Below are 133,326 nucleotides of genomic sequence, written 5' to 3'. Positions count from 1 at the left end.
ATCGGGCCTGGCAGCCCGAATACAATGAGATGATACCTGTTCCAACACAACGCAGTTTGCATGCACATTCTGGTATAGCTCTCCACAGCAGCGTCGGCGCCTACAAAGTGGGGCCGTCGAGGGCGCGACCAGTAGTGCCCGGTGGAAAGGCTGCCTGTACTCTTGGTCTACGATTGGTGAAGAGGGCGCGAGACTCCAGTTTGTAGCGGGCGTGAGAGGGTGGAAGCTTCACCCGATAGTAATGGGTGACCTTTGGTACCGGGTGGTTTTCCCAACCGGTACTAAAAGGGGGTCACAAGAGACTCCTACGTAACTAGCCGTTAGAAATGAACGCTAGCCGTTAGAAATGAATGCTAAGTTTTTTCCAGTAGTGTTTGCTCAAGCCCCCTCTTCAATATTTCTATCGGCTGTCCAATATATCATAGAAAAAGAAATAGCCGATAGAGAAATTTCAAGAGATAACCATCCCGAGAGAACGAGACCAGTCAATAGATAAAGGATGAAACTGCGGATGTAGCTGGCCAAGGTAAAAGTGCAGCAAAACCAAGGCCAACTTAAATAGCATCGCTTGATTCATCAGCCGTAGGCTCTTCGTAGCAATGAGAATCCCTCTTTCTTTCCTGAAGCCGATGAGAATTGCTGGTGAAATATACCGATCCCTTAAGCTATTCAAGAACAAGACTCGTCAGCCACCTTCAGGATTAAATAATGCAACGTACTGTGATGCACTGCTTCATGTATAGCCTCCTGAAAATGTCCCTTTTCCTTTGGTGTGAACTCGTCGTCAAATCTTCCAAGGTTATTGGCAACTTGAGTGAGGGGTTTTGTGTGTCTTGCTTTCCGGCCATCTTTTAAGAGCCTAATTGCTTGATCTGTAGTAACTCTATAATAAATACTCCTACTCAATGATCGGCCCCTGCTCAGCCTCTTTTGCCTCCTCCATCACCGGAGCTGCTGCACCTTGAGTTCTGGCACTGTGCCGGATTGCTGTCGGCCCTCGAACCGGCCATGCAGCTCCACGCATAGGCAGCCGTGGCGCGCCGCAACCGACATGTAGACGTTGAGCAACGACCCGCCGAGAACACGGTGCTGAACTGGCACTTCTTGCAGGAGGGAGTCCTTGGCGTCGGTGCATCCGTGACATCGTCGGCAGCGCCATCGCCATCATCGTCATCCTATGCCAAGATCCAGCCTCCAATGCGGCAGCAGCGCGCCAACCCCGCCATCGATCATCTCGGCGATGTGGTTCACCTCGTGGTTCCTGATGCCAAAATTCGTCACCATCTCCGTGGCCACGCTCGGTGCCATGTCCATATTGTCGTCGTCGAGGGAGAAGTATATGGACCAGCAACGAAGCAGTCGTGAGAACCTGGGATGAACACTAGTGGCCGATGTATGATTTGTGTCTTCCTATCGGCTCAACTCCAGCACTAGTAACCAATCAGTTGATCAGTTGATAGTTTGTAGTGCGAGCTAGCGCTCCTTAATTTCTTGAAGGTCACCAACTCCTCTAGGCGAAACAGCGTGTAGTCAATCGAGCATCCCAACATAATCTTATCAATTAAAGGAACTAATTGGCTGTCCCCCAACTGCCATCGGCTGACGCTTCTCCACACTGAGTAAGGGATCAACCGATGTGCTCAATATCATCTGCTTGCTGATCAAATAAATACTTGTATGCAGATAGGAAGATACCTAGACTTCATCCGAAGAACACGTAGCGGATACATATCTTATCGGCTTTCAGCGTCAATGCATACTTTGATCTGCCCCCAAGACAATATAATGATAGGATCGATGCTGCATCTTGATCGCCTCTAGATTTTATAAACGTGTCCCATCGGACGTGCCAAGAGCGTGTTGACGCAAAAACTGAACTTCAGACTTCTGCGTCGAATAATATGGACGACCTAGGAGATCTGCTTAACTCCAATGTAGGTTTCAAATCAGCTCGCAAAGGTGCAAGGCGTGCCAGTCAATTGACCTGAAAATTGACAAGGTAAACATTAAATTCCTAAGCCAATTGGCAGCGAAGCCTTTCGAACTCATGGGTAAGCGTTCTTGGAATAAACACCACAATAGATAGGTATTCAATATGATCATGCGGTGTAAATAAATAAAGCATTAATAGCATGTGCCATCGACTGTAAGAGCCGACGGGCTAAGATCAAGCATTATAAAACAACAGCCATAAAAGGAGTCATTGCCAACCATGTGCACATCAGAGAGACTAACAAATCTAGTTAATGTCTGTAATTGAACTTAGACAAGGTAACACGAATGAGAGGGCACCGACATCAATCTATTAACCTAAAAGATTAGAACACAGTAACAAAAACCTCTTGCCTACCAGTTACCGGTTACGAGCTAATTAAGCTAATGGAACATAATCAATGTCATGATCGTGTAATTGAACTTAGATAAGGTAACACAGTGAGAGGGCATTAACTTCGGCCCATTAACTTAACAGACAAGCTTGCGGCAGCAAGACCTTGTACGCACTCCTATCAGCTTAATGACGTCATCATGCTTCTGTAAGATATGGATGATATCCAGCCGATGCATCAGCTCTTGACGGTAGCGTTGTGGCGTCAGAGATTTGACAACTTGCAATACGAGGGGCAAGGGTAAAAATCTATCGGACCTAGCATATATAAAGCATTAAAAGCATGCGACATCTAACCAGCCGATATATCATATAACTGGTTAATGCTTAAACAAAATCAAGGAGCTCGATGAAGACAACTTAACTAGATCTAAGCCGTTCGATAACTGTGAGCTCTTGATAAAACTAAGAGATGGATATGATGCAACTTAATAAAACCAAACAACTCGATAATTGTGAGCAATTGTCGAAGACAAGCAGAATATTAGACAAAACCTAGAAAGTTCTACTTGCAATCTAAGATAACTCGATAACTAGCCACACAACCGAATATCAGAATATAAGACTTAACTTAGAAAGTTCTGATAGAGGTCGTAATGAGTGACGGTACTTACAAGCTCATCTGAGATCGAAGCCGTGTAGCCGTGCGCGCAAGGAACTAGTTGAAACTGCTCTACTCCTACTCCTAGGGTTTTGGTGATGTGACGTCGAAAAGTTGTGTTGATTGATGGATGATTATTTACAACTGGCCGTCATCCTTTTATATTTATAGGGCGGTGCGGACTTCACGTAGAGAAACAAAACTCCAAGCCTAAACCGAACATGTCTTAACTACCTTAATTAACAAGCAAACCTAGTCATCTACTTGGACACTGAAATAATTGGCCACGGTACCTCTACCTGCGTCACCAGGCAACTTGCCACGCATCTTAATAAACCAAACCGGCCATCCGTCCTTTCCTTAATTACTCTTGCATGCACGTACTGGACTTCTGTTCTAGCATTGTGGCCGATCACCCCACGACGTCACCGTCATCCTCGGAGCGTACGGTGTTTCGGGAGTATCGTAGTATCGGCGGCGACGGGAGCGCCGTCTTGCCGTCCTCGGCAGCATCACGGTCCTTGCCGCTCAGTCCTGAGGATGATCTCAACGTACCGTGCCCGCGCAGAGCCTCATCTTTCTCAATATGTCGGCTCCGACGCAAACCCTGGCAGCCCGCGGTGCTGTCGTTGTCTTGGTGCCGTTCTCGTGTTCCGGCAGCCTCATGGCGCTATCGTCATCAGATACATTGCTCACACCCTATGCATGCACTTTCTTTATTTTGTTTATCTCTTCTTCTATATGATTTTACGGACCGGTGTCAACACCCTGCGGCCTCTTTCCCCTGCTTCTGGTTTGCATTTCCCTCGATCACTTCCATTTCCGACTGGCGCCTCAGGGGTCGTTCCCGTTCCCAGCTCTCGCGCTCGCGCTCGCTCGCGGCGGAGGCAGTCTCCTGTCCTCATGCCTCACCCGCCCAAACATATGTCTCCACGAGACACGCGGCTCGCCGCAGGCCGAATGTCCTGTGGCAAATTTCAAGCATCCATCGATGGAGTTTCCACACGGTCGGCCGGCGACAGTCTGTCTACTTCTAACCAATCACCGCTGCCCAACTGCTCTGAACCTCGTTCATGCCATGCCCCTGTTTCGCCTTACCCGAGGTCATGTCCGGCATCCAGCACGGATATATACATACATACATACATACATACATACATACATATATATATATATATATATATATATCATATAGTATATATACAGATTACAAAGCACACGAGATTCACATGCCGTCCGTGCCCTGCCCCTTCCACGTTCGCTTGCACTGATCCAACGCAGCCATCAACGGCGGCGACGAGGCATGTCCTTCCCCTGGTTGGACTCTACACCCACCGCCCTCCCCGTACTCTGAGTCTCTGACCGAAATCTGCCCAGCAGCAGTGCGAGCAAATCGCCACGATCGCATGGCCAGCCAAAAGCATGGGCCGTGCCGTGCCACGCCGTATTTTCGTCATCTTTGCTTAAAGCCAAAGCTCTCCTCTCATGCCCGATCCTCCCTCACCGGAGGGCAGGGGCAGCATGATTCCCGTGCTATCCATCACATTCACCCCCAAGATCGTGTACCAGACTAGCTGCCGGTCAGTCTGCTAGCCAGAGTCAGAGCTATAGCTCTCGAGCTCCTCTCCCTTTCCAACCCGCAAGCATCATGAGCCTGCTCTACTACTGCTGCTCGTGATTCAGCATAGCCAGGCGTGTGCAGTGAATTCGACGCTGATGGTCAGGCACTGGAACAGCATTGGGGAAGTTGCTGTTAACGAAAGGTTTGTTTTTCTCTGTCGGTAGGATAGAGCAGGGTCAGCAGCGCAAGTCCAGGGCCAACCTGCCACATATTTCAGCTCATCTGCCAGTTATGCTCGTGCCCACCATCAGGGGGCTCAACATACGAAATTGAAACGAATTCTCTCAAGTACGATACAGATACGAGGCAAGTGAGCAATTCCAGTGACACCTCGTGCTTTCAGAACCTGGCTCGATTTTAAAAAAAAGCGGTGAATGTAGGATCTGCACATGCACCTAATATAGACGAACAGGTTGAAGAAAATGCCCCAAAACAAATTTGGCATAATGGAAGCCTTTGGCATTTAGCAAATCGGACCAACCAATCAGCCATTGTCTGACAGACTGACGCACGCAAGAGCATGCTACTGCTGGACTGATGACTGCTGGAGTCCGTAATCTGTGGACCACTTTATCCGGAGCAGCTTTAAGCCTTTTACCGCCACAGGTAATAACTTCCATGGCGAACTCAGAAATAACAGATCGAAAGATTCAACGACTGCATCGGAACTAATCCCTCCGTTTCAAATTGCAATCCCTCCGTTTCAAATTGCAAGTCATTTCTAAGGTTTTCTTAGAAAGTCAAAATATCTCAAGTTTGACCAAATATATACAATAAAGAACTAATATTTATGATACTAAATAAGTACTATTAGATTCTTCACTAAATACATTTTCATCGTATATCTGTTCGGTGCCATAAATCTTTGTAATCCTCTCTATAATTTTGGTCAAACATAAAATGATTTGACTCTTCAAGAAAATTGGAATGACCTATCTTTTGGAACAGAGGGAGTACTGGAAATGAAATGAAGCATTTGGATACGCATTATGATAAGATTATTGACAGATACCATCAACCTGTGGGCAAGCTCGAGTTTTGATTCCAGCATGTTCCGAGCTCTTTCTGCAGTGAAGACGGTGGTGTAGCCGTGTCGCTGGGAGGCTTTGCAGCAAAGGAGGCGTAGTGGCGAGGTGGCACTGGCAGCTAGCGTGAGGAGGCGCAGAGGCCTTGCCCGCGAGGAGTGGCCGCACACGGTGGCACGGAGGCTGTGCACGTGGTGGCATTACGTCATGGAGGCCGCGTGCGCGAGGCACGACCGGTGGCGGGTGCGTGCAGAGGAATGCAGCGGAAGGTTGCCGGTGATGCTGATGAGGATCTATGTTGGTGTTGGGTGGTGTTGCTTTCGACACCGATGGTGAGGTGGGCTGTGTGGAAACACTGGCAAAAGTTTAGCTGGTCATTCTGGTTACAACGACGGCGATACCCTCGGGAGTCGTTCCCCTCCGTGGGGGCATCATCTTTGTGTTTTCCACAATCCTTCTCTAACCGGCATATGATAAATTTCACCAAGGTGATGGGCCTTTATCTCTGGAAGTTTTGGGAACTGGGATCAAGATTTCGGTGGCGGCAAGACGAAGGTGAGTTAACGGAGCAGCTCGATGGCACCAAGTTACCCTAGTGGCGAAGCTCGTAACATCATTGGCATGGAGTCCAGTAGCGGTAGAGGCAAGGCCCCTGTTCGTTTTAAGGTGATGTGTCTGAGGAATGGTATGCGGCGGTAGATGTGAGTTAGCTTTGGAGGGTCCAGAGTCCGGTGCGGTGCTTCAGTCGTTTGGTGTGTACGGTGCTGCAGCTGCACTTTGGCGATGGGTCCTACGTGGTGATGGCCTTTTCGGTGTGGTGTGGTGGGCGCTTCTTTTGACTTCTGACGCAAGATCGTGATCGGAAGATCAACAATTGCGTGGGCATGACCTGAGGATGACGACGGCATAGCGCCATGGTGGAGAAGGCGTGGTGGTGACACAGCTTGGAGCGGACTATAGTAGCCAGCACTATATGGCAGTAGTTGGTTCAGCGTGTGACATCGTCGGGGACGGCGGCGCTGGCGGTGAAGACAACTTATCGGCCTAGTGCAACATGGTGTTCGGTGGGTGGTGGTTTGAGGCATGTGGAGTGTCGTTTGGGGTTTTAGGGTGTTGTGCAACACAGGTTGAGATTCCAGTCCATCCCGTTGTGTGTTGTTGGTTGTTGTAGTGAGATTAGTTGTTGTGGTAGTTTTTTTTATTGTCCAATCTGAATTTTCTTCAGCTTTTTAATATAACCGACAGTTCTACATGGTTCGTGTAAAAAATAAACAATAAAACTGTTGTACGAATCATTGGAGAACGGGACCTCGGCAGCCATCCCACCCGCATTGCACTGTGCATGATTTATCGAAACCTATTGTACACTAACATCCTGCTGGATTCCAGTTTCACGGCAAAACTTAGGGACTTCGGAACTACTCGGGACATTGAAAAGTCTGGACACCAGAAAGGCAGAAAGTATGTCAAAGGCAATTGGGACTTACTGCCCCAGCTGAGAATGGTGAATTGGATGCATTTTGTTTTTCATGTGTTCCACGTCTGACTTGTGTCTGAACTTTGGGATGCAGAATACGCATTTGGTCGTGTCAGCGAAAAGTATGACATCTTCAGCTCTTTGGTGTTGTTCTATTAGAGCTCGTCACCAGTCGGAAGCCGCTAGAGTCTAGACAATAGCATTACGTTAACACTCTCATTCACCGGCTTCTCGAGGGGTTTATGGTGAAATCCTGCCAAAGGTAACCACCAAAACGGCTCACAAGCAAAAGCCATGCAGAAGCCCCGCGAAATCCGGTCTCTGCTGTCCACAACGCGCGAGAAGCCAAAATAGTGGCTTATTTCATGTGCCCCTGCGCTTTCATGGAAACTACAAGATTTACCACCAGGCCACAGTGGCGCTCTCGGCGTCGCGGCCTCCAGCACCGGCGCCGCCGCGCCGGCGAGCGTGGCCAGGAGCGGCGGCAGCCCCACAACACGGGCTATCTGGGCCTTGCAGCAGCCCCTCGCGCGTGGTGGAAGTGGCAACTTTGGAGGCACCGGACACCGGAAGCGGGGCAGACGGGGGCCATGGAGGCGCTGGGGTGCGGCCGCGTGGGGAAGGCGTGGTGGCCATGGAGGCGTCGCGCGCGAGGGAGGCGATGCGGTCGGGCGGGCGGAGCCTAGGTGCGGGCAGGCAGCTCGGGCGGAACGCAGGCGGTAGGGATGCATGCGGCGGCGGGGAAAGCATGACGCAGCGCTGCAGCAAACAGTGGAGAAGAGGATAAGTAACGGGAAGGAAGGAGGAAAAAAATAAAAAGAAGAGTGGGAAGGAAAAAGAAAAAAAAGTATAATATAAAGAAGAAGAAAAAAGACTAGAAACAAGAGGGGCAAAATGGACATTTGACTTCTTTTATCCATTCTAAAAAGCTGAGAGAATGGTAAAACGTTTTTCCAACTAAGGCAAAACCAGAAAAAGCTGCTTAAAAAAAAAGCTAGAGAGCCTGTTGCATCAGCACGTCAACGCCGCGGCCCTCCATTCACGGTCACGGACGTGGTGCTCGGCAAGATTGCTCATCCTGCTGGGATCGAAAGCCCATGAAGTTTTTTTAGTTGGGCGTGAGCTGCCTCCAATATGCAGCATAACGTCAACAGCTTGTCAACCATTTGGGAAGAAGTGCACGGAGACATCACTCGTTCACTGTCCAACTGCTCCAGTACTCAGCTTGACTAATTTAACAAACCTTGGATTGCTCAGAAACCTTTGGATTGCAGGCTTGCAGCCAATGCGGAAATTGGACTATACACTATATGAATATATTGTATTTATTCAATGGTAACTTGAATATTAACAGCCACTGTGAACATATAGCTACCCAAGATGAAATTGGTAGTATTATCAGAACCAAACATGGAATTTGGAGTGTTATAACCAAATGTTGAGTTGGTAGTTTTGGAACCAAAGATGGAATTGGTACCATGGAGCTACACTCTGAAAAATACTTTACACAACTATTTGATGGTTTCTGCAAATTAGAAACATTAAGCAGCACTGAAAAGTTAATGCACATTTGATATAGAACTATTAGGATTAATGCTTACATGGGGCATTTGAAGCACTTGGTAACATATTCTGCGCAGATCGTCTTGTTGATCATATGGTATAGCATCCCCTAGCACATCGTCATTAGTTATGACTTTATCCTCTGATTCACTCTGCAAGATACATAGGGGTGTCTAAAGAGTAAGGAAACACATTGTATTGTGGATAACTCAATTATGTTGCTTGGCGATGAAACAATAAAATGAGTCAATCATTAATAACACAAGCAACATCATTTGACAACCAACTAATTATGAAACTATAAGGTGAGCCAGAAAATAGTAACTCCATGCAAAGTAACATTACAATGATCAGCTCAAATGTGAGTTAGTTACCTAAGTTAGAAGTCACGTTCTGTACATATTGTTGGGGACATTAAAGCAGTCATCGCTATTATTTCGTATCTGGATAAGAAGGTATACATGTGGTGGTGCAAGATAGTCAATTTCATCATCATCATCCATTCGTCCCTCTTAGCTTCATCATTCAAATAAATCTAGATCATCAGGTTTCTTCCATTCTGGTGTTGAAGGACATAATATTGACAGGAACCTCATGATAAAAAATGCTTCAGTGTAGCCCTCTTTTATATCCCAGGTGGTCGCCTTATGGCCTATATATGAAAAAAAGAGGTCAAGAAAATCTGTAGAATACGTATAAGTAACATTCAGAATTCAGAACCATGTTGCCCTACCTCAGCAATACAAGAGACGTGTGTGCATGAGGTAATGAACAATCATGAAACCTGTACGATTATGACCATGGGTACAGTGAACATAATTGGCTTTTACGAAAAAGTCTGCGCGGCGGGCGATTCAGCAAATGGAGGATTTACGTTCGTGTCCCTCGTGCTGCGTTTTTTGTGTTGGGTCGTGGACTCGTGTGGTTCATTCAATTTGGGTCTCTTCGGATTGATGGGCTTGGTAGGCCAGAGTCGAGAAAACAACAGTGTTTGGGCTTTTAGCCTAATCGACGAAACGGCCCACGAAAACATGGCCCCCGTTGCCAATTATTCTTTTTAGAGATGTTGGTAGACTTGTTTCGCTTTGTTGTTGCAAGAGCTCCACCACATCATCTAAAATGCTCTGGGTTAATGATTGAAACATCAACCCTCTAATGCATAGTATATTATCCAGTCTAAGTATACAATGCACGGGGATTAGAGGATTGTTAGATGATACTCCCTCCATTTCAAATTGTAGGTCGTTTTGACTTTTCTAGGTTCATACTCCCTCCATCCCAAATTACTATTCGTTTTGGTTTTTTCCTGATACATAGCTTTTGCTATGGATCTAGATGTATGCATGTCTAGATACGTAGCAAAAGTTATGTATCTAGACAAGTCAAAATGAATAGTAATTTGAGATGGCTAGACATACACTATATCTAGATGCATAATAATATCTATACACCTAAAAAAACTAAAACGACCTACAATTTGGAATGGAGGAGTATAACCCTTTTGCCCCAGTGCTGATACGATTAGTTCCGAATCTTAGAAAGGGTATGTATCCAATTTTTTCATTAGGATGGGACCTCTCCTATCTTCTTTTTATAACTCTAGTAACTAGTAATATGTCTCCGTATTTGTTTATGAAATAACTAATTTAGTAAGAATGAAACTCCATTAGGACCTGGTGTCAGCCGTGGCAAACTCTTTCCAGACAAAGAGCTAGTATATATAAAAAAAAAGGGCCACGACGAACTCTGAATATTTTATTGCTTGACGCGGCCAACCTTTTCACATTAATTGCGCCGGCAACTTCTCGGGATCGTAGTTAACAGAAAGCCTGAAGGAGGCAGCATGACTATGGTTTTTCTAAGAACCATTGAAACAGTAGTAATAACAACTAAAGCACATTGCTAACTGCCGATGATCTGCTCAAAGCAAGTTAAGTAAGCAGGTGACTTGACAGCACAGCGCTGCGTTGCTATGCTAGTGCTCCTCCCGCTACTGCTGCTGCAGTGCCAGGGTCTGAAAAGGAAGAGAGGTGGCAACGCCTGCTGTCCATGCTGCTCTGTTCCTTCCTTGCACCGTGTCCCCTTGTCGCTTCCTGGGAGCTCCTGCAAACAGATCCAGGTGTGCTTGCCGTCAGACAAAGCTTCTCCCGATGACCCGATCAGTGCAGTGTGCATGCACAACTCGTGCAGGCACTGTACGAGTGCGTACTTCCACTGTTTTACTGTTAATGACTTGAACAACTGTTGTCACTTCAGCCTCAACATCTTAGGTCTACTGGGTTTCATAAACATTTCAATAAAAAATGGTCAAAATCACACCTTCAAGACTAATTAAAACTTTATTATTTATCTACAATTCCCACGTACTCTTCATAGGCCATTCCAGAATTTCAATTTCTCCGGCCGCACGATCGCACTTTTCACTGTCAGTCTGTCACACCTGGAGTTGCATACAAAATCTGCATTACAAACACCAGACAAACTTCTGCGCCAAGTCCAACGGATGAAAAGCTTCGGAGAAGGACGGTCTCCGAATCGAGGGGACACGCCTAAACCCTAGGTCGGAAGCTGGAGCTACAAAAAGGCAGCGGCCGTGGTTGAAACGCAGAGCAAGCGTCCAGTCTGTCCAAAAAGAAGCCATTGCTGATTGCTGGCACCTTTGAGCAGAAGGCCGCAGTGGCCTTTTTGGCACCTGGAATGGCTAGGGGCGAAAAACTTGCGGATGTAGGAGAATGGCACCCATAGCGCTGTCCTTTCTTGGCACCCGGTGTTGAGACTGTGGGGACATGCTTTGCCACGGAAGGATATAGAATATCATTTGGGGTGTTGTCAAGTGGAGACATGGGGGGAGAAGAATAATGCTAACAGTTATTTGCCTGTTCAAGCATGTCGTTTTGTGATGCCGAGCTAACACAGATTGATTATATATATGATACTCTCATGATGTTTTGGACCATGGAACAGTCATACAAAGGCAAAGAAATCATATGCAGGTGGCAATAGTACTCTCTCTCGAGCACGTACATACAGGTACATATATACTGTTTCACAAAAGCGTAAGTTTCACTCACGAGCGCTGATAGTTTAATTTACTATGAAATCTGAATATCTGCAAGAAAAAAAAACAATAGAGGAAACTTAAGCTTGCCAAGTGAAGCCTGCAAAACAAACAACATCGTGTGTCCTTGGTTCATGTAACTATGATGAGAATATTGAAAGTTTTTCTCCTGATTTAAATTTTTGGTCACTTTAGCTTTGTTCTAAATAAAACCTCTCTAACTTTGACAACAATTAATTTAAGAACTATTTTTGGTACTTGGTCCCACCAATTTGGTACTCCTTGGTACTTCTCTTTAGGAACTTCAAGGTACTTCAAAATACTTCTTTTATTTCCACAGTTCAATTTCTCACGATGGACAGCTCGTATTTTTTCCAACCATTCTAAAATTTCTCATAAATAGGGATACAAGAAGGTTTGCCTACGAGCCCGCAAATAGGTCATTTTCACATGAACCCGCAAAAAGATGACATGTTTGTGGGTTTCCTAATGAACCTACTACTTGCATCCCTAGACCCCCAGAATAAAGACTTGTACCACACACATTATCTAGGTACCTTTTTCTATAAACTTGATCGAAGTTAGATAAGTTTGACTTGGGATAAAGATAAAGTAATTGACAATTTTGAAGGGGGAGTAGAAGTGAAGAAAATGAGAAGAGTATTCTTTTTAGGAAACACGGTATACCCCCTAAATAGGGATGCAATCACGCAAGTTGATTATGATTTGCCTGCAAGCCCGCAAATAGGTCATTTTTCACACAAACTCACAAAAAATGGCATGTTTGCGTGTGTCACAGATGAACCTGCTTGCATCCCTAGACCCAAAGGCTCGTACCAGAGATGTCTGGCTAGTTGTACCTAGCTAGGTACTTTCCACCACAAATAATCTAACTAGCTAAGTTGCGCTTAGTTCATAACAACATTTTAATTATTTAGATGATGTGGTATCTATAGTATCATGTACCAAAGAAATGTTGGACTTGGAAGGCATTGAATGAAAATAGACATATACTCCCTCAAGTCCATGGATGTATGGGCTTATGATACTTTTGGGAAAACTTAGATAGAGAGGGAAAGTATGCATGTAGCCCTTAATCAAGCACACCAATCACAATTATACAATTAAAGCATTCAAGTATAATCGATGCCATAAATGACATTATTAAGTCCAGTATATTATGGTGAATTAAGCCAAAAAAAAGTCCTTATATTCGTGGACAAATGTTGAAACTCTAAAGCCCTTACATTTGTGGATAGAGAGAGTCTAAAGATTTCTCCATATTAAAATTATTGTGAATTTATCCTGCATATTTTCCCAACTTATTCCTCAATTGGTAAAAGTTGATTGTAATGTGTCCACCACTCCTGCTAAAAGCTCACTTTTGCCTAAAATAAGGTGCATTTCTTCTTCACCTTTAGTAATTTTCTCTCTCTCTACCTGCATTTGTTGGTTATGTGGTCACCACAAACTTAGCAACATCTCCCGTGACCACTAACAAACTGTCCCCTGTGATAATGTCTTTAAAATGCCATGACCCTACTACATCTTTTCTTGTTTAATACTAGTGTTTCCAAATCTGCATAAGCAAACCATCAGATAGTATGTGAAAATAAAACAAAATTGTGAAAAATTATAAACCAAGCATTAAGAAACATGTACTTCAAATAGATAAAAGTATAAAAAATGAATGGAAAAGTTAGGGTCTATTTTGATAAAAAGATATTTTCTTGAGCTTTAAGAGAACAATAGGTTTTGCAAAGTACCTTGCTTTTGGAAACAATAAGGTGTTTGTGTGTTCCAAATCGTCTTGTAAAATTGAGAACCATGGTATCACTAAAAACTATAGTTTTTGTTTAGAATTCTAGAACTTTACTCGAATTATACTTTTTTAAACTACGAGTTCGCATATCTCTTTTGCCTAAAAGTACTGTTCACTAATCCCATGGTTTTCTAATACTACAACTGCTTCCAAACAAGACCTTACTCACTATATGATTCTCAAATCGGCCAAAGAAACTAACTAACCTCTATCTTCTCAGCAACATATAAGAAACAAAATTTAATTATATTGGTCTAATATATGCATAAAATTTCAACTTCCCTTTTTGCATGTGATTTTGCTAAATAGAAACTTTCCACATAGGTAAAAGGAAAAACTACTTTCTTGTCTAAAAAAATTCTACCTAAGATGTTTCCAAAGTTTGCTAGATATTTAATTTGTATGTTTACCAATTTGTGACAAGCCCATTATCTCATTGGTAAAAAGTTTTGAAGTTGTTTGAATGATTACCCAATACAACAGTGCACACAATGGAATACAAATAAGAGGTTGATCTAGCTGATGGTTACTCCTTGGAGTTATGGCGATCGGAGCTGGCAGTATACATAGAGATGGAAAAAGGGGAGGGGCATAGAGAATGGATATTGCCTCATTCTAGATTTGTGGTGAAGAAGGGCGAAGACATCACCTGCCAATCGTAGGAGCTACCTTTCTAGAGCTCTAGGGAAAAGAGAGAGAGCATGCAAGAGTGAGCAAGTAAAAGGAAGAAGCTTCCAATTTTTTTTCAATGGCTCCAAATATTTTGTTCGAAACAAACTCAATGTCTTTTATTATGTCAACAAGATAGGTAACATGCGTGGACACCATCCATCATCCAGCAGTACACCAACCTGTCCGTTCGAAGGATATCCTTACATGTTCCGGAATTAAAGAGACAGGTTGCCTAGTGGGAAAAATGATATCCTCCAATGTCTTTTTGGAGCTCTACGAAAAAGAACATGCAAGAGTGAGCAAGTCGAAGGAAGAAGCGTCCAATTTTTTTCGATGTATCCAAATATTCTGTTCGAAACAAACCCAATGCCTTTTATTATGTCGGCTAGTTGATAGGTAACATGGGCGGACACCATTCATCCACCAACGGGTACACCAACCTGTCCATCTAAAGGATATCCTTACATGTTTAGAAAGTGCAGAGATAGGTTGCCTAGTAGGAAAAAAGCATATCCTCCAATGTCTTTTTGGAGCTCTAGGGAAAAGAGAGAAAATGCAAGAGTGGGCAAGTCGAAGGGAAGAAGCCTCCAATTTTTTCGATGGCTCCAAATACTTTTTTCCGAAACAAACCGAATTTGTTTTATTATGCAAGCTAGATACACAACATGCGTAGACACCATTCATCTGCCAATGGTACAACGACCGGTCCGTCCAAAGGATATCCTTACATGTTTCGGAACTATAGAGACAAGTTGCCTAGCGGGACGCAAAATCCCCTAAATATTGTGAGCTCCTTTATGTTACATCTGTGCTCTCCATGGAAAAAAATTGGAAATATAGTAATTTAAAGCTTATCAATATATAATTCTTACTATATGGTTTCTTCCTTCAAATTTTCTAGCCCTGTCCCTAGCTGTATAATACTCCACTATAACCCATATAATATTTTTCTAACTGCACTAGACACATATGACTTCCTCATGCAGCAGTAGTTGCCTACTTACCTCATGGATGTGTCACTGGGAATTTGGAATGACACGGAAATTAAAGAGGTTCCATGTGATGGAGCCAAACAACAAGCTGTATGCTTGGCACATGTAGTTTATGAAAGTGACATCAGGTTGCATTGGCTTGGTCTTCCAAACTAACTCATGTTGTTGCTTCCGTTTGACCAGCCAACTACCCACCCCACTCCTACCAAGTTAAATTCAGCGGGAACAAAAAAAAATAGTTGTATATTGCATAAGAAATAGCCTTTTTTTAGTTGGCAAATAAATGTACCCGATATAAACAAGAGACTTTTTCGGTGAGCATGATTGCTGCTCATTATATTGTTTGCATGAAGTTACACTAAAAAGACATACTTATAGATACTAAAATTATATTTAGCATCCCCAGGCAATGCCTACAGTATGGCAGAGAAGACCAGCAGTACATTCAACACATCTAAATCTAGAAACCGAACATTAACAGCAGATTGATTATTATGCTATGTGTGGAGATCCCATTAAAAAATAAACAAGATCAAAGAAAATCATTTCATTCATTACCACACTCCATTAGATATTCACCGAGTCCACCGCCCCCATGCAAGCGAGACAATCACCACCGTCGAAATTACTCACTCGTGCAACAAACGGTTCCAACTCCGATTATAACCGACAACATGTAAGCGACAGACACTCATTCCGAATATGTGTGAGAAACAACTATATATCCACCCCGACTACAACTAAACATGTGTAAGTATAAGCTACGGTCGTAATATCTAGTTACGGAGCGTATCCGAACAGGTGCCCCCGAATTGCAGTGAACAAAGTCACCCCATTGAGCTTAGGACCATAGAACGTTACGGGCTTCGAAAAAATGACGGCTTTGCAAGTCCACGTGGAAAAATACACCCATGGCCCCACCTGTCAGTCACCCGCCGGAATAACAGAGAACCCATGAGTGAGGAAAAGGAAAGAGACCCCCCGGTCCGGCGGCGCACGCATGATATAAACAGGGTTCGGTTGGAAGGGGCAGACGAGACGAGAGAGACGATGCCATCAGCGATTTAATCCTCCGAGAGCGTTGCTGTATAAAGGGGAAGGGGTTCTCTTTGGAGGCTGTCACAGGGGCCGCGTGGTGCGTGGCGGCCAAGAACCCGGAGGACCCAACTCGCGACTCGCGAGAACGAAGCGGAATTCTACGTCGGCTGACGGTTCTTGGCTCCGGCCGGAACGCTCCTCTCCGGCGGGGGCTCTTGTCGGGCGGCGCGGCGGTTGGCGGGGAAGCGGCGGCGGGGACCCGCGCGCGAGGGACGAGGGTAAGTGCCGGCTGCTTGATTTCGCCGCGTTTTGGTTTCCGCTCCGATTCGATCGTGCGGCGGTGGGATGGCGCGGGGATGAGTTCGTTCCGATTTCAATGGAACAGTGCCCGGGGCTTGGGCAGTGTCTCGTCTTGATTCGGCTCCGGAGGGGGATCGCGAGAACGAATGGTCGGGGTTTCGCGAATGGAGAGCTGTTCTTGACCTGTCTGACCGCGTAGATTTCGTTCTGTAGTGTTTAACAGTTTGTGTGACCAATCATCAATCGTGCATCTGACTATGGGGTTTTCTGTTTCTGTTTTCCGTAAATCTGTCATCTTTTTAACTCTGACTCTGGTACGGATTATCCATCAGTTACCTCAGTGCCCGGTTCACCGGTGTGTAACTGAAGTTTTCACCTTCTCGGCGCTTGAAATTGCCTGCCTGTTTTATCCTGCCCGTTTCGGTCAGAAACAAGTCATGATACGGCCGGAGCTCCTATTCCTCGCAGAAAACGCGAGCTCAGACTGAAAAAAAAGAAAAAATCCCCCATGTTCTTTGGCCCGTATCTCTCTCTCTGCTTTTCCTATTCTGAACTTGAGAGCCGAGAACTGGTCGCCGTGGGGACCGCGAGAAATTTCCTCTCCTTTCGTTTCTTCTTTGCGAGGGGGAGGGCTCGTTTTTTCTGTCTCTCTTTGGAGCAGCAGTAATGCACGGTACCGTACCGGCGGAAAAGATTGTTCCTTTAACTCGCGCATTAACGCGAGGCGAGGGATCCATCTCTGCCGCGGCGGCGGCGCCAGGCTTTAATGCCCGCCCGCGGCCGGCCGGACCACCTGCTCCGCCGCGCGCGGCCGCAGCCAGCCAGCGGCGGCAGTGGCGAGGCGCAGGGTGCACCGTACAGTAGCAGACTAGCAGTAGAGCGCCCACACGCCCACCCTGCCGCTGCTGTCACCTTTGCTGTCCGGCTCTGCAGGAAAGGGGAGGCAGTTCCGCTCTCCTTGTCCCTTGTCTTCGCTGGCCGTCTGGCGTGTCTGCCTTCGCCGCCGCCGCCGCTGCCTCCCTCGGGATCCGCGCGGCGCTCCGTAGAGTAGCTGCAGCCTGCCGCCTGCGCCTGCGCGCGCGTGCGGGTGCTCTGCTTTTCTGGGGTCTTTGGAGGATCGTGCTACCGCTGTTGCCGTGCTGTGGCTGCTACTGGTGCGCGGTTCCCGAGGCACGATTTGGGATGGAAACAGAAATGCTCTTTCATAAACAGAAAAGGCTAATCCGTTTTCAAGAAACGGGAACCTTGTTCTGGCGGTGGTGCATAGTCTTATTGATTGATGGATTTGGTTAGTGATGTGGAATCTGATACCATCCGAGGTCAAAAAGGGTGATGGCTTTGCTTTGCTTGCTTTGTCTGTTCCTGACATCCTGACGACAATGGTTGTTGTTTAGGTTCGCTTTGTAGTAGTACGAGTATATCTATATCTCGATATGTATAGTCTATGTACGTACACATATTGTATATATCTTGTAGTACACCAAGCCGGTCTAGGCTATATATATGAAAGATCACTTCCTCATGGGTATGTGATGTAATTCCCAAATTCATCTATCTCTCTACATGGTATCACGAGTTCGAGTTCTTCCGTTGCCCTAGCTCTCCGGCACCTTCCTCACGCCGCGTCCTCCTCCCCGTCGCACGTCCACACCAAGCGCTGCCAATTCCTTCTCGCCGCTCACTCCTTTCCCCCAGCCAGCAATGTGCCCTTCCGTTGATGTGCCTGGTCACGTAGAGATTCAATCTACCACGTGCCTCATCTCCTGTACGTCATCCAACTCACCACCAGGACGCCCGCTGGCTGCGTCGTTCTGCATCTGATGGACATGTCAACCTCCTCAACGCAGTCCTCAACGATCTCGTCAACAATGGCGGCGACCGTGTATCTAGCTCGCTGTCCGCTCCCTCGACACTCAGCGACTCCGTCGGGTCGATCTTCATCCACCCTTACACCACCGTGTCGGTCAAGTCGCATGTGCCGATCGAGCTCCAGATGACCAACCCCAACTTCAACAAGTGGTCGGCGTTCTTAAGTGCCATTTGCAGCAAGTTTGGGCTACTGCCGCACATCGACGGCTCTGCTCCACCCCGAGCCACCGACCCTACATGGCAGCAAGCTGATGCGTGCGTTCGGAGCTGGCTATTTGGTTGTGTCTCTGATCGGGTCCTTGACCTCGCCATGTAGCCAGGCCAGACAGCTCGCGCCCTCTACGTCGCCATCGAAAACCTGTTCCAGGCGAACCGCGCGCCACATGCCATCTTCCTAAGTCACGAGTTTCACTCGATGACCCAAGGGGACTCATCCATCAATGAAGACTTCCGCCGACACCCTCCGCGATGTTGGCCACCCAGTGCCCGAGCCTACCCTCATCCTCAACCTTCTACGGGACCTCAACAAGGGTACTCCACCTACGGTGACAATATTGCTGAGTTGCTTGTTCTCACCTTCGCTAGCGCCCGCAACCAGCTCATCCTGAAGGAGTTGCGGTTGGCCAATGAAGACCAAGTCTCGGCATCGACGGCTCTCCTCGCGGCCGGACCTTCTTCCTCATCCTGCCTGCTTTAGGTTGCCATAACACCACTTCCTCCTCTACAGCTGTGGGTGGGCAACAACAACACGGCAATGGCGGCGGTGGCCATCGCTCACGGCGCAACAAACGCAGTGGCAACCCTCCCGCTGGGCAACCGTCTGCTCCACGGTCTACCACCCCCACTTGTCCTTGGGTGTGCATTAAGCCCTAGGCCTTGCAACAGGGTGGTGCTCAACAAGCTGGTGGCTCTACCCAGCGGGCACCTCCTCCACAGCAGCAGGGTGGCCCAACCTGGCACGGCACACTGGGTCTGCTAGGCCCGTATCCACAGCAACAGGCACATACGGCCTTCGCCCCGCTTCAGTTCTCCTCACCGACACCGTCCTGGGATCCAGCTAGACTGATCGCAGCCCTGCAGCAGATGTTCGTCCAGGGCGTGATGCCATGGGTGCTCGACTCCAGTGCAACCTCGCAAATGTCATCGTCTGATGGTATACTCCTCTCCCGCCTTCCGTCATTTCCTTCTTCTATAACCGTAGGCAATGGCACAACCATCCCTGTCACCTCCCATGGTCACTCTATTCTTTCTACCAAAGCGTCTGCTTTTACTTTGAATAATGTTCTCGTTGTACCATCTCTGATTAGAAACTTGATTTCTATTCGTCAGTTTACTCGTGACAATAATTGTTCTATCAAATTTGACGCATTTGGTTTCTCTGTTATGGACCTTCAGACGCAGCGTGTGATTCTTCGCTGCAATAGCAACGGTGACCTCTACACTTTTGAGCCAACTGCCATGCCCGCAGCCCATGCTCTCATTGCAGTGTCCTCAGCTCTTTAGCATCAACGTCTTGGTCATCCCGGTCCTGTAGTCCTAGATACTCTTCATAGCAGACAATTTATTTCCTATAATAAAGCAGCTCGCTCGCTCGCTTTGTCATTCATGTCAGCTTGGCAAACATGCATGCCTGCCCTTTAGCACCTCTACTTCACAAACTAGTTCTCCTTTCGAGCTTATTCATTGTGATGTTTGGAAGTCCCCCGTTACTTAGTATTTCGAGCTATTCTTATTATCTGGTCCTTCTAGATGATTTTACTCATTTTTGTTGGACCTTTCCTCTTCGAAGGAAATCTGAGGTGCATCGCCACATTGTTGATTTTATTGCCTACGCTCAGGCTTAGTTCGCTCTCCCTGTTAAGTGTTTTCAGGCGGACAATGGCACAGAGTTTGTTAACACAGCCACCACCTCATTCTTGAGTGCTCACGGCATCTTTCTCTGTCTCTCTTGTCCATACACCTCTCCGCAAAATGGGAAGTCCGAACGGATTATTCGCACAATCAACAAGTCTTGCGCACCATCTTGATCCATGCTTCTATGCCACCCATCTACTGGGCCGAGGGCTTGGCTACGGCCACCTATTTACTAAATAGACATCCATCCTCTTCCATCCACAATGAAGTGCCTTATATTATCCTTCACAGGTGTTCACCTCTTTATGACCATCTTCGTGTATTTGGTTGCTTATGTTACCCAAATCTACAGGCGACATCCCAACATAAGCTGGCCCCTCATTCTGCTGCTTGTGTTTTCTTGGGTTATCCCTCTTCCCATAAAGGGTACTGGTGCCTCCACCTCTCCACTAAAAAGTTATTATCTCTAAACATGTAGTCTTTGATGAATCGATTTTCCCGTTTCACCAAACTGCACCTCGGGCTACTGTGTTTTCCTTGGCGACAATCTGATGTCTTGGTCATCTAAACGTCAAACTACGGTATCTCGTTCTAGTGCTGAAGCGGAATATCGTGTTGTTGCTCACGCTATTGCAGAATGTTGTTGGCTGCGCTAGCTTCTTCAGGAGCTTCACATTTCAGTTGCTTATCTATTGTGATAATGTTAGTGCGGTCTATATGACAGCAAATCCTGTTCTCCACCGCCGCACTAAGCATATCGAAATCGACATCCACTTCGTACGCGAGAAGGTTGCACTAGGACAGTTTCGTACCAGTTTGTGGACATCGTGACCAAAGACTTACAAGTACAGTTGTTCACTGATTTCAGGTCTAGTCTTTGCGTTCGAGAACCTCCCTTTGCGACTGCGGGCAGATATTAGAGATATGTATAGCCTATGTACGTACACGTATTGTATATCTCTTGTGGTTGTATACTTGTACACCAAGCCGGTCTAGGCTATGTATATGAAAGGTCAACCCCCCTCATGGGCGTGTGGTGTAATTCCCAAATTCATCTATCTCTCGACAATATCCATTCATCCACCGTAGCGTGATGTGTGTTGCACTCGTATGTGATGCCATGACGTGTGCTGTACCATACGACATGAAGCATTTGGTGGTCTACAAAATTGAAATTAGTAATGCTACAAAACAGACGTCCGGAGTCTTAAAAAATCGAACGTTCCAACATCTGCTGCAACAGTTAAGCATCGATGTTGTAACTATTGTTTCTGCATGTTTCACAGTGAATGTTGCATGAAACATAGTATTCATGTTGCGGCGGGAATTTTGCATCCAAGAGTCTAACGACGTAGTTATTTTTACACATTATTTTTCATGTTGCAAACATTAACCGCTGATGTTGCACTAGGTAATTTTTAATGTTTCGTCGGAGCGTCCGATGGAATAGTGACTGCTGATGTTGCAAACAGTACGCTGATGTTGACTGCTGATGTTGACCGATGATGTTGCACTATGTAATTTCCCATTGGACGTTCGGGCGCTAGCAACACTGAATTGAAATATATGGCACATCTGCGTACTGATCCAAGGTAGAGTTTCTTTCAGGAAATGGTAACGTTCCAAGTTCCGACCAGGATATCCTTTCACTTTGTTTCGCTAGGATTTTGCCGCACTTGCGGTTTTGTTCAATTGGGCAGTAGGTATAAAACTGTGCGCATATGCGCCAAGTTTCAGAACTATGCACACTCACATTGTCGCTCTGCTCGTTGCATCTGGGCTGTGATGTCTAGTAGCTGCTTAGAGTAGTCATCTCGTCTGATGTATAATAGTGCTCATTTGCATTTATCGATGAATAGTGTGTCACACTGTCATGTAATTTTTCCTGGTTCCTGAATAGTTAGTTCTTCATTCTGTCGATACCGTGAAGGCGTGAAGTAACAATCTTCTGTCCTTATTGATAAGCTTGATAAGTCGGCGTTTCTTTTGGACCAACATGGTCTGGTCTGACGCTCTGCATTTCTCATGTCTGTTTTGCAGTTCTGGTGCCCTTAATTGTGCTATGACTGTGTGAGGATGAACTGCCACATGCCAAGCTCCTGCTGAGGGATCATCCTACATGTTGATAGCTTTGCTTGGTAAATAGCAGCTTGAGGAACATGTCCAGCCTTGACTTCGATGGACAGGAAGACATATTCTTTGATGTGTCTGATGATATTAGAAGCTCAACATGTTCTACAGCTAGGTGCAGCACGAGTGACCAATTATCAGCGTCATGGAGACCTGAGTATGAGCTGTGGGCGAGTGAACCAATGAGCGTCAATGAAAGGCGGCACAGGTTCCTGATTGGGATGGGCTTAGCTCAACCTATTCCTACTGGAATAGCCTTTCCGCAGTGGCAGGGCGATACCTTGGATGACTGTGCATTTCGTGACCTGGAGGAGAGAATTAGTAGCATCTGTTCTTCATACCAGTCATCCTTTTCTCAGTTTGCATCGGCACCAGATAGTATTAATTGCGAAAGGGATCTGGATACTGGGAACAGAGTTGTAGTTCATGAAAGCGAGCATGATACAATGACCGGCATAGTTGAGGAGGTTGGAACAGATATAATCATGAACATAAACCAGTCTGAAGGTTTTCTCAGTTTCTCTCAGCTTGTTCACGAGTTCTTGCAGAAGGGCGGTGGTCGAACCCATCTAAGAGGGTCGAATCTCACAGTCACTGATAAGCAAAAGGATCCCAAGAGCTTTTGTGGAAGATTTACAAGAAAGAAGGGAGAAGATAGAATTTGCATGTATGACACACATATGAAAAGCCTGAAGACAAGCACATTTTCCAGAACAAAAGTTCATCAGCAGAACAAGAAGTGGATTGACTTCTCTGCTGTCTACATATGCCAAGAAATCCAAGCCCACGGGGGTTCAATCAGGGTCATGAAGTTCAGTCCATCCGGGTTGTATTTAGCGAGTGTCGGTGAAGACTGCATTGCGCGCATTTGGATGATACAAGAAGTTGAATCCTCTCCTGATTTGTACGGCAGAGAGGCGCCTGTCGAATACATGGACAGAAACAAGGGCCTAAAAATGAAGGTGGCAAAAGGCCAGAGACGTACCCTTGCCATAATACCCAAGAAAGTTTTCAACATTGCAGAGACACCGCTGCATGAGTTTCATGGTCACACAAGTGATATCTTGGATATGGCATGGTCAAAATCAGATGTAAGTCTTTTCTTTATCCTGTATGGATTGATGACTCATCATGTGAGAACCAAGGAGAAAAAAAAGTGCATGCAAAGTTTAGTTAACAACACTTTCATATCAGTTAAATCATACAATTGGGTTCTTGTCTTTGTATCTAATTTTCTATGAAAACTGACTATTGAATGTTTCCTTCAGTTTCTCTTGACTTCATCTAAAGACAAGACAGTGCGCATGTGGAAAGCTGGCTGTGATGGCTGTCTAGCAGTATTCAAACACAGAGACTATGGTATGGACTAGCATAAGAAAAGAAACCGTACATGCTTTGACATCCTAGGGTAGATTCTATTTTAGATAGTCAAAAGCTTCTTACTTTGCATCTTCTGCACTACATTTAGTCTGATGAAACTGAAAGCTTTCTTTTTCCCCATATTTTCCAATCTAAAATTTTCACGATTGCATACTGATGTTTTTCTTCTTTATGATGAATTTGTCAACAGTAACATGCGTTCAATTCAATCCAGTTGACGAAAGATACTTCGTCAGTGGTTCAATAGACGGCAAAGTCCGTGTTTGGGATGTTTCTGAGAAACGAGTAGTTGACTGGGCTGATACAAGGCGCATCATAACTGCTGTGAGTTACCAGCCAGATGCAAAGGTTAATATCTGATCGAAATATTTCTGAAGTCTTTTACCTTTTCCCGAGTTGGGTGCTAACTAAGGCATTTCTACCCTTCTCAGGGTCTTATTGTTGGCACCGTTCCAGGGAGATGCCGCTTCTATGATCAATCAGGTACTGAGAGTGACATCCATTGTTGATGTTTCTTACAACTTTGTTCATTGAAATGGTTACTGTGGCATTACTATTTATTGCTCCTAACCAGGCACTTTGAATGTAGGTGAAAACATGGAAGTTGAGAAAGAACTGAAGGTGACGAAGAAGAAATCTGCTAGAAGACAGATCACCAGTCTGCAGGTTAGCTGTTCTGGTTCAATCGTGTGTTTCTCCCCTCATAGGAAGCATTTGTGTTCCTTAACATTTCTCAATCGATTCCGCTCTGCAGTTTTCAAGAGGTGATCCTGCTCGGATCATGATCGCATCTGCGGGTTCTAAAATCCGAGTCTCTGAAGGCGCCGGCATCAGCCGAAAGTTTGAAGGTTGGATTTCCCGCCAGTTTCTCATTCTTTAAACGGTTAACTGCTCGTCCATATTCAGGCAACACCGGTTACACTCTTGAACACCGTTTCTTCCCCGAGCAGGGCGGCGAGGCTCCAAGGTCCTGGTACCGCCGTCTCTGACATCCGACGGCCGGTACCTCGTGTCGGCCGGCGCGGATTCCAACGTCTACATTTGGAATTTCGACAAGTTGAGGGGCAAAGGCACCAAAGGAGCGAGAACGGTTCGCTCCTGTGAGCACTTCTTCTCCGATGGCGTCACGTCCGTGGCGACATGGCCGGGGCTGCTGCACCAGGAAATCTGTGAAAGCGGCGGCGGCGGAGGCGATCTCCAGTCCTCGGACAAGGGGCCCACACTGTGCCGCGACCGCGATTGCTGCTCGTTCGGGACGTGGTTCTTTACGGACGGCGTGGGGGGCGCCGCCGCAACGTGGCCCGAGGAGAAGCTGCTGCCGTCCCTCAAGTACCTGAACTGCTCCGGGATGGACGAGCGCCGCCCCAAGGTGCCGGCGGCATGGAACACCGTCGTGGTCACCGGCAGCCGCGACGGGGTCATCCGGTGCTTCCATAACTACGGCCTGCCGGTGAAGCTGTAGGTGCGGATCGGAAGTTTCTGAGATGGCGAAAATGAGTGGGATCGAGCCTGCTGACAGTCTCTGACCGTTCGTTGTAGAATGTGAAGTACATGAAAGTGTTTCGTTTGTAGAACGTGAAGTACATGAAAGTGTTAAGGAGTTAAAGAGGGATCCTATGCTATGTGTGTTATCTATGCTATAAAGAGCGAGAGAATTGAAAACAATTCTCACCCAAGTTCAATCACATGTACCCCTCACAATAAGCCCACTTATCAGGCCAAGGTGTGTGACAGTATGGGGGGAGACGGAAAAGAAACGCAAAAAGGAAAATGATTCCGCCAAAATCTAATTTGTTTTGACACCGCACCTCTGCCTTACCCACCCCGACGTACCCACCTAAATTTTATCTCCCGCCCAACGTTTCCGACGTAAATCAAGGCACCAATTATGCGTCAATCATCAATCACGCAAATGAAGCACCCTGCCAAAATTGGGAGATCACGGCCAGCTCTTTCCATTTGATTGTGTTTGCTTCCAGCCTGCCCTCGGTATGACGTCGAGTAGAACACAACTGCGCCACCAGGTTCGGTACCCATCCGCTTGCCGGATCCGAGGCGCTGCAGTCCGTCCGCCGCGCGCTCGGATGCGAGGCCCTCAACTACGTCGACGTCGGCATCTTTTGCCGGCATTGACGTGACGATCGGAACCACGCAAGGAAGAACAAGAACGGCAACGTGACCACCACGACGAACGCCGTTGCCGGAACAACAATTCACAGTGCTGATGAATACCACCGCGCGCGATGCAAGGTACGTGAAGTTCGATCCAAATTGCATGTTGCAACGTACGTATGAAATTTGATTCCGGCTGCTTGCGTACGTGCTGGTATGTTGCATGCAGACGCCAATAACAGGACAGTGTAGTCGATGGAGGACACGTCCTAGTGACTAGAGCGAGCCCTCCATCGCCGGGCACCAAGAGCAGTCCGCTGCCGGAGTGCCGTGAAATACCTCCGCGACAAAGCCAAGATCGCCTGGTATGTGAATTGAAATATACGTGAATCTGATAGGTACATACAAGATGGTGACCTCAAGGTTCGTGTGAACTTGTCCATATACTACTTTCACCTATTAATTGTTTTCAAGTTCTCGTGTTGAATTCACCAAATTTATTATGCCAATATTAGTTGCAAAATTGTCATGTGGAATCCTTTTACCATTGCCAAGCAGTTCATTTAAATTATAATAATCTACACATATGGGATTCGTCCAGAAAATTATCGTTCAGTTATAATTTTTCTAACTGCATATATTTCTACTACCTAGATGCGATGTGAGTACCCGGCTGATAAATAGCATGTTCATTTTGCAAGCTGTGATTGATTTCTTCCAAATGGACCGTCGTGTTCCCCTTGGAGATGTTACAAACACATCCCATCATCATTCTGGTGGTGTTCTTAAGAGGCAAAGATCGGATTTAGGGCCAACATTGTTGGGAGAAGGAGAAAATGGTTGCCGGTGGCGACCTTGGTATTTTTCTGTGTTTGTGCTTAACTGCTTGTGAGTGATTGACCTCATAATTTTATTTACATTGTGGTGTTTTGCCAATGGAGGTATTGATGATCAAAGAGGATATAAACGGCAAAAGGCAAGGGAAAGATATGTAAGCATGCCAACTGAGAAGAAAGCGGAGCTGAATGCAAAAAAAGGGAAAACTATTGTCGTAGAAAAGCCGAAAGACAATCAACCAATGCAACTTTGCAAACACCTGGTACTATTATGTGCAATGCATTGTTCTTCTGTATTTTTCCCAACAGTTTAATTCATTGCACATGGCAGGTGCTTCATCCATAATGGCCCCAACAAACACTGCAGGTTTGTCTGTAAGATGAAATTTCTTTATTGATTTGTAAAGAATCATAACCAAAAATGTTTTGTAAATGGTCTTCACGATATGTTTTGGTGCGCATATTATCCAAGGATGTTCCACTCGATGCTCATGAAACTTGGCTTCATCGCAATGATACATATACAAGGATAGAGATGAGTAATCAATAATCTGTAATAGATCAAACGCTAATTGGAACCATACAATCTGCACTAACGATGAATGTCATTACTCCAGACGCAGGTTTGACATATTAAGATCTATATATAAATTTTTTGTTGAGTACAAACATATATGATATGTTTTTATTTTTGTTAAGATGATACATTTATGTTGATGGTTTTTTTTGGCTCAATTCAGTTGGTAATGAGGTGTCTCCTGAGAACCTGAAGAGGTTAAGAGACCGGAAAAGATATGCTGAGCTGTCGGACTTTAAAACGCAAGAGAAAATATTAAAAAGTAACGAAAGTCGGCAACACAAGAACATGTGTAACCAAGGTACAGTACGTGAGCTATACAAGGTTAATAAGTTTTTTTTTGAAATTACAGAAATTAGGTTCTAATAATATTTCAGTGCAGGCATTATGAAGTAATGTATTGACATCATATACTAATAAATATGTTCTTAATAAATATGTTCTTATTTTTGTGCTTCTTTAAGGTGAAGGGTTACCAACCCCTGCTATTGGAACCTTGCAATCTGCACTAACCCAGTTGAGGTCTGGTTCAATAACAAGGGGGTTTATTAACAATCCTGTAGGTGGAGAACAACATGACTCTGGCATATGGGAACCAGACGATCCAATGCATGGAGTAGAAGGTATATTGATAATATATATTTTCAGGAATTCATAATTAAAATGCTTATATCTAACTGTTATAGATATATACTCTATTGCAACAGAGAATGATCTTGATCAAATGGATCCACACGATGATGGGCCGGACATCCTAGAGGACGATGAGGCAAGGGTATTTCACCGGAAGGGTATGTTTCTTTACTACATCAAATATACATCTCCATGGTCTGGTACCTGACTCAATTATGACCGTATATCTGCAGATGTCGTATACGAGTACTTCAGAGATCCCGATCTGGTTCCAAACGGTCCCGACCCATATGATGCAGTTTACAAAGGGCTTCCTAAGAAGCATCATGTGTTGAAGAAAGCAAAAAAATGTTAGTTCTGCCATGCAAAGAGGTCCCAGGTGAAGGTCCTGCTTTCTGTTGCAAGAATGGGAAGGTTAACATATTTATACCAGAAGTGCCAGCTGAGCTCTGAAGGTTGTTTGTGAGTCAAACGAATAAAGATGTAAGGTATTTTCGAAAGCACATATGGTACTTTAACTCTCACTTCTCTTACACTAGCGTTGGGGTTTCCATCGATCGCCGTCTCGCATCAGCGAAAGGTATCGGTATGTATACATTTAATGGACATGGCCAAATTTACCAAAAGTTGGATCCTCTTGCGCCTGGTGGAAAAGGACCAAGCCATATGCAGCTCTATTTATATGACACTGTTGAAAGTATTGCTCACCAGATCCAGAGGTCCCCTAATCTTGATGAAAACTTAATTCGCTTAATTCGAGGAGCTCTACGGGACAACCCATACGTCCAAGCATTCAAGAGCCTTGGTAGTCTTTCAAACATTCAAGAGTACGCGATAGAGCTCAACACCAGTATTTCTGTTGATTAGAGGAGATACAATGCTCCTAAAATGGAACAGGTTGTGGCCATTTGGGTGGACGGCAATGACCCTCAGCATAGGTTTTCACGAAGCATCATCATATATGGAAATCAGATGAACCACACTATATTAGGGCATACCATGGTTGTTACGACCCATTAACATATCCTTTATTTTTATCTCATGGAGAGACTGGTTGGGAGGACAAGAAGATAGAGTTTCAAGATCCCCCTCAATCGCAGCTGAAGAGGAAGTATACAAAGCATAAAAGACAATGTTAGTTTGTCTGCTTAAGATTTTTTTTTGTACATTAACCATATTCTAATTGCTTTGGTGTATGAAAACTACTATTTTTCAATGTGGTTCATAGATGCCCTCGTGGTTGATGGGAACAAAGGTGCAATCAACGATCACACTGGTGCACCAGCACGTACAAAGCGTGTTGCTCAGGGTATGCCCTGTTTTATTCCATACTTGTCTAAATATTAGATAGCTCACAATGTTTGTAAGCTTTTCTTATGTCGATGTTTGCTGCATAGAATCACATATTGATGATGCGAGCAATAATGAGGAGGAACGCAATTACGACGATGACCATGACAACGATAATGAGGATGAAGGCATTTACAGTGATGTCGAAGGACTAGGTTTGTGTTTTAGACCAGCACCTTATATTAGAATACAATAATAACACCAAGTTTCATATTCCTAACAAGATGGTATATTTCTTTCAACATATGTCATATACCATGAATCAACATATGTCATAGACCTATCTATAAATTTCTGCTGTAAGGTTTGTTACCTTTTTCAGTAAGTTATAGTGAAATTTTTAGCACTGATAGGTTAGGATCACAAGGTACACTTCATGCACCCACACACTTGTTTGTGTTTTCCAGTTAAACACTAAGCATCAGGCAAGATATCATCTCTTAATTGGCAGCGATATACTTTTGCACAACTATATGGCTGTGGTTTAGCAAACTGTGACAATAATTTAGAACAGAATAGTGCTTATAAATATTTTATCTTATATGCTTATGGATCTGGCGTAATTGATCAATGACTTGATAATTCCTTTATGAGCTTGTGCAATATACAAGATTATTATGACTTGTCGTCTATTAGCTCTTTTCATTTTACTTTATTTTATTTGTTAAGCACACGATAATTAGTAAATGGAAATAGGTATATGACATTTTACTTTATTTTATATGTTAAGCACACAATAATATTTGTTGCAGAGGGTGGTGGATCGCGATGTTTTGTCAGTGTTAGGGAGCATTGTTTTTCATGCTAGCAGGCTTTTCCAACAATTGTTAGTTGAATGGTACGTTAAGGTTGAGTCAATGCACGTAGATTGGTATTCTAAACCAGCACACCAAGCATTGATTTATGCAGATCTGTACTAGGTGAGATTGGTTTGATTTCATTTGTACTGCTTTCCAAATGTCCAAAAAAATTATTATGAAAGTAACCCATTATTCTATTATATGTGATGACCAGAGACTTCTTGACACTCTCGCCACTGGAGAGCCTGATGCTTCCAAGGCAGGGCTTAGGATTGTGCTGAGCAAGGATTTCCCCGGAAGTGATCAGGATGTCCAAGCAAGATTCATGAATGCAATGACATTAGTCACATGGTATGGGAAGCTAGATTATTTCGTGACCATGACATGCAACCCTTATCAGAAAGAAATAATGGCAGACTTGTTGCCTGGTCAAATGACACAAGACTGCCCTGATGTTGTTGCAAGGGTGTATCATGCTAAGCTTCTAGACCTCCATGATTTCTTGATCAAGAAGGGGCATTTAGGAACGGTCGCTGCATGGGCACACGTAACAAAGTTTCAAAAGAGGGGTCTACCACATGAGCACTTTCTGTTGGTTATGGAGTCAGAAAGTAAGTTAAAGAGTCCTGATGACTATGACACATATATATCAGCAGAAATTCCTTATCCAAAAATATACTATGTGTTACATCGTCTTGTTTGCAAGCATACGATGCACGGTCCATGTGGTGCTCTTGGCAAGGATTATCCATGTATGATGGATGGGCAGTGTCGTTTCCGCTATCCTTGGCAATTTAGTGATACAACCTAGCAGGGAAAAGATTCATATCCAATATATCGAAGAAGGGAAGATGGATAGAAAGTCAAGATAAGGGGAGAGGAGTTGGATAACATATGGGTGGTGCCGTATAATCCAAAGCTCCTCATGAGATACAACAGCCATATCAATGTTGAGGTGTGTAGCAGCATCAAGTTAGTTAAATATCTATACAATTACATATATAAAGGGCATGATCGAGCATTGTATACTCTCAATGCAAAGGGGAATGAGAAGTTGGTCATCAATGAGATCAACGTGATGCAAGGATGATAACTGCTATAGAAGTTGTCTACAGGTTGTATGCTTTTAAGTTGTATTCAATGTGGCGCTTGTCTTGCAGATGCAGGTGCACCTTCCCGGTATGCACATGGTTTCATTCAAGTCTACAGACAACCTAAAAGATGTAGTGCGATGTGAGAAATCACAAAAGTCCATGCTAACTGAGTATTTCAAAATGAATGCATCCAACCCCGAGGCCTACAAATACCTACACAAAGAGTTTTCAGAGTAATTCACATGGAACAAGTCTAAAAAGTTTTGGAAACCGATAGTGGCAAAAAAAAATAGGCTTCAGATCAAGAGGTTAGTGTATGCAAATCCCAACGAAGGTGAGAGATACTATCTTCGGGTGTTGCTGACCCATGTGAGGGGTGCAACCTCATATGAGAACCTCAAAACTTGGCATGGTGCTACCCATGAGACTTTTAGAAAGGCTGCCAAGGTCATGGGGTTTGTTGAGACCAACAAGTCAATAGATGAATGCCTGACTGAGTCTGCCATGTTCACGATGCCTTGTTCTCTCCGGAGGCTTGTTGCCACTATAATAGTTTTTTGTGAGTGTGCTAATATACGTCGTCTATGGAACAAACATTTTGATTCATTGGCTAAGGATCTTCAGCATAAAAGTGATAATAGTACAGTAGTTGAGCAGATGGTGTTTAGAGATATTTCATACCACCTAACATCCATGGGCAAAGACATCAGTCACTATGGTCTTCCAAAACTACAACAGTCAGGTTAGTCATTTACTAATTATTGTTCATCTTTTGCCATAATTATGGATGTAAATGGTATTGGTATCTGGCAGCAAGTTAGATTTGCAAAAATATGCCAAACAACTTATTAAATTTAGAAGTTCATGGCAACCTGTTCGTTAGTTATGAGCATTTATGTTGTCTATAGTGCTATACTTGTAGTGTATGAACACATAATTTGGTAGTGTATGAGGTTTATTTAATTTCCCTTTGAATATATTAGATAAACAATATTATCTTTAATGATTAATGAATAGAGTTTTAAATCTTTAATTCTGACTTCCTTTATCATTTATATGAATTGTTATGAACCCATTACATTGTACCTTTACCTGACGTTCAGTATATTCTCTTTAATAATGCATATATTATTAATATGTTGTTGCTCATTGTAGCACAAATTAGTTTCATCTATTTTTTCATCTTTACACCGTTAGTTATTGAATAACATGAATCAAATAATATAACGATTACTAAATATAAACTATTGATTTGCCTAATGATTAATGTTGTGTGTGTTTTATTTTATCTGTTCAGATGATGAACGCACGAGAGACCATTACAGGGAGCTTACAGAGGAGCAGAATCTTGGTTTTGGTGAGGAGCATCTGAAGATCATAAATACTCTGAATGCAGAGCAAAGGGCTGGTTTTGATGAGATACTGGATCATGTTATGAAAAGCAAAGGATAGGTTTTCTTTATGGACGGGCCAGGAGGCACTGGTAAGACCTATCTATATAAGGCATTGCTTGTGCGCTCTATGGATCTTATCGTCGTTGCTACAACATCTAGTATAGCAGCATCCATCATGCCTGGTGGACGCACTGCACACTATCGGTTCAAGACTCCAATCAAGTTGGGTGATAGCACCATGTGCAGTTTTACAAAACAAACAAAGTGGGACAGCCGAGTTGCTTAGGTAGGCATTTGTAATAATTTGGGATGAAGTAGCAATGACTAAGGGATAGGTTGTTGAGGCACTCGATAGGACATTGCAGGATGTAATGGGGTGTACAGATCCTTTTGGCGGTAAGGTCATGCTGTTCAGAGGTGACTTCCGACAGGTTCTTCCTGTCATGGCCCGTGGTACGAGAGCTCAGATCACTGATGCTACTTTGATGAGATCATATATATGGGAAAGTGTTCGGCACATCCAACTGACCTAGAACATGAGAACTCAGTCTGACACATGGTTTGCAGAGTACTTATTGAGGATTGGTTATGGCACTGAGGAAATATTTAATGATGATTGTGTGCAGTTGCCTGATGACATTCTTCTTGAGACCCCCTCAGAAGACATCTATTGACACGCTCATTGATCGTGTGTTCCCAAACCTTCATTGCGAATATACATCTGCAGCCTACATGCGTGAGCTTGCAATCCTCTCAACTAGGAATGAGCATGTGGATGCAGTGAATGCATTTATGATTGAAAGGTTCCCTGGTAATAAAAAGGTATACTACAGTTTTGACTCAATAGAGGATGATTTATGGAACAATTATCCCCTAGATTTCCTCAATTCAATCACGCCAAATGGGTTGCCTCCACACGAGCTGACCATAAAGAAGAACTGCCCTGTCATCCTACTACGTAATCTGGATCCTCAATGGCCTCTGCAATGGCACAAGACTCATTGTGAGAGGATTTTAGAACAATGTCATTGGTGCTGAGATCGTTAATAGCCAGCATGCATGAAAAAGTGTATACATACCCAGGATACCAATATCCCCTTCCGAAGATTTATCCCTTCCGTTCAAGTTCAAGCGCAAGCAATTTCCCATCTGATTGAGCTTCACGATGACCATTAATAAGGCCCAGGGTCAGACAATACCTAATATAGGTATCTACCTCCCCGAGCCTGTTTTTTCTCACGAGCAGTTGTATGTGGTACTATCTAGAGGTGTTTCTCGTGAGACAACACAGGTTCTTGCAATAAGAAACAAGGATATGGATCCCACCAGGAAGGGGATGAAGAATATTGTATAAAGGGATGTATTGGAGTTGTGAGATGTGTTTTTTTTTTATAATACACATGTTTGAAATATATGTTATTTGCCCCTTCACATTAGAATATGTATTTTATCATGTATTCTAATATTCAAGTTTGTGATATTTTGTCCCTGCAGCTTCTATGTTTCAAGACTACCAAATGGTGTATGGCAGAGGAAGATGCTGTGAGACGAAGGAAGTATTTTGAATTGGATATATGTTTGTACTTGGTTTTTATGCATTTAAGAAGAATTGTTGGATTGCTAGAATAGTACGTGTGTTGTATTTTTTATATCTGAGCGGCAAGCTTCTGGTTGTTGGAAAAGTTGACATATCTCTCAGTTAGTTGATAAACATGGATTGTTAATGTCTCAGCATTAAACAAGTATTTTAATCAATAAGTATGTATTTATTGCTTACTCAGATTTATATGACAACAATATCCTATCATATTTATAATAATTGTTTGTCATGTTCTATTTATACACGTGCCTGTGGCACGTGCACATCTACTAGTGGGGGTAAAGGATAATCCATATTTTTTTTATCTGTGAACTGTTTTTTCATGACTATATAAAAGTAGGTTGATAGGTAAAGTCTATGGGATGACTGGTTGCGCTCCCACACTATTGCGCGACCCTTCTTTGTCGCACCATCGCTGCTGGAGAAGGAGGCATCGCTAGGTTATGGGTGGGGGTTAGGGTTTGAGATTTCTAATTTTGAACATCACTGGTCGGGCCTAGAAAAAGAGGCTTAGGGTGATGACACAGCGGTGCGGTGAGCTGGAGGGCGGTGGGCAGGATCGGCGGCGTGACGTGGCGTCTGGAGTTGTTAATGGAGGGCAGGGTCGAGAGGTGGTGATGGGCGGTGGGTGGCACCGGCCACGGGCGGAGGGGGGTGAAGGCCGGGGTGGAAGGGTCGCACAATCCCTTGTATCGCAACTGGTCACAAACTCACAAAGTTAACTTTGTCCTTAGTTTAGTGCCCATGCAAACCATTTTGCATATTCAAGGTTAGATCAAAATTTCAACTCTAAACTAGTAAACCTTACAAATTTATAAAAATTTAAATCTTTGTTAGGTACATGAAAAATTCAATCGAATGAGATCGTCCCTTCTTCAAACCCGGCCGCGCGCGATTTGCAGGAGCGACATCCGTTTTCTGGCTTCTTCACAATGCTCAAAGAACAAATAGAATATCGTTTTGGGCCAGTGAAGCCCGGCGTGGTCGGTGTATATCGTTTTGGGCCTCAATTGCCGGCGCTCCGCTCCGCCTGCAGGAAAGAAAAAAAAACTAACGGCTCTTTTAAATCCCCAACGGAGGCGGCGGCAAATCTCTCCCTCCTCCGCTCAAAAAACAATCTCGCCGTCATTCGCGAGGGGCAGGGAGGATAAGGGGAAGCAGGAGGCCTCGTACCCCATGGGCCATGGCCATGGCCATGGTAATGGAGCAGTTCAGCGAGAAGCTGATGGCGCGAATTTTTATATTTTTTGTTTTAGTATTTTGCAAAAATATATATTCAAATAAAAAAATTGCAAATCTATACGTATACCGTCGTTTGAAACAGCTATAGTGAGTTCAACAGGCGAAAGATGCACTGTAGCAACCATACCGCCGGTTCAATCGGCGGAATTTCGCTTCTCTCGACAGCATATTTTCAAAAAATTATAACTAATTCATATGAACTCAGATGGAGATAAACTTTATATGCAAATTGTAGATATCGATGTGATCTACAACTTTGTAGTTCAAACTTTTTTTATTTCAAATCATCTTGGTACTCAAATAATCGATACAATATTCAGATTTAAAATCCGGCGGAATTTCCCTTCTCTACACAGCACATGTTCAAAACATCATAACTAATTCATATAAATTCGAATGAAGATAAGCTTTGAACGAAAATTTTAGATCTTGATGAGATCTACAACTTTTTAGTTTAAACTTTTTTCATTTGGAATCATCTTGGTGAACTACAAATGATTATTTGATCACCAAGATGATTCCAAATGAAAAAATGTTGAACTACAAAGTTGTAGATCGCGTCGAGAACTACAATGTTTATATAAATTTTATCTCCATCCAAGTTCATATGAATTAGTTATAATTTTTTAAAGATATGCTGTCCAGAGAGAAAATTCCGCCCGTTGAACCGACGGTAAGGTTGCTACAGTGCACCTTCCGCTAGTTGAACTGGCTTTAGCTGTTTCAAATGGCGGTATGGGTATAGATTTTAAATATCTTCATTTAGACATATATTTTTTTTAGATACTAAAATAAAAAATAAAAAATTTCTGATGGCGCTGGCCCCGAGCTCGTGCGCTTGCTCTCCGAGGCGCTGGGCCTTGCTTGATAAGTTCTTGTTCTTGTGCAGCCCACGTCGAACTCCCAGCTCAAGAAGCAGGCCGACGAGGAGCTGAGGGTGAAAAACCTATATAACTTTCACAATTTTTTCTAACATGGTTTCCAGTGTTTGAGATCTGTGTTATAGTATACATATGACTAAGAAAAGGTGGGGGAGCAATCCAACCATAATAAATACCTCATCCCCAAACCGACTATAAATAAATATCTGACCCCGTAACACGTTGAATTAGCATATTCGAAATGTGAAGCCCCCTAAGTAGGTTTTGGTGAGTTAATGACAAAAGCTTAAGTGTCTAATAAATTTTTAAGTGCATGAGAGTGTTAAAAGATTGGTTGAGTTGTAGCAGTTACAAAGGACCCTCAAAAAGGAAATGAATGGTGTATGAGGCCTACGTGAAGACTAAATTTATTCATGGTTTGAATTTGAGTTTAGGAAATGCCGCACTATTAAGAGGAATACGTGATCATTAGTCTTTTCGTTGAAAAAGGTGCTCAAGATGATATAACCAACCTATGAGACACCTTGCACCTGCACGTCACTTGGGAAATTCTTTTATAGGTGCTGACTCCAGAGTTCCGAAATTTTTCAGAAGTATTTTTCGGAACGAGAGTTCCGAAATTTTTCGGAAGTATTTCTGGAATGTCTGGAAGTTTTGGAATTTCCGAAGAAAGTTCCAGAGATTCTGGAACATAACGTTTCAATGGCTAGTTTCTAGGTGAAGGGATATAAATACCCTCTCACCTCTCCCATAGTCACTCTCTTGACCTAACTTCGTGCTGAGCTTCAGAAAAGCATTTAAGTCCCCCTCTTTACTCCCCTTTTGCTTTCTTGGTGAGATTTGGTGGAGATTTAAAGAGGGATTCAAGGAAAGGGTAAGAGAGAGTGTTAGTGAGCTGATTTCCCATCTCTTGAGCACCTTGTTCTTCGTCAAGCCGGTGATTTCGTGTTTGTTACTCTTGGAACTTCAAGCTCCTAGCCGGGTAGGCGTTGCCCGTGGAGCATCCAAGGTTGTGGCTACCTACGGGAAGTTTGTATTACCCCGATGATTGAGTAAGTGACTCTAGCTTGATCTTTGTGGTCGCTAGAGTGAGGAAAATGGCTTAGGTGTGAAAAGCCCATTCTTTGTGGGTTCCTCAACGGAGTCATAGGCTTCAAGTATGAAGCTAAACTCCGGTAAACAAATCCTTGTGTCTCTTGTACTTATTGTTCTTTATTTCGTTCATATTCAAGCATAGGACATATTTCTAGGGTTTGTACTCGATCTACTTTTCTAGAAGGTTGCTTGTTGTTCTATCTTGTCCCTAAGACTTAGAATACCCTGTTGCTTTACCTATTTTTTGACGATTTACTTTTGGATAAGCATTTCATAGGGTTTTAGTACTTCACGTCAATCTCCGGAGAATCCATAGGTTCCTCCGGAAATTCCGCAAGTTGCAAAATTTCCGGAACAATCTTCGGAAACTTTGGAAGTTTTTGATAAACTTGTTCGAAGTTGTTAAAAATTTTCAGGTTCGACTATTCAACCCCTCTAGTCAACATCCTAGATCCTTTCAAAATGTTGTATCAGGGTTTGCGGATTGTTGAATCAGCTGTAAGAAAATGTTCAAGCGCGTGGGAAAATCTATGTGAGGTAGGAGGAGCAAGTCAAAAATAAATATCTGATCTCCATGCAATATTGAGTTAGTATATTCGAAAAGTTGAAATAGGAATTACGGATTCTTGAATCAATTGTAAGGAAATATTGAATAGTATTCGTGGAGAAAGATTGATAGGCTGCAATGGTTGTGCTAGATGGATCTAACGAGCTTTAAAGTTGTGTGGCTTAACTAGCTTCCGCAAGCCACATAGGAGCCCCCGTTTGACAGAGCTCGAGAGCTAATTCTTTGCTAAATGCAGTAAGAGCTCTGTCAAACAGTTTTCTAGAGAGAAGTGATTCTCTGCTGATTATGTGAAGTGATTATCTGAAATGGACTAAGAGGCTAAAAAAAGCAGCTTCTTCTGATTTTGTGAAGTGATTCTTCATCCTTATTTTAAGCGTTTATGCTAGAGAATTAAAGAGAACCATTTTTAGCCACAAAATCATTCCTCCGAGAAAATCAGCTCCCATAAAAAATCAGACGAAGCTCTACCAAACAGCTATGAAACCCGTTGACGAGATTCTAGAGTACACCGTTTATGCTAAAACTCCTCTAAAACATCCATTGTCTGGTCCAGATCTGAGGTCTCGGGTCGAGACTCCCGGGTCCAGCAGCATCTCTGGCATGAAGGCCATCTAGGGATGGCAGTCGGACCCATAGGTGTGGGTGCCCACGGGTTTGGTTCCAGATCTGAGGTCTCGGTCGGCTCCTGGGTCCAGCAGCATCTCTAGCACGAAGGCCACCTAGGGATGGCTCATTTATCCGTCTACAAAGGGAAAGGCGAGTCGGACCCATGGGTGTGAGTGCCCACGAGTTTGGCATCCAATGGGTACGGGCTTAGGTGTAAAATTTCGCCCATGGGTTCAAACCCAACCCAACCCGTATTAAGATGGGTCGGGCGTGAGTGTAAGATTGCACCAATGGGTGCCCATCTCTTAACGTCTTGATCCCAACCCTTTACTAAAGTATTGAACTAATATTAATGTAATGGACTTTTGATGTTTAATTTTAATGTATTATGGAGTATGAGGTGAGAATTTAGATTGTTACTTTGCTAGGCTATACTAAAGTTAAATTGCTGATGTATTACGCAACGTTGGATGAAAGTTTGGCCTGAAACTATTGCTAGACTATTCTATTTTTCTAGATCAAACATAAAAGTTTGGTCGTACGCTGTTCAAATTGTGTTTTGTATGTCAAGTTGGTAATATATTGCCTGATGTCATATGGTCATGTTGGTATATTTTATAAAAAAAAATTCTTTGAGCAAACCCAATGGGTGCCCAACACCCAGCAGTGCCCAGCGAACGCGGGTGTGGGTGTAAAATTTCACCCGTTAGATATTATAGGTGTAGGTGTAGATAAATGCGACGGGTCTCATTATGGGTGGGTTTTGCAACACCCACACTCGACCCATTGCCATCCCTAAGGCCGCCAAGTAGGCGCAGTAGTTGCACAGCATCGTCGCGGTGTGCCTGTGATGCTTGTCAGCGGCGGTGGCCTGGCCAGCCGGGCGGCCGCCGTCGTAATCCCACTCGCAGGTCATGATCACGACATTCCACACTCCATAGTTATTAGGACTGGACCGGACCGATGGTTGACCGGCAAAAGACTGAACCAGAGCCTCCAGTGGTTTGGTTCGCTTAAACGACCGTCCGCGCAATCGGACTGGTAAAAACCGGTTGAACCGGCGATTTTATACAGAAGCGGCGAACCGGACGGTCTGTGTGAATCGGACCCGTTTTGCTTCTTGCCCTCAGGTTCTCACGTTGGCCGAACCAAAGGCCCAGCCCAAGCATTCCTTCAGCTTCTAAAATCCCATGTAAAAATCTCCGCTCCGCTCAATTGCTCGCGCTCGCACGGCGGCGGCGGCGCATCCCGATCCGCGAGCAGGCCGGCAGGCCGGCGGCACATCGTGAGCAGGTGCGCGAAATCCCTTTCTCCTCCTTTCTCCGCCCTGTTCTTTGCCGGCGGCGGGCTGCAACTTGCTGCAGCGCGGGAGTCAGGCGGCCGGCAAGCAGACAGGCAGGGGCTCAGGCTCCCCCGCCGTGCGCGAAAAGAAGCAGGGCCCGCAAGGGGACAGCGTCCATGTAGCCGAGCGCATCCAGCAGCGAGCTATCGTTGGCAACTGCGGCTCGTCATCCTCCTACTACGACCTTCTTCTATGTTTGGGTTTTCATTTTTTTTCCCTTTTGCAGTTCAGTTGTTTTTCCAAACAATAATCCGATTCAAGTTCAACATGTACCAGCAGACTATGATTCATGAATTTCTGGCAGCAGTAGTAAACGAGAATCTCACAATCCTTTTCATTGTTGTTGATTTTTTTTCTCTACCCGCATCTATTTCGTGATCAATATTTTGCTTGCATTCATTTTAATTCAGAAGCCTGTGTGAGACTGTGAGGCTGAGCTGCAATTAGGAATCACGTTTGTAAAAAATTGCTGAGTTACCAAACTTAATGGTATACTAGTGTTCCGTTGAGTGGTTATATAATTAAGAAACATGGTACTGGTTCGATGTATTTGTAGCCCGTTCAATTTAACGGTCCAAAACTATTCAACCAGCAGTTCAACCGGTTCTTAACGGTTGAACCAGTAAACCAATGAACCGAGGGCCTCACCGGTTCCGATCCTAATAACTTTGGCCACTCCGGGATCTGGTCGGTGAGCCTGGGGAGCATGCACGCCCACACCATGCTGCCGCGCCTCCGCAGGGTCGCGGCGCCGTTGCTGAGTTTGCAGTGGCTTTGCTTCAGCGAGAGGAGCACGGCGCGCCTCACCTCATGCGGCAGCGGCTTCCTCCGGCCCCGCTTCTGGCCCTGCCGCCGCGGCTCCACCAGGTTAAGCGTGCGCCACGTGAGCAGGTTCCACGGCCGGTGGCGGAACCGCTTCAGGAGCACGTACTGGCCGGCCTTCTCCGTGGCCCCTCACTGAGCCGTGCTCCGATGGTTGCCTCTGCCGCCGCCACCGTCGCTGTCGCGTTTGGTGTCGCCGGATCCGCCTCCCACCGGCGCGGGCTGCCCTCCCCGGAGCAGCACGGAGGCTCCCTCACGCCACCGCCGCAGGTCGCCGCCGATCCCTCTCCCCCACCTTGTCGTCGGTACGGTAGCCATGAGGTGGGCATCTACGGGGATTTCCAGCCGGAGCGGCGCGGGCTCCGAAGTCGCTCCTTTCTCTTCCTTCTCCCTCCTCCCTTCCCCCCACCTCACCTGGTCGTGCTCCGGTTGCTCTTCGAGGACAGCCCCGGGGTGACCCGCTTGCCGCCGGTGCCTCTGCCCTACTGCAGTGGATCGCTCGCTCCTACCGATGGATGTCGCTCGTGGGGCCATGCCTCCTCCAGTCGTCTTCTTCGCTGGCAAAGATGAGAGAATGGATCCTCGTCCTCCCCACGGTACTTTGGGTTGCCGCCACCCCATGATGGCCGCCGCTACCACGGGTCGTCCCCAATTGTCGTTGTCGAGTGTTGCTGGGTCGTCGTGCGCTGGCCTGCACATGTTCCTCATCGTCATTGCCGTGGATTGCTCGCTGCCATCCTATCGACTTGGCTCTCATCCAGGCCTTGGGGTCAGTTGCGGTCGAGTTGGTTTTGATAACCTTAGCGAAAATTTTGCCCGGCATTTGCTGGTGCTGACAATAGTTGCGTTCCTTAACGTAGCTCACCTCGCTGGGAGCGTTGTCGTGGTCACCAAATCCATTTGGTTATGCCAGGTGAAGACTTGATCTGCTCCTACATGGACAGACGGACGATGGCGGTATTAACGTCGCTTCCCCTTGAAGGTATTATTTTGCATGACATTCTCGCTCTACCTCTGCTAGCTCTGGATTCTTAGGTCGTGTTTAGTGCGGTGATGGTGATATGACTTCCTTTTCTGTTGTTGTGTTTCTATTCTTGACGCCTGTTGTTGTGTTTCCGTTCTTGTTGTGTTTCTATTCCTGATCGCAGGTGGTAGTTATTGTAAATCTACGCTTTGGGATCTCTCCTGAAGTTGTTTCGTTGTAACTCTCTTCTTCTTATTGAAAAAACGTGCTAGGCACATCTGAAAAAATAAAAAATAAAAATCCATTATTGATCAACGTGCGGTAACAATCTTGCGCTGTTAAGTGAAATAATTCGTTTGTGAAAATGTGGCAGCTGCGCACCGGTGTGATTTGCGTATGCAATTCTGAACGTCCCAGCAAAATCTACCATTCAGTTACTAGTTACTACATCTAGTTCTTATCGTACATCAGACACCCCAGTCCTAGGTTTACGGTGAACACAGCTTACCTGCAGCTAGTGCAGGCATCCCATTCTCATGCCATCAACTCACTCCCCCTCTAACATGATGATACAGTCCTTCCTCTCCCCTCATATTCGAGTAAGGAAGTCCCAGTAGATCTCCAGGTGTTGTAGACATCTACTTGATTCACTTGCACCGATTCGATACCAATCTCCCAAATTTCTATCACTAAGCTAAAACCTTATCTATTCATTTGGTTGCCATTTCCCCTTCACACGATAGAATCCTATCTATGTCTGAGAAATACGGCCATGTCTTCATGCTCTCCTCATCCTTCTTGCTCTCCTGCAAAACAAAGGAAAACAGTATGTGAGCTTCTGAGTTAGATAGTGAGCTTAGTAGCAAGAGTAGCGCAGCCTGCATGTTTAAGCATCTATGGTGCAGATATAAATAAACTAGCTAAAAAAGCCTTTAAAACAATGGCAGGCTCATATATGACAAGTGATAAAAGATAAGAACAAATTTATGCCCAAACCTCCCAAGGTTTGATGTACCTCATATTTCTGAACCAACGATGTCCACAGAGATTTGCACTGTGCCGGCGTACGACTTATTCCCTGGTTCATCAAGCTCCCAGAAATCTCCTCCCACAGAACCATTCTTCCTTTGACACTCTGAAATTTCTCATTCATTTCGCCCCGCATCTGTATTAAGCTCTTAATTTCCTCAGGTTTCCACTTGTTCTTTTTTGAAGACTTGACTGGAGCAGGAGCTGACTGGGTGGGGTCCTTACCCAATATGCCGATCTTGCCAAGATTCTGTTTGTTCCCTCCGTTAACGATTCTTGCAATTTTTACAGCAGTAGGGGATTTGAATGACTCCCAAAAGTGCTCCAGTGTTTTAGGCTGATGCAAATCTGAAGAGAAGAATGCTTCACCATTGGAGCTTGTGGTTGCATCATCAGGTGTTGTGCTCACAGCCTCAGGAAGGGTCTCTGTGACATGGTGACAGGGTCAACACATCTTATAGCAGAACAATAAAATGCATAGATTCAATGCGCACCTACATGAATTAATGAACTAACAAATCAACATAAAACAGGACAGCAGATGCCAGTTTGAGTGTACGACTACAAATTTACCTTCCTTACTGGCCAGTTTCTTAAGTTCCAAGGACATATGATACTAACACCTTATTCAAAGACACTAGTATACTACAGCATAACAGTATAACTCATAATGCATAGTTGGTTAGAGTACCTTCAGCCTCAACGTCTGGGTTATCTGGATGTGTTTTATAACTGCCTTCAAGACTCCTAGCTGGACTCCTGCTCAGATGGCTAGTAGCTGATGAAGGTCCAAAGTTCCCAGATGATTTAGCTTCAAGGTGTTCTGAGAAACCTGCAGTGGTGTTCTCCGTAGCAACCGCAATGACATCAGGCCTCTTCCCACTGTACTTCCTTACCATTTTCCTCAAGATTTCTGCTACCATCCTCTCCATGTGACTAAGTGGACAATTCACAGGACAGCTGGATAATGCAGCATGCGCTGCTTTGTAGAGTGCGTCCAATAATCTTCCATTATCAAGCCATAGACATCTTGTTGTAATTTTAAATTTCCCTTTCAAACCTGACTGCGTTGAAGCATGTTCCTTCTGAGGTCGGATGATCTCCATACTGCAACGGAATAGCAAGTTATGTGTTTAGGTGCACCTAACAACAAACGCCAGATATGGTTCTAACATTTTGACGATTACAGAGTTCACATGAACAACATGATTTCACGAGGATAAATTTTGCTAAAGATAACATAAAAAAGATGTTCCACAATTAACTGTACACGAAATTACCTAACAAAAATAATGCCATCAGATGCGATTCTTAATCTCTCATCAATGCAGAGATCAGTGGATGTACCAAAAGCCTTATCACCATCGCTATACATGAGCTGCAACAAGTGTGTCATGTTAGACCTCATAAGAGAACGGGAAAAAAAAGACCTCATAGCAGCTAAAGATAAGAAAAGTAAAGGTAGAAAATAAACAGTTCACCTGAAAATCCTCCTTTCCTAATGAAACAAACCCACTGGACAGAACTCTTCTGTTTCTTAGATGTGACACACCAAGCATCTCTCCGTTTTTAATTACCTGCAATTATAGCAGCATTCTAAGAAGTAAGAACCATATCAATAGTAATATATATGAGCTTTGCTATATGATGGCAATGCTTACATGGAATGTGAACAGAAAATGAGAATATTTATAATTATGGGAATCAAATAGGTTCCTTTTGTGTATACTTCAATGCTACTCTAGCAGAAAACGGCCTACATTACTTCCTGTTAGCTGAAATACATAGCACCTTGCTGACTGAGAAACCCCGACATATTCTCTCCCTTAGCATACAAATCCAAAGCACAAATACATTGACTCATGTAAAAGGAGTTACTTACAGTTGTGTGCCTTATGCCAGTTGATCTTCCAAGTAATTCATGTTCTTTGAGAAACAGGAGTTCTCCATGAACAGGCAAGAAATGTTGTGGTTTAACAATCCGAAGAACTTCCTCCTGCAAATAATTCATCAAAGGAATACCAGACAAAATCACAACACCGTTTAATAAGGATACAGGGGACACTACTGCTAATATGCTATTGCAATAATGAAGGAACTACTATGTAGCTGGGATGCCAGATCACATCAAAGTGCAGAAACCAGCAGAGAAGGAAAATTTACCAGCTCATCGCGGTAGGCATGCCCAGAGGTATGGAGGCCAGAATCTTTACCCATGATAATTTTTGGGCCAAGATCAGTGAGGCGATTCATCATCTTCATCACCCTCGTTTCATTTCCAGGAATAACCTGAAAAGAAGAGTTATGAAGATGAAATTTTGCTATGCTTACTCTCAAAAGAAAAGCACTTTTTTTGTAAGGCGTCCTTGAAGAAATGAAGTATCGAATTCAGTATCATTCTAGGTCTTTGTGGATTAGAATAAACGACACATGGAGGGTACATTGCTTTCTAATGTTTTCTGTTAGTGAATTTGGTACCATCCCAGATGTATCTTAACTAACAGCAAAACATTAATGCTTCATACAAGCCTTCAAATACAAAAGAAAAAATTTCCTTCATAATATAAACAAGTCCTTCTCAACTCCCAGGTGACTAATCTCAAAGGTTCTGAAAAAAAAACATTCAAGAGAATAAAGTGAATAATAAACGGCAATACCTTAGCCGAATAAAGGAGGACGTCCTCTTTGGATAATTTAAGAGCATGACTTCCCCCATACGATGCAAGATTTAGAGCTGCACGTGGCTCTCCCTGGTAAAGTTTGATACAAAGATGCAAGAGTTATAAGGTGGTCGATGAGCAATCGAAACTCTAGGTCTATTAGCCTGAAGGTCTTACTTGTGAACCTGTAGTGACGACTAGAAGATCTTTAGGGGCATATGCATCCATGTCCTCTACCTTGACCTGCAGGATGTATATACCATACAATTAGGAAACCAAGTTCTAAGACATTGTAGCATGTAACATCAAAAGATTGTACCAACAGATACATCATGTGGCATATATATATAGATATTTATTGGCTAATGGTAAACCTAGTAATACTTGGAAACAACTGAACCATCAAGTCAGTGTATTACTCAAAATCGTTAAGACACCTAAGCATCTGCATACACCAAGATTATATAATCGTTTCGTTTATCCTTATGGTAAGTGAATTGAAGTCCTCTCAGCAGGAACCCATAGGCTCTTTTGCGTGCACTTTGTCCAAGGCATATGCTTAGTTAGCAGGATTATGAAAAAAAATTGTGCATACATTTGCCAGGACAACTAAGGATCTAACAGCCATTAAGAAAAAAAAACTTCATATGTATTTTTCTTCACAAGGTACAAAAGGTGCGAGGTAGAGTAGCTAGCTGAAGCTAATAAAAGGGGGCTAGCTGAAAAAAACTGTTCTTGCAAAGGATGTCTGCATTACCGCATATGTCAATGCCAGAATATACATGGAAAAGGTGCTCAAAAGGAAAAATATCATTCAAAAGATTGCATCATTAATAACATGACAATAGCAATCAACGCAAAGAAAATTTAACTAAACTAATATTCTAATAAAGTTGTTGCGTACCAAGGTTGATGGATCCAGTGGTGCCTTTCCATCCTTGAATGCAGCTTCAAGGTATGTCCTGAGTGACATTCCAACAAACACCTGTTCCAGTTCACCAAAACTAAAAACTAGTTAAAACTTAAAACATCATCCAAATTGAACAAGGTAAAGAGAGAATTATCTGTTGAATTAATATTACAAAAATTACCATCTTTCGGCCTGTTAAATCTGCAGCAGCTTTGACGCTCCCAATTCGATGTATGTTTGAAGCGAATTGTGTCGTAATTACTCTTCCTTTTGCTTCTGAAATATGTCGCAACAATGAACCAGCAACAACAGATTCGCTGATTGATCTTCCAGGGGACAGTACATTTGTTGAATCGCTCATCATCTTGGATTGAAGAGAAAGAAAACAGGAACAACGAAAGAAACAAAGTCAGAAACATATCAACAAAGAGCTGATCATATCAGTATATGTGAGACCTAGGTGAACACTTCTTTGGTATATTGATATTTGCACATATGTTCCTTATTTTTAATATGTGCATAGCTGCATCAATGTATCTGAAGCCAGGCAGCATGGGTGAAAGCTAAGTCAATGACCATAACTAAAGAAACAGAACTTGCCCAGATGCACAGATATTGGGTCCACTTACAAGAGTAACACCTTCTTTGGATAGCTCCTCCAATGCTTCTCGGTCAAATATCTTTCCATCCACTGGTGATTCATCAATCTTCCAGAGAAAATAAAGTTATGCAAAATAGTTAAAATTACACAAATCTAGCAATACAATTATGGTCGCAACTTACTTTCCAGTCACCAGTATGGAAAATTATGCCATCACCACATCGAAGCACTAAGCCACAGCAGTCAGGAACTGAATGAGTTACACGAATGGGTTCAACTTCAAAAGGTCCAGCCTGAAATCTCTTTTTAATTCTTAAGACCTTAAGCCGCGATGAGAGGAATATCCCAAACTCCTTCAAACGCTTCTTTATTAGCTGCTCAATTATGAATAAATGCATTTCAAAATCCTGAAGATCTGATAAAAATATTGCGCAGGTTGAACTTATGCTACAGTCAACAGTGCCAAACGGCAAATAGCAACAATGTGAATAGTAATCAAAACAATTTGAGTGTTACCTCCATGGTGAAAGATGATGCAAAAATCGGTGTGGTTGAATCCAGTGCTGGGATGACCTATTAAAAGTAAAGATGACGGGAAATATGAGCATGTGGTAATACCAAATACATGCAGAATTTCAGCTTGATAGATGAGAAATGATGCCTAATATCCAGTTACCAAATTCCCCTCACGTCAAGTAGAGTCAATAGTGAAATAGGAATTCTAGAAATACCAAAATATAGATGAAGACCTAAAGACCACAAGCACCAGTTCGCTCATCCATACTTCGAGTGTTTTAAACTTTTAATAGGACAAACCTGGCCCAAAGTGGCATCAATTTAGGAACGAGGAGATAACTTTCTAGTAGTCCTAGTTCTCGATTACTATCAGCCAAAAAAAAGATTCCAAGTTCTTGACCACTATATACCATTGATTATGCGTTATAACATTGTCAAACGAAAACGAATACCCACCCAGTGTTTTAGTAAATCACACTAAGAGTCAACAAAAGGACATGCTTGGTACCAAGCAGCCTGCAGACAACATATCTAACTTTTCAGCAGGACAACAAAATTCTCGTTTGCAGTATTTAGATGGTAGAATGATCTGCGACTCAAATAATGATTAGAGGATTGTTGGTTTGCATATGACAGTGTGTGTAGCAGATCCAGCCAAGCAAGCATATGTTAAACTCATGATGAACTGGTATAGTGTATTTTGAGTAACAAGAGAATTATTTACCCAAGGCAACGCACCGATGTGATCTTCATGGCCATGTGTTATGATCACTGCTTCAATTTTATGGCTCCATTTCTTGATGAATGTGGTGTCTGGGATAATCTTTTGCACACCAAACTCATCATAACTGACACAAGTTTAAATAGAATCTAATTCAGTAAAAATCAGCATATGTGAAAAGCAAAATTAATACAGAATACATATAGAATGTACAGAAATGCTAAGTCATTATGTAGCATGTGATAGATTACAAGAGAAATAGTGATTTACTGAAGTCCAATTCCTCACTCAAAATTAAGGAACTTTGTTCAAGTCTAAGCACAGATATGAAGGGAATGCTAATTTCTAAGTCACTATCCGGCAGGGTCATAGTTTACAATAGAAACTGTGTACTTGTCAGATTCATATATCTGACTTTTTCTAGAAATGCGGGGTTCAGAAAAACACACATTAGAAAGACATTGAAAATAATGGGAAGTGAACTGCTGTGAGAGCAGGAGCAGGACAAAGTTTGGAATACGTACTCTGGGAACATAACCCCTGCATCAATCAAGATATATCGGTCATAGTTCCCCACAAGCATGCAATTCATGCCGATTTCCCCAAGACCACCAATCGGGAGAACTCGGAGAGGGGGGCCATCCACCCCTTCATAGAACTGCTCCAGCTTTCGCTTGACTGAATCTTCCAAGCTTTTAGTGGCTCCCTCGGTTCTTCTCAACTTTTTCCGCGGTGTTCTAGATTCCTGAGGCCCTGCCAACACAACGAGAGAATGCCCTCGGCTTGTGAATATCTATGAGAAAATTATTCTTCATTTGCATATTACAGAGACAGGATTGTAAACAGTTGAATCCCTACATCACATGACAACCCATTATACCTTGTTGGAGAAGTAGAACAGAAATAGTTTACAAGTTAAAACAAGTGGGTCTAAGGAGCAGTTACGTGTGATGAATCTAACCAATCTCATTTCGTCCATTTTTCCTTACGGGAAATGAACAGTTAAGTTACTAACATTAGAGGTTTATTGGGGCCTGGCGACCCCACTTTCAGCGAGCTCCGGAGTCGCACATTGACGGGTCAATTTGGGATCGGAACGAGCATAAGCTCGACACGGGGATTCACTAGTTTGAGATAAAGTTACAGCGCGAATCCACTTCCCGTCCCGCAACTCCATTCGCAACAAGCAGCAGAGACAAAAAGGAAAGGAGGGGGCAGCCATGGGTACCTTTCCCGGAGGACGGGATCGCGACCGCGCAGCACGAGATGGAGACGGAGGTGGAGGTGGAGGCAGACGCGGAGGCGGAGGCGGAGGCGGCGCGGCGACGAGCGACGCCGCAGGGGCAGAGAGACGAGAGGGAGGCGAGCGCCACCATGGCGGCGGCGGCGGCGGCGGCGGCGGTGGAGAGGGGGGAGGGGGGGAGAGCGAGCGGAATGGGGAGGAGTGAAGCGAAGAGGATAACGGAGTGCTGCTCCGGTCCTCCGGCCGCCTTTCGGCCTTGGCGAGGAAAAGATTTTTGTTCGGGGTTTTGGATTGGCCAAGCAGCTTGGCCCAAAATATCTCTCATCCACGCTTTATACATAGTACTATATAATACAAGATTTTTCTTTTTTCTTTTTAGGCTCCATAAGCTAATTGTAAAGTTTAACAAGGCACGTATTAAGGAAATGATATTTGACTTTTTTTCCTTGTATTATTTCTGATTTCCTACCTATAGTCATTGATTTATAGATGAAATATCACGTGCAAACGGCCAATTAAGTGAAACTGTGGGTAGCAGTCTCTAACCATGCTTATAAATAAATAAAATTTGTTTCTTATAATAAAAATAAAAATAGTCCAAAATTATGATACGTAGTCATCTTCAACTATATATTATATAATATATAGTAACCAGGCTCAATTTGGTTGTTTGAAGATATAAACATAAGCAAACAACTATTCACACATAATATATAGTAAATAAAGAGTGGGGTACAATACATATACCATTCACACTAAACCGTCATTTTCATATCTTTCAATTAAAATTGAGTTTGATTTTCAAATTTTGCATGGCCTTATATGGTAATTGTTGGAGTTTTCCTAAAATTTCTCCCAATTAGCCTTTTTAATGTGTGATTAGTTCTATAATATATGTTTTATTGTCTGTATGTTTCATATCTTCAAATCAAATCGGGACATAAACCCAAATTTTACACAGTTGTAAAATCTCAACTATCACTGTATCGTAACTTCTTCTTTTTATATTTTTCTTGTGTGTTCAAAACATTGTTTTACTTTGTAGAAGGTAATAGCAAAGACAACATAAGTACACAGCAGGGAAAGCCATATATGGGTTTCTTTTTTTCTCAAAACATCCGTAGGCCTCTTTTTACTTTGTACATTGATCCTGCAGTAACTCCAAAATTTGTTAAGGTTACTGTCTATATTAAATCATTATTTAGGAATCCCTATAAAATAGGGTGCATATGCCTCTCCTTATCAAGTTTTATACCACAGTAGATGAAAAAAATTCAACGCACCAAGAGGAGCGTAAAAGGCAAAGTGTTTTGAGGTTCACACTTTTATGGGGCAACATAGTAAACAATGCTGGACTAAATAAAATGCATGTTCGATCAAAGAATTGTGTTCATTTACATAATTACATGTTAATCATTGTCAAATGCTATGTCGTTTATTCAAACTAAAAGGATCACCAAAAAAACTCTGAGCAAGATGATTGGTGCAAGGAAACCAAGACTGATGAATGATACATACATGCTATTTGTGATAAGCTTATCAATCAACTATATGCTTGAGAACACCTCTTCTAGCATTCTGACTGTGTACAACTGTGCGGAGCCATGATCAAATCTATTGTATTCCTACATGTATCACCACCTTGTGGTATAGCCACTCCCTATCACCTTCATGGCTCGCATATATGTTTGATCAAGGCAAGTTCAAGAAAGAGAGATAATGCCACTCTGCCCATCGCCACAAGAAAACAGCATATACAGTCAACTACAAGTGCTCAACAATGGAAGAATTGGCACCAGGTGATGTATATTCTGCACTCAACAACGAATAAATCCTTAAAAAGGACTTCTAGATATCTCGTTTGCATTCACCACTCCCTAAACTTCACTGTGCAGTCTGAACAAAGCTATCAGCGACGATGCCTTCCATGTTCCACCTGCAAGAAATAAGGGTTAAAAATTATGCGGAAACAATACAAGGTAATAAAAAGACTGCTACCTGGGTGTGTTTCCATTCAAAAAAATGAAGCATCACGGTCTGGCAAATTTCAGAAAAGAAATAAATTATACAATCCCCAAAAAAGGATCGGTACTGAACGGCATAACTTAGGACTGGAACAATTTTTTTTTTTTTTTGCAACTACCTCCACCGGTAGACCAACAATCCCCTATATTCCAATACTCCTAAATCATAGTTCCCAAATATCTGCAGATTGACGACATGAGTAAATTGTGTCCCCGCGTGATACGCAAAGTAGTGCAGCAAGAGATGTAATATAAAGCTATATATAAGGTTGCATAAAGGTTAACAGTAGCAACTTTTTTTTGGAAGCGAGGCAAGGATAACACGTACCACTTTCCCATTAGCTTTGATCTAATGCAATATTAACTGTAACATAAGCAATATGGCTATCCTTTTCTGAATTAGTAATTGTTAGCATGTACTTCATCCTTGTTAAGCCAAGGTCATGTACTTCATCCTTACCTATTTTATTTGATGCACCACTGTTCCACCAGCTGCAACTGAACATTTGACATACATATGTTGCTAACCGTAGTGCACCGTCAAGATTCATTCAATGTTTTGATTTTGGTTTTTCAGATGGCTAGAATACATATGACTACAATAATGAATTATGTGTGCAACAAAAAAATCCACACTGAAATATAAAGCTGTAAACTACAGTTTGGCCGATGAACAAGACACACTGTCTACTGTATCTAGAAATGATAGTACATTCTTAGCATACCGGCAATTCTAGAAGGATTGTTTTAATATTCTTGTGCTAATGCACTAACCAAATGGTCCTCATCCCACTATAAAATTAAATTTGCTATCATACCCTCACAGTAAAACCAAAACTACCATCATTGCAATCAAAATATCCGAGGAACTCATTTCTGGAGGAGAATGACAGTCCGACAAAACAAGCTCTATACAGTCTGCTGTTCTCACTTCTCAGACACAGAAAGAGCTAATGCAAAAAGGGAAAAGAACAAAGAAGAAGAGGAAACAAGTGAGACCACAATGCAATATCACAAAATTTGCCAAAGGTGGCACATGTAGTCATTGGAATAAGAAACTATAGCAACCTGAATGATTATTGAGTTCAAATAACTACAGATTGGAGCCTTTTTGATTGACTGCAAAACAAACTCTTTCAAACCTGTCAATAGCAAGATAATCGATGTTTCTTATAACAAAGAAAATGAGAAATGGTACATGCACTATGCCACAAAATCACCCATAGCAGATGGCATCTCTGCTCCATGCAGCACTATTTCCATATTACTGTTGCACCAGCACCAGAGAAGACCAAAAGTAGAGAAACAATTAGCAAAATCAGCAAAAGCGTGGTTGACCACCTAAAAAATGGTGGTCCATGAGGGGGTTTATGTAAATGGTCATTCTCTATTTCCTTGTCAAGGGACTCTTTGTGCCACTCAAGAATAAGATTAATTCATTTTTATCAAAAACATTTCTGCGGCGATTAAGTTAGTTGCAAGTTAAAACTGAACCATCAGAACGAAACCATAAGTAACCAGGCATGGTAATACCATTATCTACAACTAAAGTGATACTCTATAAATCCAATGAAGTAAAATCATATCATGCAAAAAAAAACATGCTGAAAGTAAAAATCATATGATGCAAATTACAAGCCATTTTGAATTAGACTCTATGATATATATCTCGTTAAAAGATTGAAGACTGCACATAGATTAACTCAATTTGGAAGCATCTATATGCAGACAGAAGACCATGCAACTGAAGTGATAATACCACACAATCAGTCCTAGGAATTGCATGTTGTCTGCTATCCAGATATTCAGAAGAACCACCACATAAAAGTTATATTCACCAGATCGGAGATAGACCAAAAGGACAGAGAGATATAGATTGATGGGCAAGGGAGATAGCATTACTTGACACCCGATGGAAGGGGAGGAGGCATGATGAAGCCCGCACTAATGCACCGATCGTCTGAAGCGGCTCGCTGATGACCGGTCCGATTGTTCTGATCGGCCGTGGCGATTTGATGTCCTGCACAGTGAGTTGGCCGCGGCGGGGCGATCGTGCCCTCTGTGATTGCCTGGCGGTGGAGGTGACGTCCTGTGCAGCGAGGAAGGTGGATGACGAACACAAGGACAAGAGGGACAAGGACCCACAGAGGGGAGGAGGCGCAGGACATGTGACTATTATGTGAGCTTGGCGAGATCAGTTCCAGGCAGTTTCCTCGACCAGCTGCAAACCTGCAAGTATAAAATATGTGATGTGACGGGATTGGAGATGTGATCTTTCAACTAGGAAAATTTTGTTTATATAATCTTGATTCAACTCAGTGATTTTATCCTAGTGTGGGTGGGTTATTACAATTGAGCAATCCTAACTCTTATGATTTTATACTTGCATTTGTGGGTTATTATGTTTGAGCAGTCCAACCTTCTACGGTTCTAGTTTGTGTTGTACTGAGTCACACATAACAATTGGATTCAAATTTCAATGTTAAAGAAAAATAGGACATCTCAATAATTCAATGATCGACTTGGTGCGGTATCCATGCTTGCAAGCTCGGCAGTTTCCATATACTTGAGCAATGCCACCTTCTATGATCGCAGTTGTGTTGAGCCAGAGTCATACATGATGATTTCTACCACCTTCGTGTTGTATTACTTGCAAGCTCGGTGGTTTCTATACTTGCGAGATATCTATCACCTTCTATGATGACAATTTGTGTTGAACCTGTCTATGCGATGATGGATTATTCTACTTTCAAAATTATGTTTAAAAATCTACTTTTTATGATTAAATCGATTGTTTTTATATTTCCAAAACCAATAGCTTTAATACACATGCAAGTATGTTTTTGAAACACACTAAACAGAAGAGCTGTCAATTATATTAATAAAAGAAGAGATCCAGACTGACCAATACAATAAACAACACCGACCAGTTGGATTGTGATATCAACGCACACCGCACAACTAAAAAATAACTCTCAACATCATCAGTTCGTCACCCAACTAGAAGGTTAGGGTTTTCACTTGGAAACTCAAGTTGTGGAAAGGAAAAGGAGCAAAAAGATAGATGCTTCTAAGGAAGTAAATGGCATCCAAATACGTTGCCATTATTAGCCCTCAGAATGGGCAAGGCTTTCACCATGGCCTCCAGTCCCCGTGCCGAGCCCACCCTTGCCGTGGCCACTAAAGCCATCAGGGGCTCTGTCGACAGACACTAGTGGTGTACCAGCAAAGGAGATCCAGCCACCAATGCCTCGGCGCTTCCCTGCTGTGCGGATCTAGGCAAAAAAAAAAGAGGATAAGTCTAACATACCATGTTGTGTTTTTGAGTGAAATGCATTGTAAGGCACTAAGCTATTCCCGCATTCTTATATGTGTCCATGAACTTTCAAAACCATCATCGGAGCTGTTAACTTTTTTAAGTAAATCAATCCAAGTATGAGTCCAAGTTCACGGTTGAAACTTGGATGAACTTAGAATGAACAATTTGAAAAATTAAAGAAGCCACATGATTACTTTGAAAGTTTATGAACCTTGATGAGAATGCAGGAATAGTTTAGAGACTTTTTATGCATTTCACTCGACTTTTTCTTTGGAATTTCCACATCCTCTGTTGTGGTAATTTTTGTTACATATGCAAGTATAAAAATCTAATCGTGAGAGTTCCAAAAAAAATTATTTTGGGATTTTAAAATTTGTTTTTTAAAAAACAAGTCATTAAGTTATTACTGTATTTAGTATGTGCATGTACATACAACAATCAATTAATATCAAATATGACTAATAAATAGAGATAAGTAAAGTCATTTAACCTATACTAATGTATTCTAGAATTTTAAAAATAACTTATTTTTTTGGTAGGAGGGAGTATACAGTGTACGTTCTTATGATGTCAACAAGGAGATACCTCAGGCTGGTCAAATTGCCAGGTTAGTTTTTTGAAAGTCCACACACCATATGTCGGTGGTGAAAGTGTGAAAGTGCTACGGTAATGTTATTTTTTTTTGGCAAAATGGATATAATTTTGTGTGCATCGTCATCTTTTGTCTTGAATGTTTTTTTGCATGCGGTTGAGCTCAGGACCCGGTAGTCCGTAGCCGGTAGGTCCGGTACTAAAAAGCCCTGGCTCCGAGCCTCCAATTTCTTCTCACAAATAGGACAACCAAGCCTAACATTTATTTTCAGGCTTTCAAGGAACTTTAATTGTTTCCAACGACTAGTAGCAGTAGCAGCGTCAAATATGTGCATTAATCCTTTTTTTTGGCCTACCAACCAAAGTAGCTGTGACCGCGACAAAGAAACAACAATGGAGTCGCTTTTTGTTGCACCTAACTTGAGCACCAGCACGCCTTTGATGATCTTCATGGGGGTATTGGGGTTGAAGTTGAGAGCTGTTCAGATCACCCAGATAGTGAAACAAGAACAAACGTGCATCGCCGTTTCTCACTATCTACTGGTGTGTGTCATACTCCGTCTGTCCCAAATTGCAGATCTTTTTAGCTTTTCTAGGTTCATAAATATTTATATGCATCTGAATATAGTATATGCATACAAATATCTACGAATCTAGAAAATCCAAAACGACCTATAATTTGAAATGGAGGAAGTACTAAACTTTCATAGCAGAAGCCATGCAAACGCATCTCGTACGTTGACATGATGACAGCGTAGTTTTACCCCCTGTAGCGAGGTTGGTTGATGTGGAGAGCACTTGATGCCCTGCGCAGACATCACGTATGTTCTAAGCGAAGTTGTTTGCCTGCTTTCCAGGACCATCAGCGGTTGCATAAACAACAACATCATTCTTCATTGCAGAGGTTTGGCATGGCATCCCTTACTCCATTCCTCTTCCACCTCCACTTTATTTTAAAATAGGTAAAGGCGTACAAAATCATGATATGTCTCATATTTGCTTGGGCAATCATGCTCCAAGGAATTGAGTGGGACCATTTCTGTATTGCAACCGACCAAATCAGGAGCATATGGACATGGACACATCCCAAGACGACGTCGCCATCCGATGCACACAACATGAAGCAATGAACTACTCCTACTTAGATCTAACAAAAAGATTAAAAATAAAACACCAACACCACAGTTCAGCTGCACACTTGTACCGAAGGAAACAAAATGGAAACCACTTGTCCAATAACCAGTGCCGGAAGCAGCAGGATCATGTGAGTTGGCAACCAAGTGCCCGCAGGAGGATACAAAGAATCTCCGATCATGTGAACACACAGCCCCCAGTCGATCGCGGTAGCACGTATGCTTCTCTTCTCCGCTTGGGAAGCCCATGAGGCCATGACGATGCATTTTCATCATAAGGTAGGTAGTTGCTGCTGGGTCATGGTCTGTTTTACTCACCCGTATGTGCTTGTGAAGGAAGCGTTGGGCAGCGGGTACAATGTCGCACGGATGGCTGAACGTGCACAAAAACATTTTCAACAGTGTGCGTTGCAAGAGGGCGAAAGGTAGGTGCCCTGCAACTTTTTGCAGGGTTAGGTCCATGGCCATGCCTTTCCTGGTGAGCTGTCCCTGCTTTCATTAGTAGTGGAACAGGGGTGATTACACAAAAGCATCGATGCTTTGTTTCCCGGGTGTCCCTTTCGCCGCTACGCGCTGACACCTCCCTTGCTTGGAGCCACGGACGCGCAAATGACCAGTGCATCTGTGCATCCCAGAAGTTTCAGGAGGAGCGAAGAAAGATACTGCTGACTGACTGAATGTGAAAAGGGCTCATGGTCCTTCCGCCGTCATGTCGAAAGAATCGCTGCTAGCTGTAAACGGCCATCCCCTTTTGCTGCTGATGCCAAACTTTTGTAGTCAAAGCCCCGAAGCATTGGTTGGCCAATTTGGTTGGTTCTGTTCCTCATGTTCTGCCATTGGAGTTCACCGGCGGCTTCCGTATGGTTTCAGATGCAGAGGCAGATGGAATGCACAGCTGTAGCACATGCAGAAACTCTACTAAAATGCTGGCAGAGCTGCTTCCATCGTTGCTCACCCGTAATTCCGCAACATGGATGCATGATGAGGCAACATGCTTCCTGGTTCTCCGGGTTCAAAACGACCAAATTACTAGTGCTACTCTGTACTAGTCACCAATTGGCTCGATTAACTTATGGACAATATGATCACATTTCATGTCTAGACAAAATAACACTCCACTAGAATGCCAAGTGAAGTTAAGGTAAAAAAAGAATGAAACATAACATTTCCGTGTGTAGTGTATGTAGTGCACTATCCAAGTTGTTACAAACCAAAACACAAACCAATTTACCAATTTGAAGCCACCTCAAGTCACTTCGATCTACCAAGGAAAAGATCCTTGCATTGATTTCCTTCCTCTCTAGTAGTAGCCTCCTCAATTTCCCCCCATTTTGATTGAGCTCTGCTCTGCTCCTCTATGCGTATGTGCCGGGTGCCCACTGGCTGCAGCTCATTCCCGTTGGTTGGTCGCTTTCTGAATCCCTTCCTACTCCTGCAGCTTGTCCAGCGCCTGCAGCAGGAACGGCCGGAACCTGGTGAGGTTGACGCTGACGTCCTGCTTCATGACGATCCCGGCGAGCGCCTGCCACCCCTGCTTGTGGAGCGCCATGGGGTCCTTGAACACCGTGTGATCCCTTGGGTACTTGTCCTTGAGGCTCGTCTCCTCCTCCCCGACGTAGTACTCCAGGTACCGGAGCTTCATGTCCTTCGCCGGCTGCCCGTAGAAGTTGGTCGCCATCCAGTCCATCTTCCCCCACGGCACGATCTGCACCACCACGCCGTTCGTCGGCAGGAAGATCTGGTTCGTCAGCCCGGCCCCGTGCACCGCCAGGAGCACGTCCGCCGCGTTCACCTGCGCCGCGAACGCAGGCACGTCCGCGCCGGCCTCCGCCACCGTAACGTTGAACCCGAGCTCCGTCGCGGCCGCGGCCACCTCGTCGAGGTTCAGCAGCTTCCGCGTCCCGGCCCGGGAGATGATCAGCATCCGGGGCCGCATGCCGGGCTCCTCACCGAGCACCGCCGGCCGCTCCCGGGGCAGCGCCAGAGCGCCGCGGACGAACCGGTTGAAGTCGACCATGGTGTAGTTGCGCGGGTTGCGGGTCGGGTGCGGGGAGAGGATCAGGTCGCGGTCCCGGTACAGGCCGACGAACCCCGCCGGGAAGCAGTGCACGCCGTCGTCCTCGTCGAAGTTGATCGGGTCGTAGTTGGAGAGCTTCTGGAGCAGCGGCGTGTACTTCTGCACCCACCACGGCTTGTAGTTGGTGATCAGCAGCTGCACCTCGCCCTTGAGGTGCCCCGCCGTCAGGAACAGCGGCACCATCGCGTCCGTCATGTCGTGGAAGAAGTTGTCCGTGTACCCGGCGTTGGAGAACACCACGGCTGGCACGGCGTGCCGCTTCGTGCACTCCGGCGCCGCCGCCGCGGAGGGGACGGACTTCACGGTCACCTCCGTCACGGCAGGGAGGAGGAACTCGTCCTTGCGGGCGTAGGGGCGGAGCCGCTTCTCGCCGCTCTCGTCGAAGCCGCCGGCGCTAGAGGGGTTCACCAGGTACACGGTCTTCTGCTTCGGGCTCACCCGGATGTCGCCGGACAGCTCGCACACGGTCGGCCGCGCGTACGGGAACCCCTCGTCCACGCCATTCTCGTCGCAAGTCATCTTGCCTTCGCCCGACGACGCTGCCGCTGCAGCTGCCGCGCCGCCATTGGGCCTCTGCTCCCCTTCCTCTTTCTTGGGAGCTGGATTAAGCATTGAAACGCATCAGATCTAGCGCATCACCATCTATCCCTACCGAAATTATTAGATGGGCACACCAATTTTCGGCCAAGTACAGAGCTTTAATTTCTGGGAGAATGCTGCTGGTTCGTTGTTCTAAGTTCATTCTGCTTTCCATTTAAAGTTGTGCGCCAAAAAAATCAAAAAAGAAAAGAGCGGAGAGGTGAGATTCCCCTTACATGGCTTTGGCTCCGAGGCCGCCGCCGCATTCTCGCCGTCGCCCTTTCTGCTTAGCGCCTCCGGCAAGCCGGGCTCGTCAGAACCCGCCCCCGCCGACATCTCCTTCCTCGTTACTGCTTCCGGCAAGCCGGGCTCCTCGGACCCCGCCACCTCCGGCAGATCCACGGCGTCACCTCTGCTGCCGCCACCGGCTAGCGTTTCTTGCGGCGGGATGGCCTCCGTCTCCGGCACGGACGGCTTGGGCGACGACGGCGGCGAGTTCTGCAGCATGGCGGACGTGTTGGCCGTGCTGGCTGAGGACGAATCGAGCAGCTCCGATTAGATTAGCGAGGGAAGAAGCTCGGGGAGATTGAAATTGAATCGAACCGAACCGAACCAAATGCGTACCGAATACAGGGGAGTAGATTGCGAAGAGCTTGGCGAGGGAGACGTAGGTGAGGAGCGCGAGGCAGCAGCCGGCGATGAGGCCGACGCCGAGCTTCTTGGGTTCGATCTTGGACGTGAGGCCCCGCATGAGCCGAGGCGGCAGCCGCCGCTCGACGCCGCCCGGCAGCTTCGACGGCCGCGAGTACGCCGTCGACGTCATATCGAACCCTGCAGCAGCACCTCAGGGATCCAGTGACACAATGCTCTCCAACTAGAGGAGGGAGTCAAAAGAGAGAGCACGGGGGAAAGGGAAGGAGAAGAAGAGCAAGAACGCGCTAGGAGAAAGAAGATCCAAGGAGAGGAAGCGCTATGGCTGAAGCATTTGTAGCAGGAAGGCTAGTAGTGCGATTAATTTGATGGTTTGTTGGGCAAAGGGGGAAAAAAGATTTTCGTTATATATATATTTGGAATTTGGATTTTGCAGTGCAGTTTATTCGAGTTGGGGACGTGGGGTTGGGTGGGGTGGGTCGGTGGGATAGGGGTGTCAGGTGTGTGGTGTGGCCGTGTGCCCGTGGCTGCTCCCGAAAGCAACCATTTTCCTAAGCAAGCGACCTGCTTTGACGATCAGGGACGGCAACGCGAATGTACTCACTGTCATCGAGAGTTTTTTTTTTCTTTGTTTTTTGGGCATGTGCCCACCTAATTTCTAAGAGTATTTTGCATGTGGCTGTTCTTTAGATATTCGTTTGGACTTCAATTCATCTTCTGTTTAATATGTTGGGGTGGTGAAATGGTTGGGGTAGAAACTCATATGATGCTTCGCTAGAGATTCTTTTGGTTCCAACCAAGTGGTGGGATCCAACTAACGCAAAGCAAAATTAAAAATTGAAATATGTGATGAGAGGGCCTTTTAAGTTAGGTGGTGGGAGTCCGCTACTAGGACAATAATAAAAAAAACTTTTAATTCCATTCTCAAAATTTCTGATTGATTCTCTTACTTCAAATATGGATTATTTTGCTATTTGAGCGTTCTTGCGCTAATGGGAGCTGCTATTTTTTATACCACTTGTGAACATAAAATCTTTAAAAGTCATTACTACTGCTTACGATAATAAACCTAACATAAATAATACAAATGTGTTACTCATAAAACCTTGAATTCTATGGATTTTAGCATCAAGTTAATTTTCTATACACAAATAATGATGCATGTAAAGATATGAATTTGAATTATATGCAACCATCATCATTCATCATGTTAATTTTTCAATCACAAATAATGACACATGTGGATGTAATAAATCTCATTATTTTACAAATGTTGAACATTTTTATAAGCTGTTTTATAAATACCATAATGATACACAATAGAGTTATATAACATTCCTATCAAATGTCACTCCAAATTTATATCTTTGCAAGAATTTATACATAAGATCGAAACATTAAACTAGGCACAAAAGGTTGAGCCACACATAGTTAAATGAACAACGCTACAGGTACTGATACTGCTGGTAACATTGTCTACAACAATCTACATGATACCTAATAATGAGTTTCATGTAAGTCTATAAACTATAATCAAAATTCAAGTGTATTTTCCAAGGTCGTCCAGTTCATTCACTGCAAACCTCACTTACACGCCAACAAAGGAGAAAAAAGTTTTCAAATTCCAACCTCATGATGAATACATAGAGGAATTTTGTAGAGATATGGCTTATTCAAAAGAGCTTACAATATCAATGGTTGAAGAGGGGTTGTGCTGAAAGATCACACCATCAATGTAGATCAACATGACGGAATGTGGATCAGTGTGATGTAACCGTCCAGTTTAAAATGACTCAAATATGCCGGTTAGTGCGTCCTTAATTCACCCGAAGACTTCACTTCCAATTATTCTCCAGACATACGCTCATGATCGCAACATGTAGTAGCTCGTTACAGATATCATAGAATTTTAAGAACATAGTTTTACAATCAGTAGATTATTGCAAACTTTAATAGAATTGTCTTAAACATACAATACAAGTGCCCAAGAAGTTTTGAAGTTAACCGACATGCTTAGCATTGCAAAGGCATATTAAACAATGTGTTCTACAAGAAACACATCATGCCACAACGTATTCACATCAACTCTGGCCTTCTGGCACATGTCAATTTACTTACTCTTCCACTGCAACAAAAGGGGTCACAAATCCTGAGTATATAAGTACTTAGCAAGACTAACCCATCAAAAAGAAAAAGACTCCAAGGGCATGCAAGGCCTTCTTTGGATTTTTTTTTTGCTAACTTGGGTTTCACGGGCAAATTCTACTTGAAGTAGATCCTTAAAACATATTTTAATTTATTTTAATTGCCTAGACTGACTATGTTTCAAATATTTTGACGCCAAACCATACAAGCATACTGACATCATAAAGCATTTGAAACAATATTAACAAGAAACTTTATGATGATGATCAGAGATCAAGCGATATACATATCCGAGAATTGTGGTGATACGAACAATTCACATCCTATAGGAGAGAAACCTAATTACACGGCACGTGCACACCATATCGGGTCACAAGTGGCAACTCTTCCCACATTAGTTTACATTGCCAGAACTGATATTGCATAAGCGGGAGTTGTGCCCTCATGTACATCATTGTCCGGTCAGGATCATGACTTAATGCCTATGACCCAACCCACCAGTCCACACCAAGCATGGTGAGTCACGATTAAACGTCGGCACCTCAGAAGTACGTCACTTTACCGAGTCCCACATGCTAGCATGCAATTAGTGTGTTCATAGCTTGACCTAAATGCCAACAATCTAACAAGCCTTATGTTCATTATCCAGACATGACTAAACCACCAAATGTCATAAACAACATATATCATGAACATTCTAGCATATACCGACCGGTTCTTCATTCCAAACAAGTTGTTTGAGACTAACAAGATTTTTTGAAGAAAAAATTAACAAGATTTAAATGTTGTCCTATGCAAGTAACTAGTAATTACTTAACTTATACCATGCTAAGCTAGCTAAACTGACTTATCCTCCTAATCTTCTTAAATAGGTGGCAAAGATGTCCTTAAATCAATGAAGGTATTTATGCATAAAAGGAATCCATTCAATTCCTAGACCTAATGCACAAGCATGAAATAAAGTATTTTAGACACATATAAAACACAAGGTTTAATAGGATCAAATGCCCTGGGGCATGCCTTGTTGTTCTTCGGGTTTTGTGGTCTCGACAACAACCTCCGGGGCAGCTTCTGGTACTTGATCAACAACACTCACATCCTCACCTTCTTGGGCTGGATTAGATGGGATCTTGATGAAATCCGCCTCCAAATTTTCCGAATCTACATGATATGATGCAAAGAATGATAATTAGAGTAAACCAACCAACAACTAGTTTTAGATAAGCTAAACAGCTCATCTATAGGCTCCTTATATTTTTCTTACAATAAGGGTTATTTTATTAACTAAGGGGAAAATATAAATCAATTAAATAGGTATTAAGCTAATTTTAAATAAAAGAAAAGCATTCATTCGCATTTTTAAGTCTAACAAATAATGTTTATAAATTTTAAATTGTCTCTTATTTTTATTAACTATAAAATAACTTACAATCCTTAATTTTATATTTTCCTAATTTTAACTAAAAAGGAAGTAATTAATAAGTTAAACCTAGTATTAATTAGGTCTATATAAAGGAAAAACAAAAGCTTTTCCTATGCCCCTAATGATTTTCCATGCATCACAAAAAAGATGAACTCAACAAAATTTGTTTAATCAATTTTGGAGCTTTCTATGATTACTTATGAATTATGCAAATTAGATCATATTGAAATGCTTTTTTTTAAATTAAAACCCACAAACTACATCAGCCAAAAACTTGGTTCTTAACGTATGGATGAATGTTGTGGGTCATGCTGATGGAGCTTTCGCATAGATACAGTCTAGCAATTAGTTAACAACAAAATGGCGTAGATATGCATGCTAACCACCATATAAATCTTCTCCTTCTCGACTAACAATGCAAATCCTTCACTGAATGAATCAAAAACCACTCCCTTCCTCCTGCAATCAATAAATCAATGCAGAAATCACTATCAGTTGTCTGATACAAGGATCACATACTCTCCAATCTCAAGCATCAGATTATGTTGGGGTCAATAATTAAACAATAACATACACTCACTCATCTCCAATATGCATCGTAAGAATCTGCAAACGTAATCTATCAGCAACCAATCTAAATAGAAATGATTTTGCTGGAAATACACATGAAAATTTACATCTCTGAACACACTTGCAACTTGCATGTCTCTACATGTATTCAGTTTGATGAATAAAAAACAGTCCAGATTAATCTGCACATATAAAACCTATTAAATTGTTGCGTAATTATCTAAGTTCACATAGGGAATCAAATACTCTCTCACAAAATCGAAGAATAGGATGTAATTTGTCTCAAATCATACCACTGTATTTTACCACTGTATGGTTGCATCTGCATCAAGGAAAATCTTGATGCTGAACGTGTTGAGAAGTGTGGTGGGTCATGATGATGGAGCTCTCAACAAGGTCTGCATAAAAACCTAGCAATTAGTTAACAACAAAATGGAAAAGATCTACGTGCTATTCACCATATAAATCGTACTTCTTTACTTTGACTAACAATTTGATAACCACATCACTCAATCCTTCACCGAATGAATCGAAATCACTCCCTTCATCCCGCAATCAATAAATCTATGCAGAAATCAATGCTATCGGCAGCCATGGTTGCTTCCAATCTCAAGCATCGGGTCATGTTGGAATCAAAATTAAACAATAGCTTGCACACGACCATCCCCATTATGCATCTTAATCATCTGAAAAAGTAATCTATCAGCAATTAATCCGAACATCAATAATTTTTCTGGAAATACAAATGAAAATTTGCATTTCTGAATACAATTATTCGTTGCATGTCTCGACATGTATTCATTTTGATGAAGAAAAAATAATCAAGATGAGTCTTCACATACAAAACCTAATAAATTTCTGCATAATTTAGATTTCTTAGGGAAAAAAGATAAAAAGAATAGAGAACACCCAGGCTAGGGCCCACGCAGTTGATCTCGATAGATTTGGGCGGGGATCGTGCTCCTAAGCTCCCTCATTTTTTTTGAAAGATTCGAAAAACCGTAGTGTTCGGCATATATTAATAAGAAGAAGAGAGTTGATCCAATTTGTAAGGGACACCGGGCCCAAACATCATACAAACACTAACTACTACCAAAACTACACTACTACAAACAAACTACAGTACCTACACTACCCCTCAACTATCCAACTCGTTCTGGATTCACATAAAACAACCAAACTGAGCAAACCTGAGCAGAAGCTCGAACATGCTCCAACAAGCAACCACCTTCATATGTCATCGTTGCCAAGCTTACCACAAGACACAGCAGCTCTGACTCCACAATGAGAAGCAAACTGTCGAGATGCTGGCCAACACATCACAACACACCCGCAGGACATGCTGGCCACCACATCCTCACACTTGCAGACCACACCCATGCACCACCGTCAAAACCATCAGCACCACCACCTCACCTGCAGCCATCGCCAACCATGCGAGGGCGCCATGGTTCCTCGTCCACACACGACAATCGAATCTCCGTGTGTCGCGATAGCTGCCGACCACAACACCACGTAGCAGCCACACCACCTAGCGCACATGGCCACCTCACCCGCACCCTGACGACGCAGCCACCTCTGCCGCGCCACCACGCTACCTCCTCACCCGCATGGTGCAGCTGCAGGCCACCTCCATGCACGCGGACCGCCGCAAGCCACCTCGCCCACATGCGGCCTCTGCAGACCGCCGCCTCCGCCTCCAAACCATGGGACGACGCTACCCAGGGTCCTAAATCGAATAATTCACCCCACTGCCACCGTCGTAGCTGCCACACGGGCTTTCAGCGGGCCAGCTCCGACGGCGGTGTGACGAGAGGTGGAGGAGATAGAGTGGCGGCGCTAGGGTTTTGGGGTACGCCCATGTCGCCCAGAGAAAAGACGCGGGGCCGTTTCTTTTACGAGTCCATATCCAGCTCCCTCGTTTAGGGACAAAAGCAAATAAAATTGTGGGGATGAGACGGGTATACGAGTGCGGAAGGATCGTGTTACCTGGCAATCTGATTGCATAGTTGCTCATATGGATCCGTGCCGTCAACGGCCACATACATTCCACTGCCGACGTCATGGTTTCAAACTCAATAAAGAGAAGCACAGAAAACACCGCGTTCTGAGCGAGGTTCACATTTTTGTTACGGGAGACTAATGGATCGCATGTTCAAGGAGATGCTAGCGAACACATATAAGTATGGTCAAAGACGCGTTGCAGCCTTGCAGCTGCTGGGAACTGCTACCATCGCCAACAACGGTCACGTGTCCTCATGCTCATGGTGGGGCACGGGTCTAGGCCGTCGCCGGAGACGAAGCAAGATGTCGAACACTGAACGTGCGATGGTCTACAGCTCTAAACAGAGCAAGGCACAAGCCGCTACATTTGCAGGCAAGCAAAGCAGGGCATGAACGTGCACTCGCGGGGAAGGTTATTTTGGCAAAGGGGATCTGTGTGCTCACCAAGAATAGACAAAGACGCGGCGGGGCTAGGGGCTTGGCTTGGAGGAGACGGCTGCGGCAAAGCTGAGGAGGTCCAGCCGGCGGAGACGATGGGCGAGGACGGTGTCGTGGTGGTCGACGGCGAGGAGGAAGTTGACGTGCTGGTGCTGCGTGGCTCGAGTTCTGGGTGTGGCCTCCACCTCCTTACACCCGGTGGTGGAATTGGGGGTCGGGCTGGCAGAAAAGCTCGAGGTTCGTGAGTTAACTCAACTCGTTCATAGGTTTAGCTCAGTTTAGCTCGGCTCGATCTTTAAACGAATTGAACCAAGTCTCAATTTCAGCTTGTTTTCTTAACAAGCCAACTCATGAACTGCTCGTGAGATGTTCGATTAGGTGGTTAGACTCGATAAAGTGAAAATACCAAAATTATTTTTTTATCAATGTAGATTTATTACTATTATTTGGTTAAAATAAACATGGTGTTCATCTTGTAAGTCAAATATAGTACTAATTAAGTCTATTTCAAGTCTCCAAATATCTATATTATCCTAATCTATTGACTTATATTATTTATTCTAGTAATATTATCATAAATTAAAATTTTCAAATATTATTAGCACAATTAAATTATTATATATTAGTTAATATCATCTTTCATTATAATATTAATGTTCAACAATGCTAGGCTCGTGAGCCATAACGAGCCGAGCTCGTCAGCTACCCCTAACTAGGGGGTGGCCGGCAGGGGCCATGGCCACCCCAACAAACGAATTTTTTTTAACTACCTCTTTATCAGCCCATGATTAGCAAGCCTCTTGATGTTCCTCCTCCAACTTAAACCAAGATAAGCAAGTTTATTTCCCTAATCTATATACCCTAAAGTATTTCCGATTCAATTTCTTATCTCATATCGAGAGAGAGATTGCAATGAAGGTCACGACATATTCGATTACTGATGATTTCAATATGATGAAGAATCGCGCAGTGAAATTTAAATGAACAAGATATGTTGACCACTTTTACAAACTATTCACTTCACCTTTGCAAACTATTCACTCCTGTGTGTATTGCTATTGCAAAATTAATTACTATATATATATATATATATATATATATATATATATATATCTTGTTGACCACCTTTACAAACTATTCACTTCACCTTTGCAAACTATTCACTCCTGTGTATTGCTGTTACAAAATTAATTACTATATATATAGCTATAGCTAGCTAGTGTATGCTTGAGTGAACAATACAATTAGGATAAATTGTCAAATATTTGTCTGCCCCTTCGATTTTTCTCTCCATTTCCGCCCCTGCTCGCACCTTGCTCGTCCCGTCGTCGCGTAAGCCGTAAAGGTAAGCAGGTGGGCGGCGGCCAGCAGCGGATGGAATACAGCCATCTCTAGCCGATGCAACCTGCGGACAAACTCCGGTCGGAGATTGGGCCACGTCGCGTGCATTTTTCAGCCATCGGAGTTTCGATCTACGGTGAAAACAAGAGCGGCCAACCATTCAGCTTCTGGATGCTTCGTGTTTCCTCTCGCGGCCGGCCGTCAGTGCGATCTCTTTCTTCCCCCTGGCGGCGTTCCCGGCCGACAGCGCGAGCTCGCGAGCGCTTCCTTCCTCGCTGCTCCTCTCCCTCCTTATCACCTCCATCGGCTAAGAAGCTATAGACCAGCAGATGAATGCAATTTGAGGGTCGTCGGAGGCCGGTGATGGCTGGAGAGACGCCGGCATTAACTATTGGCTGCAGCGGCCACTCCACTGTCATGCTCGCAACCGTGTGGAAACCGAGCAGGTGTTGTGCCTGAGGCCTACCGAGTCGCGTCACGCAGGTGCGGCTGGTCGCACTTGCGCAGCGCCCCGTCCGCCATACGCGTCCGCGCCACCGTGACAGCTGCGGCAGATGATAGCGACGGCGGCGGGCGGCCCTCTAGCGCTTCTGCTTGCCGGCGCGCAATTGAGGTACTCCATCTTCCTCGACAGTCTCATAAGGCGACAAGCAGAGCTGGTGCACTATCAGCTGGTACTCACGCGTGCACTCAAGCCGGCAAGCTCGGAAACTCTTGCGTGCGACACAGGAGAAGCACAACATGTGCTCGATGAAATGCTTAAGAAAGCTGGTGTTACTGGTTCTCCTCCCCCATGTATTTTCCAGTGTGCAATGTATCATCGAATAGTTATATTGTACTACGGGTTGCAGAGATGAGCAGATGGCAGATATAGCAACAAGTGCAAGCGAGCCTGGTCATGTGCAACGTCAAAATCTAGCTCGGGGTGCCACCAAGTTGAAGCAAAGCTGCATGATGTTCTGCACTTTCTGCGTTGCATCCCTCAAGATCATCACCAGGAAGCTCGCTGTTGATCCCTGTTAATTCATACTCCCTTCCTCATATTGTCATAATGATCTAACTGATACACAATTTTCATGTCTGCTCATGTGCTCGAAGCCAAATACACAGACGCTATTTTCAGTCTACTTGAAAAATGGAAGAGGAACGAATTATAGATTCAAAAGAAAGAGTTTATTCGGTTACAATTTCCATTTTCCTTGCTAAAAATGGAAATTCTATTGGTGACGATGAGCGCGCAGCCACCTGCAGCTCGTTTTAGCCTAGCAGGCTAGCACGACCTTGACCACCGGCACCGGGGGAGATGACGTTGAAGCCCGCTTGGACTTGAGCCCCAGCACCTGCTTCTTTATCCCTACCACCATCCCATCGACGTCCTCGCCGATTCATGCGACTTGGCAACCCCCCCTGCTCCTGGTATAGTGGTATGCAGCGCTCATCCCAGCAAGCTAGAGCAGCACCGGCCGCCCCTTTAATTTGGGAGTTCTTGCCTTGCCTCACGACCCTCATCATATGCAGCAGGCCAGCAACCCCAGGGAAGCGTGGATCCGAGAGCGCCCGGCCGTGGCTGTTGTCACATAGTTCTTCAAAACACCTACTGTCTCTGTATGGATCCACGAAAGGGCGCGGCAACGCAGCGCCATAGTTTCTAGTTTCTAGTACAGCCTCGATTCACAGCGGTTCCGACGTGAATCGACACGAGGTTTGCCCTGCATCGTTTTCCTGCCCCGACGGCGGCAACGGAATCGTCGAGCAGAGGGAGCGGAGCGATGCCTGTTGTCCGCTGTGCGCCTGCCTGTGTGTGCCTGTGCAACCAGAAACGCGATGATGATGAGCTGGGCTAGCTTGGGCAGGACGGTGTTTGCATACTGGCTTGCATAGCTGGGCCACGATGGTTGCTAGATGGATCACACGAGAAGGAAAATAGAAAGAGAGAGGAGATGCGGTCTGGGCTTGATAGTTTGCTGGGTTGGGTCTGCCAGGTCGGGCTCAGGTCACCACGGTCCAACTAAGGATCAGATGTTCCTAAAAAAAACTAAGGATCAGATTACGTTTTACTATTTGTTTAGGTTTTAATCGTGGTTCAAATCCGAATCAAAATACTCGAATTCAAATCCACTACATGAAAATAGAATGAATCCGAAGACGACCCGAAACACTCATGCACTTAGGCTTGAACCTTTTCTATGCACAATTTTATGGCCTGCAGAATGCGACCGATGGCCGTGCATTCTACCTGTTGACCTGTTGTAACTCGTTTCCAAAGCTGCTGCGAGTCCACGACCAGTGAGTTTGGGCCAGCGACATTTCCGACGCCGCCGCATCCCCGCGCGATGGTGGATTTGTTTACGGCTGGCACTGCATGGGCCTTATCCTTGATGAAGCGTTTCCACGTATTTAAAGACTAAATGTGATACAAATACCAATTCTAAGAGGTTGATAATATATTTATTCAACAGATAGTTCAGAAACCGTACAACTCCCAAAAGAGCGAGCGAGAAAGATACGTCAAAAATAGATAAATCACAAACACACTATAGGCGCTAGTTATGGTTAAGGTTAACCGGAACCAAAAGAAGCATCCAGCACTACACGCTAGCGGAAGCATTCTGCAAAGGTCCAACGCCACAGGTAACATTAGGTGCGGAAGCGACCACCTACTCGATGTCCTCAGCAATAAAGTTCAGGTCTTCCTCTGAAGCAACAAAACAAGGGTGAGTACAAAAATACTCAACAAGTCCAACCCCATCCACGGAGGGGATACAACAAGAATATGCACAAACCAATCAAGGATAAGACTAAGGTTCATTTGCAATAAAGCTAGATTTTTAACACATGCAAGGGTTCATTTTCAAAAGATTTTCACAAAGCATTCTTTTAGTAACCGAATAATTAAGTGGGGTTGATCCTACACAAAGGATCCAAATTTTAATGCTACCGGACTCCTCGTCCGCGGTAGCTCACGGCACAATTGCCGGACACTTCCAAAATCCAACACACGCCATGAAAATCATTCATCTCCCAAAAACTAGTTATGTGACCAATCCGTAACTCGTCCAATACCGTGGACATGGCTATTCGAATAGGTTTTAACTCTGCAGAGGTGTACACTTTACCCACAAGTAGAGTACCGCAACACAAACACCTTAATGTTTGCACGGATTTTAACAAAGCCATTACCCACCTTAGCTGAGACCTAATAAATCATCGTGGAAACAACATGGGGTTAAGGACCTACTAAAGAGGTCTTAACCGGGACCTAAGCCTACACTTGCTTACTCCTTCTCCATGATCTCCCATTGCTCATCCAGCACACCGATGATTATTAGACTAGCTAGTGGGGTTTATGCTAAGCCTTTGCCTCATACAAAGGTCGGATGACACATCAACTTGGTCCTTAACCATGACAAGATGGATATCTCCCAACCCACTCAACCACTAAGGTACGAGCCCAACTTGGCATTTCACACAAGAAACACCCATCCATCTCATCTCATCTAAGTATTTTCTTCCTTTTATTTCCTGAAACCCATTTATCTTCTTTAAAACACTCACACCTTTATTCTTTGATAAAACACATTGCGGTCATATTCGAATTGTAATAAAATGAGTAACAAGGTCCTAAGCATTCTAGCAGCAATTATCATCCAAATAGAGTATATCATATTTAGAGATAATTCTAGGACATCAAGGGATAATCATAACAATCAAGGGGTGGCTATCTAACCAGGTTTCAGCAATAAAATAATATGCAATTTATAAAACTGACCAATAGGTTGTGTTTGAAAATTTAGGATAAATATGCATCAAAGGGTGAGATTGGACTTGCCATCGTCGAAGCATTCCGGGAGTTCTTGCTCGCGGTACAGGTCCTCGGGCTCTAGCTCGTGGTACTGGCCATCAAGCTCCTCTTCGAGCTCCTCCTCCTCGGTCACTCCGTGATCTACAGCACACACAAACGGGCAGAGAATAAGTAAAAGAAAATAAAGTTTTACCAGTTGAGCTCAAAGAGAGAGTTAACCAAAAAATAGAGGAGGGAAGAGTATTTTCAGGGAATTAGTAGATGACTCAGCGAAAATATATTTGAGAATGATGTGGTCGAATTTGGGGTTCATAGGAGGAAGTTTAGCACATAAAATGTCGGCGAGAAGGTGCTTAGGGCTGCTTTGAAAGGGTCCAGGGACCTTTCTATAATTATTTTTGAGAGAGGAAGGGCTTCTGGTAAAATTGGAAAAGAGAGAGAGGGAAGGGTCTTGGTGTAAAAGGGGAAAAGGAGAGGGGCAAAAGGCAAAACAACCTTTCTTCCTCACGAGACAGAACAGAGGAGGCCGGGCATGACTGGTGGCGGCCGAGGAGAGGGGGAAAAGGAAGAGGAGACCAAGGGGGTCCGATTCCTCTCCTCACCTCAGGCCGGGGCGGATCCGCGGTGGTAGGCGGCAATGGCAGCTATGCTTGTAAGCACGTGAGGGGAAGGGAGGTGGTCGGGGAAGCTTGTGGTGGAGTGGAGGGTGGAGGGAGCCCCTTTTATAGGCCAGAGGTGAGGGGGACGGGGCGGCAACAGGCGGTGTACAGGGAGGCGGCGGGCGGCGTTAATGGCGGCTGGGATGCGTAGGCACAAGGGGTGACACAAGGCCGCGCCGTGTGCGGGATGCGCGGGCACAGGGACTAGACGGCCGGTGGCGTGGTGATGAGGCAACGGGCGGCGGGCTAGCGGCGACAGGGGCCGTGGCGTGCACGGTGTGGTGGGGAGCAGGGCTGGGCGCAGGCACGCGGCGGGGCCGGCGCGCGCGCAGCGAGGCGGGCACGCTATGGCGCACGACGTGCGGGCCCGGGGCAGCGAGCGCGGTCCAGGCACTGTGCGGCGCGCTGAGCACGGCCTGGGCAAGGGCGAGCGAGGCCAGAGGCGCGGGTGGCGCGCTGAGCGGTGGCAGGGAGCGTGTGGTGAGGAGCGGGCCGAGCGTAGGAGCGTAGTAGCGTGCGCGGGGCGCGTGGGGCAGGCGTCCACGGGGGAGAACCAAATTCTCGGTAATCGTGAGACACGTGCCCTCCACCTCGACGCCCAGTTCAGGAACTTCGTCCAAGGTGACCTTTCCATCTTTGACTACTACAGGCGCTTCAAGACCATGGCGGATGCTCTCGCTGACCTTGGCGAACGCGTCACTGATCACACACTGGTGCTCAACATCATCCGTGGTCTGAGCAATCGCTTCTCCGACGTTGGCCGCCACCTGCGCATCGGCCGCCCCTTCCCCAAGTTCTTGGACGTCCGTGCCACACTACTCCGGGAGGCGCTGACGATGGCCTACCAGATGATGGCGCCCTCCACCGCGATCCTCACCTCCACGGGCAAGATGATGCCTAGCGGGGCAACGTCATCCTCTTCTAGCCGAGGGCCCGCACAAGCACCCCCCAACGTTCCAGTGGCTCCAGTGGTGGGAACGCCGGCCCCAGCGGCGCACCACCCAAGTCGTCCAAGAGCCACCGCAGCAAGCACGGTGGACCCACCGGCGGTGCACCGTCCCCCACGGGCGGGGGTCCTTCCGGTGACTCCTCCATCTCCAACACCCCCAGCCCAAGTGGGGCTGTCGGGCCCTGGCCGTCGCTTGAAAACCCATGGACTGGGGCCATCTAGATGTGCCCTAGCCCGCGGGTGCCCGTGCTGACCCCACAACAGCACCAGGTGCTGGTGGCTCACTAGCAGGCCATGCAGGCCAACGCTTTGTAGGTGCACGGCGTTGCGCCCAGCCAGTGGCCTACCTCCGGCCCTGCCCAGTACAACCTGATGACGGGTTGGGATTAACAGAGCCTAGCGTCCGCCTTCAGCATTGTGTCCCTATCTCAGCCCCAAAACAATAAATGGTACTTCGACTCAGGTGCGACCTCTCATATGACTTCCGATGTCGGTACTCTCTCCCACACATCTGTTCCATACTTTCCAGCTCCTTCCTCTATCGTTGTTGGTAATGGCTTGTTACTCCCGGTTACCGTCACTGGCACCACTAACCTGTCTGGATCTTTACGTCTTAATAATGTTCTTGTGTCTCCACAACTTATTAAGAACATCATATCTGTGCACCAGTTTACCACAGATAGCAAATGTTCAGTTGAGTTTGACCCTTCTGGTTGTTCTATGAAGGATTTTCTATCTCGGAACATGATCGTCAGGTGCAATAGCTCCGGGCCCTTATACCCACTGCACCTCATAGCCGCCCACTCCCTCATCGCCAGCTCCACACCTTCGCTCTGGCATCGCCGCCTCAGTCACTCTGGTCACGAGGCTCTATCCAGGCTTGCATCGGTCATACCCTTTTGTAATAAAGATGCTAGCTGTCCCATATACCATGCTTGTCAGCTAGGTCATCATATTCATTTGCCTTTTCATTATGATATGTGGACCTCGCCTATCATTAGTGTCTCAGGTTACAAATATTATTTGGCCATTCTTGATAATTGCTCACACTATTTGTGGACTTTTCCAATACGGCTGAAATCTGATGCTTTTTCGACACTTGCTCAATTTTTTGCTTATGTGAAAACTCAGTTCAGTGCCGTCATTAAGGTAGTCCAGTGTGACAACGGTCGTGAGTTCGACAACTCTAGCTCCCGCACATTCTTCCTCACTCATGGCGTCAATCTTCGCATGCCGTGCCCCTACACCTCGCCCTAGAACGGTAAAGAAGCGCGCATGATTCGCAACCCAACAATGTCGTCCGCTCTCTTTTATTTCAGGCTAGCATCCCTCCTGCCTTCTAGGTTGAGGTACTCCACATTGCGACACTTCTCCTCAACATTCTGCCTACCAAGACACTGAAATTCTCCACCCCGCACTTTGCACTGCATGGGTCTGTTCCTCCCTACGAACACCTTTGTGTCTTTGGTTGCAAATGTTATCCTAACCTGTCTGCCACAGCCAGCCACAAACTCGCCCCTCGTTCCACCATGTGCATCTTCCTTGGCTACTCCACTCATCATAAAGGGTACCGATGCGTTGATCCTCTATCCAACAGAGTTATCATCTCCTGCCATGTTGTCTTTGACAAATCTTGTTTTCCCTTTGCCGAGTAGTCGCCTTTAGTCACCCCTGCGGACTTTGAGTTTTTTTATTGCTGACACTAACCTAGTGCCACCCCTCATAGGTCCACCAGCTGTTTTGCCTACAGGTTCCACTAGTGTGCTGCATGTCTCATCGCCTGCATAGCCACGTGCGACAACGGCGATCGACGCATCATCCTCGGGGCCTTCTCCTGCATTGCCACATGACGTTGTGTGCGGCCCTAGGTGCGCCGCCCGGAGCATCTGCTCCCACGCACACACCTCCTTCGTCGCCATTGGGTGCACCGCCTAGAGCTCCTGCTCCCCCACGCACGCTCGGGCCTCTCGCCACCCGTCTAGCGTCCACACGCCGTTCAAGTGCTACGGCCAAGTATTCACATGCCGGGTCGTGCCTACGTCGGGCGTCCCCCCTATAGCATTGCTCGCCGAAGCACCCACACCCTGGCCGATCCCAATTGGCGGGCCGCTATGGATGATGCGCATGCAACTCTTCTAAAATACTGCACATGGGACCTGGTTCTACGCCCTCCTTGTGCCAATGTCATCTCCGACAAGTGGATATTCAAGCACAAGTTCCATGCTGATGGCTCCCTTGAGAGATACAAAGCTCGCTGGGTTCTTCGGGGTTTCACTCAATGACTTGGCATTGACTTTGATGAGATTTTCAGCCCCGTCATCAAGACCACCACCGTTCGCACAGTGCTGTCCTTGACGCTCTCCCACAGTTGGCTGATTCATCAGCTTGATGTGAAAACTACTTTCTTCCATGGCACCCTCTCTAAGACAATTTATTGTGCACAACCGTCTGGTTTTGAGGACTCCGCTCACTCTCAGCATGTCTGCCGCCTCAACCGGTCAGTCTATGGATTGAAACAAGCCCCCCGTGCCTGGTACAGCTGGTGACGCACCTGCTCTCCCTTGGTTTTGTAGAGGCCAAGTCTAACACGTCCTTGTTCATCTATCACTGCGGCCCCGAGACAGCTTACCTTCTCCTCTACGTTGACGACATTGTGCTCACAGTGTCCTCTTCATCCTTACTCCAGCACACCATTCAGGCTTTGCAGCGGTAGTTTGTGATGAAGGATCTTGGCGAGCTCTATCACTTCCTGGGGATGCACGTTCAGCGTCGCGATGGTGGCCTTTTCCTGTTTCAGCGTCAGTATATGATTGACATCCTGGATCGGGCTGGTATGGCAAATTGCAAGCCCTGCTCCACTCCGATTGACACCAACCCGAAGGTTTTTGCGGCTTCTGGCAATCCTGTCAAGGATTCCTCCGATTTTTGCAGTTTTGCAGGGGTGCTCCAGTACCTGACCTTCACCAGGCCAGACATCGCTTATGCAATTCAGCAGGTCTGTCTTCACATGCATGATCCGCGGGAGCCCAATCTTGCTGCCCTCAAGTGCATCCTGTGCTATGTACGCAGCACATTACATCTGGGCCTTCAGTTGCGGCCTTCTTCCCCAGATGAGTTGGTGGCTTACTCTGATGTTGACTGGGTAGGATTTCCCGACACACGCAAATCCACATCGGGCTATGTGGTATTCCTCAGTGATAACCTCGTGTCCTGATCCTCCAAACGTCAGACGACCGTGTCTCGCGCCAGTGCTGAAATCGAGTATTGTGCCATTGCTAATGCTGTTGCCGAAGCTTCCTCGCTCCGCCAACTCCTTCTTGAGCTCCACAGCCTGCTGCACCATGCTACATTGGTCTACTATGACAACATCAGCGTGGTCTACATGTCCTCCAACCCCATCCAACATCAGCGCATCAAGCATATTGAGATTGATCTCCACTTTGTTCGGGAACGGGTTGCCCTCGGTGATGTTTGCGTACTCCATGTCCCTACGACCTCGCAGTATGCTGACATCTTTACCAAGGGGCTTCCTTCTTCAGTCTTCACAGAGTTCAGATCCAGCCTGAACGTCTGCAATGCCGACGATCAGACTGCGGGAGCGTATTAGCATATTGATTTATAGCCATCCCTATACGCACGGGCCTATTGGCCTTGTGCCCTGTAGGTGTGTTAGATGATTATGTCATAAGCAAGGATCTCCGTTGGTTAGTTCTGTTTCTATAAGCCAAACCCTAGGACTATCCTTGCCTATATATGTACATGCCTTGCACCCCATAATCAATTTATCATTCCTAGCCATACTTAGCTTTCAGTGAGCCCACAGAGCTAGGGCCTATAGGGATAGCGACGGATGAGACGGCGGCGACAGTCGAACGTGCCGTGGTAGCCATGGGCGGAGCCACAGGGTATGCCGGGTGGTCCCCGGTATACCCTGGTGCCCAGCACCTTACCTGGTATGTCCGACGCGCCGCAACGATTCAACTATGCCTGCCCGCCTTCGACGTAGAAACCGAGCTGGCAGTCCGCGTCCGCCAGGAGCTCACGAGGCCACGACTCCTCTTGTCGTGAAAACCGAACTGCCCGCCAGTCTGTGTCCTCCACAACCCGCCAGTCTGCGTCCTCCCGTCACGGAAACTGAGTCGCGGTGCCTAGCTATACGGCATACGCGGTACGCCCAAGTGCCTGCCTGCGGCCTGCTTGTGCCTGGTATACGATTCGTCGATTTGGCCCACGTTTCGAAGCATCGCGCAGTTGACGTCTCGATCTCGACGATCCCTCCGCCAGTCTGCCACCACCATGCCACGACTCCTCCACTGCCGCTGCCGCACCAGGCCACCACCACCAGGGCCTCACTCCAGAGCTTCACCGCTGCCCACCTCTCACAGGACTTTGTGCGAGAACTTCTGATCGTCCATAAGGAGGTTTAAGATTAATCTATCTTCTATTTGTTTTTCTTATTTGAAAAAACTTATGTTCTTAAATATTTTTATTTATTTATGTATGAGTGTTTTTTTATTTTCTTCCAAGTGAATGAAGAAGATATAATCAATACATTCATGTCATTCAAAAAGCAGTGGGTAAACAAAGAAGACAAATACTAAACTATTTATATTGTGATTTGTTATTGTCTCTAAATTAATCTTTAAATTTATCGAATTGCATAAGATTTTTTCGATATACCTTGTGATAAAATGCTAGATCCGCCAGCATCACGTGCCACTGCCCGCTAGAGGTGGCAGGGAAGGCCAGCGCCGCCATTTGCCGACCAGGCGGACTCGTTGTTGCCTTGCTTATGCACATGCCTCCGCATCCTCCGTTCGGAGGTCGGAGCTTAGCCAGCCGCTTTCGATGGCGTGGCACATAGCAGAGCGCAAGAAAACCTGGCGCGGACGGGGGCACAGCTCTTCGATGACGCCGAGGCGCTGATCATCGATGTTTCGGTGTCGACTTCCACGGTGACGTCACAGTACCCGACATGGCGACAGGGCATGGCACGGTTGAGATAAAAGAGGTGGCCCTCCGGAGTCAGTGAGACGAAACTTAACTGGCCCTCGCGGAGTTTGTTGAGAGAAAAAAAAAATACAAACCGAGACCAAGTCACTGGATCGAGGCAGAAGAATGGACAAATTAAACTACAGTACACTATACATGAAAGACCAGTCATCATCTCCTTTTGATGACAAGTAAGATATTCATATCACTAAGAATTAAAGAAAACAAAAAAGCAAGAAAAGAAAGAACATTAGCAGCCTCTACCTACCTGCAGTTGACGATTTCAATCCATGGAAACGGAGAAAACTTGAGAAGGAAAACTCCTACTCCTTTGTCAATTAATTAATGAATCAGTAGCTACCACTACTGGCCAAAGCCAAGTTGCCCTCTCTCGCTACTGATCCGGCCAACACAAAACAAAAGAATATCTAACAATGGACTTCCAATCCCCCCAAAAAAAAAGACAATGGACTTTAAAATAAAAAAAAGAATAAATCAATGTAACCACTGCTTCATCTCAGCAACTGAATGATTCTTGCTCATCGCCCAAATTACCAAGACGGTAAAAGTGATCAATTAAATTAACCCGGCTGTTAGGGCACGGAAGTCTTGATGCATGATTTCTCGAGTCAATTGCACCGGACGGGACGGCAGAGAAACAATTAATCAAATCAGGAGGATGGGTGTCGTTAATGATCAACATCGGGGATTTACATGTCCGGGAAGGTGCCGCTGCTGAAGAATTCGAGCACGGAGACTGTGGCCGGCGACGGCATGGTGGGCGTGGCCAGCAGGAGGTTGCTGCGCGGGCTGGGCGCGAACGGCGCCTGCTCCGCACGGGTGCCAGCGGAGGGGAGGAACGGGCTCAGCTCGCTCAGCCACGAGAGGCAGCTCGGGTCGAACGGCATCGGCGAGAACAGCCCCGTGGAGGCCGCCGGGGGGAGCGCCGCGGGCGAGAGGATCCCGGGGCGAACGGACGGCGCGCCGCCGAGGGCCGCCGCGAAGCTTTCCAGGTCCGCGGAGGCGGAGGCCGAAAGGAAGAAGTCGTCGTCGGTCGCGCCGCCGTAGTAGGAGGGAGGGACGGGCGCCGGCGGGTGCGCGTGCGGGGGAAGCGGGCGCACGGACCTCTCGATGGCGGCCAGCCGCGCGGCCGGGGAGAGCGCGGCGGTGGGCGAGAGCAGGAACTCCCGCGGCTCGAACTCCATCGCCGACGCCGCCTGCGACGGCGCGTCGGAGGACGTCCCCGCGCCCGCCCCGGCCCCGGACGCTGCGGCGGCGTCGAATTGCGCCTGGGAGCTGGAGCCCGGGCCGGTGAGGCGCTGGACCAGCGCCATGAAGTCCCCGGGCTTGGTGTGGATGACCTTGGGCGAGGCGTCGTAGATGATGACCGGCTGCCGCGCCTGCTGCTGGTACTGGTGCTGGTGCTGGTGCTGGTGCTGCTGCTGGTGCTGGACGACCTGCTGCTGCTGCTGCTGCTGCTGGAGGTGGTGGTGCCGCTGCGGCGCGACGGGCGGCTTCCTGACCTTGTGCGAGTCCTTGCTGACGGCGAGCCGCGGCGGGCGCGGGCCCTGTAGCTGCCGGCTGCGCGGCGACGAGCGGTCGCCCGACGACGCGTCCATGTGCGCGGGGTCGCTGCAGCTAGCCGCGCGGGGAGCCGAGGGGGAAGACGACGACGAGCCGGAGCGAGCCGTACGGTGCTTTGTAGCTGCGGAGGAGGGTGGAATGGTTCAACGCGGGGAGGAAGGGGAGGGAGGAGCAAGTCTGGAGGTGTGCTGTTGACGACGGGGAAGGAAAAGTCCACGGGCTAGGCTAAGGCTAGGCCCAGGTAGCCAACCGCCGAGCTCTAATGGCTGCTGCTCTCTATCATTGAGTGCCGCCCGCTTTTGACAGGATGATTAGTTTATTAATCCAAAGAAAATCCAAAGCAGGCGTGATTTTGATTTAATCCTCGAAGACTTTCTCGGGCTCGTCTTTGCGGCAGCCGGCAGGAGCACCTCGATCACGGCAGCGACCTGGCTTGGCTCCATGCGCTTTTCGTGATGCTACTTCCGCTGCCTCTGCCTCCTCGTCCTCGGCTCCTCGCTTCACTTCTAGAGCTTGCGCAGCGCAGCGGCAAGTTCAGCAACAATTATATGTGCTGGGCCAAGCCTAATGGGTACATTCATCCGGCTGTAGTGTTAATGAATATAAAAGCAGTAGGCGCTCATGAATATAACTCATATTGTTTTTATTAAAAATCAAATTATAATTGGGTTATAACAGAGTACTCTAAAATCTCTCTCTATATATATATATAAAACGTCCTTAGTATGTTGATCAAATGTGGGTCTACAATATTGATTTTTGATAATTTAATTGGAGTACCTAATTTTAGATACTGTTAAAGCTTTTTTTAATCAGGATAGGAATAGTAGATAAGATCCTAACGGTGTAGATACTATGAAAATTAAGATACTAGAAGGGATTAAGGGGGTGTTTAGTTCCCCGATCTAAACTTTAATCCCTGTCACATCGAATGTTTAGATACTAATTAGAAGTATTAAATATAGACTATTTACAAAACCCATTGCACAAATGGAGGCTAAACGGCGAGATGAATGTATTAAGCCTAATTAGTCCATGATTTGACAATGTGCTGCTACAGTAACCATTTGCTAATGATGGATTAATTAGGCTTAATAGATTCGTCTCGTCGTTTAGCCTCCATTTGTGTAATTAGTTTTATAATTAACTCATATTTAGTACTTCCAATTACCCTCCGAATATTCGATATGATACGGATTAAACTTTAGCTCAGGATCCAAACACCCCTGAGACCATCTCATCTCAATACAGTCATAGTACTGTGGCCTTGTTTAGTTGCCCAATTTTAGGGTGCCAAAATTACTGTAGCAACACTGTAGCATTTCGTTTGTATTTGTGAATTACATTGACTAATTAGGTTCAAAAGATTCGTCTTGCAAAGTACAACAAAACTGTGCAATTAGTTTTTAATTTCGTCTACATTTAGTATTCCATGCATGTACCGCAAGTTTGATGTGATGGGAAATCTTCTTTTTGCATAGTGCCAAAGTTAGGATTTGAGGATAAACTAAACAAGGTCTAAGACTCTGCTATCCGGATAAGCTCTTGACAACCTTGCCACCATTTCTCTCTCGCTCTCCAGCCGTGCACACCCCTTACTGCCTCACCGCATCGCGTAGCAGTTCGCTCCTGCTTCCCTAGGTATGGGAGAACATGGACGTATAAATCGTTAGGCTGAAGTTTACGGGGCACAAAGAAAATGTGCTAATAGTGCGTTCGGTGGAGCTCCCATCACCACTGTAGCAGCATTGTGGGACGGGAGATCAAAAAGCCAGTAAAGCTTAAAATTTTGGCTTCCCTCCTTTCTTTTCCACAGTTTATTTTTGGTAGGAGCCGGAGCAGGGTTCTCAATTTCATTTTCACCTTTTTTCGATCTTCAACGAAATTACTGAAATTCGTAAAATTTCAGTCAAAATCTAAGTAAAAAAGGTGACATTTCGATGAACAGTACCAAAATTTTGATGAACAATAATTTCGGTCATCACGAAAGGACCGAAATTTCGGCATTTAGCCGTAGTGGGATGAAGCTGCATCAAATAGACCATAATTTATTAATTTTGTCATGCACCTTTCACTGCAAGTGGAAAAAGGTCACTTGCCCTGAGCCAAAGACCAAGCAAGAGCTCCCCAAGTATCAACGATGAATGACATATGTGTGTTCCGATCCCTGACTTGGTCACCTGGAGGTGGTGTAGAATTTCCATTCACGGTCTCACGGGGCAGAGCGGCGCTTGAGGAACGGAGCCGACAAGACGGGGCGGACAGCGAGGGATTTCCTGTTCGGATAAGCCCGGCATAAATACGCTGGCTGTTGCTGCGCAGAAGCTCGCTCTCCCGCGCCAGCAGCCTCGCTGATAACAGCGGAGTATTTGGATAGCCTGCTGCTGCTAGTTTATTACATGTCACATCGGATGTTTAGATATTAATTAGAAGTTTTAAATATAGATTAATTATAAAATTAATTGTACAAATGGAGTCTAATTCGCGAGACGAATCTATTAAACCTAATTAGTCCATGATTTGACATATGGTGCTATAGTAACCATTTGCTAATGATGGATTAACTAGGCTTAATAGATTCGTCTAGCGAATTAGCACAGAGGTTCTACAATTAGTTTTATAATTAGCTCATGTTTAGTTCTCCTAATTAGCATCCGAACATCCGATATGACACTGCTAAAGTTTAACATCTAGTATTCAAACAACTCCAAAGTGGGGGAGGCCACCATGGAACCCCAAAGCAATCCAATCGGAAAGCAAATCCGCCGTCGACGACCAAGACACCAACCCGGAAAGGAAAGCTACCAAAGGGAAGCACAACAACTCCATCCCAACGAAGAAACAGAGCACAAACCTCCTCCTTGACTCTTCCTCCGACTCGGTACCATCGCCGCCACCGCCACCAGAGAAGAGTAAGGGAAACAAAATCCTCCCGGAAGTAGCGCCGGAGATCTCGCCGGACCCGCCAACATCGTCGTCGCTGCCGTCGGGAAACCAAAACCGCATGACATCGCCGACGACGACATCATCGGTAACCCTAGCCTACTAGAAGACAACCCTAAACTAGTAGCTATACTACGTCGACTGTCGGTCCGACCGTTCCCCACCCACTCCAATGCCGGAGGGGCCGTCGGAGGGAAGGGGATCGGTCGGATCAACGCCGAAAGCGTCACCGCCCCGTCTCGCTCAGAACTGTAGAGGGGGAACGGGAAGGTGCTGAGACAACCCACCCCAAAAACCTATCAGCGTAGCGTGCAAATTTTGATCGCTAATCTCTCAGTAATTCACCTTCTCTCCCAATTGTCTTGTCTAAACAAAATATACGCACACCTCCAAAGCAAGGAATAGGACGACTTCATTTGCCAAGAGAAGAAAGTATATATGCGTGCCCTCAAAACTCAAAAGTAGAGATTCTCTTGTATTCTTGCCTTGGTCTTATCTTGTTCTCCCCCGCTTTAGCGGGAGCTGCCGTCGGTGTTGGAAACGTCCTCAGTTCTTCGGAACAGAGCAGAAATTAAGGTTGTTGCTTTTTAGTGGATATACCAGTGGCTTCCACAGGCCGAGGAGGCTAGGAGCTCCAAAGAGTCCAAGCGAGAGCAGCCGTTGCGGCGCCCTGGGTACCACGGCTCCCGGTCGTGACGGCTGAGCAAGGATCGAGCCTCTTCCTTCCTGATCGATCGGGTGTGGTCAAGACGACCCAGGACTAGTGGTCGACACGTGCGAAAGCTGCGTGCAACGCATGCGGCCTCGCCATCGGCCGTCGAGGACGAAAAGCGATCGCGTCCGACTGTACTTACGGGCACCTGTCAGCGTCTCTGTACCTGGAATAATCGACCCCCCGGCGGTCAACACAACAGGCTGGTCAGCTGACTAGCTAGATAAACTAGGCCTAGGCGTATCATGGGGCCACGTCGGACTCTTTTCTTTCTCCTGTTCTCCTCTCTTGCACAGCCTGGGTTTGAGGTCAAAGCGTGGGCCCCAGCAGCAGCTGCATTCAAGTCTGAAAGCCAACCATCAACGCCCATGACAGGGAGGTACTCGAGGCTGTATGAAATGATATGGCATGTGCATGTCGGCTCGTGGGAAATGTACACATGTACTGTACATAGTATGCGGACGTGCCTTCTCTGCGGGACCAGTCCGGTCCCTGAAACATGTCCAGCTGATCTAGGGAGTTGTGTGCGTGGACGACGGCAATCCATGTGCTGCATGTGCTCGCCCTCGCCGGTTGGAGATCAGTCTTTCAGACGCTTTTCCTTCCCTCCTCGGCCCGCGTTGCCCGCCCGAGTCGCTTCGGAAGCCCACAGTAGCAGTGAGTGAGTGCGGCTGGGGCTGTTTTTGTGTACAGGGCCGCGTCCATCCATACGGCCCAGTGGTTACAGAAGTTCGGTCAGGCCAGCTTGCAGCCCACTAAACACCTCCCAATTAGCCAGGCCTCCGACTCCAACGCACTCGTAAATCACAATGTTCCGCCATTGTTTTAGATAAAAAGATTGTTTTTTTGCGAATGAGGTAAAAAGATTGTTCCAGACAAATCACACATGTTGCTCAGGATATATTTTTGAAACATTGAATTAAATCAGATGTTTCATATATGTTTTTTTGAAAAAAAATCTGTCAATTTTTTTGATGTCGCAAATGTTGTCATTTGATGTTGCAAATATTATTTTTCGATATTTGAAAATATTTCGTGATTTTAGGGGAGGAAATGTGACATATTTTCCAGATGTTACAAATGCTATTTACTATGTTTTAATGTATCGTTCTCGCATGTTGCACTGTACTTACATTAGACAACAACATATGCAACATAATAAAATTTGACAGATTTACCCTTAGCAATCTGTCGACAGATAAATAGACATTATCAATATTAAACAACAATTTGCATCTAGAACGCTTAAAATTTAACATTTAATTTTTTTAGGCAAATCGAGCAAATACTCCATGCAAATGTTCTGCATACTAGATCAATTGTTCCATGGAAATAAAAAAATTGCGCACGGTCTCATTTTGATGGATTGTTAATTCTACACAACGGTTCAAACAATTTAGAAAACAAACTTCCAATTTAAGAGGGAAATGCGTTTATGTTTCAAACTCATACTTATTTTCACCTACCATCGTCGGATACGAATAAACGCGCAGCATTGTCCCACCCTTCTAAAAGGAAACGCAGGAACGAACTTGAACGAGTACGAGCACTAGCGGATCCTCATTGTGGCCGGTCATTAGAAACTTTCCTTTACCAAAGAGTATTTTTCACCAGAGATTAACTAACAAAAGCATCAATTTTACTATGTATTTGGGTTAAATTCTTAGGTTGACCCTCCCCCTCCCTCCTCAAGCTCCGCCTTTGAGTACGAGCATAGTGGTCACATGCTCAAAAATGCTGAAATACAGTAAGCTAGATGCATGAACGATGCACTTTTCCGTGCAAAATAGTGTTGATGCATCATATACTAAATCTTACCTCATTCACATTTTCTCGAAAACAAAACCAGGAACTCGTGACACATGTGGAATCAGAAACATCATGTAGTTTTTGTCGAACTGAGTAGGACAAACCATATATTAAATCTTACCTCATTCATATTTTCCCGAAAACAAAACCAGGAACTCGATTGTCGAACTGAGTAGGGCAAAATGTTCGCCTACTCGGTGGAGAGCGGATCGAGGCGCAAAACTGCTTTGCTACCGCTACCGGTTGCGCTAGCACGTGCGTAGTACTACTCCGTAGCTCGGACAAACACACAAATGCTAACTCGTTTGTCGCCGCTCTATTCAGGCTAGCCCCGTCCAGTTCCAGCTGGAGCAAACAATATGAACCTTCACCATTCCAGGACACGTGTCGGCAACGCGCTTTGCACGCAGATAAAGAGTCGAGGGATGGACCATCGGAGGAGGGAGGACGAAGAAGAACCGAAGGAGTTGGCAAGGCACGCTGGCGAGATGTGCCGACGTGGATCGTTGTATACCAATCGCATGCACAGACGGGGGCGCTGCGACTTTTCTTGCAGCCAAGCCATCCGCCGGAAAGGAAAAGGGACGGAAAAGGGAGGCGCCGTCTGTCGCTGATTTCATTGACCATCTATCCACCCATCGGATCATCCATCTCATCTGCCGACAAGCAAGCAGAAGGCGGCCGCCGCCAACCGCTCCGCTCCTCCTGTCGTCGTCAGTACTCCAATCTATATAAACTCGCACTCCTTCCACGTGCTCAATTCTGCTCTTCCGGCGTGGCGTCAACGTCGCGGTCTACGGCTCTATGCTGCGCAGCGGGCCTACCCTGGTTGCCTTGGACATGTGCCCGGCCGTACCCGCTGCGTCCTTTTTTCGACATCCTGCGCGCACGGTCGCTCGCACGCCGAAAAGGCACGAGCTTCAGCTCGGAAAAGAGCGAGAAGGGAACCCCGACATTCGGTCGATACTGTACTCCTAATCCAACGTCAGCTCGTTCGCATAGCACTGTTGTGTTGATAAATTGCAACGGGCTTATGGGAGCCTTTTCTGCTTGGGCTTGAAAACGAAAATACTTGTACCGTTGTTTGTTATTGGGACTGAAAGAAATCAGAGTGCTTTGTGTGGTGGAACGTCGTCCCAACCTTAAGGATCGATGGCTTCGTGTTAATTGTTGTGCTCAATAGGTACGAAAGAGTTTACATTATATAGACAGCTGGAGATATGCTTGATCAGGATTTATAAGAGATATACTCGATTACAATATCTTTACAACAACTCTATCTTCTAGATCAAATCTACAACTACCGGACCAAACATATCCCATGTATCCAATACCGAGCTATCTTAACACTCCCCCTCAATCTAACCTTCCTAGGTTGAGATTGGTCTTGAACATCTCCAAGGTTGAGATTGGTCTTGAACATCTCCAGTTGCCGAACTGTGAGTGGTTTTGTAAAGCCATCTGCAACCTGATCTTTGGTAGATATATATTTAATATCAAGTAAATCTCCTTGCTACCCTTTCTCGTACAAAATGATAACCTACCTCTGTATGTTTGGTACGTGCATGAAAAACCGGATTGGCAAAAAGATACTTAGCTCCAATGTTATCACACCACAACTTCGCTGCCTTTGGCGCTTGCACTCCCAACTCATATAACAATGTCTGTATCCACATTACTTCAGCAGTTGCATCTGCTACAGCCTTATACTCAGCTTCAGTACTTGACCTTGACATTGTTGCCTGTTTGCATGCGCTCCATGAAATAAGGTTAGAACCTAGTGTCGTACATACATATATGGACCCACCAGAAGGTTTGGATAGTCCCAAATGTGGGGCTGGACACCGAGACGCATCTGACATGGGACCATAGTGCAGGACGGCGTAGTCTACATGGAAAGACAGGAATTAGTCGAGGATTAGGAAAGTACTCGTTGTAATAGGGTAGGCTTCCTCTAGTCGTATCCGACTAGTATTTTTGTAACTAACCGACCTGTAACCTTGCCCCCGACTATATAAGGCGAGGCAGAAACCCCCTCCAAAGCAATTCAATCCAACCAACACACAGGACGTAGGGTATTATGTAATCTAGCAGTCCGAATCTGTCTAAATCGTGTGTCTGCGTTTACCTTCGAGTTCCTGATCTCGACGAGCCCTACCGACCAAAACATGTAGAATATTTTTCAAGTAGAAATTTTGGGTATGAGCAGGAATTACAGAATGACCAACGTGACTAATTCCCATACCTACCCCGCAGGTCGTATGAATCTGCTCGCCACCCTTGTACTTATCCCATATGGCTAGCTTCTCCAGATCACTGGTAACATGATCAGTTGCTCCTATGTCGACGTACCACTTTGTGTCCACATTGTAGGAGCCCATTGCCGCAGCAACCAAACACTCATTGGGCTCATAATTTTCATCAAAACGATGCCAACAGCTAGGAGCAAGATGTCCCCTTTTGAAGCAAACCTGACAAAGAGGGCAGTCATCACTGCCGCCATTGTTGTTGGTGGAGCGCGGGTTGTTGGAGTAGCCGCGGTGTTGCTGCTGGTTGAAGTTGCCTCATCCTCATCCTTGATTGTTCTGGCCGTGCCCTCGCTTGCCACGGCCCCGTCCACCTCCGCGCCCTCGGTTGCCACGGCCTCGTCCACCTGACGGACCACGACCCCTGATGAGCCACGACCACCACGGCTTGCAATGCTAGCGGAGTAGCTGTGACCTTCTTGCTGGAGATTGATCCGAGTCTCAAAGCTGAGCATCTGAGAGTAGAGTTCAGAGATTGAGACTGGTTCCGCCCTTGCCATCACCGATGATGCCTACGGATTGAACTCAGAGTCCAACCCGTTGATGATGTAGGAGGCAACTCCTTCATCGTCGAGTGGCTTTCTAGAGGCAGCCATCTCATCTGCAAGTTCTTTCATCTTTGCAAAATACTTAGTAATAGTCAATGTACCTTTCTTTGTTGTCGCAAGCGCAAGGCGTACATTCACCAAATCTGGCACGGGTCTTGGCAGTGTACATCTCTTCCACCAATCACCATGCCTCTATTGCCGTCTTTGCAGGAGCAATCTGCATGAGGACATCTTTCCCACGGATGTGAAGATTAGCCCAAGAACTTGTTGATCTAGAGCAAACCACTCCTCATACGCCGGATTCGGAGCCTTGACAATCTTGTTGTCTGTTTGCTTCTCATCGATCTCAGCTTCAGGAGCACCGGTCTTACCGGTGATGTGGCCCTCCATGCGCGCATTGCATATAACAGTGAGCACGTGGACCTGCTAGAGGGCACGATTGCCCTTGCTAAGCTTCTCGGTGATATGAACGCCGAGCAGCAGGTTGGAGGAGCTTGAACTTGACGCCATGGATCTAATCTAAGCTCCGATTATCATGAAAGAAATCAGAGGGCTTTGCGTGGTGGAACGTCATCCCAACCTTAAGGGATCGACGACTTCGTGTTAATTGTTGTGCTCAATAAGCACGGGGAAGTTTACGTTATATAGACCGCTAGTTGTTGTGCTCAATAAGCACGGGGGAGTTTACGTTATATAGACCGCTAGAGATATGCTTGGCTAGGATTTACGAGAGATATACTCGGTTACAATATCTTTACAACAACTCTATCTTCATCAAGTCTACAACTACCAGGCCAAACATATCTCACGGATCCTCATTGAGTTTGTTACAATACCGAACTATCTTAACAGGGACATCATTGTACAGTATACTGGTACTCGCACCGAACAGGGAGATATTATGTTCATCCTTCGCACAAAAGCCAACTCTGTCATTCAGGCACGCTTCTGAGTTCAGACAATGCACCTTGTGCCACCCCTTGACCAACTAGATAGCCGACCATTTTGCAGATGCATGTTTGAAGCTTCCATTTTCTTCCAACGGGCAACCGAAAGTGCATGCTTTTAGTTTCTCCTTTGCACGCGCGCGTGAGCTTCACACCCGGCGCAAAGACGAACCTCCCTGAATCAAGGAAAAGATGCCTACCATACCGAAAGTGGTAGTATGCTCCATTCATTAAATACGCAAACTTTGATCACTTTACGTAGTACGTAACTAATTGGGCGCAAAGCATGTAGTACGCGCTTTTTCCATACCATTAATTTTTTTTTTCACCCGACCCGTCAATCCGTCATATATATGCACACAATAATCTCCTCTAGTGTCTTTTTTGAAGGTATAAAATGCTGGTGCTAGCTTCTACAAACATGCGGAATGCATGCGTGCCTATGAAAAGAATATCGGATCATATATTCCTGCAAATTCTTTCAGGTAGGTGTACAAGTAAAAGATCCCGTCCTAACTCCTACCTCCTCCGATTCCGTCGTACTCTTACGAGTAATATAATAATCGTCGCTACAATTAGCTTTTAGAACGGTTCATCAGATTTAATACGACCATTTACACACATCGGAGCTGGTCGCCGTACGTACAGCCAGGTCACGGTCTCTGTAAGCAGGTTGATCATTAACAGGTTTTGTCATAATAAATCCGCAGGTGGAGTGGTAAACGGTCGCCAGAGATAGGCACCGGCACGTGACCAAATACCACTACCCCGCAATTTATTTATTCATTTTACACGCGCGCGTGCGTTCGCGGTTTGACAATGGTGCTGGGCTGGTCAAACCGGGCCGACATGCGGGCCCGCCCGCTTAGTTCCGTCTGGACGACGCGTGTGTACGTGATTGGTGATTTCATTAGCTTTGGGTTGGTATATATGCTTAGTTCCGGTGATAAATTAGATTATGAATTCTGATCCAAACGTCATGCTTAATTTCTTGTCTAGCGCTGCAGGAACAGGATGGACGTCACCACACCTTCCCTCCTAAAATAAATTCTTGCCAACACGTACGGATCGCTTCGCCAATCAATGTTCACGAGATTGTACAACAAAACTGCAAGAAACAGTCCACCTCCCGCAAGTTTTGTGAAAAAACTTCCGCATTCCGAACTGATGTATCCTGTTTCAAAGTGGTGGGTTATTAAAGGGTGTTTGTTTCTTTAGGAGCTCCTAAGATTCCTGTCACATTGAATGTTTAGATATTAATTAGGAGTATTAAATATAGACTAATTACAAAACCAATTACACAGATGGAGGCTAATTTGCAAGATGAATCTATTAAGCCTAATTACCCCATGATTTGACAATGTGATGCTACAGTAAACATATGCTAATGATGAATTAATTAGGCTTAATAGATTAATTAGCCTTCGTTTGTCTAATTAGTTTTATAATTAGCTCATATTTAATCCTCCTAATTAGTTTCCGAATATTCAATGTGACATGAATTTTAGTGCAGACTAAAAAAAGTCTAAACACCCCTAACTTATTACAATTGACGTTACAAAACTATTTTGATCCACATGGAACGGGCAACGGCAGAAATTAAACCAAAAACATCGCCGCGGGTTGACTTGTTCGCTTCCCCTTCCCTCCGCCCCCAACCTCACCGTCCTTCCTGCTATAAAACGCGCCTTCGCTTCCCCTTCCATTCGTTCAACTCCAAACAACATCACCTCTCTTGTTCCTCCTCTTCGATTCGATCTCTCCCGTCGCAAGGCAAGCGCTCTCACCAACTGTGCAACCAAGCAGCAGCAGCGCAGATCACAAGCGGACAGCTAGTATGGAGGTCTCGTCGTCGTCTTCGGCGGCGGCCGCGGAGGTGCCGCACTACTTCCTCTGCCCGATCTCGCTGGAGGTCATGCGAGACCCGGTGACGCTCGCCACCGGCATCACCTACGACCGCGCCAGCATCGAGCGGTGGCTCTTCACCGACGGCCACGCCACCTGCCCCGTGACGCGCCGCGCGCTGGCGCCCGAGGAGATGGACGCCACGCCCAACCACACGCTCCGCCGCCTCATCCAGGCCTGGTGCGCCGCGCACCAGGTCGAGCGCTTCCCCACCCCGCGCCCGCCGCTCGACTCCTGCCGCGTCGCCGCGCTCCTCGACGAGGGCCGCCACGGCAGGGAGGCCGCCGCGCTCAGGGAGATCAAGGCCGCCGCCGCCGAGAGCGACCGCAACAGGCGCTGCGTCGAGGCCACGCCCGGCGCCGTCGAGTTCCTCGTATCCGTCGTCACCAAGCACTCATCGGCCATTTCCACGTCCAAGTCTTTCTCAAAGCGTGCCGACGACGAGTTCCTGCTGGAGTCCCCGACGTCTACGAGCTCGCCGGCGGAGGACGCGCTCAGCGTTCTCTACTCGCTCAAGCCATCGGAGAGGAGCCTGACTCAGATCCTGGAGCGGGAGCCCGAGTTCTTGAACACCTTGACCTACGTCCTGCGCCGACCGAGCTACCGGTCGCGCACCTACGGCATCCTTCTGCTGAAGGCGATGGTGGCGGCGATGGAGCCGGCGCGGCTGGCGACGGTGAGCGCCGGCCTGGTGCAGGAGGTGGTGCGCGTGGTCTCGGATCGGGTGTCCTCCAAGGCGGTCAAGGCGGCGCTGCACGTGCTGTGCCGACTGTGCCCGTGGGGCCGGAACCGCGTGAAGGCCGTGGAGGCCGGCGCGGTGGCGGCGCTGGTCGAGCTGCTCCTCGACGAGGGCGGCCGCCGCGTCACCGAGTTGGCCGTGGTGGCGATCGACCACCTCTGCGGCTGCGCCGAGGGGCGGTCGGAGCTCGTCGCGCACCCGGCGGGGCTCGCCGTCGTGTCCAAGAAGGCCATGCGGGTGTCGCTGGCTGCCACCGAGAGCACCGTGCGCGCGCTCCACGCCGTGGCGAGGCACTCGCCGACGCCCGCCGTGCTGCAGGAGATGCTCGCCGTCGGAGTGGTGGCCAAGCTCATGCTGGTGCTGCAGGTCGACGCCAACGAGAAGGCCAGGCTCAGGGCGAAGGAGATGCTCAAGGCGCACGCTAGGGTTTGGAAGGACTCGCCGTGCTTGCAAGCGCACCTCAAGGCATCCTACCCATGATGACATATACACCACGTACATCGTGTACATTACATTGATTATATGTAGATAAAAGGAGCACACGTTTCGATTCTCCTATTATGTTTGCCACTAAATCATTTAGTTAGTCGATTTACAAATTATTCTTTCATGTTTGAAAAGAATGTAATAATATCGTTCTTATGTCCTTTGTTAGATATTTACTCTCCAAAGGGGAAAAATGTATCTAATGATATGGATGTAGGTCCTTAGATTTTGTACATCTGGAATAATCAATCAAGCTGTACATTACCACATTCTCGATTCAAATATTTCATTTCATCATGTGGTAATTGTGATAGTAGTGTACTAGGTTGTTTGCATCGGGGCATACTGTGTGATTAAATTGTACAAAGTTGCTTGTTTCTGCATCTGGTTTAGTATGCATAGGGTTTGATTCTTCTAAACAAAATATAGCATTTGTAGCATTTTCTAGGGTTTGATTCTTCTAAGAAATACATTAGTTTTTTTATTTAGTTTCTGGTTACCACTAACAAAAGGTGTGAATTACAAAGCAGCAATAACATGAAAATGATGAATGCAAATATTGAGACCAAATTATGTTATCCCGTAGGCTAGTATTACTCAATTGGAATGACTTTGAGATGTTTTCTCAAACTGTAATTGAATTGGAAGTGAGAATTTTTAATGCTTTCTGAAATTTGTTAACAAACAAAAATATATAATATTTTTTTAAGATCCTAATTTTGGTTTGGTTGCAGGAAAAATCAGTGCACGCGATTGATCCCACATTCTTACATTTTAGCTAGTAAGAGACATCAAATGATATTTTTCAGAGACGTAAAAAATTTGTATTGGTACCTTTTCCGAATCACCTTTTTATGTTACAGTTTTTTTTCCTGCAAAATCATGATAACTTGTTTTTTTTTTTTTGCATATTTGTAGCCCTACGTTGTTACATTTTGGAGGCTATACCTTTCCCCATACAAGACACACACTTAGAGCACAGCTGAATGCCTCAATCTGATTGTTTGACAGAAATACAGAAGGATATGCTTATTTACATGCATGTTTGTCAAAATTGCACGTCAGATATGCCTGATCTTCCACTGTTTCTTACTGAAACCACCAGCTGAGCGAGGCTCTAGTTTCTGCAAGTCAAATCATTCGTATGCACAAGCTAATGAATAAATCAAACCTGATTGAAGAAGCTGCAACCAAACGCATACATTCATTTATTTATTATAAGCGTGGTTCAAAACAAGGACCCGCTAAAACCATAAATGCACATTGGGATGAAGTATTGAAAAGGAAAAGTCAAATGCTTATCATATCCTAGTTGTGCTGGCCAGGATGATAGCTACAGTCTAGAGAGAAGACAATTCAGTAGATCGAATCTTCTGCTGTCTACGTATGTTGCATGGGAAGCACGTTAACGTTGATCCTTCAGTTACCACCAGCTAGTTTGACTCGCCGTTCAACTTTGATGTTCGATGTTTACCTGCATGCGCTCTGAAATTCAATTTCCTTGTAGTAGTAGCGAGCTGCAACTCTGCTACAGTATGCAGACACGCTTCATCTCTCTCTCTCTCTCTCTCTCTCCACACATCACGAAGATACATCCCGGATCAAACAGGTCAAAGCCAATCAAAGTTTCGATGCCACCAAACTGCCAGAGGATCACTCATGCATGGTCACACTCACACATGAATGCGCAACGGTGATGGAGCCTGCGGCTTGTACACTGTATATGTTTGACACAACACTATATGCTCGCATGCATAAACAGATGAGAGAGATGCAATGAACCTCTCGATCGACTCTCGTGCATGCACGCAAAATCAAATCCTGCAACCGTAAACGATCGAAATTCAAAGGACACACATGCATGAGCTGACCGGCCGGGCAACCTTTTTTTTTTCTTTTTTGCAGGCAGCCTAGCTAATCGATCGACCTGGAGAATGAATGAAATGAACCTAGCTAGGGCGATACAGTATGGTCCAACTAACTCCTCCAACTAATATGGGCCTGCGCACGGAAGAAACGTCTAGAAATTAATGTAGCATGAGGAAAGCGGAAGTGGTTTTGCTAGCCGCTGAATCTTCGCCCCATCAATTCTTCGCCGGGATGCATCTCTGCAGGTCGCCAAAGAGGTTTGCTATCGATGCCGCTGAATCGTTGCTCGATCGCCTAGATGTCTGCAGGTCCTAGTTGCAGAAATATTTGCATTGTGCAATCATGCATCGTGTTCATTGGGCGCGCATGCGTTAATTGATGCGATGCATGCAGTCTTCCAGGGTCATTTTTATCCTACATTTTTCAATGAATGTTCCCGTCAGCTGAAAAAAAGAATTCAGTTCTAAGTCCACTTTACTTACCGGCAGGAAGAAAAACCCTGGATTTTGGCTTAAGTAAGTCAATATTTGTTGCTCTATTTGGTCGTCTCTGAAGAGGCTAAAAGTAAAGAGAGACGGTAAAAAAAAATAAGTCAGAAAAGTCTTCCTTGGGTTACTTTTCTGTGAGGGCGTCGATCTGTACTGCGGGATGGTGCTGTTAGGTCAACATCAGTTTGGATTATGGTTAAAATAAAAGGCAAAGATATTGACATTATTGAACTCCCACTAGCTAGGCGGCTATTGGAGTGCCTATATCTGAATTATTATATACTATATACAAATACCGTGGGCTGTTACATTTCATGCCAGCCAACAGAAGAGAAGAGATAGAGAGAAGGAAAAAAAAATGCGCTGTCACGCCTATCAACTGTACAGCTGTACTTCACTGATGATGAAGAGGAGTTGAAAAACAGCAGAAAGCAAACACGTACAGGATTCGTGCGTTCGGAGTAGTGGCTCGGGACAAGGCTCAACTCAGTTTGTTTCACATATAAATAATACAGCAATAACGGCATCTATCAATACACTAGTTTGGCAATTGGTTTTGAAGATGAATTTAGCCATACCATCTTCAAAGGTTCATTTGCAGTACCAAAAGAGATGCTGATGTTCGAAGTTCCAACTGCAAAAAATAACAGTTACTTACTTCATCCTAAATTATAAGTCGTTTTGTCTCTTTTTACATTTATAAATTTTATTATGCACTTAGATATATACCCTATGTCTACTATGAATTTAGAAAAATTAAAATGATCTATAATTTTAGGATGGATAAAGTTATAATGATCGTTTGCAAGAGTCGTTGTCTTCTTCAGAAAACAGCGCCGCCACATGTTTCTTCAGGAACACTACGAACGAGGGGCTGAGAAGAAGCAGGTTTTCTCTCGAATCACAGCGCTGACAATGGCAACGTTCTGGCTTCAGCTAGCTGTTCATCACTGTTCAGCGTGCGCGGACCGATCAAAACCACGGAGGATTAGCTAGCCTCACCTCTGGAGGTGAGATCGATTGAGTCAGCCAGGCAGCCGAGTCAACGCAGGACTAGTCTGGTGGTGCACGTACTTTTCTCACTTGTTCAGCGGGCACTGCAAACCCAATCTGGTCAGCGGGGTTGACTGGTCCACTCATGCCTGCATGCACTGATTGATCCACTCTTCACTCGGAGGAATATAAGAAGCAGGCAGGAAGCCAGGTCCCGTGCTCTATCGCTGTCTGTCCTCTTCCTCCCAAATAAGCCCGGCACGTACGTGCCTGCCGGCCGGTTGCTACCACCCACGTTCCTCTCCCGCGTCGGGCACGCTGGCAGCGAGCAAGCGACTGGGTGACCGACCTCGCTCGCCACCGGCGCGCTAGCTTTACGTGGTGAGGCACTCGCAAACGACGGCGACCTAGCTCGGTCGCTGTCGGCAGTGGAGGCAAAGCTGCTGCCGGTGCTGCTGGTGGATGCCGGCCGGCGAGAGGGCCAGGCCCAGGGCAAAGGGGATGCTCAAGGCGCAACGCTAGCTAGGGTTCAGAACGACTCGCCATGGTTGCAATGTATAATACTCCACGTATCATGTACTACCTTCGTATCGAAATATTTGTTACTGTTGAGTCACGTAACATAGAAGGATCACATGATTCTCCTCTTGAGTTCATCACTATACCACCATTTTAACTTTTAGATATACAAATTCTTTCTTGTCCAAAAATAAAGAGAGATAGAAGAATTTTGAAGAATTGTGTGTAGTTCTTCTTGTCTTTTAGAGTGCATGATGTTATACCCTTTGATGGACGAAGGTCTCATAGCTGTACATTCTAATAAGCTCAACTATTTCAATCATGTGGTAATCGCGGCACCTCGTGCTAATTTCCATCGAAGGGAAATTGACATTGAACTGTTCTTTACTAGCTAGATAAATTATTCATTTCTGAAGGAAACAATATTTTAACTTAATATTAAGTAATAATATGAGCTCGAGTAGTTTAGGTTTTTATGTAATAATAAGACTATGTAGCTCTGGATTTGCTTCCTACTTAAACGACATCACATTGCTCCTGTGGTTTTTTATAAAAGATGGACACAATGTGAATATTCTTTGTTATGAAAGGTACTGAAGAAACAAACAGTTTGTTTTAACGGCAAGTACATTGCTACATCTCACCAGTTTCATAGGTTGTCTCATGCAATGCCACATAGAATTTTTGCTAATATGGAGGAGGGAGGGTGAGGAAAGAGAAAGAGGTCGTTGTTTCACGAAACAACAGCCTCATAGGCTAGATTTTAGGACTATGAGATGACTACTTCATCATTGTACGAGTTGTGGTTGTATACAACTCATAATATATTTTTTTCTATACACAAATTAAGGAAATAAAATTACTATGAGACAACTTAGAAAGACAACACATTGTACATGTTGTTTGTTAAGTCACCTCAATATTACGTGTCAATGCATAAGACTGCCTATTAGATACTTGCCCTAAACAATTTGAATATCGTATGTTTAAATGGCTGTAAGGAAAATAGGTGCTGTGGCAATGATAAATAGATCACATTTACTGACACAACTAATATTTATCTACCCACCCCCTCAAAAAAAAATACTCCATGCCTTTTTCTTCGGGGAAACGATAATTTTGTTTGAAAAATAGTATGTTTTGCTTATTTATAGCCCTATCATTCCATTTCCTTGTTCCTTTGGAAGGGTGTTTCCTTTATTGAATGCAGACGTAGCTGAAGCAAATTTTGTAAGCATTCGGTGGCAGGATCTTACTGGTAATGATCAGTAATACTAAATTCAAACTTAGGACGATTTGGTATGCTGTTGCTTTCGCTTCATTGCTACGAATGGTATCTACCACCTGAATGACTTAGAACATATCTTCCACATAATTTATTCTTGGCTGAAATTAAAGCAGCAGCGGCACGAGAAATTCTGATGAGAGTGAGACTAGCGCGAAGAGGTCAGTTTCTTATTTTCACGAAAATGCAGAGGTCGGCAACTCAGATTAAGATTAAAAATTTGCTCAATCAAAACCAACCGTACTGACCCCGTCCTCATATTTTAGAGAAAATTTCATAGATTTTCAATTGCCAGGTCCAAAACTCATGTCAGATTAATTCTCAGCACAGAGCCACAGAGACAAATGTGCTCCGATGGTTTCTTACACGTAGTTGAACCGTCCTCCGAGCAAGGCACTAATTTCTGTCATTATTCAGAAATCCGTATGCACAAGCTATGAACGAATCGAACATTGGTTGACAAATTTACAAAGTTACACATTTGATTCTTCTAAACCGGGACCTGTTAAAACCATGAAAGCAGATTGGATCAAGCAGCGAAAAGGCAGAAACAATAGTCAAATGCTTATCCAACTCACAACATGCCGTTAGTTATTGCTTGTTATTTTGGTCAGGATAGCTACGCTACTGGGAATTGAAGACAATTCAGTGAATAGTCTTCTGCTGTCTCTTGCAAAGACAATTCAGTGAATCGTTTACCCTTTACTTGATGCTTCCTTGATCAGGTAAAACTACTGCTGCTTCATTTCCTTTTGATCAGTTATTTGATCGATCAGGCAGACTTTATGATGAGTTCATATCCTATCTAAATATAAATTATTATACTCCTGCAGTATATAAACGTATAAGACTTTCTCTTGATTGAGAAAATTTTGAAGAGAATGCAGTAGTTTGGTTAGGCCTTTGGAACGCAAGGATTATACAAGAACCTTTAAAAAAAATCTAGTAAGAATAGAAGTTCCCATCTGCTGCGAGAATGACAAGTTGGTCTTCACATGTGAAACACCATGGCGTTTCCCAAATATAGCAGACTTCGCAGTGGTAGCTGTCCAAATTATTCTATCATAAAAATATTTGTTTTCAGATCACCATGAGTTTCTCTTTGTGTGCGTGCACATATAAGCTTACTACTCTATTTCCTTCATTTACCTTGCAAAAGTAATTACACTGACCCATAGATCAATATTAATTTCAAACTAAAGACAATTTGGTTCCCTGTCGCTTTTGCTTCATGGCTAGCTGCAATATATGGACCACCTGAATGACTTAGCGTAGACACCTTTCACTTACTTCTCTTGCAGCCATTGTCGCTAGATTCTAGATGACTAAACTCAAGCAGAGACCATTTTATCATTTGAGGAGAAAAATTGCAAGGATCAGTGTCGCCAAATCAGATTAAAAAAGTGGGGAAATAAATACTAGTCACACTCTTCGTGGCTCTATTAGATCAACCGTACTTGACCTTTTCCTCATATCAGGAGAGGAAATAGCCCAGCTGAATGACTGAATCTAGTATCAGCTGCTCCCTTTCAATGATTTTCTAGAAGAAGAAAAAGAGGACGCAAAAGTCCTTGACAAGACAATAAAATTTGCATGATAAATTGTTACGTCTGATTCTTTGAAAGAAATACTAGGGGATATGCTTGTATAAGAGTGTTGTCAAAACTTCACGTCAAATGCTTAGATGCAGGCACACATGCATAAATGTTCCCTGATAGTTTCTTTGCAGCTGAAGGCACCGTTTGGGGCGAGAGTCTAGTTCATGCAAGTTTCAAATTCATATACAACTACACAAGCTACCAACATATCAAACTTAGGTTGAGGAAATTACAAAGTTACACATCCGATTCTTCAAAGCTAGGACCGATCAACCCGTGAAAAGAACAGTCAGATGCTTGCACTTACAAAACTTATTCTTCTCTATTGTTATTATAAGTTGGCCAGAACTCTGGCGGACTGTTTCAAAACAAAAGCTACTCCCCCATTTTAAAGTGTAAGTCGTTTTGTGAACTGAGCCTAGCTCACCTGGCAAGGTTTCTTGGAGTGAAACCTACCTGTTTGAGTCCTCAGCTCGGCGATGGTGCTCTCATTTTGCTGGATTTATTCCAGAATTTAACTAGCGCTATTCTTTCAGTAGCAAGCGACGTGCCCATCGATAGCGAGGTGCCAGTAGTGACTTCGTCAATCTCGAGGACTTACCGGCTCGGTCTCTCGGAGGTGCTCATAAGGTAGAGTTGCGTGCGTGTATCCATAAGGTTGAGTGTGCGTGCGTTTGTGAGCGTTTGCGTTTGTACTGTGTTTCAAAAACAATTGTAGGTCGTTTTGACTTTTCTAGATATATAGTTTAGACTATGTATCTAAAGATTCTAGACATAATATAAATCTAGGTGCATAACAAAAACTACTTATCTAGAAAAATAAATGACCTACAATTTGGAATGAAAAGATTGATAAATTAATTTAGGATAAAAAGATTAATAAAATTGTCAGTTGTTTTGACTTTTCTAGTTAGCGTGCGCCTCTCCTGCTCGTCGGCATGTTGTGTTTCTGAATGCAGACACGCTTCCTCCATCGCTCTCTGCAGCCACATGATATATCCCGGATCCAGCAGGTCAAAGATTATCAGTGGATTATGGACACACATGAATGCTTTCTGCATGGGTGGTGGAGCTTGCAAGTTGTGTACTTGCTACTAGGCTACTAGCCCATCCATGTTTGACAGCCATGCAGATACCTTATAGAGCACCCGCAGTGTAGGTGAGGTTTGAAACGTCCTTTCACTGACGAGGTCCATTAATGCAATCAAGATTTATCCATTATTTGCTACTTGCTAGCCACTGAATCTTTGGTCCATTAAATTCGCCGAGATATCCGCAGGTCCTAGTGCAGATCATGCATGGCATAATTGTCTCGATCCATGGCCATCCAGTTGCCACATGCATGTTGAATTGCTACTTTCTCATCTGGATCTGAATTTTCATACGAATTGTCTGCCCTGCTACAGTCATTGGGAAGTAGATACCGCCAAGTTAGGGGTGTTTGGAAAGGGTGCTAAACTTTAGCACCCCACTTTTTAGCACCTTTTAGCACTTGGGATCCCAAACAGGAGTGCTAAATGGGGTGTGCTAAAGTTTAGCACCCCCATTTTCTTTAGCACACTCAAGGGGTGCTAAAAGGTGCTAATGGGTGCTAAAAGTGGTCCCAAGCTCATTTTTTCCCCTGCTGCCCCCTCTCTCTCTCCTCCCCTCCACCTGCCTCTTCCGCCTACCCCGCTGCCTCCGCCGGCCGTGCCTCCGCCACCCGCCCCCGCTGCCTCCGTCGGGCCTACCTCCGCCGCCCGGCCCCGCCGCCTCCGCCGGCGTGCCACACCGTCTCCGCCGGCCCCGCCTCCCCCACGCGACCCGCGCCGCCACCACCTCACGGGCGCCGCCTCGCCCGGGATCCGACTGGTGCCGCCTCGCCCTCTTCGGCACCGGTAGGGGACCTGGAGCGGGAAGCCGTAGAGCCCCGGTGGAGGTGGATCTAGCGCCCTGCCATCCCCGTCCACTCCCCCGCCGCCCACACCGCGCAAGCTCCGGCAGCAACTCCCGAGCCCGCCTCCTCCGCCCAGAATCGAACTCCCCGCGATGTTTAGCCTCTTCTTCGAGGCCGCTAAGACCGGCGCCGCCTTCTTCATCACCTCGCCTGGCGCGGCCTTCCTCCTCGGTTCATTTGGTGGGTTTGGTGGCGGCATCAGGGGCCTCTTCGGCGGCGGGGGCGGTGGAGGTGGCGGATGGGGTGCGGGGGGCGGTGGTGCCGGTGGCGGCGATGGGGGCTTCTGGTCCAACTTGTTCTCCTCCGGCGCGGCGAACGATTTGGAGCTTGCTTGGATTTCTTGAGTGGATTACAAGAGCAGAGGGGTATAATTGTCTTTTGCAAACTAATGTGCTAAAGTTTAGCACACTATCCAAACAGCCTTAAGTGCTAAACTTTAGCACTACATTTGAGGGTGCTAAACTTTAGCACTGTGCTAAAGTTTAGCACTTGCTATCCAAACCATAGCTACCTCGATCCCATGCAAGAACGAGCCTCGATTAACTCCTGCGTCAACTTGTTGCTCGATCGTTGTGATCACTGAAAAGGTGAAAACGATCGAGGAAACAAAGAACAAACAGTTAAAAATAAGCGAAATGCCAAATGTTCCTATTGGTGGGTGTTTTTGTTTCCCTGGGTTATTTGCAAAGCCGCTGAACGCCTTACCTTCGAGGGCGTCTCGTCTGTTCTGCAACGTCGTCCACTAGCTTAGAGGCGGCTACTGCTGACTGCTGAGTGTACATACCGTGGGCTGAGATTTTCAAGCCAGCAGCCAATAGAATTATATAGAAAAGAGGAGAGGAGTGCGCTGTTACGCTTATCCAGGTGCCGAAATGTTGGACAATTCTCATGGAGGGCTAGACATATGGATTACGTTCTGTTCCTAGCTACTCCTCAACTGACGAAGAGAAGTTGGAAAAAAAAAACAAGGTTTCAGCAGTGATTAAGCTAGCGCTACCCGCCTCGATTAAGCTAGCGCTGACAGTGACAAGGTTTTGGCCTCATCAGCTGTTACTGCATGCGCTGACCGATCAAGCCAGCCACTGGTGTGGTAAGCAGGCTACTGAGGTTTTGGTGGGCTCTGGTCGAGACTAAAAAACGGAGCCCTTAGTATGAACAACAAAATAGTGGTCTAGAGGCGAATTTAGCCAACCTAACCATCAGGGTCATGTCCACATGGAGGTTAGATTGTACACTGCTATAACAGTAATTTTCCGCTGAATTCACCAAATTTTATCGAGATTAGCTGACCCCAATAACCCCCAGATCCGCTCCTGAATGGTTATAGTAGGGATAACAATATACGTATGAAATGTACTTATAAACACTTAAAGTGGATTAAAACAATACCATAAACTCGGCAAGTTCGTCAGCGTTGGAGAAAACAAAGTTGTCGCTGCGCGTGAGATCAGATTAGAACCTCACACCGCGAGGAGTAGAGGAGTTGCCAACTGCCGAGTCACGCGTGCGCAGCTCGGCGAGAGGGCAAGCGAATCGACAAATGCGCTTTGTTGGTTCAGCAGGGGGACTCACGTGGCTTCTGGACTACTCAGCAGACAGCAGCGCTCGTTCTTTGGGCCTCGTCCAAATACGATACACATACACTGCCTGCTGCTATACTACTACTACTTTACACTTGTACTGGGAGGGCCCCTTCGTTTTGGAGGGGCCAGGTCGGCCGCACAGCTCGACCCCCCAGGGCCGGGCCTGGTGGTAAGATTGGGCCAGCCAGGCAGAGTCAACACAGGCCGGTATTCTTTGGCTTCAAACGCTTTAAGATTCGTGCGCCAGCTAGAGACCGTCCTATCGCTCTTCTCTCTTCCTCTCCTCTTCTCTCTCGCGCCGTCGCTGAGTCTCGTGCCGCCACTGAGTCCAGTTCGGTGGAGCAGGCTGGAGGTGGGGGGAGCGGCTGGTGACGAGGTCGCCGCCAGCTCGGGTTAGGGTTAGGGTTTCGGGATTTCGGGGCCTCCAATGGCTGCCGGCCTCAGAGAAGGAGGAGGGTGACTACGGAAGCCCGGCGGAGGTGGCGGGTTGGCCGGCGGTGGAGGCGAGGTGGCACGGGAATGCCGCTGGCTGGGCAGGGCTGGACAGCCAGTGGCCAGTGGCCGGCGGCGGGGGACAAGGAAGGCCACGAGGTTAGGAAGGGTGGTAGGGGCGGATGGTGGGTGGATAGCGCGGTGGTGCGGCAGCTAGTGGTGAAGCTAGAACAAATTGGAGGGGGATGCACTTGCCTTGTGGATGCATATAATCGAGTTTTGGAGGGCGCATATATGGTGAAATTTTGAACCTAATCACTGATTTTTCATTTTTTTGGGTGCATTAGCACCCCCTAAGGACACTATACCTTCGCCTCTAGCGGCAACCGCCGTCCGAGGCAGCGGTGGCAGGTGGAGGATGCCGAACGCGAGGTAGAAGAAAGTGGGGTGTTCATGGGCTCTTGACGGGCCTAAGCCATCGTCCCTATCTGGCACACGGAATCCACATAGGAGCCCCACTAGTAGAGAATTGGGCTTTAGTCCCGGTTGGTAGGGTGCAAATATCCCGAAAATCCATCCGGGATAAACCAACCGGGACAAAAGGGGGGGGGGGGTCTTTTATCCCGGGTCACCAACCGGGATAAAAGACCCCCTTTTATCCCGGTTGGTATTACAAACCGGGATAAAAGGGTTCGAGGATTTAATCCTCTTCCAGTCACCTTCCAGTCACCTCGTTGGGGACCCTTTTATCCCGGTTTGAAACACCAACCGGGATAAATGACCCCCTTTTATCCCGGTTGGTATTACAAACCGGAATAAAAAGCTCTTGACCCTTTTATCCCGGTTGGTGTTACCAACCGGGATAAAAGGCCTCTCAGAGTCTTTTTTTCCCACTAGCCTTTGCAACCGGGATAAAAGGTCCCGGTTGGTGAGCCCCCCACCAGTGACCGAGTTTTAATCCCGGTTGGTGAACCTTTTGTCCCGGGCCAACTTTAAACCAGGATAAAAGGGGGCGCATGGAAAGCCAATTCTCTACTAGTGCCCCCACACAGGCTGGTAGCATACTTTTCACCTGGTCAGCAGCCAAGCCTACTTTTCACACAAGCTGGTAGAGTAATTAAGAAGCTGGTCAACAGGGTTGACTGGTCCTCGTCCGCGCACGCACGCACAAATTGATCGATCGATCATTGGGAGCCTAGGCCCCGTTTGGCCGGTTGAATCAGTACCGATTCTTCTTCGAATCACTAGAAACGCTGCTAAACAATCACAAAAGGGATCGATTCCAGCTAGAAACATTCCTAGTGTTTCTGCTTTTTTCTACTATAGATCAGAATCATCACCCACGTAGTTTCTCGTGATTCCGATTCTTCTTTGTTGTCCTACCTCCCATCTAATCTATAAACATTTCTATTAGTACTTTCTTAAGTGCAACAAGTTAAAATGGGTCGCATTTTAAATGTTCTTCACTCACAAAAAAAATCAATATTTTTTTGTAAATATATCAATTTCTATAATTTTTTATGTAAATATGTCATTTTTAACTGCCTTTCAAGAATCCGAATCTAGCCAGTTAACCAAACGATTTTATGAAAGTGATTCCGATTCATACAAGAAACGTTTTAAAAAAGAATCGGATCCAAAACGTTTCTCTAAAAATTTGGATCCTACCAAACACACCCAGTAGGAGAAGAAGAATAAGGCGGGAAGGCAGGCAGCAGGACCCATGTTTTCTCTCCCGCGTTTCTGGCGCGTGGGCGGTGAACGGTCCTATTGATCTTGGCCGTCTCAAGTCTCAACTCATCTGCACAACACTGCAGGGATCTTGTCCGATATCTCCAACAAATCTCTTCCTCTCCTTGGAAGTTGGAACAAGTTAATTTTTCTAGTCGAGGACAAAATTTGCTCCACTAATAAACGGGGGAAAAGGACAATTTCGAAACGGTGCACCGATACCGGATGGGCCGGCGCGTTGAGAAAGCAGCAGACACCAGAGCTCGCTACGGCCTACCAAGTTGTAGCAACGCAGCCCAACAACAGAAGGTGGCGGCCCACCAGCGTTAGCTACTTTATTTCTTTCTTTTTCCTTTTTTTCTCTTCTTTTTTTTCCGCTCAACTCTACTGCGCGCAAGTCTGCAACATGCATCTCAAAGCGTGAGATATGGGAAAAAAATTAGGTGCGGACGGTCCCCAAAGCACTCCCGTGCGGCCCCCCTCTTGATTTCTGCCGCGTGGGTGTCCAGCGCACGAACGGAAGCGCGCGCTCGGCTCTGTCGCGTGGGAACGCCTGGCCGCTGGCTCGCTCGGCTCGCTCGATCGATCCATCGCTAGCTCGCTCGGCTCATCGTCAAAACAGAAACCAGGGCATCTAGCAGAAACCGTCGTCCGCTCGCGTTAAAACCTCCGCTAGATGAGAACCGCGCCGCCTCTCGTCAAAACCTCCGCGTGAGGATCCGTTCGTTGTCTGCCACCGCATCCCTTGTGTGCCGTCGACGATGCCACCGTTTTCCGACGCTGTAGCCTCGATCAGGAGAAGACGTCCTTGTGCGATCCTGATCGTGGCACACGAGGACAGCCGCCATAAAAATCTTCGACGAGCATCCCAGCCGTAGCAGTCGTCATGGGAGAAGGAGGTCAGGAGGATAGCAGTCTGCATTCCACGACAGGAGAAGCCTCCTCACATATCGCAACTGCAATGGCGGTAGGAAGCCAGGAGAAGGACAACGTTCTCGACTCGTCGCTTATGGTGTCGTCTGTGCCTGCCCTAGCACACAACGGAATGCAGCCAACGCAGGTACATATTTTTTTCACATTCTTTGGTCATCATGAGTTTTCACGTGTGTGTTTGACCGTGTTACATGACCTCTAGCTCCACTGATTTGTGACCATATATATGCTAGATTGCACAGAATTACTCTGACAATAACATCAGAGTTTGTTGCATGATACCTGAAGAAATAGCAAATGAAGCACAAGATAAGGTAACTAAATTACAAATAATTTATTTAACTGAGAGCGTAATTTATTTCGTATCGTAAAGGTAAGTCACATTAATTATGACTTAATGTACAACAGATGGCTGATGAAGTTGTGCAACCTATGATCGTTCCTAAAGTTGGAATGGCTTTCGAATCAGAGGATAAAGCTTATGAGATGTACAACACCTATGCTGGTAAGATTGAGTTTAGTATTAGAAAGAGCCATACAAAGGGACGAGGTGATGGGACTCTACGTCAAAAGTATTTGGTTTGCAGTAACGAAGGTCATCGAGAAACTGAGTCATCAAGGCACACTACAAGGACGGATTGCGATGCTCGTGTTCAGTTTAGTGTCAGTAAAGAGGGGATTTGGACAGTGCAAAAGGTTATACTTGATCACAACCATTACCTTGCTAGTCCAAATAAAAGGGACAAGCTGAGGTCCCAACGAAGTGTTCAAGAAGCGGACAGGAAGCTAATGGGGCAGATGAGGCAATCCGGGATGAAGCCAGCCCAGGTTTTTGAGTTTATGAAGGAGTTTTATGGAGGAGCCGACAAAGTGCCATTCTCACGGATGGATTGCAACAATGAGATTGGCCGTGAGCGCAAGAAGTGCTTAGAATCCAATGACGCAGAAACACTACTAGAATACTTGAAGCGTAAGCAGATAGAGGATCCAAATTTTTTTTATGCCATGCAAATAGACAAGAAAGATGGTCGGATAGCTAATTTCTTTTGGGCAGATGGCCAATCTATCATGGATTACGCATGCTTTGGTGATGCTGTGTCATTTGACACAACGTTTCAGACCAATAAGTTTGAAATGCCTTTTGCTCCATTCCTCGGAACCAACCATCACAAGCAGACTATCATTTTTGGGGCTGCATTGTTGTTTGATGAGACTATACCATCATTTGTTTGGCTATTTGAAACCTTTCTAACAGCAATGTCAGGCAAACATCCTAGCACAATCTTCACTGATCAAGACGCGGCCATAGCAGGAGCAATTGCTTATGTATTTCCAAACACAAGTCATCGCCTTTGTTTGTGGCATATTTACCTTAATGCTGCTAAACATCTCGGCCATGTAATTTAAAAGCATCCTGACAAGTTTCTACCTGATTTTAAGAGATGTGTCTATGAAGACAGATCGGAGTTTTACTTCAAAAAGAAGTGGGATGAATTGTTGCGTGACTATAACCTTGAGGACAACAAATGGATGGCAAACCTATATGATTTGAGGGCAAAATGGGCTGCTGTGTATCGTGACTCATTTACAGCTAATATGAACTCGACCCAAAGGAGCGAAGGTATGAATAATGTATTTAAGAAAAGATTTCGTAGAAAACTGGGTCTTTCGGAACTTCTTGAAGAATGTGAGAAGGTTTCCAGTAGTCTTCGTAATAATGAGTTGGATGAAGATTTTAATTCACGTCGAAAGAGCCCAGTTACTCATATTCCTCTGTTGAAGACCGTAGCTGAGTCATATACAAGGAGGATGTATAAAGAGTTTGAGGAAGAATTTAACAAACAATTTTCATTCTCTTGTAAGTTGTTGCAAGCCGAAGGGTCAATTCTGACATATACGGTTACACATATGTATTCTGATTATGGAGCAACTGTCATATTCAACAAAGCAGACAGTACCATTACATGTGCTTGCAGGAAGTACGTATCCATAGGTACGTGTGTGTATATATATATATATATATGTATATATATATATATTCAAATTTGAAATTGCAATAATACAACATCTAATACAAATTGATGAAACATGGCATTCATATCTGATAGGTATATTGTGCAAGCATGCCTTCAAAGTCTTCAATGTCAACGATGTTTTCATTTTGCCTTCGCAATATATCCAGCACAGATGGACAAAATATGCAAAGAGAGGATTTTATATTCAGAAACAAGGATCTGAGGAGGAAAGTTTAAAAACCCATGCCGCACGTATCTTATGGAAGGCAACATCTATTGCATTGAAGTGTTCAAAGTCAAAAGAACTTCTTGATCTTTTGGAGGAAGCTATGGATAAGTTGGATTTGGATGCAGATAATTATCTAAGCAAGATGGAAGAACAATCGAAGGAGGCTCCTCTTGTTTCAGCTAACTTCCCAACAGATACATTTAAAGGTACAATATCGTTTAGAGTTCCTGAGGTGGTAAAAGGTGCAAAGAGTAAACGAGGGACCATCTCCCTTGAAAAGAATACAGGCAAGAAGAAGAAAATTGCTAAAAATAAAGGTATTGATTGTACCAATTCTAGCATTATTGTTTTATTCTATACTTGTATTATTAACTATATGTGTTTGACTATAGGAGAAGAGTCAAATAATGTAGCGGAAAATAGTTATGAAGGTGCTGGCCTAGATAAATTTATTGTAAGACTTTTGGCTTCGACTGCATTTATTTTTCATATTTATTTGCTTACATACTATTTTTATGAATATGAGATTTTTATGAACATTTTCATATTCTATGACAGGATCTAAATGATGGTAGCGTTGATGCTAACAGTACAATACCACACTTCAATATGCACGGGAATTCTTCTGTCTTGAGCGTTCCATATATTAGAGGAGGATACACAAGTCTCTTACTTTGGGTTGATCAAGCTGCCACAATGCAGCTGCCTGCTAGAAAATTGGATTATGATGGATCGACAAATAAAGAAAATATGTAACCTTGTTGTGTTACAGCATAAATTTATTTTTACTGATGCTTATTGTTCATCTAAGCTGTTTTAGAAGAACCAGCCATTTATGAGATCACATAATTTGTTTCATTTTTTTACCATATTACACTCTGTTCTGTTGTCATTTTTCTTCTTTTTTTATACCATCACATTCCAGAAATTTGAACATCCATATATAATTTCATATCAAAAGAAAAAATGATACATTGATCATGTCAAGAAAAGATGATACATTGATCACCTCTGTACATATGTGATTACTACAAAGTACAAACTACAACATCAAACATTCACACTCCGGACTGCTCCAAGAACTTGACTTCCAACTAGGTGGTGAGCTCGATCTCATCGAGGACAATATCACTGCAGACTTAGTCCAGGAGCTCTCGATCAGAGCATCAGTTTGTTCAGAGCCGTGCTGACATCAGGTTCTATGTGTGCATTTTGGCAGATCTCTTCTAATTCTGTCCTCCTTTTCTTGACAACTTCAGCTTCCATCTGCATGAGAAAATTAAAACCTGAATGATTACAGTAGGCTGTGAACAACGTTTAAAGACCAGAATAGTGAACACCAACAAAGAAGTTAAACCTTCTCAATTTTTTCCTAGGAGAGAAGGCTAGGTGATGTGATTCCCTCCTCCGATAATACGAGACTGCTCATTACATGTCAGGCAATGAAACAAATACCAATTGCATATCAGCTTCGCAGTTGCAGTGACATAATATGGTGATAATATTATCACAATTGTGCTTCTCTTTTCAGTGTCAGGAAGTGAATTTAGCTATGCAATTACAAGGGCCAATCAGAAATCACATTCACACAAATGTAGCATGATATAGTGCAGTAAAAGATACTTTTAGACCAGTATTGGTGGATGATGATTTATGTGAAAGTAGAGAATCCAAACCAGACAATTGCACGTATCAAAATCACTTAGCTAACTGAAAAAGAAGAACCCAAAGCAGACAGTTGCACACTTATGCAGTTATGCTGTTACAGCACCCTAAAACTACTAATAGCATTAGTGTGCTCTATTCAGTAGCAAAATAGACAATGAGATAATTGAACAGCGTATGAAGTACAACCAAAAGGAATTTACCCCCTGCATTCAGAAATCACAATTAGCCCCATATAGCATCAAAAGCTTGGAGGAAGTTAACATGCACATTTAGAAATCACAATAACAGATAATAGCATCATAACCCTGCGGGAACCAGTACTGCTTGAACCGGCATCTGGAAGATATGATTTCTATCAAAATAGAGGACACAAATAAGCCAGTTAATCTCACAGTATCTTGTGCTAGTTTCCATCAACCTGTGCGCATCAGCTGCTTCAGATGAAGGGAACGTCTTGTAAATCATAGGCTTTACCTTGCCAGTGGGAGCGACGACCGCAGGCCACACATTCTTTTCCACCTCGGTGCAGAGAGTTGGACGACAGAGGGAGGCGGGGGCGGCCGCCGGGCTCCAGGGTGGCGGGGGCGACCGGCGGCGAACGATGGAGGACGGCGGCAGGGGCGGCCGGCGGCAGACGACGGAAGATGGCAGCGGTGGAGGAGGGAGACGGAGGCAGCGGCGATTTTTTTTTCCGAGGATGGTTTCCGGCGGCGGACGAATGGATAAGGCGTGGCGGAGCGAGCCGAGCAAGATCCGAGCTTCCATCTGCGGAGCGAGCCGCTTGCGGAACGAGCGAGCGTGCAGCTGGCAGCCGAGCTGAGAGTCGAGGCGGAGCCAGGCTGTTCCCACGCGCGCTTCCGTTCCAGGATCGCTGGACAGCACACGCGGCGCAAATCGAGACGGGTCCAGGATCGCTGGACAGCACACGCGGCGCAAATCGAGACGGGGCCGCACAGCGATGGTTATGGGGGCCGTTCCATGCAATTTTTTTCCGAGATATGAGAGCCCAGTACAGCTTACTTCCTTCCGACAATGCATGGAACAAAAGCATCACATTTATTAAGAAATAGCCAACTTTACACTCTGGTAAACATATCTCTTTGGTACCATGGCTCATTCGGTTATTTCTGGTGACTCAAGTGGCCACCTGCAGTCTATCACATCCAGGGCAAATCTTCAACTCTATTTGCTGATAGTTGGTGCATATCCTATTAGCGTGTCATCTTCTCTTTCTCCTTCATGTTCCACTGCAAGAGAACTAGCGAGCATCAGGGTTTCATCTCTGACAGCATGCATCTCCATGGCTGCACCTCGTATCGGCATTCGTTCTCTGGGTTGCTGCTTCGAGCATGATACGCCAATCCTAATGGCAGAGACCAGACACTCCTGAACTCTGCTTCTTGTGATATTATCGTTGGCGTCATTGTGCAGCCATATTGTCGGATCAGCTATCTCCAAGACTCTATCAGGGAGAGCAGCCTCAGAAAACTTGTGAAGGTCTACTGATTCTCTAAACATATCATCTGTTGGGCTCCTACCCGTAAACATCTCAAGTAGAGATATCCCAAGGCTATAAACATCACCGACAGTTGAGATTGGAGAACCTTCGCCATACTCTGCAATTGTGCAATTTTTTTTACATTCATCAGCACCAAAAGGCAAAAGTATTTATGAAAGAACCAGGGTAATGGAAATTTGAATGCGACAGCTCGAGTTATTACCTGGAGCAACATAACCAATGGAGCCTCTTATTCCGATTGTGCTATTTGAATTTTGCCCAGCTTTGTTTGCACTTTCAAGCAAGATCCTTGATATACCAAAGTCTCCCACTCGGGCACTCATATCTTCCGTAAGAAGGATGTTGCTTGGCTTGACATCGCAGTGAACAATTGGTGGGTGACAGTGATTATGAAGATAGTCTAGAGCATCCATGACATGGACAGCAATATCCAGCCTCTGAGTTAGGCTCAGAGTATTGTTTAGAGTGGCAATGCTGTACTTCGGATGAAGCCAACCATCTAAGCTCCCGTTGGGCATGAGGTCGATAACTAGTGCCTTGAAATCTTGACCTTGACTATCGATGCTTGAGCAGCACGTGATGATCTTTACGAGGGAACGGTGGCGTACCCTTCTCAGCGCCTCACATTCAGCCTGGAAACTCTTAGAAGACCCTGATTGCTGAAGGTCAAATACTTTTACAGCCACAGGTGTATCCTCACCTTCGAAAGCGCACTTGTAAACCGAGCCATATCTTCCTTTTCCAAGCAAGTTAGATTCTGAAAACCCATCTGTTCCTCTCAACAATGCCTGATATGAAACTCTTTGGAAGCCTTCCTCAGTAACTGTAGGTGGAGCTTGACCCTCCGGTCGTCGTTTAAGCTTCCAAACAGTAACGGTGACTGAAACTAGCAACAGCATTGCTCCGATTGTTGTCAGAGAAATCATCAGAGACTTGGACCTATCTTCCTTGCTGATGCTTGAAGGATGTGTGGAGCATGGAGCCAAGCGAAGCTGAGGTATTCCACCACACAGCTCGCTGTTCCCAGTTACAGATATGGCGGTCAAGTTTGAGAATACACCCCCATTCGGCACTTGACCCTGTAAATCATTGAATGATGCATCAAATGTGAGCAACGATACTAATTTCTCTAGAGATGCTGGGATCAGTCCTGACAGGTTGTTGTGCGCTAAATACAACTCTTGCAAGGCACCAATGTTGCTAAGGTCATCAGGTATCCTACCGGACAGTCTGTTCATGGTCAGGTTCAGTACCCGGAGCCCTTTTACATTGTGCAGGGATTGTGGTATGCTTCCTTCAAACATGTTGTCATCCAGCATCAATGTGTCTAGAACTAGGCAATTCCCGATGGTATCAGGTATTTGGCCGGACAGACGGTTACCTGATAGGATCAACTGGTTGAGGTTAACCAAGTTACTGACTTCTGATGGAAGGGGTCCAGAGAATGAATTGTGAGCTAAGTTCAGGTTTGAAGAAAGGGAAGGCAGCAAAATTTCCTTAGGGATCGAACCATTTAAGAGGTAGTTCTCTGACAGATCAAGACGGTACATATTTCTTAGTTTGCCAATGCTTGCGGGGATTGGTCCTTCCAAGCTATTACTGTATGCAGTAATCACATTCAACTGTGTAAGGTTTCCAAGTGACAATGGTATGAGGCCTGATAGCCTAGCCCTTTCCATCGAAAGTTGAACCAAGTTTACCAGTTTACCGATGCTGTCAGGGATCACTCCGGATATCGAGGTGTTTCCAAATTCAAGTACGCTTAGCCCAACCAAATTGCCGATGTCCTGAGGGATGCTGCCAGAGATGCTACAGTATGACAAAGAGAGATACTGGAGCGTGGCTGACAGGTTTACCACTGCGCTGGGAAGCTGCCCACCGAAGGAGTTGACGCCGAGGCTCAACTGCACTAGCTGGCTGCAGTTCGCCAGCGAAGCGATGAACTCCCAGCCCTCCGTATCGTTTGCCTCAAGGAGATTGTAAGACAAGTACAGATACTGAAGACGCCGCATCCTCCCGAGATCCCCAGGCACGAGTCCGGTGAATCCGTTGATCGAGAGTTGCAAGCTTGTGAGAGTGGTGAGATTCGAGAGGGAAGCCGGGATGCCTCCGGTGAACCTGTTGTTGGCAAGGCTGAAATCTTTCATGACGGGGAACTTGCTGCCGATGTCGGCTGGAATGCTGCCATGGAGCTGGTTCCCTTCCACGTGGAAGGTCCTCAGCAACGACAGGTTGTACATGGAGAGCGCGAGCGCACCGTGCAACTTGTTCACGCCGAGGTCGAGGTGTCGAAGGCCGGCGAGGCCGGCGAGCCCCGGTGGGATCGGGCCGTCGAGCTGGTTGTTGGCGAGGGCGAGGTGCAACAGCGACGACATGTTGGCCAGCGACGCCGGGACAGGCCCGGTGAGGCTGTTGTTCTTGAGGCGGAGCACCTGGACCTGCGTCAGCCTGTCCCCGAGCTCGGCGGGTATGCGGCCGGCGAGGTTGTTGGCGTCGAGGAACATTTGCTCCATGGCCACGCACCAGCTCAGGTTGGCGGGGATCTCGCCGGAGAAGGCGTTGTAGCCGAGGTCCAAGTAACGGAGGCGCCGGAGGCGGCCGAGGCTCGCGGGGACGTCGCCGCGGAGCCAGTTGAATCCCAGCTCGAGCGCCCGCAGGAACGTGAGGTTCCCGATGGCCGCGGAGAGCGTCCCGGCGAGCCCTTTCTTCAGCAGGTTCAGCCCCACCACCCGCGGCGGGTTCCGACGGCGGGTGCACGACACCCCCTCCCAGCTGCAGAAGCCGGTGCTGCCATTCCATGAGGCCAGCGCCAGCGCGCCGCCGTCGCTGAGCTCGGCTTTGAAGGCGAGCAGCGCGGCCCCATCGCCGCCGCTCGCGCTCGCCGTCGTGGCCATCGTCAGGACGGAGAGGCCGAGCATAGTACATAGCAAGCTCCTGCCACAAGTCGACATTGCCACGCCGTTTCTTAGCTTGGTTAATTTGGTGGAAGGGCCGCAATGGCAGATTCTGATTAGTAGCAGCTCCGTACGTCTGTCTTGATCATCTTTGTCGATTCGATGTCGAAATTGATGCTTCCTTTTGACGCCGGGGGCGCGCGCGAAGAAACCAGGGCCAGGTACTTTGACACTATGCAAAAAGAAGATTCTCCATCACATCAAACTTGCGGTACATGTATGGAGTATTAAATGTAGACGAAATCAAAAACTAATTGCACAGTTTTGTTGTACTTTGCGAGACGAATCTTTTGAGCCTAATTAGTCAATATTTGGACAATAATTCATAAATACAAACGAAACGCTACAGTTGCGCATTTATGGCAAAATGCTAATTTTGCTACTCCCAAATTGGGAACTAAACAAGGCCCAGGAAACAGAAGGGCATGATCGGACGAGAGGTCCGTTCGATGACACGGCGAAAGAGTTCGCCTTAATATCTTCGAGTGACTTTGCTGAGGGAGTGTTTGGAAAACAGGGGCTAAACTTTAACCCTGTCACATCTGATGTTTGGATACTAATTAGGACGACTAAATATAAACTAATTACAAAACTAATAGCAGAACCCCTAGGCTAAATCACAAGACGAATCTATTAAACCTAATTAATCCATCATTAGCGAATGGTTGCTGTAGCACCACATTGTCAAATTATGGACTAATTAGGCTTAATAGATTTGTCTCACGATTTAGCCTAAGGATTGTGCAATTAGTTTGTAATTAACCAATGTTTAATACTCCTAATAGTGTTCAAACATCCAATGTGACAGGGACTAAATTTTAATCCCTGTATGCCAAACACCCCTAATATGAACTCGTCAAAACTACGAGTCTTCAGTCACGTCTTAGTCGCCCATTGATGCTTGATGCAGACTTCGTTCATCGCGTCACGCTTTCAGTAGCCAATTGTCCCGGTATTGGACTGGAGCCAAGATTCTTGCTCCTTTGCATTTATATTTTACTATTACTAATAATATTTGAGGCTTCTATTAGAGCGTCCACTACTTTTTCTCGTAAGATTTTCTAGAAACAAAAGATAACTTGTCCATCAATTAAATCTTACTATTGGCTCCTTTTAGTAAAGCCAACTAAGATTCTAGGTGAAATCTAGAAATTTTAAAAGAATAAAAACATCTAACCATCAATCGATAGCCTCAAATCATCGTAGCTATTGGATCTATTATGTTTTCAAAAAATTAGTCGCCTATGCTATTATGAAAATAGCCTAAGGTAACACCCAAACCTATATCTAAATTACCGACTGATGGCATTATATAAAATAAACTTTAAAATAACCTCCTAAATTTGCAACTAAATTTCCCACCACTAATACATAAAAAATAACTTAAAGTAACACCTTAAATTTGCATTTATATTAACCATATATGCCATTATTAAAAATAACATGAGGCAACCCTACATTTGAATTCAAATCACCTTAATTAAAAATATAGACCAATATATGATTTCTTACACTATTGGTATATGATATAATAATTAAGTATATATGCATGATACGTGTCACCATTTATAAAGATATAGAGAAGTGATGATAATATAGATTTCTATGATAAAATTATAGCTCAAACTTAGGTTTCATTAAACAAATTCAAGCGCGTATCTATGATGCAAAGTGAAAAGTTAAAGATTATAAATATGGATGAAAACGTCATAGAGTACTTACTAATTAAAATCTATTACAATCTGATAAAGATAATAACTATATAAGTATTATGTTCGAATATTTAACAAATGAGATAATCTATTACATAAAGATAATAACTATATGTTCGAATATTTAACCAATGAGATGTAGCTTAAGGTAATATTTTTGTAGCAATGTGATCTCATTTTTTCATTGTAGACTCCGTACAAGTCCTAAAATTTGCAAATCACAACCTAAGCAAAAGCTGTACAATCTACAATGTACAATGGATCGGTTGCCTTTTGCCCCATTGGACACACTAAGATTCAGTGGTAAAAGTAGAGAGATGACGGTGGCAGTCTTTTGGGGTCATGAACTTCAGATGTCTATGTACTGAATTTCTGCAATATATCTTCAAATTTAAGGAGAAACAACCTTATTACAAATGGTACAAAACAATGGCCAAAGTTCCTCATGGGCGCTACATTTACAACATTAAACATTAGTCTAAGCGGTGCAATATCTACATATATACCTATGAATCAATCATCACAAGCCATAAACAGGGTGCTGGACCTGAGGCGGCAAAAGGCCCATATCCACGCAGTGCTGCTTATCATAGTCACGAGTGCCAGGAATGGCACCTGTGGCCAACCTGAGGACCTCGCTGCCGGTTAGGCATCGATGAGCAAACGCCAATCCACCGTCCATGATGTTGGACAAATTAGGCTGTGAGGTTCTTCTTGTTTTGTTTCTAGTTCCAGCTTGTCCAGGCTGAACAACCTCATCGTTCAAAACCTTGTCAAGGTCTGAGTACTCCATGAACCTTTCGGTCGCTGCCTCCCATGATAGGTTGTACCTTTGCTCAGGGGTTAGAGGCTGAGGTTCTCTATTCATCGCCTCTTTCACTCTGGCGACAAATTCCTCTGAAGTTTTGTACGTCAAGCAGTTCGGAAATGACATGAAAAACTCATTTGATGGATGTTCTGCACAGATGACAAATTTTCCCATTGCAAGAGCCTCTGCTGTTGCTGTGCACAGCACATCACTAATGCTCGGATTTATGAAAACCTTGTACCTGAGAATAATAAACAGCGGATGGCTGCATCAGTAATCAATGAAAAGTGATTTGCAGATGATGAATTAATTGAGTTTTGAGAAACCCCATTATTGTTTCTCGATACGTACCCATGAAGTGAATTATCGGCATGATCCCTTCCCTTGAAAAAATTGAGACTCAAATCCAGCTTCCTGGCAGTAGACTGAACTTCTTGTGAGTCCTCACCACTTCCGTATACATCTAACTTGAATCCTTCCAAGTCACTTTTATGTTTAGCCATCAAATCTATCAGTTCCCTATAACCTTTGGCCCAAACCATCTTCCCAAGAAAATATGCCCCCTTGGAAAATGATGGCTCTCCACTCTCCCTATCTGCAGTAATTTTCTCTCCAATCTTCAGGAACTTTGGGTTTACACCATGAACATTGCAGACGATAGACTTCGGTAAATCCTGAGTTGCTGCAGAAAGACGCAAGACCTACACATGGATACCATTCGAAATGTAGAAATGTTCTTGGGCAACAGCATAATTAACAAAACACTAAGCTAGACAAAGTACCTTGTCACAGTACGCTCTGGTCACCCAATTGTTGATGTGTTTAACTAGAAAAGCTTGAAGAGCTCCATTCTTCTCTCTCTTGATATATTCCAAGTAGTTTGTATGAACTACACCAACAACATGGTTGAACTTGTCAGTCCAGCGTTTCCCATGATGATACCAATTGAGATGCTCTGGTTCTTCCAATATTGCTATATCAGCTTCTCTTGACGGTATGAACTGAGACGTATCACCAGCAGGAATGATGCTACGCCGCTCTTTTGAGAACTGCAGAGCATATAACATGTCATGTCAATTTCAAGTAATTAAATATTGAATTTGACATAAGATGCATTAGATTGTAACCTTGCTAGGATAGAATGATATCTTGAAGTTTGATTCAAAGCCAAGTCTTTCCTCTAGCCAGTTCCTTATATAAGTTTCCTGCTCTTCTGGTGAACTGAAGGTCATGCCATTTGGGTATACCAGTTCTTGGTCTGATTTGCAGAGCCAAGGAACTACCAGAGTCACATCTTGTTTGGTACCTTTTGCAAGATATGCTGCACGGAACAATGGATTAACTGCTGTTCCTGTCATCCAAGGTAGGCTTGCTGTGGTGACAATAGCCACATGTCTTTTATTGTCTGAGACCTCATACTTAGCAGGTTCACTCCAGAAACCATCATCAGCATGATAGCCAGTACTTTGAAGCACACTGGCAATTCTCAAGTCAAGTTCATCTGATGAGTTATCATTTACAAGCAAGGATGTGTCTTCTGAAAGGGAATGATTTTGTTTCCTATACAATGCCTCCACTAGTCTATCACATTGATCTGGACCATAGTAAGAACATATAAAAGGGTCAACTCCTGATAAATGGAAGAAAATAGGATGTAGGTGCACGTTTTATGATTTTTATCTGTACCTCTCCGTACACCAAGTTGATCCAAAAATGGTTCAGATTGCCTTGCTAGATTTGCCAGTATTTCAGTTAGATCAAGTGGAGGGATTTCCTGGATCAAGATTAAGTTAACAAGAATATATCAGTAATGAATATCAGACAAGAGAACTTTGGGCTTTCATTACCAATCACTATCAAATTTCTAAACAAATGGTGGCTGCATTCTTTTGGAAAGATCCACATAATCAGTGTTCAGAACAGGCACAAAGCCTCATAAATGACTGCAAGATCTAACGCATAGATAATATCAAGTAAACGGCAAGCACTGGTGTGAAAGATCATTCATCATTTCAGTGCCCATGCAGTTTTTTTAAACCAACCCCCTTTTACCATGTTTCTTGTACAAACCAACTGAAGAGAAATATGGAAATGGGTAAACCAACTAGGGAAAAATAACACCCAGAACTACAATTCATCACAACTATGTTTGGCACAAAATCAGATTGTGAAGAGTACATCTTGGGACAGAAGACAATTTCTCATCAGTTAAATATATTATCATAAATTTTGCAGTCTGTGAGAGTTACCTTGGATCCTTGAGACTCCATGTTGAACGACTTCTGCACCAAAAAGGAGAGTGCAGGTAAGTATCTCTGTTGAGTACGGCTCTACAATGCTCACACAATCCAATAGAGGCCAGCTTTTCCAGTTGAGTATAACTATTGGACATGATAAATCATTTGGTATCACCAGCTTGCAGATGAATAGAGAATTTATTGGAATTAAAATAAAGATTAATGTTTTGTCAAGAAACTGCAACAATCTCATCACTATTCCATCATTCAAACATTACGCAACCTAAGGGTCCACTGAATACATACTCACATAAGAACTAAAACTCATGTGTATAAGTGAAATGGAGCTACCCTAATTAAGGCCAAGCATTTATACTTGGGCTTGTAGTTATACTTTGCACTTTCCACTATCTTACTCCTTAGTCATTTAATGATGTCTATATTGAGGAGGCACTCTGCCGTTTTGACATAAATGAAGCATGGCATTTCCTCCACTTGGTTCAGATTGTTCTATAGAACCTATTCCAATCAGGCAGATTGTGGTCCGAATACTAGGAGTTGTTCGTATTTATAACAAATTCTATTGAACTCAATTATAAAACTTCCTAGAGCAATCAACCCAACCCAAATTAGCATAGTATAGGCCCATGATGAGGAAAATTACCAGGCTGGACTTGAATTTCTCAACGAGCTCCCCGGTGCTGCGCAACCCCTCAAAAATCTCGCTGGTTTGGCTCCGGCGCTCGAATTCCTTGATGCCGTCCCGTATCATCCTGACCACCTCCCACTCCTTCCCCTCCTCGGCCTCCGCCTCCCCCTTCCACGCCGCTCGCCTCCACCGCTCGCCGCCGCCCGCCTCGGAGACGAGTGCGTTGCGGATTGCGGTGATCCCGGAGAGGTCGACGCGGGCGCGGGCCGGCCCGCCGGCCCCGCGCGGCGCCCACCCCTCGAGCACCCTGCGGCCGAGGTCCCGCTCCTGCGACGCGTAGCGGCGGCGCAGCTCGGAGATCTTGGGCTGGATCCGGGTGCGCACGAACTCGAGCTCGGCGATGGGCGCCCCCGCAGCGAGCGGCGGCGGCGGCGCGAGCGCGGTGGAGGCGGAGGCGAGGAGTTGCTCGAGCTCGCGGTCCGCGAGCGTGCGGAGGGAGTCGGCCCGCGCGCGCATGAGGCGCAGGTCGGCGGTGGCGGAGTCCCGCACCTCGCGCCACCCCTTGGAGAGGAACGAGAAGGCGCTGTCGTCGCCCCGCGCTCCTCCGAAGCCGCCGCCGACAGAGACCGACGGGGGCGGCGACGCCCGCGCCTCCATGGCGGATTCCTGATTGGGCTGCGGCTAGGGTTTTGCCGTTCGGGAGTCGCGAGTAGTCGAGACTTGAGAGGAGGAAGAGGAACAATAGCGAGACAAGACAACACGCCAGGTGTTGGGGAAGACCGGAAGAGATAGGGGAAGACGACGACGACGTCACGCGTTGATTTGGGCCGGCAGGGAGGGAGCCGCTAGCCGCGTGCCAACATGGAGGTGCGCGTGTGGGGCCGGGATGCCAGGGAGAGTGGACGGTGAGGGCTGGATCCGCGGGGGCCACGGAATCTGGGTTTGTGGTGAGGTGGCACGGTGCTGTGCTGACGTGGGCGTACGTGCGGTCGAGAAAGGAGAGGGGGGAATATGCTTCCAGCGTTTTGTGGGATGCGCTGCTTGGACGCGGCGGCCACGGTCTCGTGGATGGCTGAGCTTTTTCCCGTCGAGTGCCTTTTTTGCTAGCAATAGCATCCATCCAAAAATAAGTGTTCGCTCCCAATTCGCCGAGCATCGATTGAGTGATGATGGCGTGCTTAGAAGAGGTCTTAACTCTTAAGCGACAAAAAACTTTTTTCGTAATTGTCATTATCCCCGTGCTTAAAGGATGGATAAGATGATTATAACTTTTGTAACGATGTTTAATGTGTGCTAACAAGCTAACTAAGCCTATTTAAGCACCAGCGCATTTAGGAGTCAACCTCTAGTCTTCTACGGCACTACTTAGCAATGTAGATGTTTAAATATTTGTATATTTGTAACTCTGCTTCTCTTTTAATATAATATTAATCAGCACCCTCCTGTTTCATAAAAAAAAATAGATCTTTAAACATTTGCATCTAAGTTTGTGTACGTATGCACTAAAGCATGTATAAATAACAATCTTAATGTTACGTATGTTACGTTCATACTGTCGCGAGTGCTGCTATCATATGCTTATAAATAAAAAAGAAATCATCAAAAGCACTCACATCTTAGACCTCTGTTGGAGTTGTACCCTCAAGTCTCCGCCACCTTCTCGAGATTTGATTCCTTTAAATTTATATCCAGCATATTAGACTTATTTGTTTTAATTATTTTTTATAGGCTCGATACATGTTATTCTTTATGTTATTATTAAGCATAGAGCTTTTATTCAGAATGCGTCAGCTGCATTGAGTTTTGTAGCACAGTCAGAGTAGAAGGACTCTTGCTATATACTCCCTCCGTCCGGGCGGAGCTACAGTCAATCGTCGCTCTTATAGTGCTTCGTCATTATATGGACTAACACTGGTTTAAAAAACGTCCCTGACAACAGGCAGTCCAATGGCATCCAGCAAACAGGCCATTATCTAATCCACCGTTCACGTAGCCCATAATCTCAATATATAGGTAACAGTTCATGGGCATATGCCACAAGGCTGTGAGCCTCTCTCATCTATTTTTCATCGGCATATGTGGATCCAACGAGAGATTTTTGTTATTTTATTATCCATTTTTTGGACGGTTCAGACTCTAAAGTCAAAAATTCTATTGTTTCAATTTTATTAGCTACACTAGTGTTCTTAAGTCAGAATCAAGTGGACATCGGAAGAGCCTTGTTAACTTCTTCGATCTATTCTTCTTTGTAGCAAATGAAAAATGATAACTCATGATAACGGTTGTTGCATATTCTGCACGTTCTCTTCTCATTCACAAGATGGATGGCCGTAGGCGTAAAGAGAATTTGTAGTAACGGATAATGATTATGATAAAAGCTTATAATCTCACAATATGTCACCGTTGATTTTTCATTGTGTTATTCATAGAATATACTATCATAAATATGAGTTAGTATTTTGCAAAGACAAGGCGACAAAATTTCCTAGCTTCGCCCCTGCGTCCTGTAATACAAGGCATTGAAGCGTTCAAAATTTATCCTCAAATACAAAGTATTTAGGTACATTTGGATTATTGCCATTTAATTCTTTCTATAATTAATAAGATAAGGATGCCTGATTAGTGAATTATTATTAAAAAAATAAGTTCCTTGTTATCTGCCGCTACCATTTAGTCAGGAGTGCATGTGTCTTTTATTACTCATACTAATATGTCTTAAACTCTTTAAAATGCCTTGCATTTTAGCACGGAGGGAGTAAGTAGAGTTGAGGGTGGGTTGACCATGGCTCTAATCTTGATCATGCCATTCATTAAATTAAACTTAATAAGGAAAAAGTAAAGAAGAGACAAATAAGGTTACCTTTGTTTCGGGGCCTTCTGTTGATGGCCCAAAGTAAGCAGTGCAGTTGAGTCCTCATATATTGCCTGATGCTGGTGCAATTCCTATTTGGAGAACTTGTTGAGGGCACTGAGAAATAAATGTTAGGCACCTGGCACTCTGTGTTTCGGGTGATTTGAAACTCTATTAGCTTTTTTTAAATAGAGCGTATGTTCCAAAAAAATGTTTTACACCATAAAAAAGTAGCTTGTTCCAGCATCTCCACCTCCTTCGCAGCCAATTTGCAAAAGTACCCCTCCTACCTAATGGAGATGGCAGCTCCCGATGACAATGATGCCTCGGTTGAGGATGGTGGCCTGGCGGCTCGGCATCAGCTATCGTGGACTCGTGCGGCGGTGGCACAATACAGGGGCGCGCGAGGCGGTGGCACTGGGGAGCAATGCGGGGCAAACACCGGGGTGTGTTGGAGCAGGGCAATAGAAGGGGGTTGGTGAGGACATGACACCCATGCATACGACCATATTTGGCACATGGTATAGAGGGGAAGGAGGTCTAGTCAAGAAGGAGGCCCGAGGCTAATTCGGTTCGAGTCTCTGAGGTGGAGGCTCAAAGCAACTCAAGTTCGAGCCCGTCTTGGAGTTCAGGAGCAGCACGTACTAAAAATGATGCCCAAGTCGCATACGGTGTCCATTTTGGACGTTCTTTATATGGATGGAAACAGAATTTCATAGAGCTTCCAATGGTACTGGTCCCACCTTAAAATTCGATCAGAACCAACAGAAATCGTCGAAATAAGTGGACATCCAGAATCTATCACGGTGCTGCGCCAATCTGTCAAGGTGCTGCGCCACCGTCTTTTAAGCCGTTGGCCCGTGTATTGTGTTGGAGCCCATAGGGGCATGTCAAGGGGGGGTCTCCATGACCTAACCCTCATAAATTCAATAGCCGTCGTCACATTAGGGTTTGGATTAGTGATCTAGGGCCCCTGTTCTTGTTCTCCTCGATTGTGTCGATTAGTCCTTTCAAATTGAGAGCTTGAACCCTTCTTTACTTCATTCATATTTGCAATATCAGATTGCGTGTTTATACTTTCTTGCTTGTGTCCTTCGATTCGCTTGCAGGGAAAGCCTTCTCGGCAAGGTCAATCAAGTTGTGCTTGGTTGATAACCAACGGAGCAGCGGTGTAGCGGTTGCAGGGATTCGAATCGTGTCTGATTAGAAGCCCGGATCGTCAACGTCGAGTCTCCACCAATTGAATTTATCACTACCTTTCGGAAGATCGGGCTAGTGCTACATCAAGTGGTATCAGGATTCCAGGTTACCTGTGAGGTATACACCTTTGTGTCCCTTTAGATTTGTTTTTGTCAATTACCTATAGTCCACAAAAAGTCCTACAAAAAATAATTCCGCTGTCCTACAACCCCATTTGTGCCCCACAATTTTTCTTTTCAGATTTGCTTTTCTGAATTTTGGTCCCTCGCGGTGTCATTGTGTTCGTTGTGTCTAGGTCTTGTTCTTGTCTTTAGTATCAGGTCTTGCTTCATTGTTTTGGCACCTAGTCGATTTATCCTCATAATAATTTTAGTGCCAATTTGTATTTGGGCAAACGAGTGCTGTTCTTCTTTGTTGTATACAACATTAGAAAGAGGAAAGTATTATCAACATGAGGGAAGAAAGACAAGTGATCTTTGCAGCGATTGGACTAAAATATTGCTATCCAATTTGGAGTCCGAGTTCTTTTGGCAAGGACACCGTGCATAAGACATACTTCACCAGATTGTTGTCGATCTGAGTCGCAATCTTTTGCTCCCTGCTGTTTATTTGCGGCTTATCTGTGTTGTGTCAGCTAGTCCTTGCATGTTTCCATAAATAGCTGAGCCATAGGTTTCCTTGTTGTTACTTGACAACAAGACTTTGGTTTTGTGCCGAAGTGCAAACTTATGTATTTTAATTGTAATATCATCTGCGGCACTTTTTGTTATATTAAAAAAGGAACAAGCAAAAGGTAAAGAGGTGCTGAAAAAGTGAAGAAAAAGCCGCACCAGGAAAACAGGAAAGAAAGAAAGAAGGAAAAAAAGAATAAAAAATTCAAAAGTGCTTGCATCCTTTGAGTCCTTGTGGTGAGTTGTTTTGTTGCTTGCTTGAACTAAGTCCAGGACGAGTTTAGGTCAGCGACATAGACTAGCTTGGGACTACTTTTCAGTCTTGCAAATTTTGAATTGAATTATTGTTTTTCCTTACTACCATATTGAGTCTGCCTACAACTCCACATACATACTTCTAATCAGTACAGGTTCACTTTGCAACTGTTACCCTCAAGCTCGATAACTAATTGTACCGTCCTATTTGGCTTTGGTCAGAACACTTGCAAGACGGTGGTAAGCCGCTTGAGATATTGTATTCCACTTTCACCACCATCCAGTAGTTGCTAGTTGATAGGGATAATATTTTTGTGTTGTCTTTTGCTATCTTCTAATAATGATAGGTTGTTCATATCCACCAACATATGATGGTATAGGTGCTGATGCGTACATTGAGTGGGAAATTGCAATAGATTACATATTTGCAACTTGCTTCATGTGTCCAAGGAGGAAGGTAAAAAGTGCAGCTAGTGTTTTGCGACATTTTGCTTTATCTTGGTGGGATTATTTAAGTCCTTCAGCTAAACCTCAAACTTGGAATGATATAAAAATTCTTATGAGAGAATCCTTTGTTAATCCACCTCCTGCATTGAATTCATATGATGAGGTGCATAATTTAGAGGATCAATCCATTATTGTATCTCTTGCTATGCTTAGCCTTTTGCAGGATTATGAACAAAAGCAAGAGGACAAGGATGACGCAAACGAAAATGAGGAGCTCCCAACCTCATGTGCAAATTCAGAACCATCACTTCACAATGCACCTATTACTCCTGCTGAGAATGAAAACATAGGTAATGCCCATGGTGCTACACTCACGGAAGGTGAGAATTATCTTAATGTGCTAAATTTTTCCACCAATCATGCTATTATAGAGCAATCGTTAGTGGAACCATCTCTTGATTTATCTTTGTCACATGATGATGTGCTTGATGTTCCTTGTGATAACGATGAATTATTTGATAATGCTTCAGCGTTACATGTTTTGGAACCAAATACTTGTGCTGAAAATAAACATGTTACGCATATTGCTAGTGCCAATTATGAGCTAAAACTATTGTCTTCCTTACATACTTTGGGTTATATTGAATTTGGTAATTTGTGTAATCTAGATTGTTTGGAAGAGAGACTTTTTAAATATGCTGAATTGCCTTGGTTTGCCAAACACACATATCATGTTATTGGCAAATATGATAACAAAGGACAATATATGATACATAGAGTCTATATTCGTAGCAATATGAATTCTCCTTTTGTTGTGCAAGATTGTGATCGATTAGAGGGCAGCCATCATATACAATATTCACATGTTCCTCTAGTAATTTGGTCTCCTAAGAAGGGGAGCATTGCTGGTTGCTACCTATGATTGGTAGTGCTAAATTTTCTTGCAATGAATCATCTATTCCTGCTGTGCCTTTTGTTGGTACTAATCTTTTGCAGGATCGTGTGTCTTTCAATCAAGGAGCCTACAGGCTTGCTGAAAGTTTTCTGCAAGATCTCACACTACACAATTGGGAACATGGTCACATCTCTCCTCATAATTGATTTCATTCCCTTTGTCTTCGCAACCCCGTTCTCCTTTGTGTTGTGCAGGATCAGTTTCAAGCACAATCGACGCCGAGGACGGCTTTTCATCAAGAAGGGGAGGATGATGAGGACATGACACCCATGCATACGACCATGTTTGGCACATGGTATAGAGGGGAAGGAGGTCAGCAAGGGTGTCCAAGTCAAGAAGGAGGCCCAATGCTAATTCGGTTCGAGTCCCCGAGGTGGAGGTCCAAAGCAACTCAAGTTCGAGCCCGTCTCGGAGTCAGGAGCAGTACATACTAAAAACGACGCCCAGGTCGCATACGGTGTCCGTTTTGGACGTTCTTTATATGGATGGAAACAGAATTTCATGGAGCTTCCAATGGCACTAGTCCCACCTTAAAATTCAATCGGAGTCAACAGGAATCGTCAAAACAAGTGGATGTCCAGAATCTGTCAGGGTGCTGCGCCACCATCTTTTGGGCCGTTGGCCCCTGTATCGTGTTGGAGCCCATAGGGGCACGTCCAGGGGGTCTCCACGACCTAACCCTCATAAATTCAGTAGACGTCGCCACATTAGGGTTTGGATTTTGTTTAGTTCTAGTTTCCTTTGAGAAACTGAGATTGATTCGTTGTAACTGTGACGACAAGTCCTTTTACAGTGATCCAGGGCCCCTGCTCTTGTTCTCCTTGACTGTGTCGATTAGTCCTTTCGAATTGAGAGCTTGAACCCTTCTTTACTTCATTCATATTTACAATATCAAATTGCGTGTTTATATTTTCTTGTTTGTGTCCTTCGATTCGCTTGCAGGGAAAGCCTTTTCGGCGAGGTCAATCAAGTTGTGCTTGGTTGATAACCAACGGAGCAGCAGTATAGTGGTTGCAGGGATTCGAATCGTGTCTGATTAGAAGCCTGGATCGTCAACGTCGAGTCTCCACCAATCGAATTTATCACTACCTTTTGGAAGATCGGGCCAGTACTATATCAGGGGTGCTCGGAGTTACGCGGCGAGATGGAGCAGGAGGGGTGGCCATGAGCGAAGCTGTGGAGAAAAAAGCGAGCGGTGAGGAAAAACAAGGAACAGAGAAAAGGATGTTGCTGCTCGGAATGGGAAGAAAAGCAGGCAGCGGATAAGAAGGAAAGAGAAATGATAAAGAAAGAAAGAAAGTAAGGAAATTGAAATGGGAATGAAAGAGAAAAAAAGAAGCATGAAGAAAAGAGAAAAAAGTAACGGTATTATGAATATTTTATCTTTTCTATCCATTTGAAAAATTATGAGAAGTCATTTTACCGAGTGGGGTGAAACTTTAAACATCTTGTGTATTTTTTTATTATTAAAAGATGTCCATAATAATTTATAACTCCACTGTGTGCTGAAATAATCTCTCTACACGTGATCTCTCAAGTTCCTCTCATCGTGCATGTCTTATCGTTTCCTTTCCTCTCACTCGTTCCACTCTGCATATCTTTAGAAATTGGTGGACTGATTTTTACTATTTTTATGAATGGATAAAATTATCAAATGCCCAATGTGCCCTGCTGCTATCTGATTTGGTTATAGATAAATTGTATATTTGCTCGCGATTTATAATCTGAGTTACTATAAAATGAATTATGAGTTAAATTTATTTCTTAACCCGATTTTTATTGATTAATCAATAAATAAAATACCCTAATTAATCAACAATCCGTTTTTTAACAGCATCTTTCCTCTTATCCAATCCTCCTATTCGTGCCGTATTTTTACTTCCCACCGCTTGATCCGGCATCCTCATGAAGGAACGCTGATCACCCAGTAGCGCTGCTTCGGCAGTTGAACCTCGCCTCGCGTGCCACACTGCCCTTAGCCTCGCCTCACCATGCTGCCCCACCCCTCCGTCTACGCAGCACTGCATCTTCGCCGGCTCACGCGGAGCAGAGGATGGCTGTCAGGTCACACAACTATCGTCGCGGGCGATGCGGGGAAGGTGGGCGCCGCGCCCATGTCCGCGCCAGCTTAAGGTCTCGCTGCCAGTCCAGGCGCCCGCGCCGTGGATGCCGGGAGCTGGCACATCAGCACCAGTAGAGGCAACAGCCGAGTAGCAATCTCAAGTGTAATCTTGCCAAATTTTTTTCTATTTCTTCCATTCTTCTCTACCTTTACCTCCATTCTTCTCTACCTTTACCTGTATTTTCTCCTCGCGCCCGTATCGCCACTCTTTAGGGAGCCGCGTGTTCGCGCTGTGCGATGTGGCTTTGGCGCGGCTTTGCTAGCCTCGCAACTCCCCTAGGCCCTAGGCACCCTGCTTCGTTTAGAGCAAGGCTAGTAATTTAGCCAGCTAGCAGCTGCAAGTCCATGCCATGTCATATACAGCCAGCTATATAGCCAACTCATATAATAGGTTAGCTACTTGGCTGGCTGTAGCTCAGATTGTAATCATTTAATGCTCACATGTGCAAGCAATCTGCAAACAATCTGCTGTGATCACATCTTTGTGGCCATATATATGTGCTCATTCAACTAGAAAACAAATATGTTCATCCATACCATTTTGTCAAACAACATAATCTGAGATGAAGCATTTTACCAAACAACATAATAAAAGAAACAATACCAGATAGATGACAAATTTCAAGCAACAATCCAAATAAGTTCACTGGCACATAGACCATTAACTAAAAATAATACTAAATAAGTTCGTTGGCACACAAGCCATTAACTGAAAACAGTACTAAATAAGTTCACTGGCACACAGGCTATTATTTATTGATCTAGACGATGGTGATAGAAGCATGAAGCCATAGTTGATAGCTGAACTTCAGTAGAATGTAGCAGCCAGTCCACTTGCATCAAAAGTGACAACACTGCAAGCATAATAGTGCGAAAGTCAAACATATGGGTCCTGAAAATTAGCTATAAAAGTTTTTGTTTGTGGACAACTGTGGATCAAATATGTTGAAGAGAACGTGTTTAGAATTTTTAAAGTCGATACCTGCAAGTAGCATCCTCAGTATTCAGCACGCCATGCCTAGTCCTGATTCCTGAAAAGATACATGTAAGACATCATGTTATTTCTCACTGTGAAGGGAAAAAATAACAAAAACATGCAGATTTCAGAATTCTACCATGACTAGTTATGATGGCTATTTCCAAACCTACGCCAAATATGCTCGACCAAATCATTTTTAAGCTGGCTATGCTGTGGATGAGCACGGATAGCAGCTTTTCTACGTAGCACATCAGCGAAGCACAGATTACCACCAGTGTTCACTTCAGGAGGTAGAGCAATGGATGCTTCTAGATTCTCATTCAAGTCAATATGAATAGTACCATCCTCTCTCTCATCTTCCACTATCATATTGTGGAGAATCACACAAGCTAGCATGATCCTTCCAATACTCTTTCTCTTCCACAGACGTGCAGGACAACGAACAATGGAAAAACGGGGCTGTAGTACCCCAAAAGTACGCTCCACATCTTTCCTTATCCCTTCCTGGTGCTTGGCAAACAACTTTTGCTTCTCTATTTGAGGAAGTGTAATAGTCTTCATGAAGGCTGCCCATTTTGGTATATACCATCAGCGAGGTAATAACCTGTGCTATACTCATTCCCATTAACTAAAAACTCAACTTGAGGAGCTTCTCCTTTTAAAGCATCAAAAAATAATGGGGACTGGTTGAGGACGTTAAGTCATTGTTTGACCCAGCAACTCCAAAGAAAGCATGCCAAATATGAAGGTACTGGGAAGCAACAACTTCTAGGACTATAGTTGGAACTCCATAATCACCACGGGTGAATTGCCCCTCCATGCTAAAGGACACTTCTCCCAATGCCAGTGCATGCGATCTATGCTACCTAGCATTCCAGGGAAACCACGAGACTCGATAGCCTGAAGTAAACGCTCAACATCCTCACATGTGGGGCGTCGCAAGTACTCCCTACCAAACACCTCAATCACCCCTCATGCAAACTTATCCAAGCACTGTAATGTAGTGCACTTTCCAATCTTCAAGTACTCATCAAGAGCATCTGCAGGAGTGCCATAAGCCAGCATGGACATGGCTGCTCTACACTTCTGCAATGGTGAGAGCCCTATTCAATTAGCACAATCTACCCTATAAGTAAAATAGGGAGACCACTGACCAAGGGCATCCACAATGCATAGGAAGAGACGCCTATTCATGCAAAATCTAGTACGGAACATACTCTCAGGGTAGAGTGGGTCTACAACAAAGTAGTCCTCTACAAGACGTCCATGAGCACCTCCATGATCCCTCCGGATGCTCTTTCTAGGACCATATTGTCCCTGAGGTACTCCAGCCGATAAGGCAGTCTTGATCTTCATTGCGAGCATCCTAGAAAAGGAGTCAAGGATGCTCTACTCAGCAACATGCTCTTCAATGATTTTGGAAGGGGCTAGTTCATCGGAATTATCTGAGTATGAAGATGAATCCGCCATGGCTTTGGCTTAGGAAGATGTGAGATGGAAGATAGGGTTTGTAGTTAGAGTAGGAAGATGAGAGGTAGGGAAAAGAAGATGGGTATGGGAGGATTATATAATGTATCCATGGTTATCTGGATTGCATTATAGTCGAGCAAAATTGGAACCATTGACTTCATGCATGGTTATCTGGACGCGGTAAATAGTCCATGGTTTCAGCATAGCAACGTATTAAGGACTAAATTTTAGCATTCATGCACGGTTATCTGGATTCCATAGTAAATAGTCCACAATTTCAGCATTGATGCATGGTTATCTGGATTCCATAGTAAATAGTCAATAATTTCAGCATTCATGCATGGTTATCTGGATTCCACAGTAAATAGTCCACAATTTCAGCGCAGAATGCAGCACTAGATTAAATGCACCACAGAATTCAGGAGTTAGTGACTTGATTTCAGTAGTTAAGGACTGCATAACTTTTTTCTGTACAGTAACTTACTCCCTCCATATAGGAAATAAAAGTCGTTTAGGACATGATTGTGCTTACCAAGGAGTCATTAATTAAGTGGTATTTTTCCATGTTTGCCCTTATTAAATACGTCTGTGGGTGACTCCTAGACGAGAACGATTCACAGCTGGACTGGTCTGGTGGGTGGGACTTGAGGCTTGCGGGCAGGATTCGACTTCCTTGGCCGGCGCTTTTTTTGTTTTATCACGATTTTGCATGGGTTTGTGGAAAAATTGCATGGCACTGTGAATGTGCGGGTGGGATGGTTTTGTGGCGGAACACCTTGGATTAACTTAGCTAAAGCACGGTTAAGTCGCCTAACGCGCGAATCTCATGCTTTAATCAAGTTAACTCGACGATCCGTCGGATTTCATCCAATACAACCACTTAGACAGGACTGAGTTAGCATAACTCACATGAAGGTGAGTGGTTCCAGAGAATACAATAGATCAAATAATTAGTCCAATGAGTTATTACACACTGGTTCGAAAATCAGAGTTTTACAAGGTTCAAGGGCAGCGGAAAGATAAAATAGCGAAAACTAGCGCCGGGGTCGGATGTCCCTGGTGAGGCCGATCAGGACATCAATGATCCCGCTCCTCGCTGCCCGAGGGGGGATCCCACTCAACCGTCCACCCAGGAGGCAGTTAGGGAGGCCAAGTGCGAACAGCAGCACCCTCGGAAGCTTCAACTTCACCTGAAAGGAGATGCCGCAACAAGGCTGAGCTTCTAAGCTCAACAAGACTTAACCGACCGGTGGGAAGAACTACTCCACCACTTCTAGATATGCAAGGCTCTTTGGCTGAGGGGTTTTGTTTGTCAAAAGCAACTATAGTAGGTCCTTACTTTCAATGTTGTAGCTCCAGTTCTAAGTTCATTAACCAGCCTACTTTTGCAACTTAGGCTAAGCAATCACAGATCCAAACATTATGTGTCTATAGCTCAACATCAAGTTCATATCATCATCATGTTCCATCTTTACTCACTGTAGCATAGCGATCGTAGCAGTCTCAAACTGTGAGAAGTAGACGAATCGATTCGGGTTCCTTAACCATGCATGGTGAATCTAACCTCACGACATCCATGCACCACCGACCACCAAAGAGTTTACCAGGCCCTGCCCCATCCACCGTCCTTATAGTTGTAACTAGAAGGAGAACAACCAACTCCTATAACTCGCGAGTGATAGGAAATCACTCGACTTTTACCGAGCCCTATTAAGCATTGCAACTACTCGGACTCATCAGGCTAGTGTTTAAATTCAGGGAGCTATGTCATGCATCTATGGTTTCAACAACTCCTATAACGTAAATGCACATACATACGAAGGAAGGCATGTGCAAGTTTAGAAAGTTAGGTTCATGCTTCGGGGCTTGCCTTTGAGCGGGGTGGAGGCAAACTAGTACTCTGCGGGTTCTGCTTCATCTCCTGCGGTCAGCGGCTCAGCTACTGCTCCGTCTTCTGGCGCCAGATGCAGCTCGTATGTGCCGTCGGCGAGATTTAGCTCTACACGAAAGTGCAAATGCAGGGGTTAAACATTTAGATGGTTATTTCAACAACACTTGCACGTTTTAGCTCAGACACTTGTAGCAAAGTTGCAGGAAAGGTGGGGAAGCCCCAACTTCAGTTGATGGAGAACAGGACAAAAGGGTCGGATTGGGAGAAACTTATGATCTGACCCTTAGACCTAAGGAATAACTTTACCGAGGTCCTTAAACTTAACACAGAGAAGTCCCCGAAATTTTACACAGATACCCTCGGGTCAAAGAAAAAGATACAGCCGAGCCCTCGGGCGAGGCGGATAAGGGTCAGCGAAACAGACGGGGTCGGGCGAGACGGAAAAAGGGGTCGGGCGAACTGGGAAGGGGGTCAGCAGCTTACCTTTAGGCCTACTGGTGAAGTCTTGGGGTCAGGAAGAAATAGACTTAGGTGGAAGGACTAAGGCGCTAAGGCTTGGACGGCGGCGAGGTTCGACGGTGCTCCGGCGGCGGCGGTGCTTCTTGTGGACAACTAGCAAGCTCTAGCACCGTGCGGAGGAACAGGCGGCTGGTGGGTTGGGGAGAAGCGGGTTTGAGCAGAGAGGGAAACTTCCTCAAGAGCTTAAGCGGCAGTGCTCAAGTGCGAGCAGAGTAAGGTGCGGCGAAGCAGCGATGGCGAAGGAAACTCCGGTAGGAGTTCTGGTACTTCCTTTTATAGTTGCGCGGAAGAGAAAGAGTTCGAGCAACGCGAAGATCGGGTTGAAAAGGGTGGAGTGCTCTGCCTTGGCGGCAATTGGGCGGCGCCTCCATTGGCCGGCGAAGCGGAGCTTCGGGGATAGGGTCTTTGGTCATTGGGCACTGGAGACAACGCCGGCGCAGGCGCGGTTTTGCCGGGATTAAGAGTTGGCAAGGGCGAGCATGGTTTGGTCGCATCAAGCGGCGGATTGTGGGCGGCGACTTGACTAGCGTGTGATAGGAAGAAAGGCACTGCAAGCGAGGTCGCAGCAGGTGAGGTGATAGGGTGAGCGGCGGCACTAGCGAGCGCAGAACAACGGCTTGCCGGGGCACGTTACTGGCGAGGCGGAAAAAGGAGTTGTCTCTGCCGGAGCCGTGGTTGGCGAGGGTGGTATCATCGTGGAGCACGCGCGTGAGCGGCATGACTGTGGGGGTGGGGGGGAGACGGAAAA

At 45.2% G+C, this 133,326-nt stretch overlaps 7 protein-coding genes, 1 long non-coding RNA gene and 1 pseudogene across 11 annotated transcripts; 2 read left to right on the top strand and 7 right to left on the bottom strand.

Annotated features, from left to right (window-relative positions):
• The first annotated feature begins 16,277 nt into the window (after positions 1 to 16,277).
• On the top strand, positions 16,278 to 25,446 carry LOC101761920 (uncharacterized WD repeat-containing protein alr2800). Of its 2 annotated transcripts, none has more exons than XM_022825497.1 (8): positions 16,278 to 16,533; positions 22,319 to 23,499; positions 23,677 to 23,767; positions 23,979 to 24,136; positions 24,220 to 24,271; positions 24,378 to 24,454; positions 24,543 to 24,636; positions 24,739 to 25,446. In XM_022825497.1, the coding sequence occupies exons 2-8, from the start codon at positions 22,438 to 22,440 to the stop codon at positions 25,248 to 25,250; spliced, it is 2,046 nt and encodes a 681-aa protein (XP_022681232.1). In that variant the 5' UTR covers positions 16,278 to 16,533; positions 22,319 to 22,437; the 3' UTR covers positions 25,251 to 25,446. The 2 variants fall into 2 exon arrangements, with proteins under 2 accessions (XP_022681232.1, XP_004952681.1); XM_004952624.3 differs by lacking the exon at positions 16,278 to 16,533 and adding an exon at positions 21,738 to 21,870.
• Positions 25,447 to 42,011: 16,565 nt separating this feature from the next.
• On the bottom strand, positions 42,012 to 49,645 carry LOC101761263 (ribonuclease J). Of its 2 annotated transcripts, none has more exons than XM_004952622.4 (17): positions 49,370 to 49,645; positions 48,666 to 48,894; positions 48,145 to 48,268; positions 47,421 to 47,477; positions 47,087 to 47,278; positions 46,933 to 47,010; positions 46,485 to 46,667; positions 46,298 to 46,378; positions 45,571 to 45,636; positions 45,391 to 45,483; positions 44,897 to 45,022; positions 44,616 to 44,729; positions 44,215 to 44,310; positions 44,014 to 44,111; positions 43,425 to 43,840; positions 42,720 to 43,159; positions 42,012 to 42,510 (listed from the first exon to the last, which is right to left on the bottom strand). In XM_004952622.4, the coding sequence occupies exons 1-17, from the start codon at positions 49,515 to 49,517 to the stop codon at positions 42,415 to 42,417; spliced, it is 2,637 nt and encodes an 878-aa protein (XP_004952679.1). In that variant the 5' UTR covers positions 49,518 to 49,645; the 3' UTR covers positions 42,012 to 42,414. The 2 variants fall into 2 exon arrangements, with proteins under 2 accessions (XP_004952679.1, XP_004952680.1); XM_004952623.3 differs by having other exon boundaries at positions 48,159 to 48,268; positions 49,370 to 49,643.
• Positions 49,646 to 50,850: 1,205 nt separating this feature from the next.
• LOC111256803 lies at positions 50,851 to 53,617 on the bottom strand. The gene is made up of 2 exons (XR_002677062.1): positions 53,311 to 53,617; positions 50,851 to 51,320 (listed from the first exon to the last, which is right to left on the bottom strand). It is a non-coding gene; the product is annotated as an uncharacterized LOC111256803 (long non-coding RNA).
• Positions 53,618 to 57,497: 3,880 nt separating this feature from the next.
• LOC101760861 lies at positions 57,498 to 60,143 on the bottom strand. The gene is made up of 3 exons (XM_004952621.4): positions 59,732 to 60,143; positions 59,344 to 59,637; positions 57,498 to 59,127 (listed from the first exon to the last, which is right to left on the bottom strand). The coding sequence occupies exons 1-3, from the start codon at positions 59,928 to 59,930 to the stop codon at positions 57,878 to 57,880; spliced, it is 1,743 nt and encodes a 580-aa protein (XP_004952678.1). The 5' UTR covers positions 59,931 to 60,143; the 3' UTR covers positions 57,498 to 57,877.
• Positions 60,144 to 78,210: 18,067 nt separating this feature from the next.
• LOC101760443 (protein MKS1) lies at positions 78,211 to 79,987 on the bottom strand. The gene has a single exon (XM_004952620.3). It carries the CDS (start codon positions 79,698 to 79,700, stop codon positions 78,792 to 78,794), a length of 909 nt encoding a protein of 302 aa, XP_004952677.1. The 5' UTR covers positions 79,701 to 79,987; the 3' UTR covers positions 78,211 to 78,791.
• Positions 79,988 to 90,656: 10,669 nt separating this feature from the next.
• On the top strand, positions 90,657 to 92,344 carry LOC101760042 (E3 ubiquitin-protein ligase PUB23). Its single transcript, XM_004952619.2, has one exon. The coding sequence runs from the start codon at positions 90,768 to 90,770 to the stop codon at positions 92,052 to 92,054; it is 1,287 nt and encodes a 428-aa protein (XP_004952676.1). The 5' UTR covers positions 90,657 to 90,767; the 3' UTR covers positions 92,055 to 92,344.
• Positions 92,345 to 110,378: 18,034 nt separating this feature from the next.
• LOC101759638 (receptor kinase-like protein Xa21) lies at positions 110,379 to 113,820 on the bottom strand. The gene is made up of 2 exons (XM_004952618.4): positions 111,061 to 113,820; positions 110,379 to 110,955 (listed from the first exon to the last, which is right to left on the bottom strand). Exons 1-2 carry the CDS (start codon positions 113,807 to 113,809, stop codon positions 110,522 to 110,524), a joined length of 3,183 nt encoding a protein of 1,060 aa, XP_004952675.1. The 5' UTR covers positions 113,810 to 113,820; the 3' UTR covers positions 110,379 to 110,521.
• A 2,036-nt stretch (positions 113,821 to 115,856) lies between these two features.
• Positions 115,857 to 120,017, bottom strand: LOC101759231 (digalactosyldiacylglycerol synthase 1, chloroplastic). Of its 2 annotated transcripts, none has more exons than XM_022826897.1 (7): positions 119,234 to 120,017; positions 118,582 to 118,611; positions 118,019 to 118,106; positions 117,460 to 117,926; positions 117,115 to 117,381; positions 116,684 to 117,033; positions 115,857 to 116,573 (listed from the first exon to the last, which is right to left on the bottom strand). In XM_022826897.1, exons 1-7 carry the CDS (start codon positions 119,873 to 119,875, stop codon positions 116,045 to 116,047), a joined length of 2,373 nt encoding a protein of 790 aa, XP_022682632.1. In that variant the 5' UTR covers positions 119,876 to 120,017; the 3' UTR covers positions 115,857 to 116,044. The 2 variants fall into 2 exon arrangements, with proteins under 2 accessions (XP_022682632.1, XP_004952674.1); XM_004952617.4 differs by having other exon boundaries at positions 118,582 to 118,614; positions 119,234 to 120,016.
• Positions 120,018 to 128,527: 8,510 nt separating this feature from the next.
• On the bottom strand, positions 128,528 to 129,892 carry LOC105914167 (annotated as a pseudogene).
• Positions 129,893 to 133,326: the final 3,434 nt, after the last annotated feature.

Source organism: Setaria italica, chromosome I, assembly GCF_000263155.2.
Source record: "Setaria italica strain Yugu1 chromosome I, Setaria_italica_v2.0, whole genome shotgun sequence".
Lineage (NCBI taxonomy): Eukaryota > Viridiplantae > Streptophyta > Magnoliopsida > Poales > Poaceae > Setaria > Setaria italica.
This window is presented reverse-complemented; position numbering and strand designations above follow the sequence as displayed.

Excerpts from the sequence above, each read along its gene's own strand:
- LOC101761920 (XM_022825497.1), top strand. The coding sequence starts at position 22,438 with ATGTCCAGCCTTGACTTCGATGGACAGGAAGACATATTCTTTGATGTG. Across the intron at positions 23,500-23,676 it reads TGGCATGGTCAAAATCAGAT|TTTCTCTTGACTTCATCTAA; the intron begins GTAAGTCTTTTC and ends TGTTTCCTTCAG. Across the intron at positions 24,272-24,377 it reads CCGCTTCTATGATCAATCAG|GTGAAAACATGGAAGTTGAG; the intron begins GTACTGAGAGTG and ends CTTTGAATGTAG.
- LOC101761263 (XM_004952622.4), bottom strand. The coding sequence starts at position 49,517 with ATGGTGGCGCTCGCCTCCCTCTCGTCTCTCTGCCCCTGCGGCGTCGCT. Across the intron at positions 47,478-48,144 it reads ACATCGGTGCGTTGCCTTGG|GTCATCCCAGCACTGGATTC; the intron begins GTAAATAATTCT and ends TACTTTTAATAG. Across the intron at positions 47,011-47,086 it reads TCCATACTGGTGACTGGAAA|ATTGATGAATCACCAGTGGA; the intron begins GTAAGTTGCGAC and ends TTTCTCTGGAAG.
- LOC101760861 (XM_004952621.4), bottom strand. The coding sequence starts at position 59,930 with ATGACGTCGACGGCGTACTCGCGGCCGTCGAAGCTGCCGGGCGGCGTC. Across the intron at positions 59,638-59,731 it reads AATCTACTCCCCTGTATTCG|CCAGCACGGCCAACACGTCC; the intron begins GTACGCATTTGG and ends ATTCGTCCTCAG. Across the intron at positions 59,128-59,343 it reads GGCCTCGGAGCCAAAGCCAT|CTCCCAAGAAAGAGGAAGGG; the intron begins GTAAGGGGAATC and ends TGCTTAATCCAG.
- LOC101760443 (XM_004952620.3), bottom strand. The coding sequence starts at position 79,700 with ATGGACGCGTCGTCGGGCGACCGCTCGTCGCCGCGCAGCCGGCAGCTA.
- LOC101760042 (XM_004952619.2), top strand. The coding sequence starts at position 90,768 with ATGGAGGTCTCGTCGTCGTCTTCGGCGGCGGCCGCGGAGGTGCCGCAC.
- LOC101759638 (XM_004952618.4), bottom strand. The coding sequence starts at position 113,809 with ATGTCGACTTGTGGCAGGAGCTTGCTATGTACTATGCTCGGCCTCTCC. Across the intron at positions 110,956-111,060 it reads CATTGGTTATGTTGCTCCAG|AGTATGGCGAAGGTTCTCCA; the intron begins GTAATAACTCGA and ends GCACAATTGCAG.
- LOC101759231 (XM_004952617.4), bottom strand. The coding sequence starts at position 119,875 with ATGGAGGCGCGGGCGTCGCCGCCCCCGTCGGTCTCTGTCGGCGGCGGC. Across the intron at positions 118,107-118,581 it reads TGGAGTCTCAAGGATCCAAG|GAAATCCCTCCACTTGATCT; the intron begins GTAACTCTCACA and ends ATCTTGATCCAG. Across the intron at positions 117,382-117,459 it reads TATCATTCTATCCTAGCAAG|TTCTCAAAAGAGCGGCGTAG; the intron begins GTTACAATCTAA and ends TATGCTCTGCAG.